The sequence below is a fragment of the Fringilla coelebs genome (genome assembly GCF_963513975.1).
Source record: "Fringilla coelebs genome assembly, contig: SCAFFOLD_32, whole genome shotgun sequence".
Taxonomy (NCBI): domain Eukaryota; kingdom Metazoa; phylum Chordata; class Aves; order Passeriformes; family Fringillidae; genus Fringilla; species Fringilla coelebs.
In genome coordinates this window covers 1,280,841-1,422,110 of record NW_028167319.1, presented here as the reverse complement: position 1 = coordinate 1,422,110, position 141,270 = coordinate 1,280,841, and the positions used below count along the sequence as shown (strand labels likewise).

Genomic DNA, 141,270 nt, shown 5'->3' with positions numbered 1-141,270 from the left:
TTGATCTTAATTTTTCTATTGAATTGTAATTCTGGATAAGACTCTCCCCCAGATTTCCTTCAAGCAAGTGCAAAAATCAATGTGCACATCCCTAGTTTTCCTCCCAAAGGATATTTTGGGATATCCCATTCCCAAAACTTGGCTGGATGGAGGGAGAGACTGTGAGGAATAGGAAGTTCTCCCAGGACACCCAGGCAGGTGAGGAGGAAGTCAGTGCCCCTTTCCCCCTCCCTCCTGCTCCATCTCCCAGCCCAGCATGGCCCCCGGCAGCAGGACAACCCTGCTGCCAACACCGTCCTGCCAGGAATGCACTGGGGGGATCTCTTTCCCTTTCCCCTCTGGCACGGAGGCAAATCCCATCCTCTTTTTCCTTCCTCCCCCAGACAAGGAGAAGCTGAGGATAGAGACCAGAGAGGAAAAATCCCCAAGGCAGAACCTCGTTGAAGAGCACGTTTTGAGCAGCTCCATGGTGCAGGAATCCAACATGGAGGAAATGCTACAGAGATCCCCCATGAGGAGGGGCTGCAAACCCAGCCCAGGGTGTTCTGAGGAGGAAAGACCCACCCTGTGCCAGGAAGGTGGACAGAGCTTCAGCCGGAGCTCAGAACTGATGGTCCATGAGCAGCTTCATGATGGGGAGAAGCCCTACAAGTGCTTGGAATGTGGGAAGAGCTTCAGGCAGAGCTCCGACCTGATCCAGGACCAGATGATCCACACTGGGGAATGGCCCTATGAGTGTGGGGAGTGTGGGAAGGGCTTCATCTACAGATCCACCCTTGTGACCCACTCACGCATCCACACTGGGGAGAGGCCCTATGAGTGTCCTGAGTGTCAGAAGAGGTTTAAGACCAGCTCCACTCTCGCCAAGCACCAGTGCATTCATACAGAGGAGAGGCCCTTCTGCTGCTCCAACTGTGGGAAGGGCTTCAAGCGCAACTCCAACCTCATCATCCACCAGCGCATCCACACTGGAGAGCAACCCTACGAGTGACCCACATGTGGGAAGAGGTTTCAGACCAGCTCAAATCTCCGTCTGCATGAGCGGATTCACACTGAGGAGAGGCCCTTCTGCTGCCCTGAGTGTGGGAAGGGATTCAAGCACAACTTCACCCTCATCAGGCACCGGCACATCCACACTGGGGAGAGGCCATACGAGTTCCCCACATGTGGGAAGAGCTTCACCCAGAGCTCTGACTTGACCAAACACCAACGGAGGCACCAGTAAGGGAAGCCCTGCCAATTCCCCAACTGCAGGAGAGCTTCATGCCCAGCTCCAGCTTCATCCCCTATTGGAGGACCCATATTGGGAAGAGCCCTGGTGATCCATTTTCCCCGTGATCTGTGCTGGGAAGACACCTGTCTGTTTTCTTGCTCCTGCCAATGACATGATATGGGTTTGAAGAACATGAAGGTCTACCCTGGCCATGTCATTACATTCACTCCCACCTCAGAATATTGCCAGGGACAGGAAAGGGACTCTCTCTCCCCGAGGGGAAGGGTGTCCTTTCCAGGGGGAAATACATTGCTGGGAAGAGCCAGGGAGTTGTGTTGTAGTTTTGCCTGTAAATAGTTTTTCTTATCCTTTCTGTTATCAATATTGTTTCTGTTCCGGTTTGTTGCTTTTTTCATTGCTGTTCGCGGTAAATTGTTCTTATCCCAGCCCAGGATCTTTGCCTTTTTTGCTTTACATGGGAGGCGGGAGGGCAGCGAGGGCATTGCGGTTTTAGCGGGAACAGGAAATTGGGGAATCCCATTCCTGAACCCCGGCCCGTGGAAACCGAGCATCCCAGCTGGTCCCAGCCCTGGTGGCCATGGCAACAGCCTTGGGAGCGGGTCCCTGGCTGGGGCTGTGGGAACCTCTTCCCTCTGGTGCCCAGGGACAGGACTGGAGGGAACGGCTGCAGCTGAGTCGGGGCAGGCTGAGGTTGGATCTCAGGAAAAGGTTTTTCCCCAGAGGCTGCTGGGGCCCTGCCCAGGCTCCCCAGGGAAGGGTCCGAGCTCCAGGGCTCTCTGAGCTCCAGCAGCGTTTGGACAGTGCTGCCAGGCCCAGGCTGGCATTGTTGGGGTGTCCTGTTGTTCTCGTTCAGGGCAAATTTGGGAGAGAACCCCCAAAGCAGCTCCTCTAGGAAAGCAGATTCAACTGACCCCTTCCCCCAGCTGGTTAGGGAGAAAATACCTCCTTGGAGAAAATTGGAAAGAACCTATTTATTAAACAATAAAACCTAAACAATATTAAACAATAAAACCTCTTGCTGCTCCAAAAGAGATTACAAACTCAGAAAGTCCCCTCCCCAAGTTGCAGCTTGGCTCATTCTCTTATCAATCCCTCCGGCGCTGGAAATGCCATGGCCCGGCCCAGTGGGCCACTGGTGCAAGCTGCCACTTCTCTTCTGGGTGTTCAGTCCAGAGCAGGTCTAAACAGGTCCAAAGAAAAGGGAAAAATATCCACAGTCCAGGCAACTTCTTGGCCTCAGTGAGCTAGAACTAAAACAAAGGAGAGCTCTGTCCCACTGTCCATCCATCCGCAGACAACACAGTCCTGGAGCAGGAATGTGGAGGAGGGAGTGCAGTGTCTGAAAAGAAACTTTGCGCTTCTTCTCTCCCCACTTCACTTTCTGGAATAAGTCTTAAAGGTGAAAAACTTATTATTTAGCATAAACAGAACAGACGATTGGGGATAAAAGCATCATGCAGTCAACCCAGGACATTCCACCCCTTATCCCCATATTATCAGCTTACTACTAAAATGAATATATATTCTAACTCTACATACACATACATTACACATCTAATATAAAGCTATACACAGACAATGGTAGTAACATTCAGCAAACAGTGATATTTACACATAGTTCTCACCCAACAATCAGATCTCCCTGAGGTACACATTGTGTTCTTCCATCTCTTTGCATTATCCACCATGTGCAACCTGGTCCTGAGATAAAACAACCCCACGAATGGGTATGTCTGTACTTGAGGCAGAATTGATCCACATAGTCTTCCCTAACAAACCTCTGACATGTACCACTGGGACTTTATCTCCATCTGTTATATTCAGGGACTCAGACTGGGCAGGACATGCTCAGGTGGTGGAACCTCGGGTGTTAACTAACCAGGTGGCCTTTGCTAAATGCTGCTCCCAATTTTTGAAGATCCCCCACCAAAGGCTTTCAACTGGGTTTTTAGTAGTCCATTGTACCTCTCTAGTTTTCCTGCAGCTGGTGCATGGTAGGGGATGCCATGTTCCCTAGCCCAGGTGGTGATAAGGCTGTTCCTGAAATGAGTCCCATTGACGCACTCAATCCTCTCAGGGGTACCATGCTTCCAAAGGACCTGCTTTTCAAGACCCAGGATGGTGTTATGGGCAGTAGCATGAGACACAGAGTAGGTTTCCAACCATCCCATGGTGGCTTCTACCATTGTGAGCACATGGTGCTTCCCTTGGCATGTCTGGGGCAGTGGGATGGAGTCAATCTGCCAGGCCTCCCCATACTTGTACTTGGATCACCTCCCACCATACCACAGGGGCTTCACTCACTTGGCCTGCTTGATGGTAGCACACGTCTCACAGTCATGGATAACCTGAGAAATACTGTCCATGGTTAGATCCACCCCTTGGTCTTGTGCCCACTTGTAGGTGGCATCCCTACCCTGATGGCCTGAACCTCCATGGGCCCATCAAGCTAGGAATAACTCTCCCTTAAGTTCCCAATCTAGATCTATCCTGGACACCCTTATCTCTGCAGCCTGGTCTACCTGCTCATTGTTTTGGTGCTCCTCATTAGCACTACTCTTGGGGACATGGCATCTACATGGCAGACTTTCACTGGTAGCCTCCCTACCCTGGTAGAACTTTTCAGCAGCCCAAATTGGTTTTCCCCTACACTGCCAGTTAGCCTCTTTCCACCTCCCTAGCCAACCCCACAGAGTGCTGGCTACCATCCATGAATCAGTGTAGAGGTAGAGCTTTGGCCACTTCTCCCTTTCTGCAATGTCCAGGGCCAGTTGAACAGCTTTGAGCTCTGCAATTTGGCTTGATCCACCTTCTCCTTCAGTGGCCTCTGCGACCTGTCGTGTGGGGCTCCATACGGCTGCTTTCCACTTCTGGTTCATCCCTACGATGCAACAGGAATCATCAGTGAAAAGAACGTAGGGTGTTTTCTCTGGGGGCACTTGGTTATATAGAGGAGCTTCTTCAGCTTGTGTCACTGGTTCTTGTTCTTCATCTGTGACACCAAAATGTTCATCTTTGGGCCAATTTGAATTTACCTCCAAAATCCCAGGGCAATTCAGTTTACCTATACGGGTGTGCTGTGTGATAAGAGCAATCCACTTGCTCCATATAGCACTGGTGGCATGGTGGGTGGAGGGAACCTTTCCTTTGAACATCCACCCCATCACCGGTACTCAGGGTGCCAGGAGGAGTTGTGCTTCTGTACCAATCATTTCTGAGGTGGCCTGGAGTCCTTCATAGGTGGCCAAGATTTCTTTCTCTGTTGGGGTGTAGTTGGCTTCAGAGCCTCTGTAGCTTTGACTCCAAAATCCTAGTGGTCAACCCAAAGTCTCCCCAGATACCTTCTGCCAAAGGCTCCAGGACAAACCATGGTTCCTGGCTGCAGAGTAGAGCATGTTCTTCCCTTTTGGTCCTGTCCTGACTGGGCTAAGGACTACTGCATGAGCAATCTCCTGCTTGATCTGGGCAAAGGCTTGCTGCTTCTCAGGGTCCCAGTGGAACTCACTCTTCTCGTGGGTGACCAGGTAAAGAGGGCTCATGATCTGACAGTACTCAGGAAGGTGCGTTCTCCAAAAACCTATGGCACCTAGGAAAGCTGGTGGTTTTCTTCTTGCTGGTTGGTGCAGACATCGCGGTGATCTTGTTGATGACCTCAGTGGGAATCTGATGCTGGCTGTTTTGCTACTTGACTCTCAGGAGCTGGATCTCTCGGGCAGGTCACTTGACTTCGTTCTTCTTGATGGCACAACCGGCTTCTAGCAGAATCTGGATGATCTCCTTTCTTTTTTCAAATACTTCTATTGCTGTGTTCTTTTACGCAATGATGTCATCAATGTACTGCAGGTGTTCTGGGGCCTCACCCTTTTTCACTGCAGTCTGGATCAGTTCATGGCAGATGGTGGGGCTGTGCTTCCACCCCTGGGGCAGTCGGTTATACGTGTATTGCACACCGCTCTAGGTGAAAGCAAACTGAGGCCTGCATTCTGCTGCCAGAGGAATGGAGAAAAACTCGTTAGCGATGTCAACAGTGCTGTACCACTTTGCTGCCTTGGACTCCCCCTTGTACTGGAGTTCCAGCATGTCCAGCACAGCAGCGCTCAGCGGTGGAGTCACTTCATTGAAGCCAAAACAGTCCACAGTCAATCTCCATTCTCTGTCAGACTTGCACACAGGCCAGATGGGACTGTTGAAGGGTGAGTGGGTTTTGCTGACCACCCCTTGGCTCTCCAGTTCATGGATCATTTTGTGGATAGGGATCACGGCATCTCGATTCCTCCAATACTGCCAGTCGTGCACCATCGAGGTGGCAATTGGCACTCATTGCTCTTCCACCTTCAGGAGTTCTACTGCAGATGGGTTTTTGGATAGTTCAGGCAAAGTGTTCATCTGCTTAATGTTTTCTGCCTCCACAGCAGCTATGCCAAAAGCCCTTCTGAGTTCCTTTTGGGTCTTTGTAATAGCTTTTCTGGAGGAAGTCTATGCCCAGAACACACAGGGCCTCTGGACCAGTAACAGTAGGATGTTTCTTCCACTCTTTCCCAGTCAGGCTCATCTCCACTTCCAACAGGGTCAATTGTTGTGATCCCCCTGTAACCCTGGCAATGGAAACAGGTTCTGCCCCTACATGTCCTGATGATATCAGGGTACACTGTGCACCAGTATAAACTAAGGCATGGTATTTTTTTGGTTCTGATGTTCCAGGCCATCAGATCCACACCATGCAGAAGATCCAGTTTTCCTGTGCCTCTCCCTGGCTAAAGGCAGAGCCCCTCTCTCCATAATTATTATTTCTTTCCAGGGCATACATGGTAAAGGTACTTTTGAGGGGATGTGACAGATCATACTCAGCAGCTCAGTCATGGGAGGTTGAGGCTACCTTCACTTTACTGGAGTTCCCTTGATTAGTGTTCCCCTCCTTGAGTTGACCCACCCGTGCTGCCAGGACAGAAGTGGGTTTACCATCCCACCTTCCCATGTCTTCCTCATGGTCATGCAGAAGGAACCATAGGTCAGCCCGTGGGGTGCACCCTCTCTCTCTAGCTGGGGAACATTGGGCTCTGACTTTGGGGCCTGTGACTCGCACTGGTGCAATGTGGGAACTGTTCCTCCTCACCTCCTCCCTCATCTCCGCTCTGAGTTCTTGGACCATGGCAGAGACATTAGCCTGCATTGGGCCATTGATCATACTTTCATAATTTCTAAACTTGTTTGCGACAGAACCCACTGTCTCTCAGTTGGTATTGGCATTAATCGTTGCAATGAAGCTGGTGTATTGAGATGGCCCTAGATTTGCCAGACTCCACAACATTTGTCCTGGGCACCTGACCTCCAATACTGCCACCTCTCTCGGCTGTTGGATCCCTTCTTCCCCGCTCAGAGGGTCTTCCAGCACATTCTATGATGCTGCTCCTGCATTCTCTCCCTGTGGACAAACCTCTCTCTGGCACTCATTAAAAGCCATTCCCAGAGGGAAAGGGACCCTGGCTCCCTTACAAAAATCTGATTCATACCTGAGTCCTGGGTGAAAGGTCCAAGATTCCTTGCTTCACCGCCATCCAGTTGCACACCTGTACCCATAAGGTCCCAGACCCGAAACAGCCAGGTTGTGTAAGCCTCACATCCCCATTGTACAATGACTTTGTGCAGATTACGGAGACTTTTGTACATCAGGGACTCAGTGATGATCTCAACTGTTGTCTCTCCTGCGGGTTGTGAGGGCCCTCCTTTCTTATCCTCATCTGGGTGCTCTGGCTTCATCTTAGATCTCCTTGTTTCCACCAGGGCAACTGCTGCTGGCTGTGATTGCCTTTGCAATCTGGAACCTGGACGGTTGTAACATCTGTGGCTTCCACTGCGGCACCATCAGACTCTCCCTCTTTGAGGCAGGGGGAGGGTTTTTCACCAGCTCTGGAAATGTACTCCTTCAGCATCTGGCCCATCTCTTTCACTAGAACCACCACCCAACCTGGGTTGTTCATTTCTGAGATGGGCTGTGGGGCAGGGTCAGGCTCTGGGGCAGCAGCATCCCTTGTCTCTGGGGTAGGTGTCAGCGTGGTTATCCAGGTTAATCTTCCCTCATCTCTGAAGGCTAAATGTAACAGGCCTATACGAAACCCCAACCACTGTATGATATCATTAGCATTTAGAGTGGATCTGAACCCTTTGGAAACGGTGGGGCAGACCCAAAGAGCTGGGTGAAGGGCTGGGAGAAAATTTCCCCCAGTGTCATTTCCTCACAGTAAGTACCATTATTAAAGTAACCCCAAAAACATACACTCAGTGATAGTTCTGAATCCATGTGCCTGCCTTCCAGAGGAAGTTAAAAATCCATTAATTCCTCACCTTATTAAGCATTAAAGCAAACTGGATAATAGCCACAGCAGCCTTAGTTATGGTTAGCCTGTGTTCCCAGGGATGGCCAGGCTGCTCCTGATGGGGCAGAAGGAAGAGCTCCAGGCCCTCTGTGAGGGTGAGTGAGGGCAGCGAGCTGTCAGCAGGTGCTGGCCAAGTGAGCTGCAATGCCTGGGCAGGGAGCTGCAATCCCTGCCCTGGCTGCAGTGGGCTTTGCTCCTTGTGTGTACGAGGGGTGGCGTGGGCAGAGCACACAGAGATTTCAGGGATGTGGGCAGGGGGATTCATGGCCAGCACTTTGCAGCTGATCCACTTGGCCCCTTCTCTCTCATGGCCATGGCAAGAGCTTGGTGGGATGGCTCTGGCAGAAAGGTCTCCTTGGATTCCTGAACATCCAGGTTCTGACTGTGGCTCTATTCCCCTCTCTTTCAGCCTTTCAAGGCCTGAGTGAAGACAACAGCTCCTCCTGCATAAGCATATTTGTTCAGGTGATTTTCAAGGGAAGAGCTGCAGAAGTACTTTCATCTGCTGGCTCAGAAGAAGCAGTGTCTCTTTAAGACCTCCAGATCCCTTGCAAGGTGAGACCACCTGGAGACCAGAGGAGACCAGCTGGAGCTCCAGGCACAGCTGATGATTGGCACAGCTGAGCCTGTGGGAAGCTCCCATAGCTCCCGCCTTCTCCCTTCCTGTTGATAGCTCCCTCCCTCCAGCCCTCAGAACCTGCCCATCCCCTTTCTTCCCTCCCAGCTCATCCCTTTGCTTTGCCTTCCATTAATAAACAGTTTGGCTTCTTTGCTTTACCTGCATCTCTGTGGAGCTGGAGCGATGCAAATCTGGAGCCCTGGGACACACAGGCCCCTCCTGCCATTCTCTTCCACACTGTGTTTTGTGCACAGAGGAACGAGGGCAGATCAGGCTGCAAAGGTCCCTGTGCTGAAGGTCCAGTTCCACAACACTGTGGAGTTACAGATCTTGCTGAGCACCCTGGAGCCCCTGCAGTTCGGAAGAGCAAACTTGAGGATGCTCTGAACCCAGCTGGAAGGGATTCCATGGCAAGCATCCACAGAGGGCAAAGGAGCTTGGAATGCTGGAAGGTTTCAAGAACAGCTTCCTGAAAGCACAGCAGTGCTCCATCCCTGCGCAGCATCTGGAAGAGGGCAGAACCAGAGACCAACTGGGCTTAACAGAGAGCTCTGGGTGTGCCTAAGAGCAAATGAAGAAGCAGCACGGTGCTGGAGACTCGGAGGCGCGACTGTGCCAGTGCCCTGAGCGCTGTCAGGCAGTGCTGGGATCCTGGGTTTGGTTCTGGTCCCCGACAGCCAAGGAATGGCAGCCCCAGGCTCAGACCCAGTCAGAAAGCCAACCAAGTGAGACCAGAGGAAGGGCACCCTTCCAGTTTCTCTTGGGCATGGCTGCAAAACAGCCCCTGCTGCTTCCTCCTCTGCCTGTGTTTGGGTGTGCTGGTGGCAGAGCCAGCCAGGTTGTGCTCTGTGTTCCAAAGCCTGTTAGGAGTGGGCAGGAAAAGCGCTGTGTGCACAGCTGAGTCCTGGAAGGTGCTGGCAAGAGCATCCTGCAGGTACAGGGCTCTGGGCTCTGCCTGGGAACAGCCTGGTTTTGCTGCTGTGACCGCAGGCAGGAGTTGAGGCAGGTGAAGAGGCAGCGAGCAGCTTGTGTTTGTAGAGGGCCTGGGGCTGCACCTCTGAACCTCCACCTGGGAACACACTTGGGGGAATACGAGCTAGAGCTGGAGTGCCTGTCCTGAAAGGACCTGAAGTCATTCAGCCTTGCCAGCTTTTCTTAAGAGTGTATTGGTGTTCCCAGGGAAGCTACACATTTGGGGAAAGGCCTTTGGAGGAAAGGGGCTTGCTTCTCAAGGAAAGTGCTTCCCAGGGAGCTCCCAGTGAGGTGGGAAGGGGGATCCAGGAGCCATAGGCCTGGCAGCCTGAGCTTGCCACCTGGGAAGGCCTTGGAGCAGATCCTACTGAGTGCCATCCCATAGCATGTGCAGGGAACTAGGGGGTGTGCTGGAGGGTGGGAAAGCTCTGCGGATGGACAGGGAGAGCTTGTGGTCCTGGTGGGGTGTTGAGGGCTTCTTTGGGGCTGTTTGAGGAGGCTGGTGTTGGTGGGGTGTCAGGGAAAGAGTTGTCTGCAAGGTGAGAGGTCTAGGCTGGAATTTGAGTCAGTTTGAAGGCAGCATCTATGGTTTGACACAGCTTTGGTTACAGAGTGCAGAAAAAATATCTGTGATTTTTCCTGGTTATTCTCCTGCAGGGAACAAGAGGGGAGAGCTGTACTTTACTGGCCATTTAGATATCTGTACCAGGGGAAGGATTAGCCCTTTTGCCATCTACTCATTTGTTTGGGCTACTTTTGTAACAGTGAGCGGACTTGAATTTCTTGAGAGCTTTTATTCTTTAAGAGAATTAGGATAATATCATCCCTTCATGGAAAACCATTTGTAAACCAAAGAATGGCCCTTTTTTTACCTCTGTGCAGTGTTATGTTAAGTTACTCTCAGTAGATGCTGTTAAGGCAAATGTGTTGCTGCTTTGGGACAGGAAGCAAAATTCCAACTCTTCACCTTCTCAGGCCATCCCAATGAAGTTGGGAAGTTTGCAACTTTTTGGAACTACTTGAGTTGAGCAATGGGAAGTAAAGCTTTCCTGAAGTGAGGATTCTTAAATGCCAGATTCTTCTGTGCCTTTGCCACTAAGGTGTTTTTGTGCTGAATGAAATGAAAACAATGAGGAAAGAATTTCGGCATGGAGTGAGAGCTTCTGACAGATACCAAGTGTTGCCAGTAGTTGCTCCCGGTGCTCCTGCCATCAGTCCCTGCAGGAAGGAGCAGAGCCCCCAATGCATGTGGGCTTTGGCTCCCTCTGGCACAGAAGCCACCCAGGGACACAGGTCTCTGAGGCAGGAGATGGGCACCAGCGCTGCCTGGGCTGGGGGGTGGCAGGTCTGCTTGGGTGGGGACTCTGCCACTGCTGCTGATGTCAATGCTCCCTGGGCGCCAGGGGTCAGAGCAGAATTCGTGCCCAGTCCCACATGTTCCCTGTCCATGTCACACCTGTGGGTTTAGGATGGCCACCAGCCAGGATGTTTCCCAAGGAGGCTGAGCCAGCCCCATGCCCTTCCCAGTGGAGCCCTGGGGGCTCTTTCTGCTGCCCTGAGCCCACAGAGCAGGGCAGTGTTTGCTGATGGTTTGAGCCCTTCCTAAAGAATCTGTCGGGGTGTCTTGGACACTTGGGGTGAGAGATCCCTTCCACCCTGGGCAACACTGGGTGGGCTGAGGGTGGCCCCAGGACAGGTGGCAGTGTGTGCAGGGGGCCTTTGTGACAAGGTGCAGCACGGTCACTGTGGCATAGAACGGGTGTCCAAGGGCCCTTTGTGACACGTGGTGACATAGGAGCTGGCAGGGACAAGTGCATGCCACAGTGCTTGGAGCACGCGACGGGACAAGACAGGACAGAGTGGTGCTGTGAGGAGCCCCCGCACAGCGCGCTCGTTCGTGTCCCACCCGGAGCTTTTCCGAAGCGTTGTTCCTGCAGCTGAGCTCAAGGCCAGACCACAGGACTTGCTGACCTGTGGCCTTCCTGAGGCTTCGTTTCTGCAGGGACCTTTGAGGCCAGACCCAATCCTTGACAGGATTGTCCTGTCACATCTGTCCTTGTGGCAGGAGCCATTGAGACCGATTGCAGGACTTGGTGACTTGGAGCTTTTCCAAGGCATCTCTCCTGCAAATATCAACAAATCCAGTCAGAGACATGGAGCAGAGACCCCCGAGAGTGCCCAAGCTGGCTTGGGTGGAGGAGGAGGAGGAAGAAGGCCCTGGAGCTGCCCCAGCACATGAGACTGAAGAGGTGGTGCCGTTCCAGCCACCGCAGGAGGGTGAGTGGCAGAGCTGACCCGAAGGACTGGTGCCTGCAGCTGGCTTGACCCCATGCCATGCCATGCCATGCCATGCCATGCCATGCCATGCCATGCCATGCCATGCCATGCCATGCCATGCCATGCCATGCCATGCCATGCCATGCCATGCCATGCCATGCCATGCTATCCCCTGGGGACATGCCCATGGACAGGACAGAAGAGGGGCCGGGTAGACACCCCGCAGTGGCCGTGCTCCATCCCCCTGGGGCATCCTGGGGCTCCTCCTGCCTGGGGAGCGAAGGGCTGGGCTCTGTTCTCCGGCCTCTCCCGCAGCCCCTCAGCTCTAGCTGCGCTCTTTCTTTGCCAGATGCAGCTGTGGAGCGCACGCCAGAGCAGGAATCCAGCCGTGGCCGCTTCCACAGCACAGCGCAGGTACCTGCAGGTACCCCCAGCTGAGCTGGGCCTGCTGGCCCTGCTCAGCTGAGCACCGTGCGTGCAGCAGTCCATGCAACATCCCTGGCTTCTTGCCCCTCTCCTACAGTTCATCTGCAAATTCATGAAGAAAATTCAGGAGGAAGTGACCATCACCATGGGCACTGGGCGCAGAACATACTCGCCCATCTTCCAAACCCAGACCAGTGCTGCCCTCCTGTGTATGCTTGTAGAGGAAGATTTTTACTATCCAGACCAAGTAAGCAGCCTGTGGCCCGGGTTTGATTCTCCCAGGAATTGCTTGACCTCTCAAGCCACGCATGCTGGTTGCTGTGAGCCTTTGAGGCCACATGGCAGTGCGGTGGGAAGGGAAGCACTTCTCTGGGGAAGCTGGGAACATTGCTCCCTCTGGCAGCTTTCCAAGTCTCCCTGTGCTTTCTCCAGGTGCCTGCCATGGTGAGGTACATCCACCAGTGGCTCATGGCAAACGAGGATGACGAGCACAGGCTGGATGAGCCCCTCCTGGACCTCACGGAAGCACAGCCAGAGGACGTAGTTGTGACGCTCCTGCGTGTGGCCCCGTCCTGTGACAGGTATGGGGCCCACCTGCCCAGAGGGCTCAGGGCTCCCCAGCCCATCACCCTGTACAACCTGTCCCAGCTGTCCGACCAACAGAGAGTTCCAGCCCTGGCATGTCAGCTCCTGAGCCAGCTGCCATGCTCCCTCCCTGCCCCTCAGGGGTTTGTCCCGACTGGGCTGGGCTGCCTGGGTGCTGCTGGCGAGTGGCAGTGGGCAGAGGCAGAACTGGCAGCCAGCTCAGCTCCCCCTGGTGCTGTGTCTGAGACCCCCTGAGACAGAGCTCTAACCCCGCAGAGCTGCCATGGCCATGTGGAAGACCATCATGGGCTCAGCCAGGACTGTGGAGCTGGCACAGCAGATACTCCTGGATGTGCTGGGGAGCTGGCCAGAGCACAGCACATGCACCTCCGATGGGGATAACACAGATGTCTCTGCCCTGGCTGTGAGTTTCTTCAACTGGCCTTTGCTGGCCCCAAAGACACCTCTCCAGCACCTGTCCATCCTCCTTCCCCCACTGCATCTCCTTGCCTCAGGCGCTGGCCTGAAACCTGACCCAGGGGCAGCTTTAGCCCCACCAGGCCCCGTGCTCCCACTGCACAGTCTCTCCTTGCCTCTCCCTGCCACACTCGGGCCCTGCCACACGGACACCTCGGCACTGAGCGCTGTCTCAGGGGGGCTTTGTCCTTTGCAGGCAACCGTGGTGATGTGGAAGATCCTCCAGGTGCCCTGTTTGCCACGTGTATTGAAGATGTATTTCCCCCGCCTATTTGTGCATCTGCTATTCCAAGTGTTCTGCAGCACTCTGGATATGCCAGAGGAGGTTGATACCTTCTGGAAAGAATGCCAGGAAGAGCACGGCCTTGCCACCAGCCCCAACAGGTGCTCCATCCCAGTCCTCCTGTCCCTGCCACGTGGCCTGGGAAGGAGCCAGTGCTGCCAGTGTGACCTGGGCTTTTCTCTGCACACAGGTTTGCAGTGCAGACCCTGAAGTCCCTGCTCTGCCTTCTCCGCTGTGAGCATGTGGTGGTGGCAATGGAACAAAGGCGTGGCTGGGACACGCTGCTCTCTGTTGACACCCACCACTTTGCCGTGGCTCTGCTGGCAAGGTGAGACCCCCTTCTCCCCACTGCCTCAGACATTTGTGCTCTGTGCCCAGGTGGCCCACACAGTCCCTGTGGTCATGGGCCAGAGGGTCTTGTCACTTATGGATGCCAAGCACACTGGAAAAGGCTGGGAGAGGAGGGTGCTCATGAGCAACCAACTCCCACTTGGCCCATGTCCCCTTGCTGGAAGACTGGTGGGGAAAGATGAGAACTGTGTGAATCACTCCTGGGAGAGGTTTGCCCACTGGCTCAGGGTCTTGTTTCCTTTTTCCTCTTGTCAGAGAAATTTGCCATTCAGCCGACCACTTTTGTTCTGGGGTCGCATTCTATCTGCTCAGCCTGCTCAGCGATGATGTGCCATACTGGGATTTCTGTGCCCTGGCATTCCTTGTGGAGGTGAGCCTGAAGGCCAGCGCTGCCTCGCTGTGCTGCCTCCCAGCTCTCTGCCCTCTCGTAGCCACAGCTGCCAGGACGGTGCCCGCACCCTGTGCCGCTGCCTGGGCCCAGCCCTGTGTGGTTCCAGGCTCCTGCCAGCCGGGTCCCCTGTTACTGCCCTGTGTCTTTCAGGTGCTCGAGTGCCTGGACTTGGGGGAATGCAGTGACAGTGTTCTAGCGATCCTGTCACAGAACCTGCAGAGCGAGCACAGGGCAAGGCGTTACTTGGCACTCAGAGGCCTCGTAGTACTCAGCAAGAATCTCTTCATGGTGAGAAAGGGGCAGTGGCTGAAGCCGTGCAGGCAGCGTGGGGCTGGGCAACAAAGTCACTTGGCCATGCCTGGGCTTCGAGCACTGGGGCAGCTGCTCCCAGCTCTCCTGCCTCCCACTTCAGCTTCCCAAGTGGTTCGGGACAGGCCTTTGGCCTCTGGGCCCTGCGGCAGCAGGGCTGTGTTTCACAAACTTGTGTTCCACACAGGCTGAAAAAATGTGGAGCCTGACTGAAAGTCTTGTGGAGCTCCTGGAGGAAAATGATAGCGATATGGTCAGGATGACCATTCTTCTACTGAGATATTTGGTCCTGGATAATGGTGCCCCAATACCCACCCCCATCGCCCTGCAGCTGGCTGAGGCGCTCCTGCCACTCTTTGACTGCGTAAGACTCTGTGCCCACACCCACGGCCACTGGGTGCTGCCGGGACCCTCGGTGCCCTGTGGAGATGCCAGCCTGTGCCCTGGGGGGCCTGAAGCAGCTGATGCTGAGGGTTTTGCCCTTCCTTTCATTCAGGATGATAGCCAGGTGCAGCTGAGCTCCATGTGTGTCTATCAAGAGATGCTGGACTTATTAACGCAAGAGGGAAGAAAGGCCCTGAAGTCCCACGTGCGCCAGAGCCTGCTCCCGCTCTACTTCCACTGCTATGATGAGAATCAGATTGTTGCTGAGGTGAGGACTTGTGGCCGGCTGCTGTTCCCTGGAAGGGGGTTGGGCTGTGTCCTGCCCTAGCACCTTGTGGGCTGCAGCCTCCTCCAGGCTGCGGCACTGGGATGCTCCTGTGCCCTGGCCTGTGGGGCCATCTGTGTGTCTCTGCTGCTCTCCAGGCTTCTTGGAAATTGCTGCTTGGTGCAGTCAAGTTCATAAAGAGAAAGGATCTCAAGAAGCTGGTGAAGGAGGAGAAACTGTGGGAGTTCAGCAAGTGCCTGGTAAGGAGTGACAAGAATCCCCAGCCTCAGCCTGCAGAAGGCCCCTGAGGGCGGTGCTCAGTGTGTGGCGCTGGCAGCTGTGACCCTGCCCGCTGCTGCTGCACGCAGAGGCTGCGCGGGCTTTTCTCCCGGCTCCCGTGGGCCTGAGCCGGGTGCCCGTGGAGCCCGGACTCGGCGGGGCTGCCCGGTGGGCCGGCACCGCGGCTCCCCGGGCAGCAGCCGGCCCTCTGCCCCCTCCCCTCGGGAGCCCGGCGCCAGCGGCTGCCGGCCGCGCCTCAGGGCTGTGCGGGCAGGGGAGGCCGGGGTTGGGCGCCGGCAGCGCCCAGCTGAGGGGCCGAGCCTGCACCGACCCTTCCCTCCCGCCGCTCTCTCCAGCTGGCAGAGGACAGGAGCAGAGCGGCCGAGCACCTGCGCCGGGCCCTGCGCTACCTGCAGAGCCCACAGGAGCCCCTGCGAGAGGCGGCCGTCAGGTTCATGGGTGAGCCACGAGCCCCGCGCTCCCTCCCCGGCCCGCCACAGCTCGGCCCCAGCCCCGCCTGCTGCCCCGGCAGCGCCACCCGGGCCGGGCCCGGCGCCGTCGAGCCCCGCCCGGCCTCGACTCCGCTGCCGCCCTCTGGCAGCCGTGCCCTGGGCCGGCAGCGTGCGGCAAGGGCCGGGCTGAGCCCTGCCGGGCCAGCAGGGCCTGTGGCTACAGCGCCGGCAGTGCCGCTGGTAGGGAGCTGTGCCGCTGGGGCCGTGACAGGCTCTGTGTTCACAGGGATCGCCGGGCAGAGCTTGAGGGGGCAGCAGCAAGAGCTCCTGATGATCTGCAGTGGTGAGTGAGGGCCGCGGGCTGACAGTGGGGGCTGGCAGGGGGAGAGCTGCGAGCCCTGCCCCGGCTGCGGAGGGCTCTGCTCCCGTGGGCAGAACGCACTGAGTTTTCAGGGCCACGTGTGCCATTCGTGGCCAGGAGCTTCGGGCTGATCCCCTGGGTCCCTGCTCTCTCCTGGCCATGGCAAGAGCCAGCTGGGATGGCCTTGGCTGGAGGCTCTCCTGGAAGATCTGGGATCTGACCGTTGCTCTCTCTTGTAGCCCTCGAAGAAAAAACGAATGACGTCAGCCTTGCCGTTGGAAGCCTCGCAATTCAAACACTGTGCGTCCTCAAGTCAGGAGAGCCAGCTCCGATCTCCGTGTTCCAGTGGCTCCGAAACCACCTGCGCAGGGCGTGGAAGACACGGCCTCGGCTTTCACGGCTCAGCTGCCTGCCCTGCCAGAGCTCTGTGCAGAGCTGATCCCAGAGGCTCTTTTTTCTGGGGCCTCCTGAGTCAGGAGGCATTTTCTTTTTCTTCAAGAATGTTCTTTTCTTTTTTTTTTTCCCTTTACAATGTAAATATAGACTGTGTTATAATACACAGACTCCCAGGATCTTTCTTTTGCTTCCCAGGATCTGCAGGGCATAGGGGAGGAGGGGGAAAAGGTGCTTGTGCTCAGCCAGCTGCCCAGGCGTGCAGTTCCGCAAGAAAACGGCCAGAAGCCGTTTGGCCTTTGGTGGTTCTGCTGAAGCCTTTGTGCTGCCCACAGAGTGGCTTGCCAGGGGCCACAGCTGCGGGGATCCCTGCCAGAGCGGTGCCTGAAGATGGCCACAAGCCCTGTGCCAGGCAGGAAGCGCCATCCGTGTCCTCCTGCCCTTGTGCTGCTGCCTGCCTTGCTGAGGGCTCTGAGGTGCCTCTGGCTGGGGCTGTTCCAGAGCTGCTGTGGGGCTGCGGCGCTGCTGCCGGGTAGCTTGACCGGGCTGGGGGAGACCCTGAGGGGCTGGGGCACTGGGAAGCCCTGAGCAATTGGGTGTCAGAGGCCATAAGCAGCCCCCTGGCACCTGCCTTGATCCTGACAGCCAGCTGCTCTTGCACTTCCTCAGGGGGTGGTTGGATGGACCCCTGGAATCAGGTGAGGAACCCTGGTCCCAGCCTTTCAGGGCTGTGAGGCCAGGATTTGTGGGGCTGGGCGTGTGCCCTCCCTGTGCTCAAGACTGGAGCCCCCGGCCCCTCAGCCTTAGGCATGGAGCTCCACTGCCTGCTTGCAGAGTCTTGTTCCTGTTGCCATGGTGGAGGCTGAGCTCTGTGGCTTTAGGCAGGATTGAGCCAGAAGAGCAGCAGCTTTGAGCCCAGGGAGGCCACAGAAAGGCCCTCTGGACAAAGGGCATTCCTGGCACTCCCAGGGCAGGGACACATGAGAGTGTGGCGGGCACCTTCAGGGTGCCATGCTGTCTTTGCACTGGGCCACCTCCCTGTGTGTGCAGGGCTGGCTCTTTGCTTTGCTGTCCTTTGCCTTTTGCCACCATGCTCCTTTGGCTGCCTGCAGAGAGGGGCAGCCCTACAAGGAGGGTGAAAGGCCCTGTCTCAAACATCTCAAGGAGGAAATGGAGCTCTCCCTGCCCTCAGCCCACGCTGTAAGCAGAGCAGAGCCTTTTCCCCAGCCCTCATGGCTTTCTGCCTGCTGCTGGCCCCTGGCCACCATGACCCACTGCACTCGCTCTGAGTCACCTACAGGATGGCTGGTGCCTCTTGATTTGCTGACAGGACGTGAGGGTCACTGAGGGAAAGGTGGGGGTCCCAATGCTGAGGGCACACAGGCGTCACTGAGCAGACTTGAGGCTTCCCCAGCAGGTTGCAGGTGCCTTATGTGTCACTGAACGGAAAGCAGATGTCCCGTGTGTGGCTGAAGTGTCATGATGGTCTCTGAATGGCACGCAGATGCCCTGCATGCCACTGAGGGCACGTGAGAGTCCCTGAGGGGAGGCGGGTGTCTGTCCTTCCCTCAGGGTCCTGTGGTGTCACTGAGGGAAGGTGAGCGTCACTTGAGGGGGACACGGGCACGCCGCGTGTCGCTGGGCGCACATGCCGCTGGCTGAAGGGACGCCAGGGCCGCTGAGGGCCCGTGGGCTCGCCCTGAGGGACACGGCAGGGCCGGGCCGGGCCCGCTGCGCCGCCGCTGACCGCTCCCCGCCGCAGGGAGCGTTTCCCGCCCAGCGCGGGCGGCCCCGCCCCGCCGGTCCCCTCAGCCGCGGGCGGGAACTCCGACCCGCTGTGGCCGCCCCTCGGGGCCGGGCGCCGGGCGGCCTCCAGAAGCCGTGGGGGAGCTGCCCTGGGGCTGCCCTGCGCTCATACACACCCAGGAGGATGGGGCAGGGTCGGCTCAGGAGCAGGGAGTGTTTCACTTTGCGAGGGGTAAAGCTGCAGTAGCTTAGAGCGAGAGAACTTCATAGCACAGGAATGCTGGAATTCCCTGGTGTCACCTGTAGGGCACAGAATGGACATTTGGGCTTTAAAGTGCAGGTAATCACTGGACTGTGAGAATAATGAAATCAGAGGTGATCTGTCGAGTACATGTAGTGGATATTTGCGCAGGAAGATTTGAGGTTTTTTCTAGAGAACAAAATTACTTCTGAGGGAAAGTCTCTGCAATTTCTAGAGGGCACATAGAGATAATTTTGTGACAAAACCTGAGGTAAATGTCAGGGCAAAGAAAGAACATTTGGAGGGTAAAATCTCAGGTTCTCTGCCTTCCCACTACCTCATCCCATGCCCCAGCAGGGGAGCTTTGCCCTCCCTGTCCCCAGCCAGCCCAGCCTGGGCACCTCAGGGCTGCCCCCACCCTCCTGCTGAGGCCCGGCCTCGAGGGCTTCTGCCGCAGGCCTGGGAGATGCTCTGGAGAAGCGCCCGAGCAGCCGGGTGCCAGGGACAAGGCGGCTGCCCGGGGGCTGCTTGTGGCCTCTGACACCCAATTGCTCAGGGCTTCCCAGTGCCACGGCTCCTCAGGGGCCTCCTAATGATCTGCCAATTGACAGAGGCAATTTAAAGGACACACCACTGGAAATAATGTTCCTATTTCACTATGAATATTAAGGAACCACAGTATACAATGATACATTCAATAAAAATGTGCGTGTGCTTTTAGTGAGAAGCAAAACCAAACAAGGCAGTGCATCTAAATCAGTACTGTAAGAGAGAAAGGAGAGCGATTTAGAGAGATGCATCATCAATTGCCTAAACTGCTTCTCATCTTGCAGATCCACACTTGCTGGGGAGCCCCATTTTACACCAAGGACCTGGAAAACCATTCCCAACAATTGGGAAAATCCTAGATGGTCCATCCACCCATAGGTGAGGTCTCCAAATTTGCCCTGAAAGTGGGTCCAGCTTTTATAGGCCAAAAAGAGCAAGTCGAAGTGACTTGATGATATTTTTATCCCAGAAACCCCTGAAGCTGGTGGCACACTTCACACTCAGCAGGGACACAGCCAGGCTAAAGCCCAGACCTCTGCTGGGAGGCTTTGTCCTCAAATACTCTTCAAACAAACCTCTCTTCAAGTCACTTGGGAAAGTTTCTTAAAATGATACATTACTGGTACATAACTGTGTACCGCCACTGGGCCTCTTCTAGCCGGATAGTGAGATGGGTCCAGGGTTCCTTCAGGCGAGCAGTCTTGGGCCGGGCAGCTCAGCCTTCAGCAGGCCGAGTGTCCAAACCCAAAATGCCCTATAGCCTGACACCTTAGTGAGCTCAGTGATTATCAGCTCTTAGTGATTTTCAGCTCTTTTATCATTTCAGCTCTCACTCACTCAGATGCTGGCCTCAGTGGCTTCCACAAAGCAGACGGAGAGAGAGGAGAAGGCAGCCTCGGAGATTCCATGAGGGTTTATTTGCAGGGATTCGTGAAAGGTTCCGATGGGCAGCTCTTCTGCCAGGAATATGCCAGGATGGCTACTTATATAGGGTTAGGGGGAATTGAAAACTGACCAATTGTAAGGGTTAGGGAAAACTAGCCTATAGGGTCACGGAGAGATAAGCTAGGCCGGAGGACCTAAGTGAGGACTCCAGGCTTAGCTATTCTGACTCAGCATTTCCTTATCTCTAGGCTTACATCCTCCACGGGGCCCTAGGCATCTCAGTGTCCGCTACACATAACTACACAGGGCTATGTGAAAGATTGTAAAGCAGCTGCTTTGGAGTCAAAGAGCCAGCATTAAGAGTCCTTGTCATCTGTTTGTAGCTAAATCACACTTCAGGGGATTTGAAGGAGTTTGGAACGAGCTCGAGAGCGGACCTCTGAGTTTTTTAGATGATGCCATTTCTTTTCCTTATCTTCTGCATAGACAGGAAGGGTGATTTTGGCTCACATCTCCACTGCATGGCTCACAAGGCCGACAAGACTTCTATTGGCCAATAAGACACTGCCAAGAGGGATATCTGTGTTTTGGACCCAATCCTTCAATATTTCGTATTATGGACTCATGCTACAGTGTAAGCTTCCTTAGCCAATCATGTTATTCCACACAAACCTACAGCACTGCATCCTAAACTTCTTGTTTACCATTGTAACTACTTTTATTTTTTCTAGATCTTGAACTCAACAACTCAAAACTTTCCTCCACTTCGACTTTCCTCCACGTGTCTCTGCTATAAACTGCAAATCCACATTCTCGCTTCTAGCACCTACATTTGGAAGCCCTTTCCAAAGTCACAGATCAAATCCTGTGTTTAATTCTAAGCTTTGCTGGCAAGACCAAAGGTCTGAGAATTCCCTGCATTTCAGTTTCCAACAACACTGATGCTGTTACTTCCAGAGTGCCCAGGATCTGCCTTGCAAGTCAACTCTGGCAGGAACAAGGCAGCTGCCCGGGGGTTGCTTATGGCCTCTGACCTCCGATTGCTCACGGCTTCCCAGTGCCCCAGCCCCTCAGGGTCTCCCCCAGCCCAGCCAAGCTGCCCGGCAGCAGCACTGCAGCCCCACAGCAGCTCCGGAGCAGCCCCATCCAGAGGCACCTCAGAGCCCTCAGCAAGGCAGCCAGGAGCACACGGGCAGGAGGACACGGATGGCGCTTCCTGCCTGGCTCAGGGCTTGTGGCCATCTCCAGGCACCGCTCTGGCAGGGATCCCCGCAGCTCTGGCCCCTGCCCAGCCGCTCTGTCGGCAGCAAAAAGGCTTCAGCAGAGCCACCAAAGGCCAAGGGGCTTCTGGCCCTTTTCCCTGCGGCACTGCACACCTGGGCAGCTGGCTGAGCACAAGCACCCTTTTCCCCCTCCTCCCCTATGCCCTGCAGACCCTGGGCAGCAAAAGAAAGATCCTGGGAGCTTGTGTATTTTAACAGTCTATATTTACATCGTAAAGGAAAAAAAACTAGAAAAGAGCATTCTTAAAGAAAAAGAAAATGCCTCCTGACTCAGGAGGCCCCAGGAAAAAGAGCCTCTGGGATCAGCTCTGCATAGAGCTCTGACAGGGCAGGCAGCTGAGCTGTGACAGCCGAGGCCGTGTCTTCCACGCCCTGCGCAGGTGGTTTCGGAGCCGCTGGAACACGGAGATCGGAGCTGGCTCTCCTGACTTGAGGATGCACAGTGTTTGAATTGCCAGGCTTCCGACAGCAAGGCTGACGTCATTCGTTTTTTCTTCGAGGGCTGCAAGAGAGAGCCACGGTCAGATTTCAGATCTTCCAGGAGAGCCCCCAGCCAAGGCCATCCCAGCCGGCTCTTGCCATGGCCAGGAGGGATCAGGGACCCAGGGGATCAGCCTGAATCTGCTGGCCACGAATGGCACACGTGGCCCTGAAAACTCAGTGTGCTCTGCCCACAGGAGTACAGGCCTCCGCAGCCGGGGCAGGGCTCGCAGCTCCCCCTGCCAGCCGCTACTGTCAGCCCGCTGCCCTCACTCACCACTGCAGATCATCAGGAGCTCTTGCTGCTGCCCCCTCAAGCTCTGCCCGGCGATCCCTGTGAACACAGAGCCTGTCACGGCCCCAGCGGCACAGCTCCCTGCCAGCGGCGCTGCCGGCGCTGTAGCCACAGGCCCTGCTGGCCCGGCAGGGCTCAGCCCGGCCCTTGCCGCACGCTGCCGCCCAAGGGCACGGCTGCCAGAGGGCGGCAGCGGAGCCGAGGCCGGGCGGGGCTCCACGGCGCCGGGCCCAGGCCCGGCGGCGCTGCAGGGCTGGGGCCGAGCTGTGGCGGGCCGGGGAGGGAGCGCGGGGCTCGTGGCTCACCCATGAACCTGACGGGCGCCTCTCGCAGGGGCTCCTGTGGGCTCTGCAGGTAGCGCAGGGCCTGGCGCAGGCGCTCGGCCGCTCTGCTCCTGTCCTCTGCCAGCTGGAGAGAGCGGCAGGAGGGAAGGGTCGGTGCAGGCTCGGCCCCTCAGCTTGGCGCTGCCTGCGCCCAGCCCCGGCCTCCACTGCCCGCAGAGCCCTGAGGCGCGGCCGGCAGCCGCTGGCGCCGGGCTCCTGAGGGGAGGGGGCAGAGGGCCGGCTGCTGCCCGGGGAGCCGCGGTGCCAGCCCGCAGCCCCGCCGGGCCGGGGTTCCATGGGCACCCGGCTCAGGCCCACGGGAGCCGGGAGAACAGCCCGCGCAGCCTCTGGGTGCAGCAGCGGGCAGGGTCACAGCTGCCAGCGCCACACACTGAGCACCGCCCTCAGGGGCCTTCTCCAGGCTCAGGCTGGGGATTCTTGTCACTCCTTACCAGGCACTTGCTGAACTTCCACAGTTTCTCCTCCTTCACAAGCTTCTTGAGATCCTTTCTCTTTATGAACTTGACTGCACCAAGCAGCAATTTCCAAGAAGCCTGGAGAGCAGCAGAGACGCACAGATGGCCCCACACGCCAGGGCACAGGAGCATCCCAGTGCCGCAGCCTGGAGGAGGCTGCAGCCGGCAAGGTGCCAGGGCAGGACGCAGCCCAGGCCCCTTCCAGGGAACAGCAGCCGGCCACAAGTCCTCACCTCAGCAACAATCTGATTCTCATCATAGCAGTGGAAGTAGAGTGGGAGCAGGCTCTGGCGCACGTGGGACTTCAGGGCCTTTCTTCCCTCTTCTGTTAATAAGTCCAGCATCTCTTGAAAGACACACATGGAGCTCAGCTGCACCTGGCTATCATCCTGAATGAAAGGAAGGGCAAAAAACCTCAGCATCAGCTGCTTCAGGCCCCCCAGGGCACAGGCTGGCATCTCCACAGGGCACCGAGGGTCCCGGCAGCACCCAGTGGCCGTGGCTGTGGGCACAGAGTCTTACGCAGTCAAAGAGTGGCAGGAGCGCCTCAGCCAGCTGCAGGGCGATGGGGGTGGGTATTGGGGCACCATTATCCAGGACCAAATATCTCAGTAGAAGAATGGTCATCCTGACCATATCGCTATCATTTTCCTCCAGGAGCTCCACAAGACTTTCAGTCAGGCTCCACATTTTTTCAGCCTGTGTGGAACACAAGTTTGTGAAACACCGCCCTGCTGCCGCAGGGCCCAGAGGCCAAAGGCCTGTCCCGAACCACACGGGCAGCTGAAGTGGGAGGCAGGAGAGCTGGGAGCAGCTGCCCCAGTACCCGAAGCCCAGGCATGGCCAAGTGACTTCGTTGCCCAGCCCCACGCTGCCTGCACGGCTTCAGCCACTGCCCCTTTCTCACCATGAAGAGATTCTTGCTGAGTACTACGAGGCCTCTGAGTGCCAAGTAACGCCTCGCCCTGTGCTCGCTTTGCAGGTTCTGTGACAGGATCGCTAGAACACTGTCACTGCATTCCCCCTAGTCCAGGCACTCGAGCACCTGAAAGGCACAGGGCAGTGACAGGGGACCCGGCCGGCAGGAGCCTGGAACCTCACAGGGCTGGGCCCAGGCAGCGGCACAGGGCGCGGGCACCGTCCTGGCAGCTGTGGCTACGAGAGGGCAGAGAGCTGGGAGGCAGCTGAGTGAGGCAGCACTGGCATTCAGGCTCACCTCTACAAGGAATGCCAGGGCAGGGAAATCCCAGTAGGGCACCTCTTCGCTGAGCAGGCTGAGCAGATAGAATGCGACCCCAGAACAAAAGTGGTCGGCTGAATGGCAAATTTCTCTGACAAGAGGAAAAAGGAAACAAGACCCTGAGCCAGTGGGCAAACCTCTCCCAGGAGTGACTCACACAGTTCTCATCTTTCCCCACCAGTCTTCCAGCAAGGGGACATGGGCCATGTGGGAGTTGGTTGCTCATGAGCACCCTCCTCTCCCAGCCTTTTGCAGTGTGCTTGGCCGTCCCTCAGTGACAAGGCCCTCTGGCCCATGACCACAGGGACTGTGTGGGCCACCTGGGCACAGAGCACAAATGTCTGAGGCAGCGGGGAGAAGGGGGTCTCACCTTGCCAGCAGAGCCACGGCAAAGTGGTGGGTGTCAACAGAGAGCAGCGTGTCCCAGCCACGCCTGCGTTCCATTGCCACCACCACATGCTCACAGCGGAGAAGGCAGAGCAGGGACTTCAGGGTGCGCACTGCAAACCTGTGTGCAGAGCAAAGCCCAGGTCACTCTGGCAGCACTGGCTCCTTGCCAGGCCACGTGGCAGGGACAGGAGGACTGGGATGGAGCACCTGTTGGGGCTGGTGGCAAGGCCGTGCTCTTCCTGGCATTCTTTCCAGAAGGTATCAACCTCCTCTGGCATATCCAGAGTGCTGTAGAACACTTGGAATAGCAGATGCACAAATAGGCGGGGGAAATACATCTTCAATACACGTGGCAAACAGGGCACCTGGAGGATCTTCCACATCACCACGGTTGCCTGCAAAGGACAAAGCCCCCCTGAGACAGCGCTCAGTGCCGAGGTGTCCGTGTGGCAGGGCCCGAGTGTGGCAGGGAGAGGCAAGGAGAGACTGTGCAGTGGGAGCACGGGGCCTGGTGGGGCTAAAGCTGCCCCTGGGTCAGGTTTCAGGCCAGCGCCTGAGGCAAGGAGATGCAGTGGGGGAAGGAGGATGGACAGGTGCTGGAGAGGTGTCTTTGGGGCCAGCAAAGGCCAGTTGAAGAAACTCACAGCCAGGGCAAACACATCTGTGTTGTCCCCATCGGAGGTACATGTGCTGTGCTCTGGCCAGCTCCCCAGCACATCCAGGAGTATCTGCTGTGCCAGCTCCACAGTCCTGGCTGAGCCCATGATGGTCTTCCACATGGCCATGGCAGCTCTGCGGGGTTAGAGCTCTGTCTCAGGGGGTCTCAGACACAGCACCAGGGGGAGCTGAGCTGGCTGCCAGTTCTGCCTCTGCCCACTGCCACTCGCCAGCAGCACCCAGGCAGCCCAGCCCAGTCGGGACAAACCCCTGAGGGGCAGGGAGGGAGCATGGCAGCTGGCTCAGGGGCTGACATGCCAGGGCTGGAACTCTCTGTTGGTCAGACACTTGGGACAGGTTGTACAGGGTGATGGGCTGGAGAGCCCTGAGCCCTCTGGGCAGGTGAGCCCCATACCTGTCACAGGACGGGGCCACACGCAGGAGCGTCACAACTACGTCCTCTGGCTGTGCTTCTGTGAGGTCCAGGAGGGGCTCATCCAGCCTGTGCTCGTCATCCTCGTTTGCCATGAGCCACTGGTGGATGTACCTCACCATGGCAGGCACCTGGAGAAAGCACAGGGAGACTTGGAAAGCTGCCAGAGGGAGCAATGTTCCCAGCTTCCCCAGAGAAGTGCTTCCCTTCCCACTGCACTGCCATGTGGCCTCAAAGGCTCACAGCAACCAGCATGCGTGGCTTGAGAGGCAAGCAATTCCTGGGAGAATCAAACCCGGGCCACAGGCTGCTTACTTGTTCTGGATAATAAAAATCTTCCTCTACAAGCATACACAGGAGGGCAGCACTGGTCTGGGTTTGGAAGATGGGCGAGTATGGTCTGCGCCCAGTGCTCATGGTGATGGTCACTTCCTCCTGAATTTTCTTCATGAATTTGCAGATGAACTGTAGGAGAGGGGCAAGAAGCCAGGGATGTTGCATGGACTGCTGCACGCACGCTGCTCAGCTGAGCAGGGCCAGCAGGCCCAGCTCAGCTGGGGGTACCTGCAGGTACCTGCACTGTCCTGCGGAAGCGGCCATGGCTCGATTCCTGCTCTGGTGTGCGCTCCACAGCTGCATCTGGAAAAGAAGGAGTGCAGCCAGAGCTGAGGGGCTGCAGGAGAGGCCGGAGAACAGAGCCCAGCCCTTCGCTCCCCAGGCAGGAGGAGCCCCAGGATGCCCCAGGGGGATGGAGCACGGCCACTGCGGGGTGTCTGCCTGGCCCCTCTTCTGTCCTGTCCATGGGCATGTCCCCAGGGGATAGCATGGCATGGCATGGCATGGCATGGCATGGCATGGCATTGGGTCAAGCCAGCTGCAGGCACCAGTCCTTCGGGTCAGCTCTGCCACTCACCCTCCTGCGGTGGCTGGAACGGCACCACCTCTTCAGTCTCCTGTGCTGGGGCAGCTCCAGGGCCTTCTTCCTCCTCCTCCTCCACCCAAGCCAGCTTGGGCACTCTCGGGGGTCTCTGCTCCATATCTCTGACTGGATTTGTTGATATTTGCAGGAGAGATGCCTTGGAAAAGCTCCAAGTCACCAAGTCCTGCAATCAGTCTCAATGGCTCCTGCCACAAGGACAGATGTGACAGGACAATCCTGTCAAGGATTGGGTCTGGCCTCAAGGGTCCCTGCAGAAGCGAAGCCTCAGGAAGGCCACAGGTCAGCAAGTCCTGTGGTCTGGCCTTGAGCTCAGCTGCAGGAACAATGCTTCAGAAAAGCTCCGGGTGGGAGACGAACGAGCACGCTGTGCGGGGGCTCCTCACAGCACTGCTCTGTCCCGTCTTGTCCTGTCGCGTGCTCCGAGCACTGTGGCGTGCACTTGTCCCTGCCAGCTCCCATGTCACCACGTGTCACAAAGGGCCCTTGGACACCCCTTCTATGCCACAGTGACCGTGCTGCACCATGTCACAAAGGCCCCCTGCACACACTGCCACCTGTCCTGGGGCCACCCTCAGCCCACCCAGTGTTGCCCAGGGTGGAAGGGATCTCTCACCCCAAGTGTCCAAGACACCCCGACAGATTCTTTAGGAAGGGCTCAAACCATCAGCAAACACTGGCCTGCTCTGTGGGCTCAGGGCAGCAGAAAGAGCCCCCAGGGCTCCACTGGGAAGGGCATGGGGCTTTCCACAGGAGCTGGCTCAGCCTCCTTGGGACACATCCTGGCTGGTTGCCATCCTAAACCCACAGGTGTGACATGGACAGGGAACATGTGGGACTGGGCACGAATTCTGCTCTGACCCCTGGCGCCCAGGGAGCACTGACATCAGCAGCAGTGGCAGAGTCCCCACCCAAGCAGATCTGCCACCCCCCAGCCCAGGCAGCGCTGGTGCCCATCTCCTGCCTCAGAGACCTGTGGCCCCGGGGGGCTTCTGTGCCAGAGGGAGCCAAAGCCCACGGGCATTGGGGGCTCTGCTCCTTCCTGCAGGGGCTGTTGGCAGGAGCACCGGGAGCAACTGCTGGCAACACTTGGTACCTGTCAGAAGCTCTCACTCCATGCCAAAATTATTTTCTCATTGAATTCATTTCCTTCAGCACAAAAACACCTTAGTGGCAAAGGCACAGAAAAATCTGGCATTTAGGAATCCTTACTTCAGGAAAGCTTTACTTCGCATTGCTCAACTCAAGTAGTTCCAAAAAGTTGCAAACTTCCCAACTTCATTGGGATGGCCTGAGAAGGTGAAGAGTTGGAATTTTGCTTCCTGTCTCAAAGCAGCAATTCATTTGCTTTAAAATCATCCACTGAGAGTCACTTAACATAACACTGCACAGAGATAAAAAAGGGCCATTCTTTGGTTTGCAAATGGTTTTCTATGAAGGGATGATAGTATCCTAATTTTCTTAAAGAATAAAAGCTCTCAAGAAATTCAAGTCCACTCAGTGTTACAAAAGTAGCCCAAACAAATGAGGAGATGGCAAAAGGGCTAATCCTTCCCCTGGCACAGATATCTAAATGGCCAGTAAAGTACAGCTCTCCCCTCTTGTTCCCTGCAGGAGAATCAGGACCATAACCAGGAAAAATCACAGATACTCTTACTGCCCTTCCTAACCAAAGCTGTGCCAAACCACAGATGTTGCCTTCAAACTGACTCAAATTCCAGCCTAGACCTCTCACCTTGCAGACAATTCCTTCCCCCACACCCCACAACACCAACCTCCCCAAACAGCCCCAAAGAAGCCCTCAACACCCCACCAGGACAACCAGCTCTCCCTGTCCCTCCGCAGAGCTTTCCCACTCTCCAGCAGACCCCCTGGTTCTCTGCACATGCCATGGGATGGCACTCAGGAGGATCTGCTCCAAGGCCTTCCTCGGTGGCAAGCTCAGGCTGCCAAACCTATGGTTCCTGGATCACCCTTCCCACCTCACTAGGAGCTCCCTGGGAAGCACTTTCCTTGAGAAGCAAGCCCCTTTCCTCCAAAGGCATTTCCCCAAATGTGTAGCTTTCCTGGGGAACACCAATACACTCTTAAGAAAAGCTGGCAAGGCTGAATGACTTCAGGTCCTTTCAGGACAGGCACTGCAGCTCTAGCTCGTATTCCCCCAAGTGTGTTTCCAGGTGGAGGTTCAGAGGTGCAGTCCCAGGCCCTCTACAAACACAAGCTGCTCGCTGCCTCTTCACCTGCCTCAACTCCTGCCTGTGGTCACAGCAGCAAAACCAGGCTGTTCCCAGCCAGAGCCCAGAGCCCTGTTCCTGCAGGATGCTCTTGCCAGCACCTTCCAGGACTCTCAGCTGTGCACACAGTGCTTTCCATACCCGCTCCCAACAGACTTTGGAACGCAGAGCACAACCTGGCTGGCTCTGCCACCAGCACACCCCAAACACAGGCAGAGGAGGAAGCAGCAGGGGCTGTTTTGCGGTCATGCCCAAGAGAAACTGGAAGGGTGCCCTCCCTCTGGTCTCACTTGGTTGGCTTTCTGACTGGGTCTGAGCCTGGAGCTGCCATTCCTTGGTTGTGGGGACCAGAACCACACCCGGGATCCCAGCACTGCCTGACAGCGCTCCGGGCATTGGCACGGTCACGCCTCCGAGTCTCCAGCACCGTGCTGCTTCTTCATTTGCCCTTAGGCACACCCAGAGCTCTCTGTTAAGCCCAGATGGTCTCTGGTTCTGCCCTCTTCCAGATGCTGCGCAGGGATGGAGCACTGCTGTGCTTTCAGGAAGCTGTTCTTGAAACCTTCCAGCATTCCAAGCTCCTTTGCCCTCTGTGGATGCTTGCCATGGAATCCCTTCCAGCTGGGTTCAGAGCATCCTCAAGTTTGCTCTTCCGAACTGCAGGGGCTCCAGGGTGCTCAGCAAGATCTGTAACTCCACAGTGTTGTGGAACTGGACCTTCAGCACAGGGACCTTTCCAGCCTTATCTGCCCTTGTTCCTCTGTGCCTGTGCACAGAACACGGTGTGGAAGAGAATGGCAGGAGGGGCCTGTGCGTCCCAGGGCTCCAGATTTGCATCGCTCCAGCTCCACAGAGATGCAGGTAAAGCAAAGAAGCCAAACTGTTTATTAATGGAAGGCAAAGCAAAGGGATGAGCTGGGAGGGAAGAAAGGGGATGGGCAGGTTCTGAGGGCTGGAGGGAGGGAGCTATCAACAGGGAGGGAGAAGGCGGGAGCTATGGGAGGTTCCCACAGGCTCAGCTGTGCCAATCATCAGCTGTGCCTGGAGCTCCAGCTGGTCTCCTCTGGTCTCCAGGTGGTCTCACCTTGCAAGGGATCAGGAGGTCTTAAAGAGACACTGCTTCTCCTGAGCCAGCAGATGAAAGTACTTCTGCAGCTCTTCCCTCGAATATCACCTGAACAAATATGCTTATGCAGGAGGGGCTGTTGTCTTCACTCAGGCCTTGAAGGGCTGAAAGAGAGGGGAATAGAGCCACAGTCAGAACCTGGATGTTCAGGAATCCAAGGAGACCTTTCTGCCAGAGCCATCCCACCCAGCTCTTGCCATGGCCATGAGAGAGAAGGGGCCAAGGGGATCAGCTGCAAAGTGCTGGCCATGAATCCCCCTGCCCACATCCCTGAAATCTCTTGTGTGCTCTGCCCACGCCACCCCTCGTACACACAAGGAGCAAAGCCCACTGCAGCCAGGGCAGGGATTGCAGCTCCCTGCCCAGGCATTGCAGCTCACTTGGCCAGCACCCGCTGACAGCCCGCTGCCCTCACTCACCCTCACAGAGGGCCTGGAGCTCTTCCTTCTGCCCCATCAGGAGCAGCCTGGCCATCCCTGGGAACACAGACTAACCATAACTAAGGCTGCTGTGGCTATTATCCAGTTTGCTTTATGGCTTAATAAGGTGAGGAATTAATGGATTTTTAACTTCCTCTGGAAGACAGGCACATGGATTCAGAGCTATCAGACACTAAGTGTATGTTTTTGGGGTTACTTTAATAATGGTACTTACTGTGAGGAAATGACACTGGGGGAAATTTTCTCCCAGCCCTTCACACAGCTCTTCTGGTCTGCCCCACCAGTTTCCAAAGGGTTCAGATCCACTCTAAATGCTAATGATACCATACAGTGGTTGGGGTTTCTGACAGGCCTGTTACATTTAGCATTCAGAGATGAGGGAAGATTAACCTGAATAACCATGCTGACACCTACCCCAGAGACAAGGGATGCTGCTGCCCCAGAGCCTGACCCTGCCCCACAGCCCATCTCAGAAATGAACCACACAGGTTGGGTGGGGGTTCTAGTGAAAGAGATGGGCCAGATGCTGAAGGAGTACATTTCCAGAGCTGGTGAAAAACCCTCCCCCTGCCTCAAAGAGGGAGAGTTTGATGGTGCCACAGTGGAAGCCACAGATGTTACAACCGTCCAGGTTCCAGCTGAACCACAAAGGCAATCACAGCCAGCAGCAGTTGCCCCGCTGGAAACAAGGAGATCTAAGATGCAGCCAGAGCACCCAGATGAGGATAAGAAAGGAAGGCCCTCACAACCCACAGGAGAGACAACAGCTGAGATCATCACTGAGTCCTTGATGTACCGAAGTCTCTGTAATCTGCACAAAGTCATTGTACGATGGGGACGTGAGGCTTATACACCCTGGCTACTTTGGGTCTGGGATCTTATGGGTACAGGTGTGCAGCTGGATGGTGGTGAGGCAAGGAATTTGGGACCTTTGACCCAGGACTCAGGTATGAATCAGATTTTTGTAAGAGAGCCAGGGTCCCTTTCCGTCTGGGAGTGGCTTTTAATTAGTGCCAGAGAGAGGTTTGTCCACAGGGAGAGAATGCAGGAGCATAGAATGTGCTGGAAGATCCTCTGAGGGGGGAGGAAGGGATCCAACAGCCGAGAGAGGTGGCAGTATTGGAAGTCAGGTGCATAGGGCAAATGTTGTGGAGTCTGGCACATCTAGGGCCATCTCAATACACCAGCTTCATTGCAACAATTCATGCCAATACCAACCAAGAGACAGTGGGTTCTGTCGTGAACAAGCTTAGAAATTATGAGAGTATGATCAATGGCTCCATGCAGGCTCATGTCTCTGCCCTGGTCCAAGAACTCAGAGCAGAGATGAGGGAGGGGGTGAGGAGGAACAGTTCCCACATTGCACCAGTGTGAGTCACAGGCCTCAAAGTCAGAGCCCAACGTTCCCCAGCTAGAGAGAGAGGGCACACCCCACGGGCTGACCTATGGTTCCTTCTGCATGACCATGGGGCAGACATGGGAAGGTGGGATGGGAAACCCACTTGTGTCCTGGCAGCACGGGTGGGTCAACTCAAGGAGGGAAACACTAATCAAGGGAACTCTAGTAAAGTGAAGGTAGCCTCAACCTCCCATGACTGAGCTGCTGAGTATGATCTGTCACATCCCCTCAAAAGTACCTTTACCATGTATGCCCAGGAAAGAAATAATAACCAGGGTTAGTGGGGCCCTGCCTCTTGCCAGGGAGAGGCACGGGAAAACTGTATCTTCTGGCCGATGTGGATCCGATGGCCTGGAACATCAGAACCAAAACAATACAATGCCTTTGTTGATACTGGTGCACAGTGTACCCTGATACCATTGGGACATGTGGGGTGGAACCTGTTTCCATTGCCAGGGTTACAGGGCGATCACAGCAACTGACTCTGTTGGAAGCCGAGTTGAGCCTGACTGGGAAAGAATGGAAGAAACATCGTATTGTGAGTGGCCCAGAGGCCCTGTGTCTGGGCATAGACTTCCTCTGGAAAAGCTAATAGAAAGACCCAAAGGGACTCAGATGGGCTTTTGGCATAGCTGCGGTAAAGGCAGAAAACATTAAGCAGTTGAACACTTTGCCTGGACTGTCAGAAAACACATCTGCAGTAGAACTCCTGAAGGTGGAAGAGCAACGGGTGCCAATTGCCACCTCGACGGTGCACTGCCAGCAGTATCGGACGAATTGAGATGGTGTGATCCCCATCCACAAAATGATCCATGAAATGGAGAGCCAAGGGGTGTCAGCAAAACCCACTCACCCTTCAACAGTCCCATCTGGCCTGTGCGCCAGTCTGACAAAGAATGGAGATTGACTGTGGAATATCCTGGCTTGAATGAAGTGACTCCACCGCTGAGCGCTGCTGTGCTGGACATGCTGGAACTCCAGTATGAGCTGGAGTCCAAGGCAGCAAAGTGGTACACCACTGTTGACATTGCTAACACGTTTTTCTCCATTCCTCTGGAAGCAGAGTGCAGGCCTCAGTTTGCTTTCACCTGGAGGCGCAGGTAATACACGTATAACCGACTGCCCCTAGGGTAGAAGCTCAGCCCCACCATCTTCCATGAACTGATCCAGACTGCCCTGGATAGGGTGAGGCTCCAGAACACCTGCAGTACATCGATGACATCATTGTGTGAGGGAACATGGGAATGGAAGTATTTGAGAAAGGAAAGAGGATCATCCAGATTCTGCTAGAAGCCGGTTGCACCATCAAGAAGAACAAAGGTAAGGGACCTGCCCCAGAGATCCAGTTCCTGGTGCTGGGGCAGCCCAAATCCAGTGATTTGCTGGCACAGAAAGCCAAAATTTGGAAATTTCCAGGTTCTGGCTCCAGCACCATCCAGATCTGGAGTTCGCTGGGACCGCCAGTGCCCAGATTTGGAAATTTCCCAGTGCCTCCACAGCCCAGGTCTAGCAATTTGGTTTTAGGCTAGCTTAGGCAGAGAAGTTCTTTGGACTGTGACTTTGCTTTTTCTTGGAACTGTTTAAACCTGATCTGCACTGAAAACCTAGAAAAACATCGGTCACACACCCCACCGAGGTCTGGGACGCTGCATTCCAGTGACAGAGGGACTTACAAGAGACCAAGTGAGCCAACTACAACCGACAAAAAGGACTTTCTGAATTTGCCATCTCTTCCGCACTGTGAGAGGTTGTATTTAATATTATTCATTTTTTATGCTTGTGAATACTTTACTTGTCAAATAAACTGCTTTTTCCCTTTTCTCCAGGGAAGACTTTTTCTGAACTAGTAGGGGGAGGGGCCGCATGAACTTGCTTTCTAGACTGACCCCTTTTGGAAGTTTCCTCCCTAAATTTGCCCTAAAGCAGCACAAACAGTCACAATGAAAACTTCACCAGAGTCAAAACTCCCCAGCCAGCCAGGAAAAGAAAGGACATGTAAAGTTCTCCAAACATTTGTCCCGCTTTCCTGCAAAAGTCCTGCTGCACACACAGTGCAGTGTGGAAAGCCAAGAGAAGCTGCAGCTGGTGGCAAATCTTGTGACAGAAGCTCGACCTTGTCTTCCAGGAGAGGTTCTTGAGAAGAGCAGAGAGGAGAAGATTCCTGAAAAACTGAAACAGCTTTCCAGAAGTGAAATGAAAACAAAATAAAGAATCCAAGATGTTTTCCTCTATTTATTTATATGCGTCCCTTTTCCATGTTGCACTACTTTTCCATCCCATTTACTCCAGATGCACATTACCTCTAAGATCAGTGACTTAGTGAGTTTTAGACACTCTAAAATACCATGAGCCACACACCCTTTTTCTTCCCCTGTTTTTACTGGAAAGCAACACCGGAGATGTAAGTGCAGTGCTGGGGTCAAGTAGGAATCTTTACACCAAGGGAAGGTGCCCCGACAGTGTTCGACCCTCACTCAGCAAGGACAATGCACAGCAGCAAGCGAGGCGATTGCTCTGCCAGCGTGCAGGAGTCAGGGCTCTGCATCTGGGCTCAACGCTGCAAAGTTCCCTTGTTTGGACAGACTCAGGGGCTGTCCCCGGGGCGCGCGGGGCTCGGCCGTGGGGCTCGTGGGGCGAGCGGGGAACGGACACGGGGACGAACGGCCCCGGTGCTTCAGTTGCAGCAGCGGCAGCGGCGGCGGCAGCAGCAGCAGCGGCGGCGGCGGCAGCACCGGCGGCAGCACCGGCGGCAGCGGCAGCAGAAAGCGATTATCTTTCTCTTCCTTCTCTTTCTTTCTCTTTCTCTTTCTCTTTCCCTTTCTGTTTCTCTCCCTTTCCCACTGTCAGGCGCCCTTCCCTCGGGCTCCGTTCCCCGGCCTCCCTCTTCTCCCCCAGCCTTCCTCTCCCTGTGCTGGGCCGGGCCATGCCCCCGGCCCGCCCCCGGCCCCGGGCGGGGCTGCGCCGTGCCCGGCCCCGGGCGTCCCGCCGCGGTCTCGCCTCCGCCCGGCTCTGGCCGTGCTGGCGCTGGCGCTGCTGGGCGGGCATCCGTGCCTGGGGCTGGGACGGCATCGTCGCCCTTTGGCTTCGCTTGGCCCGAGCCCGGACCGGGACCCGACCCCGGCCCGGGCCCCAACCCCGGCCCCGGCCCCGGCCCGGGCCCCGACCCCGACCCGGGCCCCAACCCCGGCCCCGGCCCCGACGCCGACCCGGGCCCCAACCCCGGCCCCGAACCCGAACCCGAACCCGGCCCCGGCTCGTCCCGGGGCCCACCGAGGACCCACGCGGCGCGGCCGCTCCCGTCGCCTCCCCTGCGGCTTTCCCGGCCCGAGCTCCGCCGCTTGGCAGCGCGGCCGCCGGGCCCGAGCCTCCCGTGCCGCGTTCCACAGAGCGAACGCCTGGGCATGGCCGGCCCGGGGCGGGTGAGGGGCGCTCGGGGGCCGTTGCTGGCCCCGGGCCGAGCGCTGACAGCCGCGTCCCGCCCGCAGGGAAGGCGCAGGAGGCCCTGCAGGAGCGGTACCGGCTGGGTTCGCTGCTGGGGCGCGGCGGCTTCGGCAGCGTCTTTGCGGCCACGCGGCTCTCGGACGGCGCCAAGGTGAATGGTGGGGCCGGTGGCGGGCGGAGGAGGAGGAGGAGGAGAAGGAGGAGGAGGAGGTGGTGGAGGGCTGATGGCGAGCTCATCCCGCTGCTCCCCTTGGCTTGCAGGTGGCCATCAAAAGGGTGCCACGGAACCGCGTCCGGCACTGGGGCGAGCTGGTGAGTGAGCGGAGCCAGCGGACGAAGCCGGGGCTGCCGGGCAGGGATGAGCCGAGGCCCGGCAGGGTGGAAGCCGCCAGGACGGCTGGAGGGGGAGCGGGCGTGGGGCCAGCGCAGGGCACAGAGCATCCCGGGCTGGGTGAGGGCTTCCCCAGGCCTGGCACGGCATCGGCCCCCCCTGATGGCATCGTGCTCCTCCCGCAGCCCAACGGCACCAGCGCACCGCTGGAGGTGGTGCTGCTGGACAAGGTGTCCACTGGCTTCCCTGGTGTGGTGCAGCTGCTGGAGTGGCTGGAGCTCCCCAGCTATATCGTGATGGTGCTGGAGCGGCCAGAGCGGTGTCAGGACCTGTGGCGTTTCATTCGGGCACGGGGGTTCCTGCCCGAGGAGAAGGCGCGGGAGCTGTTCCGCCAGGTGCTGGAGGCTGTGCGGCACTGCACCAGCTGCGGGGTCCTGCACCGGGACATCAAACCAGGGAACATCCTGGTTGACCTGGCAACCGGGCAGGCCAAGCTGATCGACTTTGGCTGTGGCACCTACCTGCAGGACACAGTCTACACTCACTTTGCAGGTGAGCCTCCACAGGGGTGTGCTCCCTGTGCTGGCATCTCATGGCCCAACATCTCCCAGCCCATGCTGGCTGTGGCAGCGGGGATTCTCCTTTTTACTGCCAGTCAGGGGCCAGAGTCTTCAGCTGAGTTGCTTTAGAGCGGGGCTGGGTGGGGAGCCATCTTCCAGCCCTGCTGGCAGCCTTTGCCAGCCACTCTGCCCAGGACTGGGGCTGGGCTGGGGCAGCCAGCCTGACAAAAAACCCCGTGGGTGGGGGTAGCAGAGAGGGGGGCCGGAACCTGTGCCCCAGCCAGTTTAGCGTGCAGGCGAGAGGAAGGGCTTGGACTGTTCCACTCACCCTGTTTGCCTTGGCTTCATAATATTTTTGGGGCAATGCAGGCAGGGAGGATAAGGGCATGTTTTTTCCCCAGCACAGAGTGGGTTTTTCCTTTGCATTTCATGGTCAGGCCTAGCCAGGGCTGCCCTCAGTGGCTTCTTTTCCAACCCCAAGTTTGTGCACAAGTCCCAGGTGCTGGCGAGAGGGCAGTGGTCACCCCATGTGCCACTGAGGCAGCCCCCACACGCCCAGGGATGCTGGGGCCAGGCTGTGGGAGCAGCAGCATCCCCCTGCTGAACTCCATCTGTATTCCATAGGAACACCATCATACAGCCCCCCAGAATGGAACAACTTTGGCTGGTACCACGGTGAGCCAGCAACGGTCTGGTCCCTGGGCATCCTGCTGCACCAGATGGTCTGCGGGGAGCACCCTTTCAGGAGGGGCTGGAACATCTGCTGGGGCCAGCTCTCACTGCCACAGAGGCTCTCTCAAGGTGGATCCTATTCTCTGGGCACGGGGGGAATACCAGTGCTGGGAGCCAGCAGTGGGCTCGTGAGCATCCCGCTCTGGCAGCTGCTGAGGAGGTGGCACATGTCCTGCTCTCCTCCAAACCAGGGAATTGATGGGAAAGTTCAGGCCGAGCTCTGAACGCATCCAGAATGGCCTGGGCATGGGAATAGTGGGGCAAAGCAGACAGGACCCTTCTCTAGCTGAAGGGCAGTTTCTGCTTTCTCTCCGCAGAGTGCAAAGATCTGATCAGGTGGTGTTTATCCGTGCACTTCTTGGACAGACCCACATTAGAAGACCTTTTCTGTGATCCTTGGGTGCAGGATATTCCTCTGCCATAGCAGAAGGGAGAGAGCCCCAGGCACACTTTGATCCATGGCCCTGGTAAGTTCCAGCTCCACACATGCCTGGGCAATCAGAAGCAAAGGAACCCAGACCTTTTTGTCCTGCCTGTGTCACTGCCCCGGGCTCACGGGATGGGAACACGCAGCCCTTGTGCTGGAGCTGAGCTGCTCTGCCCAGCACTGTTGGCCGCCATCCAAGCTGGTTTTGTTTGTCCTGGTTCCCTGACAGCTGGGGCCCTGGGCAGAGCCCTGAGAACCTGGTCTTACCAGGCTCTCGGGAGATCGGCTAGGGTGGGTAGAAAACAGGAGTTGGCTCCTGGCCCTGCCAACAGCCCCCAGCACCCACCGTGGCCTGGGCTGGGGCTGGGGCAGCCAGCCCGACACAAAGAAAGGTGGGAGCAGAGGTGGGACTCCAGAAGCTGTGCACAGCTGCTTTGCTTTGCAGGCAAGGAAGGGCTTGAGCTGCTCCACTGCCCTTGTTTGCTTTGGGATCACCGTGATTTTGGGGGACAGAGATGGGGGCAAGAAAGAAAGTGTGGGCTTCCCTCCCCCATGGCTGGGTTTTTCCCCAGCATGTCGGGGTTGGCCCTTCCTCAAGGCCCTGAAAGAGATAAGAGTTTTTACCTTGTTTCTTGTTTACCCTTTTTGTCTCTAATATCTTTTCAATAATGTGTTGTTTGTTTTTCCAGAGGAAGCATTCTAGGTGGTCCAGCATGGATGGGGAAGTGCTTGGGAGCAGCTGTGGCGTGGATGGGCCGTGCCCTTGGAGAAGGCTGAGGCCATGGTTTGGGAGCAGCTTTTCTTCCAGCCGTGGATGGCATGAGGTGGGTCCCTGTGTGCTTGGCAGGGTGGGATCAGAGCTTTTGGGAGATGGCAGCGAGCACAGGAGCATCCCGCTCTGGGCAGCTGCTGAGGGCTGGATGTGCCGTGGCTGGCTGCAGGCTGGGCACATGTCCTGCCCTCCTGCTCTGCTGCCAAAGGCAGCAGGGATGGGCAGCTCTGGGCACAGCTCTGGGCACAGCCAGCATGGCCTGGGCACCGCAGGCCTTGGCACAAGGGGACAGGAGGCCTCAGCTGACGGGCAGTTTCTGCTTTCTCTCCTTGCAGCCGGGCTCTGCGCGTGCTGAGGCTGCTCTGGGCTCTGCCAGGGCTCTGCTGGGCTCAGCCCTGGGCCCAGCTGGGCTGGCTCTGCCCTCACATTGCTCTGATAGTTTTGCATCAGACGAGCCCCTTCCGAGCACAGCGCCTGAGATTCTGCTTTGGCAGGTGAGTGAGACTCTGCTGCAGGCCCAGAGATTGCAGCTGGGGACACACATCCAATTGGCAAGGACCCAGACTCTCAATAGCCACAGCTGAATGCCTGGATCTGCACAGGGTGTTTTGTGTGTCCCATTCTTCCTTCTTTATTGGCTGGAATTGTGCAGTTGCACTTTCTTCCTCCTCCAGAAGTGCCACGAGTGGGCCAAAGCTGGCGAATGGGCCGTGTTCCTGAGGCAGTGCAGGCTGGAGCTGATGGATGGAGAATTGCCCTTCTGCACTTCCCAACCAGAGCAAAAAGCTGTAAGTGGGACTTGTTGTCTTTAAGAAATCCCTGACAGTTTGAAAGGGAATGTGCAGCTCATTACCAGGCTGAGAAGGAAGGGCATCTTCTCATGGATTTGGGGCTTGACAGAGTTTCCATTCCCAGTCCTGCTTGGAGCTGGAAGGGCACAAAGCAATTTCCTCTTGCTTTGACCACAATTTCAAATGCCAGTGTTGGAAATAAAGGCCAAAACCTTTTAAAAGGCTGCTGAGATCAATGAGATGGATCCATACCACCAGCACATTTACAATGTAAATAACTGAGTTCTCTTTCTAAAAAGATCATTTACATCTTAATGCAAAGCTACAGAAGTTTTTTCACTAATGCTTGGGTTTTCTTTTTTATCTTTCCCATGTTATATAGTTTTCTTCCTTTTCCCTTTTTTTCATTTAGATAGAAAACATGTTCTACAAGAGGAATGTCCTTTGCTCCTGGTTCCCGTGTGGAGCAGCTCCCTTCCTGCTGGCTGAGCTGCTCAGGCAGAGCCCGGCAGCTCCTGGCCCTGCAGGGCTGAGGCTTTTCCCCGTTGCTGGGCACAGACTGATGGAGCAGCACTGCTGAACACGGGCACACCCAGAGGGACCAGCAGCAGCTGCCTTTGGCCACCTGAGGCTCCAAGGCCCAAACTCTGAGCAGACAGGGCTGGAAGAGACTGGCAGGCTCCCTGTTGGCTGTGCTGCCCCACTTGTGCCCAGCCCAGCTTTGCTTGGGGCAGAGGGAGAACAAGGGGCAGCTCCCTGCCAGCCCCAGCCCAGGGACCCCTCCAGCCCCAGGGCTTGGGGCACTGTCAGCACCTGCTGCTCCTGCCAGGGCTTCTGCTGGCCCTGACAGCAACACCCAAAGTGGGGCTGATCCCGAGGGAGCAGCAGCAGGGCCTGGATCTGATCCCTGACTCTGTGCCAGGGCTGCACAAATGACCCCACAGCAGCAGCAGCAGATGGAGCTGACTTTGAGCACAGCCCCTGCCCCTCTTCCCTGCCGTGTGCAGCAGTGTCACAGCAGCCTGAGGCACCTGGGAGCCCCCAGTGCCAGCAGGGACTTGAGATGGCAGCCCTGGGCTCCTGGAGGTTGTGCAGGGAACAGAGCTGGGGACTCCCTGTGCATGTGGAGCTTCCAGATGGAAAAGGCTGCTGTGCCCAGGCAGCTCCAAGGGCACAGAAAGGAGGTTCTGGACCACTGGATCTGTGCCAGTCCCACAGTCCTGGGAAGCAGGCAGCGAGCCCTGGGGGAACAGAGGGCACAGCAAGAGGGACAGAAGCAGGCAAGGTCAGAGCCTGGAGAGAGCCAGGCCCAGGAGCAGGAACAGCTGCTCCATTGCACTCTTGGAGAAAGCTCTTGGCTGGTTCAAAGCGCTGAAAGGCGTGAGGGGCAGAGAGGAGGCCACAGCAAACAATGCTCCTGTTTGCACAGCCTCCCCTCTCCGTGTCCCAGCAGGAATTGGATGGACTGTATTGGTCTCTGCGAGTCGTCTCGTTCAGCATGAGCAGCTCAGCACCAGGAGCTGAAGGAGATGAAGGAGCTGAGCCACAGGAGCTGGGCAAGAGGGAACTTTGTGAGCAAAGTCATGCTGCTAAAACAGACCCAGCTGAATGGAGTGGATATAATCATGGAATCACAGAATCCTTTCAGTTGGAAAAGACCTCTGAGCTCCCCCAGTGCAGCCGGTCAGCCAGCAGTGCCAAGGCCAGCACTAAACCACGTCCCTGAAGTGCCAAGGCCTGGACAAGAGCCCTGACTGAGGCCTGGACAGCAGCCCTGAGCCAAAGGTGCCTCTGGATGAACCTTCCAGCCAAAGGTTATCTTTGTATCTGCTCCCTAATGGAATGTGCATGGTCATTAGCACTGTGATAGATGTAGGCACTCATTAGTGAAACCTGTGTTGACCTTTGTGTATTTAGAAGGCAGACAAGGCCATGAAATCTGACATCTGGCCTTGTTTGGGGCTGAAGGATCAAAGTCAGCTGCCTTGGTTCCTCCTTGAGCCCTGTCCAGGCTTTGGGAGGGAGCCAAGAGGAGGATGAACCCAGATGTTCCCGCACTGGAAGTGCTGTCAGTTTGTTCATTCAGCCCTGTCAGAGCTGGGCCCTCTCCCAGCGGGGTTGGAGCCTCACCTGTGGCTGGAGGCACCTGCAGGAATTCCCAGTGCCCAGGAGTGGCTCTGCAGCCCTGGGCTGTGACAGCTTCCCCCAGCTGCTGGGTGGATCTGGGGGATGGGAAAGGCTGAGGGTAAATGCTGCTGGATCTTTGTGAATCCCTGCAGGCAATATTTGGTGGGGATGGTTGGGTGCATTGCTGAGCTGCTCCTTTTGTGATTCTTTGCTGCTCTGAGCTGCAGTAAATGACACTGATTCCTTCAGGTGGAGTCTGTGTCTTTGGTGCTGACCCTGCCCACTGGTAAAACAAAACTGGCACAGTCTGGCCAGATGACAACCAAATGTCACTTGTTCAGTGTAAATGTGAGGAATCAGTCCCATCAGGAATTCTCAGATGGGAAGCCCTTCCCTGGAGTTCCCTGGCTCTGGAGTGGGCTGAGGTCAGATTACCGTGCGAGCAGAGGCAGTCACTTAAAAGAAGCTGGATGTCTTCAAATACATCCAAAAAGTGCATATGGAAAAGGAAAAGAACTTGTGGGTTTGGGCAGACAAAGATGAATTTGTTTAGAGTACATTGGAAACAGAAACTTGAGAAGGAACAATTATTGTTGGAATGCTCCCACATGGAGAAACAGAAGGAGGTTTTAATATTGAGCACAGATGCATTTGTTCAAGTGAAATATTAATATAATATGTAACTATAAACATGCTTATAGTCTAATGAGACCTTAATATATATTTTTATATGTATTTATAAATATTTATTTTTTTTTTCTATATATATGTCTATATCTATCTATAGATTTCTAAAGCAATATGTATGTATAAAATAATAATAATGTGAAATCATGCTGACAATACTAATTTGGTAGCTTTGGCTGCTCAGGGATGTAACACTACATACCCTACAGAACAGGATTGGCCAGGACCCTAATGTCAGTTGTCAACTTTGGGAGATTGTATACACCAAATAAAGAAGGAAGGGATGAAATTGGCTATTTTTACAGGGTTTGCTGATGCTGTGATGCAGAGTGCTTTGTCTGTTCCTGTGAAAAATACAGTGATGAAGCCTGCAGGGTTTTTCATGTAGCAGACTATCCACAAGCTGCAGGATTGGCTGAACAGGTGAAGGGGTTGTTAAAAGGGCAGTTGAAAGAATGAGGAGATGGGAACCTGTGCCCATGGAGAACCCATCTCCCAGATGTGCTCCATGCCCTTAACAATGGCCCACTGGGGAAATGGAAACCCCCTGGCTGTGCACGGCTGCACCCAATTTGCAAATCCAGCCATGGGCAGTGAGACTTGGACTGCCTGGGAAATTGTTGTGGCTGTGATGGCCCCTGGCAGGGCCAGCCCAGAGGCTGCAGGGCTGGGCCTTCATGCATTGGAATGAATTAGGATAAATTAAAAGCAAATGAGAGCTGTCAATACTGAAACAGGAATTCAGATTGCTCCAGGACACTTTGCTTTGGTAACTGCTCACTTGGAGCTTGGCCTTGCAAAGTGTTCATGTCATGGCAGGAGGAATTGATGCAGAATATCAAGGAGAAATTACAGTAATTCTGTTAAACAATAGCAAACAAGATTGGATTATTCAACCCCATGACAGGGTAGCACAATTATTGATACTGCAATTTTAAGAACCATTGTGAAAAAGGAGCTCCACCTCCAATCACCACCATTTGTGGAGATAAAGGGTTTGGATCCAGCAGTCCTAATAATGGAGCCAGAGTGTGGGTCTGGAGGCCAAAAGGCCCTCCCGAGGCAGCTGAAGGAGCAGCTCCTAGGAAAGACAACTCTGAGTCCTGAAACCTGGGCAGAAACAATGGGAATGTGTCCCTGCAGCCAAGTGTTCTGTGTGAGAACAAGTAGATATGACAGGATATTGTTTTACACATCCTGACAGACCAAATCTCCCTGTTTGCCCCAAGGGCCCCTTAGGAAAATGCTCTGATCCACAGGGCTCCATGTGAAGGCTGCTGTGACCCTGAGGGACTTGCACAGGAATTCCATCCAGGAGCCTGGGTGCCCCTCAGGGACTGGGACCCGGCCCCCTTCCAGCCAGAGGGAAAAGGGCCCCCCAAGCCTTGTTAGGCACAGACAACATGGTAAAGCTGAACAGCAAATGGTCTGGGGGCATTATTCTGGAATTAAAGAGGCACCAGCTCCATGGACAACAGAATTATTGTTCCTAACTCGAATGAGATTGAGAAAAAAGAATGAAGAACAGTGTCACTAACGTGCTGCTGATGTCTGTAAGTTGTACCTTGATGGTCAGCCAGAATCTTTGTCTGCCACAAACACCTCTAGTGTTTGACCAAACTGGAATGATTAGTTATGAAAATTTAAAGATCAGGGTAGCCAAAGTACTGCATGTCAGCAATTGCTGGGTGTGTTCTCAGCTGAAGTTGGGAGGAATGGGGTTCCCTTGGAGGGCCGACCCTGTGGGGTGGCCAGAACTCTGTCCATAGGCTCTGACTCGTCACTGTCAGTGAGGGGACAGTTAAAGAAAACACAGGAATACAGTGATCAGTGTGACAGGATTCCCTAAGATTTCCCTTCAGGAGAAACCAAACCCTGTTCTAGTTCTAGAGGCCACAGTGTGAGAGGATTTCTGTGCTTTACCATCACTGCCAGTGTCAGTAGAACTTGGGGTGCTGGAGCTGGTCGGTGTCAGTGTCACACCACTCTTGGCTGCAGGGCCACCATTTCAGGTCCTTCAGCCACAACCACAAGGAAGAGTTGGGGCCCAGAGAACATTTTTCCCCCCAAGGAGTGCCTTGGCTTTCAGAAAGCAAAAGATTCTGGTTCCTCCTGTGCCCCATGTGTGCTGCCCCGTCCTGTGGAGTTTCCATAAATCAGCTGAATGGATTATTAGCAGAAGCAGCAAATGATGCTGTTAAAATGTGCAATAGCACATCCTGTGAGCTCCAACAAACACAAATGGGGACTCCACAGAACCGCACGGCCTTGGATTATCTGCTTGCTGGCCAAGGAGGAGCCTGGGCTGCCATGGGACAGGAATGTTGCACTGCTCTCAGGGATGGGCTGGAAGGCCAACAGTCAGGAATGACCTTGACACAAAGAGCAGCAGAAGAGTGGCAGAAAGAAGAAAATTCTTCTTGGTGGGATTGGCTTCATGGCTGCCAAATTGGAGGCTGCTGTGAAATGCATTTGTGGCAGTGCCTGTCATCATTGCAGCATGTGCACTTGGTGTGCACTCTGACATTCCATGTTAGAGCTGTAGTGACACTTTGTGCTGGGAAGTGGAGTATTGAGACTTGTCTTAAAAAAGACAGTCTCAAGAAAAGAGAGGCATTTGATAAACAGCAGAGAATAACAGCAACTACTTAGGCATGTTTTAAAAGGAAGTTGAATAGCTCAGAGTAATGAAATTAAACAGCACTTAATTGAAGCAGAAGAGGAGATGCCTTTATGCCTAAACTGTAAATCTTAACTGTGTTATTGAAAGAATTGTTATGAAGGTTGTAGTTCATTGTAAGTCTGAGGACTGATCAAAGTACCAAGGCCTGAACAGGCCCTGAGGCAAAGTTCACCTCTAGATGAACCTTTCAACCGAATGTTATATTTGTATCCACTCATTAAGGAAGCATTATTAACAACATGATCAGTGTATGTGTTCCCTGAGAAAACATGGATTTATCTTTCTGTATTTAGAAACCAGACCAGGCCCCATCTGGCCTTGTTTGGGGCTGAAGGATCAAAGTCACCTCCCTTGGTTCCTCCTTGAGCCCTGGCCAGGCTTTGGGAGAAAGCAACGAGGAGAATGAAACCAGATGTTCCCACAGTAGCAGTGATGTCAGCTTGTTTGTTTAGCAGTGTAAAAGCTGTGTCCTCTCGCAGTGGGCTTGGAGCCTCCTTGCCTGCAAAGGTGGAGGCACCTGCAGCAATTCCCAGTGTCTGGAGTGGCTCTGCAGTCCTTGGCTTCCCCAGCTGATGTGTGGATCTGGCTGATGGTAAAGTCTGAGGGGAACTGCTGATGGATCTTTCTTTAATCACTGCAGACAATCTTTAGTAGTAATGACTGGATGGATTGCTGAGCTTCTTTTGTAATTCTTTGCTAACCATGATGTGCATTGCTGAGCTTATTCTTCTGTAATTCTTTGCAGCTGTGCAATGATATAAATGACACAATTCCTTAAGTTGGTGTCTGTGTCTTTGGTAGTGACTCTGCCCACTGGTGAAACAGGGCTCCCTCTTGCCCAAGTGTAACCTGGCAAGGCAAAACCCCTCCCTCCAAAATTCCCCCTTCCCCCTTGTTCCCCCCCTTCATACACTGAGCATGATGTCCTATGGTCTGGGGTATCCCCGGGCTCACCTGGGGTCACCTGTCCTGGCTGTGTCCCCTGCCAAGCTGCCCCGCAGCCCCAGCCCCTCCCCAGCGTGGCTGGACGAGGGGCAGGACAGGCCTTGGCTCTGCTGCAGCTCAGCAAGAACAAAACCATCTCTGCGTGCTCAGCCCTGTGCTCAGCACCGGCCCAGCAGTGTCTCAGTGCCAGTGTCTGTGCCCTCAGTGCCTGCCAGGGGTTTCCATGGCAACTGCCAGCACAGGTGACCCAGGTGTCACCCCCAGTGCCGGTTGCCATGGAAACAGTGCCCAGCACTGCCCCTTTCTGTCTGGCTGACCTGGCCTTTGGCCCTGGCAGTGGCGTTGGCTGCTGGTTCCTGGTGCCTGCCCGGCCAGCGCAGCACAGGGCAGGTGGCCATGGCACGAGCCCCCAGCAAGGGATCCCCTCTGGCTCTGGGCACTGACACCAGCCCTGAGCAAGGGGCCCAGGGCAGGTTTCCATGGCCACCAACCACCACAGCGGGTCCGGGCATTGGTTGCCATGGCACCAAACCAAGGAACGGGTCCCCGTGGCCGTTGCCATGGCACCTGGTGGCACCAAGGAGTGTCACTGCAATTGTCCCTGGAACAGCCCTGGCACCGCTTTGTCCTGAGGGTTGCCATGGCAGCCCAGGGCAGCAACAGCTCTGCAGCTCTCTGGCTGCAGAAATGGCTCCTTGGGCTGGTTTCCAAGGAAACCTGAACTGATGGGGGTTGCCATGGCACCCAAACCCAGCAGTGGGGTCAGTGCAGGGTCCATGGCAACAGTCCCTTGCAATGGCCCACTGGAGGTTGGGATGATGATCCACCCTCACAGCTGGCCCAGGGCAGGTCTGGAGTGCTCTTGGTGGCACCTTGGGCTTGGCACACACTTGAGGAGGATGTCTGTTTGCAATGGGGAAACTCAGGAGTTTTAGATGGCTTCAAAAATAAAAGAAGGAAAATTCCTCTTTGGCTGTGTACAGCCAGTTCTCCAAGCCAAGCAGGTCCCAGGTGAGTGAGGAGAGACACGATGGGCTTGGGGAATGTGGAGCAAGGTTGTCCACACTGGCTCAGACCTCAAGGCACAGCTACTCTGAGCAGGCCAGACCTCCTTAGGAAAGTCCCTGCATCAATATCAGTCACTGAATGCTGCAATCACCTCTGGTGTAATAAGAGCAGCAATAAAAGACACCCTTTAAAATAAGAATCCATATTTTCTAGAAGCTCTTTGAACTCTTTCTCCTTTACTGTCAAAGGAAACCCTCCTAATGAACTGCACTAGAGCAGAGGGAAATCAAGGCAGAGCCATGGTTTTTCAGGACTTGCTTGATCCTAATGAGCCTCACTGTGCATTTGGAGCTGAGCCCTGGAACGTCAGGGCCTGGGAGGAGATTGCACAAACCTTTCCAAGAGTCAGAGTCAGAGGAAACAACCAAAGCGTCTCAAGGCATTCATGGGTCCCACTGAGGTCCCTCTCCAACACAGGCTCCTCATGGACTCCTTGGAGGAGAGAATTGGTGGCCAGGATGGCACAAAAACCTCTCAGACACTCAGTGTGGAAAGGAAAATCCTTAAAGTATCCTAAACACCTTGAGTGTCTCAAAGCATTAATGAGCCTCAGGTGGGACTTGGGCTCATTTGGTCCCTCAGGAGCTGGGCTGGGGGCTCCAGAGGTGGCTGTGGAGCATTGCCTGTGCTGTGCCAGGGACTGGCAGACACTGCTGGACTGGGATAGAGGCTCTGGGGGGATTGGGGTTACAGGGCAGGGCAGGGCTGGACCTGCCCCTTCCTCCCCCCGCCTCCCAAAATGTTTCTAGCTAAGTCTTCTCCAGTCTCTCACAGTAAGGCAGTGTTGGAGGTGAAATCCCAATTCTGGCCATGGGCATCTGGAGGAGAAGGACAGTTCTTTTCCATAGGAAGGAAAGCACAGACCCCAATGTTTGGAAGGCAGGTGAGTGTCTCACTAGTCCAAATGCCAGCCAGACTTGTCAGCAAAGGAAGATTTGGGAGCAGCCTTTGGATTTAGGAAATTTCGGAGTTGAACCGAGTTTTGGCCATGGGCACCTGGAGAAGCAGGACAGTTCTTTCCCATAGGAAGGAGAGCATGGAGCCTTCCCCAGGGTTTTGGGGACACATGAGAGGTGACCCTCATGAAACCCCTGCCAGCCAGACTTGTCCTGGCAATATTCCTATGGTAACAATCCCTGGATATAAGGAAATTTGGAGGTGAAATCGCAATTCTGGCCATGGGTGCCTGGAGCAGTAGGACAGTTCTTTTCCATTGGGAATGAAAGCACAGAGCCCCAGTGTTCCAGCAGCAGATGTGAAGTGACCCTCAACATGCCAAGGTCAGCTGGACCAGTCAGGCAGTCCATGGGAGGCCAAACCAGCCAGACCTGTTCTGTGTTCCCTTGGTTTCATGGGGCTCCAGAGTGTCACAGTAGTGCCTTGGATCCATGGGGCCCTGCAGTGTCATAATGCTGACTTGATTCCATGGGTTCCAGCAGTGTCACAATGGCCCCCTGATTACAAGAAGACCTGAAGTATCACACTGGCCCATAGGTCTGATGAGGTCCCACAATGTCACAGTGCTCCCCAGGTGTCATAAGGCCCCTCAGTGTCACAGTGGTCCGAAGGATTCCATGAGGCCTTGCAGTGTCACAATGGTCTCCGTGGTTCCCCAGGCCCCACAATGTCACGTGACTCCTCTGTTCCATGAGGTCTGCAATGTCACAATGGACCATTGGACCCTGGGGGTTTGCTGTGTCACAATGGTCTCCTTTGGTTGCCTGGTGTCACAATGGACCATTGATGACATGAGGCCCTGCAGTGTCACCCTGGACCTTTGGTTCCATGCAGCCCTGCAGTGTCACAAAGGCCTCTTGGTTCTTTGGGCACCCCCAGGGTCACAATGGTCTCACTGGTTCCATGAGGCCTCACAGTGTCACAATGCTTTGCTAATTCCATGGGGCCTCATAGTGTTACAATGGTCTCCATGATTCCATGAGTCTGCACAATGTCACAATGGTCTCTGTGATTCCATGGTGCCCCTCAGGGTCACAATGGCCCCTTAGTTCCATGAGGCCCTGCGGTGTCACAATGGACCCTTGGTTTGATGGAGCCTCTCAGTGTCGCAGTGATCCCTACATTCCATGGAGCCACACAGTGTCACAAGGGTCCCTTGGTCTCACAAGGCCCCACAGTGTCACAAGGATCCCTTGGTTCCATGGCCCTGTGCTGCTGCATTCCCCCCTCCCCTTCTCAGGCCGCCCTGCCAGCTGAGAAATGCTCCTTGGGCCTCGGCCTTGGCCAACAGCCCCTGGGCTCAGCTCCTCTGCAGCTCATCACAAACACTCTCTGCTCCAGGCACTGCTGCTGCCCAAACAGCTCCTGGCTCTTTTAGGAGCAGCCCTGGGAACTGTTTCTGTTCCCTCAGTGGCACAACATCCCTGTTCTCACACTGCCAAAGAAAGCTGCTGATGCCAAGTTTGGCCAGGATGAGCCATTGCTGGGACTGAAGCCCCTCTCGTGGGGCCCTGCAAACAGCGCTCCAAAAGGAGCCCTTGGAGCTCTCCTGGGCCAGCGACTCCCTCTGAGTGGGGCCTCTCCCAGCCGGGAACTCTCCCGTTTGCTGCACTCGGGGATCCCAAACAACGACAGAGCCTGGGCTGATCCCCCCACTCCTCCAGGCTCAACCCTTCACCTGCTGGGGAGATGCCAAAGCATCAGCAGTGAGCATTCCCTGCCCTCAGAGGAATTTCTCACAGGTGCCTTGCACTGACTCTTTGTGTCTGTGTGCACACAGGAGTGCCTGTGCTGGGGAAATGTGGCAGAAATGCTGCTCTCTGAGGGGTTTGAGTGCCTTGGATAGCTGAGTTAGTCAGGTGTGTAGGTAAGGCTAAATCACAAGGTCTAAATGAAGTCAAATTCTGCTAAGAGCTGTTTTAAATTCTAAGTTGTTACCTTTAATATAAGTTATAATCTAAGTTAAATACTGTTAAGTGTTATTCCTCTGTTAAATTGCAAAGGCATGGGTTATAAGTTAGGTTAAATGCTGTTATGCTCTGCTGTTTTGTTAATTGTGAAGTTGAAGGTATTAGTTAAGGTAAATATATAATTTAAGTCCTATTTAGTTTGAACTCCGCTAAGCTTTTAGGCCATATTCCTTTTATCCTTGCTCTCACTGTCCTTCTGTCACACACACACACAGGGACAGTTCTCAGTTCATTTCTGGTTTGATTGCCTGGATTTTGTTTGATTTTGTTGGTGCTTTGTTTCCCTGGTGTGCCTGAAGTGTCCAGTCAGGAGCAGAGTGACTCTTGCCAAGGAACTTTGTGCTGCTGTCCCTTAATATTAAATCTGTTTTTTGCTGATCCCTTGCCAGGGATTTTTTCAGCGCTCTCAAGCCCTCGTTCGTAACAGGGTGAAGGAGCCCTGGCCCCGGCTCTGGCCCCGGGGGACACAGGGACGCTGCCGGGGGGTCCCTGTCCCCCTGTCCCACCCCCAGGGCCCCGTCCCCATGTCAGGCTCTGGGGTCGATCTCATGGAACATCCTCTGGGGGAGGCTGCGGTGCCGGGGGCAGGGGGACCCAGGGGGGACAGGGGACCCCGCTGTGCATGAGCAGGGTTGGACTGCTCTGGGGGCAACTGTGAGGGGGGACAGGGCAGAGTGACCTCCCCAGTGACCTCACACAGCCCCTGGGATGTCACACAGCCACTGTGATGTCACACTGACCCTGTGATGTCACACTACCCCAATGATGTCAAACAGCCATCTCTGTGACCTCACACAGCCTCCTGTGATATCACATTGCCCCTGTGATGTCACAGAGCCTCATGTGATGTCACAGCCCACTGTGAGACCTCACACAGCACCCTTGTGATGTCACAGAGCCAAGTCTGGGATTTCACTCTGGAATGTCAGTCATGCAGCTGCAATGTGATGTCACAGAAGACTCTGTGATTTCACAAAGTCACCATGTGATATCATGTTCTGCTCTGTGATGTCACAGCCACTCTGATGTTACACAGCACCCACTGATGTCACAACCCACCCTCTAATTTCACGGGGCCACCCTCTATGGTGGCAGGACCTGCTCTCTGGCCTCACACCCCCCTCAGTGATGTCAGAGACAGCTGTGTGATGTCACAACCCCCTCTGTTATGTCACAAAAACCCTCTCTGTGATGTCATACTGCCACTCCTTTATATCACAGCACATAGTTTGACCTAACGGCCTGTTCTGTGATGTCACAGAATCTCCTTTGTGATGCAGCAGCTGCTCAGTGTCCTCACACAACAAACTCTGTGAAGTCATAACCAAACCAGTGACCTCACACAGCCCACTCTGGGCTGTCACACAGCCCCTTGCTGACATCACAGCTGCTCTGTGCCTCCATGACACAGCCACACAGGTGCTGCTGTGACACAGCCCCCTCTGGGACATCCCACAGCCCCTGCCAGTGCTGAGCCCCTGTGAGCTCTGTCTGTGCCCTGCTGGTGTCCCAGAGGTGCCCTGGCAGTGCCCCAGCCCTGCTGGGCTGTGCACAGGAGCTGCTCCTGGCCAGAGCTGTCTCTCTGCAGCGCTGCCCTTGCCAGGAGCTGCCTCTGGGCCAGGAGCCCAGCCCAGCTCAGCAGCACAGACACAGCACCAGGACTTTAATCACCCTCGGGGGCTTTGGTGCTCTTTGCATCAGACTCAGTCCTTCAAAGCGTGCTCAAAGCACCTGGACAAGGCGGACAGTTCTTTCCTACAGGAAGGAAACCACAGAACCCCAGGGTTTAAAGGCAGATGAGAGGCAGTCACCAGAGGCCAAGGCAAGCCAGACCTGTCTGTCCTTGCAGCTTTTGGCTGAAAGCAACCTTTAGATATATGGGGCATTTTGGGGTGGAATTCCATTTCAGCCATGGGTTCCCGGACTGGAATGACAGTTCTCCATAGGAAGAAAAGGGCAGAGCCCCAGTGTTTCAAAGGCTGATTAGAGGCAGCCCCAAGGAGGTGAAAGCCAGCCAGACCTGTTGTCATGGAAGAATCCTTGGATAGACAGAACTTGGGAGGCCAAACCCCACTTTTGTCTCTGGGCATCTGGACAGGAAGGACAGTTCTTTTCCATAGAAAGGAAAGTGCAGAACCCCAGTGTTTCAAAGGCAGATGAGAGCTGGCCCTGAGGAAGCCAAGGGAACCTGGACAATCCTGGCAGCTTTTGTCTGGGAGGTATCCTTGGATATAAGGAATTTTGAATGCTGATTCTCAATTTTGGCCATGGATGCCTGGACTTGAAACATGATTTTTTTTCCATGGGAAGAAAAGCACAGCCCACACTGTTTTGAGGGCAGATGAGAGGTGGCCTGTCGCTGTAGGACACGAAAGAACGCACACACGCACCGTTCTCCAGGTGAGAAGGAAAAGAGGGCGTTTATTCTCTGACTCCATAATTTATAGTTTTACAAAGGTAACAGTGGATTGGAGGATGACAGTGCCACCTCTCCACAGACACTGGCTTAACCAACAGTCCGTCAACAGTGTCCGTTTTTCACAAGAATGTAAATTATGAGTTGTTTACAGGAAAGTGTGTGGGAAAGTTCTTTACAAGAATGTCAATATCAGAAGGCTTTTCTAGAAATCTCAAAAACCCAGGGTGACATCTCACCCTTTTTTGTTTAAAAGAAAAAAAGAAAAGAAAAATGAACAATGCTCAGTGTTCGCTTGCGGAGGAATCATCGGAGTGACCGCTCTCATCATCTGCATCAGAGTCATCACTCAATGATTCACCCGCTTGCTGCCTTTCAGGTTGGTCACGGTTTCCATCTTGTTCATTGGCTGGATTCTGTCTCTGCGGTCGTAGGTCAGGGCGAACACATTTTGAAGGTACCCAGCGTACCCCAGTATCTGTGGATACACAAGCATACCCGCGCCCCGAAGCGATCAGGTCATAGGGACCTTCCCACTGTTTGGTGACTAAATTCCGCACCCGAACCTTCGCCCGAGGCTGATGTGCCTCGTCCGCAGCCTGCAACGAGAGATGGTGATTCAAAATGACAGGATTATTTGAGTTCTGCGGCACTGTGAGATGATTGATTGTGCACAAAGCTTTTGCCAACCGACTGTGCGGGGTTTCACCCTGCATTCCCCGTTTTTGTTTTTGTAGAACCTGCTTCAGAGTACCATGAGCGCGTTCTACAATAGCTTGACCAGTTGGAGAATGTGGGATACCAAACCTATGCGAGACCCCCCACAACTGCAGGAACTGCCGCACCTTTTGTGATGCATAAGCAGGACCATTGTCGGTTTTCACAGCAGAAGGTATGCCCAGAACAGCAAAGGCCTGCCTCCAGTGGGCAAGGACATCACGGGCCTTCTCCCCAGTGTGAGCTGAAGCCCACATCGCAGAGGAGAACGTGTCCACCGTGACATGCACATACTTGAGCCGGCCAAACTCGGCAATCTGGGTGACATCAGTCTGCCACAGCTCCAAGGCCCTAAGGCCTCTGGGGTTTACCCCTGCTGGCAAAGGCGGAGCAAGTGCATGGCAGTCATCACATGACTCAACAATGTCACGAGCCTCCGTCGGCGTCAGGTGAAACTGCTTCTGCAGAGTGTGTGCGTTTTGGTGGAAAAACCCATGCGATGCCTTGGCCTGCGCGAGTGTGTCAGGCTGAGGCGCTACCCACGCCGGGTTAGCCAACTTGTCAGCCCTCGCGTTACCTTCCACTATAAAGCCTGGCAAATTGGTGTGACTCCTCACATGCAGAACATAGAATGGATGAACCCGAGCCTGAATGGCACACCACAGGGTCTTCAGTAAATGAAACAAGGCAGGATTACTGACCTCCTTCAAAACCGAATGACCCAGCCGTTGTGCAATATCTGCCACATAGGCGGAATCCGTGACCAAGTTGAAAGGTTCCTGGGAAAATTTCTCAAATGCCATGACAGCAGCCCTCAGTTCAACCAATTGGGCTGACCCTTCCTCATGGCCTACCAACACCTGCCACTCAGATCCGTCCCTCCAGGTAACGATGGCCTTTCCTGTCCTTCCTGAACCGTCAGTGAAGACGGTGGGTCCTTGCACGGGGTCCTGGCTATGTTTAGGCCGCAAAGAGATCTGTGTGCATTTTGCCATATGCAGTAGCCTATGGCTGGGCAGATGATAAGAAATCTGCCCTGAAAAATTTTCCAGAGCACTCTGCAGGGACACACTGTTTGCAAAGCTCCAGTCAAAATCCTCCCGTGACACCGGGAGTATGATCTTTGCAGGATCCGCACCCATCAATTGCAAACACCGTTGCCGGCATTTGAGTATCAAATGAGCAATCAGCTCAAACAATGCAGTTGCCGTCTTCCGCGGCTGATGGGGCAGGAAAACCCATTCCAGAACGTGCAAGGGATCAGACCATTCGTCACTCCATTGGCCAATAATGTCTGTGGGGTACGAATCTGGAGTGGTGACAAACACAGTGATATCAACGGAGGGATCAATGCGATAGACCTGGCAAGCCGAAACAGCCTGCTGAACCACCTCCAACGCCTTATGCGCCTCAGGGGTCAATGTGCGAGGTGACTTTAGATCAGAGTCTCCCTTCAACAAATCGTACAGAGGAGACAGCTGTGCATCGGTCAGTCCCAAGTACGGACGCAACCAAGTGATGACGCCTACTAGTTTCTGAGCATCATTCAGCGTCTTCACGGAATGCACAAATTGTACCTCCTGGTGACAGATCGTTCGTTCCAGAATCTTGACCCCCAAGTACTTCCAAGGTGGTTGTTGTTGAACCTTCTCTGGAGCTACCTGCAGTCCATGAGCATGCAAGGCATCGAGCAGCCGAGGCTGAATCCTCAGCAGCTCACCCTGGGTGGACGCGGCCACCAAAATGTCGTCCATATAATGATACAGACGTGCATCAGGGAACTGCTTGCGAACTCCAGACAAGGCACGAGCCACATACCACTGGCATATGGCCGGGGAATTGCGCATGCCCTGAGGCAATGTCGTCCATTGATATCTCTGTGCGGGCTCAGCCTCATTAATTGCTGGCACCGAAAAAGCAAATTTCGGCCTGTCATTAGGATGCAAAGGAATTGAAAAGAAACAGTCCTTTAGGTCGACAATAAGGACCGGCCAGTCTGCGGGAAGCATGGTAGGTGACGGCATGCCTGTTTGCAACGTCCCCATGCTTTCCATCACGGCATTGACCTTTCGGAGATCTTGTAACAACCTCCATTTACCAGATTTCTTTTTTATACAAAAGACAGGAGTGTTCCAGGGACTGGTAGAAGGCTCCAGATGACCCTGGTCCAACTGCTCCTGCACCAGATTCCGAAGGGCGTCCAGTTTATCTCGAGGAAGGGGCCACTGCTTTTCCCAAATAGGTTTGTCCACCAGCCACCGTATAGGAGGCGTGGGACACCCTGCGCCCTTCACCGCAGTGGCCCCCATCAAAAATCCGTCCCGATGCGCACCCCCCAGACAGACAGAACATCCCTCCCCCAAAGGTTGGCAGGAGTAGAAGTAACATGAGGCCTAACCCAGGCCGTCTGTCCCTCCGGGTTCACGACAAGTACCGGCCGCTGGCTCACATAACATTGCGCCATCCCTCCCAGGCCCGCGACAGATGTCCCCACCGGGTCCAAAGGCCACTCCGGGGGCCATGCAGCAAGGGAGAGAACCGTGACATCAGCACCGCTGTCAAGAAGCCCGCGGAGGTGGATTTCCGACGGCGTTGCGCCAGGAACAGACAGGGTACACAGCATCTCAGGACGGTCCTTGGTCAGAACAGCAGTCCAGTGAACTTGAGGCGGCCCAGTGGATCCAAAGACACCAGCTCCACGTGACTGGTCAGCCGTCCTGCGAACAGAGGACTTAAAAGGTACAAGTTGAGCAATCCGTGTCCCCTTCGGGATCGTGACGGGGGGGTGGGTGTGGAAACCATGGCACAAATCTGCCCTGTAAAATCCGCATCAATGAGCCCCAGGTGAACAATGATGCCCTGAAGGGTGGCACTAGACCTCCCCATAAGGAGAGCACTCATGCCCCCACCCAAAGGACCAAAGGCATCCAGGGGAACCTTGTGTATCTCAGAAGACTCTAAGACAACTGTTGCTGCGGTGCAGACATCCACGCCTGCGGATCCGCGGGTGCTGGCTGCAAGCCGGCAAAGGAGACCTCCATCGGCTCGAGGGTCTGGGGAGGAACTTGTGTCTGAGCGCGCCCCCCCTTCTGCGCGCTGTGCTGGGGGTTTAACGAGCCCGGTAAAGCCTGGCCATTAACATGAACCGTCGCCTTACACACGTTGGACATGTGATTCGGCCTACCACACCGACCGCACAAGAACATGGGGAATTTGGCCTTCTGCGCTTTCTTCCCCTTCTTCTTCCCAGCCTGCGCAGTCCCCTGCTGTGGCTGCCTGCCTTGTGGCGATGCCCAAACCGGCTGCGCAGCAGCAGCCACGGCAGCCAGCTTCCGACTCGGAGGAACGACTCTAGCACAGGCCTCCGCCATCTCCCAAACGGTAGGATCACCAGGCATGGCTGCTATGACCTTCTTACAAGCCTCATTGCAATTGTACCTTACAAGGTTTGCAATCGTAGCAGTCCTTACCACAGGATCAGGCAACTGCCTCTCTATGGATGCAGTCAGCCTTGCCGCAAACGTCATGAAAGGCTCATCGTCCCCCTGGACAATGGTCGAAAACGGCTGCCTTGGAGCCGCCATTTCCATAGTTTGAACAATTGCCGCCATGCCCAGCGTGCGGCACTGATCCAGCACAAGGGGATCGTATCCAACTTGCCCTTGAACATTGTCATACCGTCCTGTTCCCATCAGCATGTCAGCTTCAACTCTGTGCCTGGGGTCCTGTGGGCTCAGCGTTGCGTTCTGTGCCACTGCTTGAGCTGCCAACCGGCCCCACTTGGTCTCGAAAACACCAAACTGCACAGGGTCAAAGAGAGAATGTGCCACACAACGAAGATCATGAGGTGTCAACACATCTGAAACAATCCTGCGAAGAGTCTGCATAACTTCTGCAGATCCCAAGCCATGCTTAGCAACTGCCTCCCGGAGCTCCTTCTCCAGCTTATATGAAATGGGCTCATAGGTGTTCTGAGCAACACCCCTGAGCACAGGGAAAACCTGGGGAGCCCCTGGCAAAGCCATTGCACCTGTTGTGTCCCGGTCAGGGACAAGAGAGGACGAGCGGCCGAAAGCCAAGTCAACGTCTCTCATCCCCGCGCCCCCTGCAGCACCGGCAGAGCCAAAAGGGTCCACTGGGTGACCCTGCCAATGCCGTGCAGAGGCAGGTTCGGTCATCTCATCGGCTTTTGTTTTTGTATCACGCCAAAAACGCTCGGGGTGCCTTGGACGAACTGTCACCTGACAGTCAGGAAGGGTCCAAAGGTTCGACGAGGAAACACCCCGGCTCCTGGCCCCCACCGGTCTCCCACCAGCCGTGTCAGCAGTTGCACCAAAGGTAAACACCCCAGCGCCCTGCTGTGCCGCAGCCCCACTAGGAGTCGCTGCGCTGCACACGGGGGCCGGCACAGCCCTCACCCCTGTCTCTGACCAGGATGCACCCCGCACGGGGCCCCCCTCCCCTGGCACGGGAGGGGGGCAGGGCGCCGAGAATGATGCAACCTGTGAGACATTTCCCTCGGGGGGTGGCACAAGGGAACCAGGCAGGCCGCCTATGAGCGTCCATTTCGGCCCACCGGAGTCCACAGTGGGTAATGCCCCCACCGTGCGGAGTGGGACGGGCCGCCCGCTCCCCGGAGCGGGGCCGGGCACAGCCCCGATCGGCGTCCCGCCCCCTGCTGGGAGAGGGGCGGGCCGCCCGCCCACCGGGGCCGAGCCGGGCGGAGCGCCGACTGACACTCCGCCCCCCGCCGGGAGAGGGGGAGCCTGCCCGCCCACCGGGGCCGAGCCGGGCGGAGCGCCGACCGACACCCCGCCCCCGGCCGGGAGGGAGGGGAACAGCCCGCCCACCGGGGCCGGGCCGGGCGAGGCGCCTTCCGGCACTCCGCCCCCATCCATCTCCACCGACTGCGCATGCCCAGCCGGCTCAGAGACGGGGGGAACCTCCCCCTGCTCCGAAGGGTCCGATCCGGGGGCGGGAGAGCCCGTCCCCATCACACTCGGGGAAAACCTCACAGAGACACCGCAGTTAGGGCATAGAACCGTCACTGTTCCCGATCCAGGCGGGGGTGAGTCTTGGCTCTCGAGAGCCGGGAAGGCATAGAGAGAGGGCGTCCCGCCCCCCTCCCCGCCGCCCGCGCAGGGCGGGGTGGGGCGAGGACAGACCGCCAACTCCCCAGAAGCCCCCAAACCCGAGACCAGCTGGCCAGGAGCCCAGTCCACCCCGGGGGGGCAACCACCACCCCCGAGGACACCGTCCCGCGGCAGGGAGGGGGGGGGGGCCACCTCAGGCAAAAACTCAAACTCCTCGTCGTCCACGTCTGAGACAGAGGGGGACCCCTGCAGTCTACAAGGACTACAAGAACCAGAACCGAGCCAAACAGTTTGGCATATTTTCCACTGTATTAAAAGCGGCACCACATCGGTGGTACAATCATTGAGTAGGGCCTCCATAAGGCGATCCCCCAGGAAAGACCACTCCTGCCTGGAAAACGCCTTCGTAGGGACCGAAAAAAAACCTTGTTCCCGGGCCCATAAAAACAACCTCACAAGACTATCCCAGGAAACAGAAATCTGTTTCCATTCCAGGAGAGACTTCCATAGGTCTAAAACGAGGAAGTCTTCCTCAGAAGGCACAGAGGTCGCCATCACCCCAAAAAACAGTAAGCTAACACCGAAAGGGAAGACACAACCTCACCACAGTATCTTATCCCAGCCCGGGCTGCAGTACACTCGGCGGTCACCAGATGTCGCTGTAGGACACGAAAGAACGCACACACGCACCGTTCTCCAGGTGAGAAGGAAAAGAGGGCGTTTATTCTCTGACTCCATAATTTATAGTTTTACAAAGGTAACAGTGGATTGGAGGATGACAGTGCCACCTCTCCACAGACACTGGCTTAACCAACAGTCCGTCAACAGTGTCCGTTTTTCACAAGAATGTAAATTATGAGTTGTTTACAGGAAAGTGTGTGGGAAAGTTCTTTACAAGAATGTCAATATCAGAAGGCTTTTCTAGAAATCTCAAAAACCCAGGGTGACAGTGGCCCCCAAGAGGCCAAGGCCAGCCAGAGCTGTCTGTCCTTGCAGGTTTCATATGGGAATTATCCTTGGATATCATCATATTTGGAGGAGGAATCCCAATTTCTGCCATGAACCCCTGGAGGAGGAGGACAGTTCTTTCCCACAGGAAGGAAAGCACAGAACTCCAGGGTTTCAGGGGGTGATGAGAAGTGACCCTCAACATGCCAAGATCAGCTGGACCAGTCAGGCAGCCCTCAGGAGGCCCAGCCAGCCAGACTTGTTCCATGTTCTTGGATCCTTGGGGCCCTGCAGCATCACAATTGCCCCTTGGTTTATGAGGCCCTGTAGGATCACAACAGATTTTTGTTTCCATGAGGCCCAGTGACATAACAATGGTCTCCTTGGCTCCATAGTGGCACAATGGCCCCTTGCTTCCATGAGACCTTGCAGTATCAAAACGGTTTCTTGTTTCCATGGGACTGCACAATGCCACAATGGCCCATTGGTTCCATGAGGTAAGAGTTTCAAAATAGCTCCTTGGTTCGATTGGGTTCCCCAGGATCATAAGGGTCCCTTGGTTCCGCCAGGCCTGGATGTTTTACACTAGTCCCTTGCTTCCATGAGACCTCTCAGTGTCTGTTCCAGATTGCAAGGCAAGATGTATTCTATTGCCATCTGTATGGCAGTTGTCTGGTGTCAAGTGGGCAATGCTCCTTATCTCTCTTCCTGAGTGATCATAATCAAGGTCCCTCAGCAGGGAACATCTGCTGATAAGAGGTTACTGAATGTCACCACATGACTGATAAGAACTATACCATCCCATTGTGAGATGCTCCGCCCAGAGGGAGGAGCCAAGCAGTGCCATGTAGATATAACCTGGAAGATTCTGACACGCCAGCCAGTGCTTTCTCCACTGGACTCCCCAGAGGAACAGCAGCTGCTTCTACTTCCACGGATCTGCGGAGGAAGAATACACCCCTTTCCTACAGGACTCCCTGCTCCAACAGAACTACACCTGACACTCCAGGAGGACTGCAGCCCCTTTTCCAACTGGACTGCTACCAACACCCTGACGAACAGGGTATCAGGTTGAGTTCTGATTCTGACAGTGTTGTTCTAGTGTATTGCATTGTTTTATTTTATCCTTTTATTTTTTTTCCTCCCCGATTAAAGAACTGTTTTTTCCTGCTCCCATATTTTTTGCCTGAGAGCCCCTTAATTTAAAATTCATAGCAATTTGGAGGGGTGGGCAGGGTTTGCATTCTCCATTTCAGGGGAGGCTCTTGTCTCCTTTAGCAGGCACCTGTCTTTCCAAACCAACACAAGCCCCTGCAGGCCAGGGCAGAGAATGAGGGGAAAGGGACCCCGGGAGCCCAAACAGCCCCGGCATCATGAAATGGGGAGAGCAAAGAGGGGGGAGCTTTTGGGATTCCTGGGACTGCCAGCAGCCTGGAGAGCACAGGCACTGAGGAGAAGAGGGATCCCCAATCCAAGGGTGACCCCCAGCAGCTGGGACAGGGGGGAACCCCCCAAACAACAGAGGGGAGGGACCAGGGATGGGGAACTCCTGGGAGTCTTTTTCAGGGCAGAATCTTGGTGTTTGGGAGGTTTTTCCGGAGCCCAGATGGCCGCTGACTTGTAGAGATGGAGTCGGGCAGAGAGACCTTCAAAGTCAACGTGCTCATCCCTTGTTTTCTCCAAACCAGGTTTTCCCATTCCACACCCCTGGGAGGCTGTGAGGAAGATGCCCCGGGAGACTGAGACAGGTGAGGAGGAAGTCAGTGCCCTGTTCCCCCCTGTGCTGCTCCATCTCCCAGCCCAGCACAGCCCCCAGCTGCAGGACAGCCCTGGGGGGATCTCCTTCCCCTTCCCTGTGGCACGGAGGCAAATCCCATCCTGTCCTTGTCCTTCCTCCCCCAGAGCAGGAGCTGAGCATGGAGAGCAGGGAGGACAAATCCCCGTGGCAGAACCTGGTGGAAGAGGCTGTTTTGAGTGGCTCCACAGCGCAGGAACCCAACAAGGAGGAAAAGCCCCGGAGATCCCACACGAGGAGGGGCTGCAAACGCAGATCACGGGGATCTGAGGGGGAAAGACCCAGCCTGGGCAGGAAAGGCGGCCGGAGATCGAGCCAGAGCTCGGAGCTGGTGCTCCATGTGCAACTCCGTGATGGGGAGAAGCCCCACACGTGTGTGGAGTGTGGGAAGAGCTTCAGGTGGAGCTCCCAGCTGATCGTGCACCAGAGGACCCACACTGGGGAACGGCCCTACGAGTGTGATCAGTGCAGGAAGAGGTTTCAGAGAAGCTCCTGTCTCCTGCGGCACCAGCGCACGCACACAGAGGAGAGGCCCTTCCGCTGCTCCGACTGCGGGCAGGGCTTCAGGCAGAACTCCTGTCTTGTCATGCACCGGCGCATCCACACTGGGGAGAGGCCCCACGAGTGTGGGGAGTGTGGGAAGAGCTTCAGCCACAGCTCCGCCCTGATCAGGCACCAAAGGACCCACACTGGGGAACGGCCCTATGAGTGTGGGGAGTGTGGGAAGAGCTTCAGCCAGAGCTCCACCCTGATCAAGCACCAAAGGACCCACACTGGGGAACGCCCCTATGAGTGTGGGGAGTGTGGGAAGAGCTTCAGGCAGCATTCCAACCTGGCCCAGCACCGAAAGATCCACACTGGGGAGAGGCCCTACGAGTGTGATAAATGCAGGAAGAGGTTTAAGACCAGCTCAGATCTCCTCAGGCACTATCAGAGTCACACAGAGGAGAGGCCCTTCCACTGCCCCGACTGCGGGAAGGGATTCAAGGACAACTCCACCCTCATCACCCACCAGCGCATCCACACTGGGGAGAGGCCCTATGAGTGTGACGAGTGTGGGAAGAGCTTCTCCTGCAGCTCTACCTTGACCCGACACCAACGGAGGCACCAGTGAGGGAAGCCCTGCGAGTGCCCCGAGTGTGGGAAGAGCTTCGTGCGCTGGCCCAGCTCCATCCCCCACTGGAGGAGCCACGTTGGCCACAGCCCTGGTGCCCCACATTCCCTGTGATCCATGTTGGGAACACACCTGGCTGCTTCTCCTTTTGGTTTGGCCTTTATTTTTTTGTGCCTCATCTTCATCCCTTAAAAACTGCCAAAACAGGGTTAAATGAAGGAATTTGATCCAAAATGTCTAACGTCCCACCATTTCACAGGTGTTTGAGGGGGAATTTAGGATATGGAGACACATTCTGTGTGAAGTGCCCCTGTTGCTGAGAGGCAGGAATTTGATCTCACCATTCTTGCGTTGCTAAGAACTCTTCCCCTCTCCCACACCCGAACTCCACCCCTGGGATACCCTATAAAAACACCATGGCCCTGCCTTTGCCCTGTCTTTCAGGGGTCAGAAATGGATTCTGGAGCTTTCTGACACCAAGCACCATCTCGTTTGTCCCTGGTGCTGGCAGCTGCCACCTCCCTGGACACCATGAACTCAGCTGCAGCAATTCTGGAGTATATGTGGGTTCTGGGAGGATTTTGGGCCATCCACTCAGCTCTTTGCACTCCGAAAGCCAAGAGGGATGGATCTGTCACCTCAAAACCACTCAAATCCCACTGTAAACAACTGAATTTTAGCCCATCAAGGTGCCATAGCAGCTCAAATTGCTTGTTCCCTCCACAAAAATACTCAATCCCAGGCCAAACTCACTCCATTCCACAGCTGCCAGGGTGAGAAGGGGTTGAGAGGGGACTGGGAGAAGTGGGATCCCAGTTTGGAGCGGTGGGATGGGGATTGTGTGGGGCTGGCTGGGTGGGATGTGTTTGATAGCACATAAAATTTTCAGAGTTACTGATTTCTATCCTGTTCATTTTCAGTCAGTTCTGTTTGCAGAGTGCTGCCTTCTCATCTGAATGAATTCCTTAAAAATCCCATTTTTTGAATAATCTAACCCAAACAATCCGAAAACCAATATCCAAATAAGACCACTCACCCACAGTTAAATTAAAATAATTTTAATATTTTTAGAGTACTTCAGGATGTTATTAAAGTTTAATTGTTTGGATAAAATGAGAAATTATAGTGGTGTTTGGTTTTGTGTTTAGTATATCCCCCTCCTCCCTGCTCTCCCGCCCCTTTCCCATCGTTCCCCCAGTCCCCAACCCCCTCCCCTGTGCTTGGTTTCAGGGGTTCCCGGCCCCTCCTGCTCCCTTTGGGGGTCCCAACCCCCCTTTGGTTCAATTTGGGGCCCCCGCCCCCCTTCTCACCGCGCCCCCCGCTCCCTCCGCGGCCGGGGGGGCTCCCAGCACCCCCAGTGCCACCAGTACGGCCCCAGCTGCCCCCGCACGCCCCATCCCGAGGGTCACCTCCCCCCTCCCCAAATTCTGCTCCTGCACACTGATGAGTCATCAGCGACAAACGCTCTGATTGGCCAGGATCTGTTTTGGGGTGGGAACGGGAGGATCTGGGTACCCCCAGGAGCCCCTCGGGTTTGGGGCTCTCGATCCCCCCTCGGCCCTCGGGGTGGCCCCGGGGCCACCCCAACACCCCCAAAATGGGGAGGGTCCCCAGGGCCCTTTGGAACCCCCAGGACTGGGCGGGATGTGGCAGGAGCCGCCCCAAAAAGGGATTGAAGGGTCTGGGCCAGGAATGGGGGAGGCTCTGGGGATGGCTCCGGTCCGGACTGGGGCGGGCTGGGATTGAGGGAGGGTCCAATCAGCGGCTGGGGATGGGCTGGGACTGGGGAGGGGTCCGGGATTGTGGGGAGGGGTCTGGGATTGTAGGGATGGGTCCATTGCGGGACTGGGGCGGGGTCTCTCCCTGTGATTGGGTCCGGGACTGCATCAGGGTCTCTCCTCGATCCCATTCCCGATCCCGTTCCCAATCCTGATCCCGTTCCTATTCCTGTTTCCAATCCCAATCCCACCGCTGTTTCCAGGCAATGGCTCCGATCCCAAGCCTGACCCCAAATCCTGGGGTCAAACACCCCAAATCCTGGGGTTTGAAACATTTGGGGTGTCCAACATCCTCAATTCCTAAAGTCTGGGGCCAAACACCCCCAAATCCCAAAGCCTGAGGTGTCAAACACCCCCAGACCCCAAACTTTGGGGTTCAAACCCCCAATCCTCAGCTCCTGGGGTTTGAAATGTCTGGGTTGCTCAACCCTCCTCATCCCCAAAGTTTGTGGTCAAACCCCCACATCCCCAAACTTTGGGGTCAAAGCCCCCCCGATCCCAAACTCTGAGATGCCAAATCCCCCTGATCCTCCAACTTTTGGGTTAAACCCCCACAAATCTTGGGGTCAATCCCCCCAAATCCCAAACTTTGGGGTCAAAACCCCCTGACTTCAGATCCTGGGGTTTGAAACATCTGGGGTCTCCAGCTGATCCTAAAGTCTGGGGGTCAAAAACCCCCGAACCCCGAGGGGTGAAACCCCCCAAACCCCAAATCTTAGGGTCAAACCCCACCAGTCCCCAAAGTTTGGGATCGAGACACCCCCAATCCCCCACCACCCCCAAACCCACTCCAGGCCTGGGGGGCACAGTGGGGTTTGTTTGGGGTTATTTGGGGTTTATTTGAGGCAGCTTCAGGTGCAAGGTATGCAGAGAGACCCTGGGTACAATGCTGAGGGAAAAAAGGGGGATTGGTGTGGGAATTGGGGGATTCAGGATGGGGAAAGTTCGATTTTTTGGGATTTTGGGGTATTTCGGGCCCTTTTTGGTGGGGTTTGGGGGTGTTTTGGTGGGGTTTGGGGTGTTCTGGGTCCCTGTTTGGCAAAGGAGATCTTCCTGGCCCTGCTCTGGGTGATCCTGGAGCCCTGCAGGGCCTCGCGGGCGGCGCCCGCCTGCACCTCGGTGTCCAACCGCACCCAGGCGATGTCGCGGCGCCCGGCACCAGGGCAGCTCCTGGAACTCCGGGAACCTGGGATGGGAACAGGGCCAGGAGAGCCCCAGACACCCGGGAACGATCCCCAAACACCCAGGAACATTCCCTAGACACCTGGGAATGTTCCCCCAACACCTGGGAATTTTCTCCAGACACCTGGGAATGCTCCCCAGACACCTGGGAATGTTCTCCAGAAAACCCAGGAAGGTTCCCCAGGAACTAGGGAATGTTCCCCAGACACCTGGCAATGTTCCCCCCAAATGAAGAAATGTTCTCAAAAAAAAATCCAGAAATGTTCTCAAAAAGAAATCCTGAAACATTCCACAAAAATATTTAGAAATGTTCCCCAAAGAAATCGAGAAATGTTTCTCTGAAAAGTCGTGGGACGTTCCCAAAAAAATGATGAACTTTCCCCAGAAAATCCAGAAATATTCCTCCTCAAAAATTCCAAAACAAACCCGGTTCCCCATCCAGAAACATTCCCAAAAAGTACAGAAACATTCCCAAAAATCCAGAAAATCCCTCCCACCACTTCAAAAATCCAGAAACATTACTCCAAAAATTCTGAAATTCCCCCTCAAAAAAATCCAGAAGTCTCCACCCCAATTCAGAAATTCCCCTCTAGAAAATCCTGAAATTCATCCTCCAAAAAAATCTAGAAATTTCCCGCCAAAAATCCAGAAATTCCCCCTAAAACCCTGGAAATTCACCCTCAACAATCCAGACATTCCCCCCAAAATCCCATACCTTCCCCAAACAATCCAGCCCTAGGGCCCCCTCACCCCTCTCACCCCCTAAGCCCCACAATCCCCCAATGCCCAAAGGCCGCCCGGAATCCCCGGAATCCCCGGGATGCTAGGATTGCCCAGATCTCCCTGGGGGCAGAGCATGGAGAGCATCAGCTCCTGGGGCTCCTCAGGAGCTGGGGCAGGAACAGGATGTGCTTCGGGGCTGTGCCCACAGCTGGGCAAACGGGAGAAAAACCCCAGCATCAGCAACAGATCTGCCCCAAATCTGCCCAAAGCAGGCCCCAAATCTGCCCAAAGTCACTCTGGATACACACCAAACCATCTGCCCAAAATCCCACCAAAATCCTCCATGCTGTGACCCAGTGCTGCCTCATCATTTTTAAGGATTTCTCACAGTTCCAAGAAATGATATCTCAGCTCTGGGGGAAGCCTCCTCTAACCTGATGGTGTTGTGCCATCTCCTCAAGGAATCAGCTGCAGTCCCAATTATTATTACAGAACCACTCCAACAGTTTGCTGGGTTTAAAGCATCTCTGTGCTGAGGGAATTTTGGAGGAGACAGCTCTTGGATGGTTCATTAGTCTGTCACCCCCAGACCTTCACTCCTAAGTGCCATTCTCAAGAGCCTTGTTTTAAATTACGTTTAGGGAATTCTCTCCCACTTAGAGCCTGGGTGGTGGCCAGGCCTCAGCTCTGCCTGGACGGGAATTTGCCAACAGACCCAGATATTTTCTGCACCAAAACTAGATTTTGATTGCTTTGACTTGGCAATCTGACCCTCTAGACATGACAGTTGGACTGTTTTTAAAGGGAGCTTGGGAATTATTATCTGGAAATAATTATCCAAGTCCCCCCTGAATGGAGGTTTGTCAGCTGTGTGCAGACTCTGGGATTATGGCACATTATTTCAGAGATTGCTATTTACCTAATTCCACCTTTGTTGTTAGTTTTGTCTGCTATTTGAAATATTCCTGATTGTTGTATCCAAATTAATCCTAATTGCTGTAAGGTTCTGGTCCACTGCATGTATTATTTTACTATGATGTTGCTTCATACTCATAACAAAAGCCATGCATCTCATTCTTAAAAAATAAAAAAGAGGAGGAATGAATGCCTTAAGAACGTTCAAATAATGCAAAATGTACCTGAGAAATTTGGATGACTAACCATTCTGAATGATGCAATATTTACATGAGAAATTTGGAAAAAAGATCATCACCTCTAAATCCCAACTGAGTGTAGCACAGTGAAGCCCAATTGATTCTTTACCTTCAGGAGAAGATGTGCCTGTGTTTTATCATCAGCAGCTCAAAGCAGTCACCTGTTCATTCCATCAGACACTGATCAGCTCTGAAAAAAATGAGGCCCAGTGGAAAGAGAAATCACCTCATCACCTTGCAGCCTCTGTGGCCAGAGCAGGAGCAGGAGGAGGACTGCCAAGACATGGCTGTGTCTGGAAACTGACAGAGGCCATTTGCCAACAAAAGCCTCAGGGCATCCTCATGGTACAGTGCTCCTACTGCCCTTCCTCAGTTATTCCCTGTTCCAGCTCCCAGGAGGGCATTCAGGGATGGCAAAGATCAACATTTCCAGCTAATGGGCTTTCTCACACTTCTCAACTAATTGGAAACAATGGTCATTTCTTTCCATTTCCCCAAGAGACACTGGATATTATTCCTTTGTTTTCTCATGCTGCAAAACCCTGCGTCAATGACTTGATGGAATTTCGTAAGTTTTGTTGATTGTAATTGACCTTTTATCTATCTTATCCCATATCTAATAGATAACCAGTGAGAACCTTGATGAGATAATACCCTCACAAGAGTGAGCAGTTTCAACATCAGAACATAGGAGCCTTTTTTAAATTAACAAAAAGGGGGAGATGCCATAGACAGGTAGAACAATGATAAAAGAAAGGCCTTATGAAATCAGGCCTTGATCTGCTCTATTAATAGCTGGCCTGTCATCTCTTCTGAGAGCAGCTGAGCAGTTACAAGTTCCCGTGTGAAGCTGTTTTGAGAGTGAGACTTTGTGAACAATCTGTTCTGAGGGTGAGAAACAAATGCACCTGCAACAACAAGGGATTTGTCCCATGAGAATCAGTGAAGAGAACAGGTAAACAATACAACAGAGAGATTTGATGCACAACTAAAATCTATTTCATTAACCAATAAAAGAGTAAGTGCTAAAAAATTTCTTAACTAACTAAAGTTGCACATGAGGTCTATCAAACTGACTAAAATGAGCTGTGTGAATAAAAAATTAAGAATTCTTCTCCATCCCAGGTCTTCTCCAGGTGGGTCTTCTGGGATTTCAGTTTCCCCCCTTCTTTTGGGCTTTTGCTTCCCCCTTCTTTGGGGTTTTGGGTTCCTTCTTTTCTGGTGCTTTTGTTTCTTTCTTCGCTGTGGCTTTCTTTTCCTTCCCTGGGATTTTGGTTTCCTTCCTCTCTGATGCTTTGGTGTCATTCTTCTCTGGGGCCTTGGTGTTCTTCTTCTCTGTGGCTTTCTTTTCCTTCATCTCAGGAGATCTGGTTTCCTTTTTTGGGATTTTTGTTTCGCTCTTCTCTGGTGCTTTGCATTTCCCCTTCTCTGGTTTTGAAAGTTTCTTCCCCACAGAGACTCCCTTCTTTTCCTTCTTCCACCTATCTTCCTCCTTTCGCCTCTCTTCCTCCTCGGAGGTTTTTCCCTCCTCCTGAATCTTTTGAGCTGGCTGCTTCAGCTCCCTTCTGCAGACAAAATAGAAAACATGGCTGAGAGTCCCCACCAGAAACTTGGGCTCACCAGTCCTGGCTGGCCCTGCACTTCATCCCTTTACCCTGAGGCCATTTCTGTGAATTCTCCTCAGCCCACAGAGGTTGGGAACATCCCAAGTGAGGGCATTGCTGGAAGGGGACCTCCAGGACCAGCCAAACCTGAGCTTTGCCATCATAAGCTCTTGGCTGTGCAAGCTCCCTCTCAAGGCACAGCCAGAGCCCTCCAGCCCAGTGCCAAAGGCTGATCCACCAGCTCTCTGTGCTGATGCTGAAAACACCCTTTGTCTCTTGGCTTCCCAGGTGAGAGCAGAGCACACATTGCCAACATCTGCTCATCTCTCCTACAATTCTTACGCAGCTCATTCAGCCCCCTTCTCCCTGGGCATGGCTGAAGCATGATTTTAAAGAGTTAAGATTTCAGCTGAGGGTTAGAAGCAATTCACATGGATCAGGATGTAAGGTAGATAGGCAGACCATAGGTTATTGATTATGAGATGCTGAAGCTGGAGCTGATTGTTCTATTGTTTACCACGAGGAGCTTCTTTCTAGAAGGAAGTGGAGGAAGTGAACTGGTATAAGAACAAATTTAAACCAGGAGAACAATGGTTAGCACCTGGGCTTGATGTCAATCAGTCACTAAGCAGGGGACCTTGGATCCTGCCAGAGGGTGACAGAGACCTGATGAAGACATTCCTGACTTCATCCCTTAAGACCACGGACCCAATTCGAGACCACTGACCCAATTCAAGGGAAGAATTGCACAGGTGTGAAGGACCAATGACCTCATGTGAATACAGAGTAGGGATGGGAGGTGCTGGGGCTGTGCAGATGTATTGTATGTAAGATCTTGGGAAATAAAGAGAGGGCAAAGAACCTTGGGCAGAGCGGTCACGCCTGTTAGGGACGGCTCTGGTGCCGCCTGCCAGCGTTAATAAACACACCACTGTCTAACTTTAATTAGTTAGAGAGTCTCTGCCCGTCATCTTCGGGTTTAATGACTCCTAGCCTGCTCCTTAATGAGAACAATCCTGTCAGTCAGAAAGCAAAGGCTGCAGGAACTCCTCTCCTGCCAGACAGGCTCTTGGCAGCCAGATTTCCTGCTGGAGCCCAGCTGGGACCAAGCAAACCAGGGCTGGCTGCCATGGAAACCATTTGACGCAGCCTCGTCCCTCTCCTCCCTGTGAAACCAACTCCAGCCTGGCCAGGACAAGTCCTGATGCACAGGCTTGCTTTAAGCAGCCTCCCCTCCCAGCTCCACACTTTGCCTGTGTGTCCTGAGCTGGGCTGCCCTGCTGGAGCTGAGCTTCTCCTGGGCTTGCCTACTGCTGCAGCTGAAGGGGAGCCCAAAGGACATGAGCTTTTCTGGGTGCTGTCCCACCACAAGGAGAACCCTGGCAGATCAGCACTGCAAGGACTTCACCTGGGGCAGGAGCAGGACCCAAAGCAAGGTTTGGTCTGTGCCCCACGCCTGCCCACACCACAATCCCACTGCTTTGGTGAAGAAGGGAGATGATGAAGAAGATGCCACTCAACACCATGGACTTCAAGACACCTTTAGAGGCAGTGCCAAGGCCAGTCCAGAGCCCAGCTCCCTGCAGGCAGCAGCTAAGCCAGGAGGGCTCAGCACTCCAATAGAGAAGAAGATGTTCTGTCTCAACAGAAGAAGGTCCTTCCTCTCTTGGGAGCCAGGGAGCTCAGAGTGGCCATCCCTGGGCTGCTTCTGGCCTTTGCTATGCAGCACCTCTGAGCTCAGAGTTCTTGGAGCAGAGAAGCCCTGCAGGGACAATAACCCCTGGCAGAGCAGTAACCCATGGAAGGCTCACTCACCTTTCTCTGAGAGGGGCCTGAGAGCCACAGTTGATCTCCCGGGGGCTCAGGGAGGAGCTGACACGTGGGGCCTCCATGCTCACCAGCACCTCGGAGGTGGGGCCTCCCTCCACGTGGCACAGCTCCCTGACATTGGAGGTTCTGCTGAGGTGGCCAGAGAAGGTGGATGAGATCTGCTGGCTCTGTCCTGGCTGCAGCACACCTGACAGTGGCAGGATACTGAAAGCCTGGATGGAAGACAGGAGAGATTGAGGTGTTGAGCATGGAAATGGATGCAGAAGAGCATCTTGGAGCAAAGTGCAGCTGTACCTGGAGGGGCCTATTCCCCAAACACTGCCAGAATCACCCTCACCTCATCCTGCATCCATGCCACTGACCAGTGCAGGGACCATGGCCAAAATCTTCTCCCGTACCCATGGGTCAAAGCATTAATTAATACATTACATGAAAGGGAACTGGGATGTCTCCTGGCAGCAGACATTCTCTCTGATGCACAACTTGCCTTTAACAAGTTTAAAAACTTCCTGCTTTTAGAGAAGGAGGAGACTCAGAGTGAGAGCTCTTGGAGCTGAGGGAGGGACTCCAGCCCAGCTCATCTGACTCCTGAGGCTCTTCCCTTAAGACTCTGATTTAAATGCTGCTTTCTCAATTTGCTACAGCAAAAGCTCCTGCAAAAATTTCCTGTGGACCACCTGAGGAGTTCCAGGGGAAGCAGTGCCCTCCACAGGGGCTGCACAGCGTCCTTGGGCAGCCCCACAATGTGTCCTGCACGGCCTCTCCAACAAGCAGCTGCTTCAGCAGCACTTTGGGATGGCCTGGAGGGATGGGAGGCCCCTCTGGGGCCAATGCTGAGGGCCCCCAGTGGCACTGGGAGCTCCAGCCCTGCTGGCCACACTGACAATGGGCAAGTGAGACAGATTCCCTCTTGCCTTCTCCGCTTCCAGGGGAGTGTGCCCTACATCCAGGGAGCACCTGAACCCCTCCAAGCCTCATGGGAAGTGAGGGTTTTCAGCAGTTTGTGCTGGCACCTGAAAAACAAGCCATTTTCTGTGCTGGCAGGAAGAGACAGCCACTTTGCAAAGTCTCTGTCTGTAAGAGAGCTTCAGGGCCAGCAGTGCAATGGCAGCTCTGGGCTGAAAGCAGAGCCCTGCACACAGGGAGTCTGGCTGGCTTGGCAAGAGGCTCCATGGAGATCAGGACTCATCCCAGCTTGCTCTGGGAAGGAAGCTGCAGGTCTGACCATGATGATGCATATAAAAGCCTCATCTTACATTGGGAAGGAAACAAGGGCAAAAAATCCCACACTCAGCACAGGCCTGTAGGATCTGAGTCAGCTTCTCCAAGGAAAACTCTCCTATTTCTCCCTCCCACTCACCCCATGTCCAGCCACTGGCTCTGCTGCCCAGCCCACTGCCCGGGCACAGGACAGCAGGGCAGCAAAAAGGGAGGTCAGCACGAGCATGACTTGGTGCTGGCAGGCTGGGGAGGCAACACAAGCACTGGATGTACAACAAAATCTACCTCTGCTCCTGAAGAGTGGCTAAAATGCTGCACTTCCTTCAGGGCTGTGACTGGCTCCTCCTCCTTTCTAATCGTGAAGTGCCTCCATTGAGTTCCTGAGGAGGAAACACTGCTCCTTTTTTCTTTTGGTGGTTGAGGTTTGAATTTAGGTGGGTAAAGCTCATCTCTGGAAAATAAGATAACTATGAACAGGGACCTGCAGTGGGAGGGAGTGACACCTGCACCAGCAGCGCCTGGCCAGGATGCAGCCCATGAGTGGGTGCTGGGCACGTTGAACTGAGAAATGGATTGATCCAGCCCTTCCCAATCCAGGCTGGAGCAGCTCTGTTCTAAAGGCAGCCCGGGGATGGCACTGAGCTGCTGCAGCAGCTGCAACTGCTTGCACTGAGCAACTACAGAGGACAGGCATGAACACCTTGTGGGGATGCCAAAAGCACAGTGGGAGAGGAAAAGACAGAGAAGGCAGCAGAAAGGTGAGATCTGAGGCACCCAGGGGCAGACCCAGCCAGTGCCCAGCCAGCACAGCCCCCCCAGGGCCCAAGGCCAGAAACTCTGCAGCTCCAGCAGGGATTTCTCAGCAATGTTCCCCTGACACTGCTGGGGGGTTGGGTGACATTTTCCAACACTCCCAGGTGACTCAGCTCACATTCCCCACCCATCCATCCATCCATACTCAGGCTGTGGTGCTGGGATCCTGCCAAGCTCTGTCACCCGTGGCCTTGGGGAGGTTTCTGCCGGCCGTCCTGAGCTTCGTAATTGTGCTCTCTGTGCCAGGAAGTAGCAAGAAAGATTTTTAAAAACCCAAAACAAACCACAACAGGGAAACCAAAAATACCTTCAACAACTCAACCCTGCTCAAGTCATTTCTTTAGGGACACCTACCACTCTCCAGCTGGAATGCTGGTCTTTTGGGGAAAAAGAAAATTACATGTTCCCCTCCAAACTGAAAAGGATTAAGGTAAGAGAACTTTTCAATCTAAAAATTACCGGCCCAAAGGTAAAAGTTTTGCAAGAAATCTTTAGTTAACCAGGCTGACAGTTAAATTATTTGTCCTTCTGGTGGGGAGAAACCCTCCTCTTTAAGGGAAGCAGCCTCAGAGTTAAAAGCAAGTTTTGTCAGACTTCAGGCTCCCTGGCAGAGCCTGCACTGCCTGTCCTTCCTGTTCACTGATTTACAACAGTGCCACAATGGCCCAGGTTCACATGTTTGGTGCCATCCAGGGAATTTGGCCTCGTCATTTCCATGTGTCTTAATATAAGTTTCAATCCTTGCAACCACTCTTCAAATGCCAGCCTTCCTTTCTTTTACAGAAAGCTCAAGGTTCCCAGAAGTCTTCTGACATCCTCTTTTGTGCTCAGAGAGATGACATCTTAAACTAGATGTTTCCAAAGTTAACAGCATTTTAAAGAATAATGAACTAAAATGACCCTGGATTCCAGCTGTGCCCAACTCCATTCTGTGTCAGACACTGAGATTCCCACCTTGAAGGCACGAGCTGTTTGTGCCACCCATCCCTCCTGTCCTTCCCACAGCAGCCTGTGCCTGTTTTCCCCGGCAGAATCCCTGTGCCCTGTGCCCCCTGCCAGGAGCAGTTGCACACAGGCACACAGCTCCCCGTGCCCTCACCCGTGGGTTTCTCTCATCCCCGAACACGCCGATGAGAACATTGGTGCGATGCTCGCCCGGCGCCTGCACTTGCACCACAACGGGGATCTCTGCTGTGCTCTGGGGCTGGACAATGCCACAGGGCTTGGGGCTGGAGTAGAACACAGCAGAGTCCTCCTTGCGTTTCTGGAAGGGACAGAATGAAATGCAGCTTCAGAGGGACCTCTGAAGAAACTTTAGACTCCTTAACATCCACCCCAACAGCAACTTACACACACGTTTAAAACTCCCCTGGACAAAGGTAAAAGGCACAAACAAGATGCAAGAATTGGAGGCTCAGCACTCCCAGGGGATCCTGCAAGGAGGCTGCCAGCACAGGCATTGCTGTCTGTGGCTTTTGACAACCCTCTAAGATCTCCCACAGGAAAACACCCTGAAGGCTAGAACATCAACTGTTTCCTCAGGAGCTTCAACTGCCTCCTCAGGTTTACATTTGGGTAGGATCCTTTTCTCAGCAGATCTTTAAGACTGAATAGAAATTTACAAGGTCTTATCCAAAGCCTTTTTTCCTCGTACAATCTCCTCAATAGTATTTGACAGGAGGAGGTGGATGTGATGCCAAACCTGGGGAATAAGCCCGTAGCAGCCTGGAAGGTGGCTGGGATTCCTAATGAGGATCTTCCTCTCATACGGCACCTTCAGCTGGCACTCATCGTACTGGAGAACATGGGTGGACACTTGGAGCTCAGGAACAAGACATCTGGGCAAAGAGATGACCCCAGGGGAATCAGAGGTACTGAGAGAATAGAGAACATTTACCCCCAAAGATTGGGAAATGGAGCAGAACACATTGGTCACTGTCAAATGGACATTTAACAGCCCTACAGGGATAAATTGCCTTCTACCTCTTCCCACTCCAACGGGTCTTGTCAAGGAGGGCCAAACCCTGAGAGGCAGCACCCAGAGGCTGCCAAGTGCCCCAGGAAGAGCACTTGGTGCCACAGCTGCCCCAGCCCCTCCTTCACCCAAGGAGGCTGGCAAGGACTCCTGTCACAGTCCCAGTGATCCACGAGCTCTGGGGGAGCCTTCCCAACAAGGATCAGGGCTCACTAAGGCTCAAGGAACACACAGCTCCAGTGTCTCAGTAAAAATGACTCCCTTCTCTCCCATAGTGCTGCTGCCCTGCCTGAGAACTCAGCTCTTTGCCCCAGCCCTGCAGGGCACAGACACCAGCTGCCCTCCAGAGTGGCTGATCACCCCCTCCCAGGCCCTGCAGCTCCCTCGCTCCTTCACTCCACAGCTCCAGGCACTGACTGGCCCCAGCTCCACCTGCTGTACACAATGGCAGCCCAGGCACTGACTGCATGGCTCTGCCTGGGACAGGGAACAGCACCAAGAAGCTGCATCCCTCTGGGCATTCAGCTGGCACCCACAGCAGCACAGCAGGATGCAATTCTGCTGCAGCAACAACCACTTTTGGTCTCAACTCTGAGAACATTCAAGCTCCAAATGGCAAGCAGAGGGAAGCAGAAAAACTGCAGCTGACCTGCCACATCCAGGGCTGCTTTCCCCTCCTAAGACCTTGCCCTCAGCACTTGCTGGGAGCCACTTGCCCCCTGCCATGTGCCCTCATGAAGAGAAGCAGACCCTGACTCTCAGCAGGCTGCTTGCTGTGGCCCAAGCCAATGCACACTGCTCACAACCAGCACAACTCCACCTCTTGCAGCAAGAAGGAGAGGAGGCCCTCGGGAAATTTGTCCCACCTCAAGCACCAGAACCCAGGCCCATAAATGATATCATCCCTGCTCCCTTTAGATGATGGCCCAGGGCCGTGCTGGGCTGTGAGCAGGGCTGCTTTTCACCACAGGCTGCTGTCCAAGCCCTGCTGTTCTCATGTCCAGCTGGCACAACATGAGGCCATTGAGCAGCACTTCTCCTGGGCAGCTGCAGCCAGCAAAGCCTGTGCAAGGCAGTGCCTGGGGAGGCCAGCAAGGGCTGGTACCTGGCTGTGATGATCAGTGTTGCCACTCCCTTGCCAATACCCTCCAGATCCACCAGCATCCTCCTGTAGAACTCCATCACCGTGTTGGAACACAGGGTCACCTGGTGCAAGAGAAGAACAGGAAATTCTTCCTTACAAAAGCTCATTACCCATGTGTGATATCCTCAAGTTCTTGAGGGAGGATTTGGCCATAATTCTTCTGCTGCTCCATGTGTAGAGCACAGTCTCAGAGGAAGAAAAGCCTTCTGCCAATACCAGACTTGTTAAACACATCTTGCTATCAGGGCTGAGGTAAGCCACGATAAAACATCAGACTAAAGCTCTCTGCACCACTGCATTCCAATTAAGGGGCCAATTTTTCATCTGACCATAATGACATCCATGCAGAGGAAATCTGACTTGAACACAATGATTCCAGCTTCACAGCAAGAAGATGAGGGCAAACGGTGGCCCAGCAGGTGCTGGGCACTACATGGCTGCAGAGTATTTTGTCCCCCCTGGAGATTCCTGCAGTGAACACAAATCATTCTGCTCCCCAGGAGGGGGGAAATGAGACCAAGAAGGAAAGATGACTGCTTTATACAATGACATCTCTCCAACAGCCACCTTCTGCCCTCATCCTTGCTCTGCCCACTTGCAATCAAATCAATTGCCCTCAAAAACACAAGAATGGCTTCAGGCCTTGACCATAAGTTATGTGATCTCAGCAGATGATTTTGGAAACCAAACAGTGCTCCTGGAGGAACATCCCGAGCAAGGCAGCTAGCAGAGGCCTCCCAGCAGTGCAGATCTCTCACTCCCAGCATGCTCAAAGCTGGCACCAGAGCTGAAGCCCTCCCACACTCCAGTGCAGCTTCAGCCCTGCTGCTGCAGCGTCTGTGGCTGCACTCTTGCCGTACCTCGATGTCCTGGTGTCCCTGGGGGAGGATGGTCCCTTGGCTGGGATTGATGCTGAACTCCCTGGGCTCCACATAGAAATGGATTCCCTTCCTCCAGGCTGGGTCGCTGTCCCTGCGGATCTGATCCACGCTGTCCACAGCCGGCTGCGTGCCATCGTCCGACATGCGGAGCTGGAACCTCAGGGGCACCGGGGAGCTGTTGGTGAGGCGACAGCGCTGGGTGTAGGGAAAGCCTGGCAAAGGACACAAATATCCAGGCAGGCACCCACTATGGCATGATCCTGGGGTGAATATCCTGCCAGGATGAAAGTGGGATTGGAGTTCAGCTCTTTATTATCAGAGCTACAGCTCACTGAGAAGCTGCGTGAGGAATTAATTGGCACTTAGTTCCCTCTGACACAGATTCCAGACTGCAGCCCTGAAAATGCCCACTCCTAGCCCTGCTCAACACTGCAAGCTTCTCTCTTTGGCATGGGGAGGAGCTCCCTCACCTGCCCCAAACCAGCACCACTTATTTCTCAGTGATGAGTGTGCACCCAGACCCAGCAGTTACTCTCAGAATTCAAGCTGGAAAATTCCCTGGGAGGCCTGCCAACACTCCCACTGTTTTCAGAGATATATAAACAGTGAGTTGTCATTGAGAAGAAGCTACAGCAAAAGAAAGTGAGGATGGAATCAGGAACTAGAATGTGAGGCAAAGCACCCTAAAGCAGCTTCTCTCTGCAGGATCCTTAAGGCATCTCTTGGTTTGGGCCAAACAGACTGAGCACATGACAGCTCAGAGCCCACTCAGCTGGGGGCACACCCGAGCCTTGCTTTGAGATTAGCAATGAGGAACCAGGTTCCACCTCACCCAACAAACGGGGACATCACACCCATGCTGCTCACTGGGATTGCTGTCTGCAAGGATTGACCCCACTTTAGCTCTGGATTTGCTTTCCATCCTGCAAAGCCAGAGATACAGCCACTGATCGTGGGCATGTCCTGCAGAGCCCGCAGAGCAGCCACAACCTGCTCTGCAGTGCACATCTGGCTGGGCTGGCCAGCTCTGTGGGGAGGAGACTTCTCCCCAGGCCTGCTCACCAAGACTCACTGGAACACACATGGGCAGAAAAAACAACTGCAGCTGCAGCCCAGAGCTGCTCTGTGCCCATCCAAGTGACCACTGCCAGCTCCAGCACTGACTCCAGCAGGGAGGCAAGAGAGGCACAAAAAGGACAAACCCAGATGGCAAAACCTCAAATGAGACTGAGCTCAGCACACAACAGCCAACACATACAAAGAAGCAAAGATACAACAGCTGCCTTCAGCTGGAGAGACCTTAGGAATGAAATCAGATTCAGCAGGATCAATCTCCTGGTTCAGAACCACATTTCCATCTTTTACCTTTCTCGTTTCATTTCCTCAAAAGGCAACTTGACAAGTGCCCCCGTGCTGATGCAGGCTGGGGAAGAAGTAGCTCAGCAAAAACAATGAGTTCCCTTCAAAAGCTCATGAACTGCTTTGTTCTTGGTTTCGGCTTGGCAATGAATGTTATTCCTTTTCCCATAGTTTTGCCTGGCAGCTCTGTCATTTCAAAGGTATAAGAATTTGGAGGGAGGGGCTCATCTTTCCATTGCAGGAAGATTCCCACCTTCCTTGGCACACATCTGTCTTTTAAACAGCACAGAGACACCAGAAAATACTGACTTTCTATTCCTTGCTTCTATTGCATCTCACAAGAGCAAAATGCCACCTGAGGCAGCAGCAGCAGCCCTGCAGTTCACAGCCTGGAGAGGCTGCTGGGGCAGACCAGGAGTCAGGGATGCTTTTCTGTTGGAAGGCACAGATCCCTGACGCTGTGTCCCAGCCCAGGGAACACTCACCAAAGGAGATGTCCCCGAAGTCGAGCTCAGGGAGGTCAAAGTGCAAAGTCGGAGCAATGACGCTTCCTCTGGAGGGCGAGGACAGAGGAGGAAATGGCTCAGTTAAAGGAATTGCAAAGGCCTGGCTGTCGTGGCTCGGGGGCACAAAACCTGGGCTCAGGGCACCCTGGGTTTCCAACCAACACAGCACCATGTGCTCAGCACAGGGCCCTGTGCACAGGAGGCAGCTAAAGCCAAGGGGCCAGCAGCCAACAGCCACGGATGGGCTTTGGGCACAGGGCAGGCAGGAGAAGGCCCCTCAACACACACCCAAACATGGCTCTGTGCCTCACTTTCCCCATCTGCAATGGGAGGGACATAAAGGTGTCCCCAGAAATTTCTATAAGCAGCCCTTCCAGCCACAGGTTCCCTGCTTTGCCTATTCTTAGCTGGAACCGCTGTTCCCATGGAGGAACTTTTTCAGGAGAGTTTGACCCAGACAATCATTTTAGACAGAGTTCTGAGACATGAATCCAGGGCATTCCCAAACATCCTCTGGAAAGAGTAGCAACAGTTCTAGCCAGGGGACAGATGAATCCTAGAGGAAAGGACCAGCTTGTCAGCAGTGCACCAGCTGGCACAGCCAAGAGCAACAGCTTCAACAACCAAACCAGGGTGTCCTGAATCCAGCACAGCACCTCAGCTCTCCTTCAACTCAGCAGACAGACTCCAAAAGTCACCAACATTCACTGAAATCAGCACTTGAAGCTGCACAACACTCACCAGTTGATTTCATGCTTGATGCCAATCAATGCCCACTCTGCCTTTTGGTTCCAAATCAAGGAGCAGTGACCTGGGCCTTCTGTTGTGTTCACAGGACTGCCCCTGGCTCTGCTCTGCACATCTCAACATGAGACACCTGCCCTTGCCCAAGGAGAAAGCTGCTTATGCAGAAACACCCCATGGCCACTTTGGGGCAGGGACAGAGGAGAATCAATGATTTGATGGTTAAAGGTTCCCTCTTGATTTCCAAAATACAAAAGCAGCACTTTTCCTCCAAAAAACAAAGCCAGCATCATTGTTTCTCCACTGTGGGCACACCTACTCAGCACTTTTCTCTTGCTAAGTAATATTTTCCTTGTTCTTTTTTATCCAACTCCCTTATCTCATTGGTATAATCCAGTGCAGATTGCTTTCATTTCTTTACTGCCTTGAGCCAGTGCCTGCCCACAGCAGCAGCCCAGCTCCAAAGCTGCAGAGCAGCCAGCATCAGCTCTCCTGCTCCCACTACATTATCCTAGCAGCACATGGCTCAGGCTGGCAGGGACAAGGCCTCACGCTGCTGTGCTCCTGAGCACTGAGCTCTGCCTCCCCTGGGATCAGCCCTTCTCCCTTTGGCTGCGCCAGGATTATCTCTTGCCATGGCACCAGCCCACGCGAGGATGCCCAAGTCCTTGGGACACTTCCTGCTGCACACTTCCCTGACTCCCACATCAGCCCTTTCCTGCCTGTGCCAAGGAGGCACCAGAGCACTCTGTGCACAGCAGCTGGGAGCACAGCTTGTCCCCCACAGCAGGGCTGGCAGAGGTGAGCTGAGCCTGCTGCTGCCCATCTGCCATGGATTGTTAACACAAGTTTTTACAAACACTGCTGCTGCTGCTGCACAATCACCCAGGCTGGCCCATCTCCAGAGCCCTGGTGGCCTTGCTGGCAGCTCAGGTGGGACATCCCAGAGCAGCTGCTGCCCAAAGCTGATCCATCCCACTGCCTGCCATGGCCCAAGGCACAGGGAGATCCCTGCAGGGAGGAGTCATTCCAGCTCCCAGCTACCACCCAGGGCAGGAGCCATCCTCACACTAAAGCAATGCCAGCATCACAGCAGAGATTCAGACCCCAGGAAACACCTTTTTTCTCTGCTCCAGCCCAACATGAGGTAGGTGGGGCATGTCCCAGAGACAGCCTCAGATGTGCCCACTCAGCTCCCAGGGTCCTTACTTGATGGTCAGGATGGCAGGCGTAGGAGATCCAGCCACTCGGAACTGGAACTCTTCCTCAAAGCTCCCCAACACGGTGGCACTGAAGGAGATCTGCACACTCTGGCTCCCACCTGCTGCAATGATGCCCTCCAAGGGTGCAAACTTGAAGCAGGAGCCCATGCTGGTGGCTGAAGGGATACAGCTGAAGGGAGCAACCAGAGCTCCTTGGTTCATCAGTTTCACCTGCAGCAGCAAGAAAGCCAAGTGGAAATATATATGGAACCTTCCCTTCTTGGGAGTTATTGTCTCATGATGCCATGAACACCCAGAAAAGGCAGAAGATGCTTTGAGCTGCTGAGTGGCAGAAGGCAAAAGATACAACAGGACAAGTTCTGCCTTTGGGTTTTCATGCAGAGCAGAGAGAACTCCACAGAACTGCAGTCACCCTGGGCTGAGCCCATGCACACAGAGCAGTGCACCTCTGCTCAGCATCACCAAGCTCACTGAGAGCTGGCCCTGAGAGCAACGTGGGCTGATTGCAGCTGCCTAGTCAATCACCCCAGAGCTGCTGCTGCCCCACTTAGCACAGCTCCAACAGCACCATCTGCTCATTCACCTTTTCCCATACCATCAAAACAATACACTGGGAATGAGGCATCAGCACCAAAATGTATAGACAGCACCATCTTTTGGTAAGAAAACTCAGGGTGTCTTTCTCTTCCCCAGCCAAGCTTTTGAAAGTGTCTGCCATGATGCAGGGCCTCATTTTCTACCTCTTCACTTGCTCTCTCATGATGTTTTTGTAAACTTGACACTATTGTGGGGGAGGCAAATAGGTAGGAAAATCCTTTGCTTTATTCCCAGGAACACTTTTCTCTTTCTAGAGCCAGAGATGCACCAAGGCTGAAGTGTGATGAGGGGCTGGTCAGCAAGGGAGAGAATCCCAAGGCTTTCCTGTCACTTGCAGCAATAAGCAGGAGACACTTGGCTGGAGGCTGTTTGCAGTGGGCTGAAGCTCAAAAGCAGCCAGTTTGTTGCAGCTGCTTCTGCAGAGCCCAGCCCAAAGGTGCCTTGTGTCTGGCACTGCCACAAAAGCCTCTGAACATGCAGCTTTTGGAGCCAGTGCTGGTTTCATGTGCCAAGGGGTTGTTGTGCAGAGAGCCTCCCAGCTGAGCCCTAAGGAAGGCTGCCCAAAAGCAGGGACTGGGGCTTCAGGAACAACAGACACACCTTTCTGACCCCCCAGATTTCAGCAGGACATCAAATATTCACTGCTCACAACTGCCCAGGCTGGCAGCAATTCCACAGCCCTACCAGGCTTCCTGATGCCTCAGGAGCCATCAGGATCCCTCCCAAGCCCTGCTGCTCACCTCACAGACATGGGGGGTGTTGACAAAAATGTTCCCAAGGTCCAGAGTCTGAGAGCTGAGTTCAACCAAGGATCCTTGGCCTTCCCCTCTGAGCTGCAGGGGCAGCCTGCTCTCACGGCCTGGGGAGAGATGTCCATTGCAGTACAATCATTCCCTCTCTTACACTGGATTTTCCAGGCTGCCTCAGTGCTAGTCCCTGACTCTGAGCTGGATGCAAGCAGCTCCTGATGCGGCAGGAGAACATATGGACCCTTCTCTTCCCTCAGGAGATATCCCTTGGGGCTGACTTCTAATTTCTAACCCATTCCTCGGGCTCACTGGGAGGTGATCCAGCTTCTCATCTTAAAAACCTAGCTGGAGCATTGCAAATCAAATTAAAAAGGGACAAAGGAAAGATTAGTAAGTACAGAGCAGCTTCTATATGAAGACTGAATAGGATTCCTCAGTCTAGAAATGAAATTGGAGAGGTTTGCAATAGCATGAATGGCCTGGGAACAGGGGACAGGGAAAAATTTGTTTGGATTTGTCACAAAAAAGGAACTTGAGGGTCTGAAAATGTTGTTAGGCAGAAACTATATCTCTGTGTAAGGGCCACATAGAAAAAGGCTCTGTGGCAAGCCAGTGGAGAAGCAGCAGGTGGGACAGAGGTGGGCAAGAAATCCATTGCATTGGAGAGAGGCTGATGGAGACCTCCCCTACAGCACTGCCCAGGAATCAAAGAAAACGTCAGCCAGGCACAGCCACATGGTAGTGGAGAATCAGGGATCCTCCTTCCTCCCCTCAGCAACTCCCAGCAAAACAGGAGTCCAAACTCTTTGCCTGTGAGAGGGGATCCACTTTCTCAAGGCCCTAAACACCAAGGAGTTCTCAGTTTGCTTTGGGGTAGAGCTGAGCAGGGAGGTACCTCTGGAGGGAATGCAGGGCATGGGACAGCAGGGAGCCATGGTGCAGAACTGTCCTGTGCCCCTGCAGGGCCCAGCACTCACCTGTGCTGCAGCACACTGCCAGGGAGCCGCAGGGGTCACCGCTGGCCCGCGGGTGACATCCCACTGTCCCCTGCACGGTGTCACCAGTGCCCAGAGCTCCTGTGGTCGGCACCACGGAGAAAGGACTGCAACACAGACAGAGGGAGCAGGGCTGGGGGGACACCTGGCCAGGAGATTCCTTCTGCACTGCAGCTCTCTGCAGCTGCCTTGGGCAGGCAGGGAGCAAACCAAGCACAGGTGGCAGAAGACAGCCAGGACAGACAGCATCAGAAACAGCCACACAGCCACTGCTGAGGAGATCCAGCCCTCACCAGATCCTCTGGGGAAAATGACCTCAGCTACCCCATACTCTGCATCCAGCTCTCTGCCATGAGCCTCAAGGGTCCCACTGCCAGCAATCCCATCACAGAATGCTTTGTGAAGAGCACAGAGAGGGTTCAGAGCTATCTGCATGCACAAACTGACACTGACAGCCTCAGGAATTTCTCTTTTCCTGCTGCCTATAAACCTCATCTCAGGAGATGCAAATGTTATGGCACTCCCTGTCCTGGGAGGTTACAGCCTAGCAATCAGACAGGGAGAAGGAACTTTTCCCTGAAGACCAAGGAATAGTTACTGTTGAATTTGCAGTGTGGTTCTTCGGTTTCTTTTCCCTTGAAAACATCCTGATTTAGCCTAAAAAGGATACAATTTTTCAGCATTTCAATGAAAGCTCCTCTAAGAAAAGGAGCAGTCAAAGCTCTGAGAGAGTGCAAATGCAGATTAGAGCAATACAGTGACATGGAAACAAGACCCAAAAGGAGGATGCCATTTACAGTCAGAAGGGTCCAATCCCAGCTCAATGAAGTACCATGAGCAGGAGCACATCAAGGAAGCACAACGGGAGGTTTCTGTGTATTTACCAGCAATGCAGTCTGGGACTTGGGGTGGTCATCCAGGCTGGTAACTGTTTGCTTGGCCCAGCAGAGAAACTCTGGGCAATGTCTTGGAAATAATGATGCAGATGTGTTGGTGCACTTTGGATTTACCAGGAGCAATCAGGATTGGTCACCAGGGCAAGAGCTCTTGCCTGACAAACACCAGACTGTGCTTTGATGCTCAGGGACAGCTCAGGGGAAATGTGCTTCTGCCCAGCAGCTGCTGGGCTTTGTGCTCTTCTACAGCCCCACTGAAGAAACAAAAGTTCCTGGCCTTGGTGCTTTGCTGCTGCTCAATCTGTCACTTCAAAATGTCTTCTGGGGACTTTGCTGATGAATGCATCACACACAAAAACAAAGAGAACTTCTGGCAAGCTGAGCTTTGCTCATGTCAGCAGTGACAGCTGATGAACTTGCTTCAGGTTCTGCTCATGAAGGACCTCTTGCTGCAGTGATGGGCTGAGCTGTTCCCATTCCCACTGGGGAGAACATCACTGCTGGCTGATGGAGAAACCTTGGGCCAGCAATGTTGATGTGCTGGGTGTGAGACTTTGGAGGGAGGGCAGGAAAGACAAGGCCCCAGCAGCCCCAGAGCCAGATCAGTGCACGGGCTCCTGCCTCTGCCCCGGGGCTGATGCCAGCACTGCTGCAGCTCTGCTGGGGCTCGGGGGGAGCAGAGCCTGCTGGGGGCAAGGCACAGCATCCTTTTCTTAGTCTTGTGCCAGAAATTTCATCAGAACAGAGAAGCTGCCAGTTAGGGGAAACCCTGGCCAGGCTTCAGCACTACCTTCCATTCCATTCCCTTCCCACTTCTGTCCCATGTTCCATGCTCCTGCGCTCAGATGGAAGGACGGGAATAACATTCCTGGGGGTGACTTCAGGGCTTGCCTGAGAAAGAAGGTGTCTTCTTCTTTTCAAATTAGCAGGAGAAGAGGATGCAGCCAAGTTCAGGACTCGGTTGTCAGGACTGAAAAACTGACTGCAAATCAGCCCCTGCATCTCCTCCATCCTTGGGCTGTCCCCACCAGACTCCTCTGTTCCTGCTCAAGCAGTCATCTCTCACACACACCTGGCTCCCCAAGACCCAAGGACACAAGCTCTACAGCTACACTTAGCTCCTCTGAATTTCAGCCAACAGCACTAAGCTGTTCCCTCAGCCCAGAGATAGAAGAGCTGGCAAGGAGACATCCCTGACACTGTAATAACCAAATGAAAACCACTGCCAAGAGATGGGGCTGGAAAGCTCATTTTTGGCCCTTTCTCTGTTAATTGGCAGCTGCTCCTTAAGACACTTCTCACACTGTTACATCCATCCTCTCAATGAATCACTACTTCACCTGACAGGCAGAAAAGAGAAGGCATGGAGGGGCTTTTCATAGGTTGTTTTCTTCTGCTTTTTAAATAGGTCTGTTGATCTGTTTGTTTCATTGTATGGCATCTAAATACAGGTCCAGATCTCCCAATGGCACCTTGAAATCCCCAGACACTGCTCTTGCTTTGAGCAGTGTGTTTGCTCAGATGATTTCCAGAGCTCCCCTCCAGGACCACTGCAAAGCCACGTGCCTCTGGCCTCCCAGAGAATGGCTCTATTTGACTGACAGTGCTGAGGAAGCTTTTCAGAAGCTGCTTGTGCTCAGGAGAGTGCAAGCCAGCTCCCAACATGTTCCAGCAGCCTCCAGGTAATATGGGACAGAGAAAGTTCAAAGGCCACTGAAAGCAAGAGCAGATGCCATCCATTCTGCTCCCTTCCAGCCAGGCTGCAGGCCAGCAGCTGCTGTGCTCTGGTTCCTTTTGCTGCTCTTTCCCAACTCTGCTCTCATCCCCCAAAGGTGTTTTGCACAAGGACAGATGAGCTGCCTCACCTCTGGCTGCTCAGCTGGTACCGAGCTGCCCGGGTACCCACACTGGGCACCAGCAGAGCCTGCTGGGTGCTGCACTGGGCTGCACCCTTGGAGATGTCCAGATGGGCAGGGGAGTCCAGGACAGCTCGGGCACCAATGGCCCGAACTGGCACAACTATCCTTTCCCTGGTAGTCATGCAGATGAGCTCGTGGCAATAATCCTGCAGGAAAAGAAACTGGCTCAGCACAGGGCATTTAGTGTCATCCCCATGGCAGAAGAAAAACCATTTCTATAACCCTCCAAGGGCATCCATTTACCTATTGCACCCTAAAATGAACACTAAGTTCTACTAATATGTCACATTTTAAAGGCACCCATGCACTTTGCAAAACCTATCTCAGTGGCGTTCAGCTCTTGTGTCATTTGGGTCATACCCATCCCCTAGGCCACCATAATTTTCATTTTAAATTTTAATGATGTTAAAGAATTCCTAAGTCCCTTCTAAAGGAGCATGGAGCTAGGGAACACAAGACATTCCTCTTTAGGTTTCTATAGACACACTGTCTGAGAACAGGACAAACTGTTCAACTGACTCTAAGCAGCAAAAGAAGATGAGAAAACAGCTGCACCCAAAGAGATCCTGCACCTCTGGCCTGGTTTAGAAACATCAGTTTGCTCAGAAATCCCCTCAAACTTTGCCTCTCCAACCAAGTCAGGAGAAGAACAGTGCCAAGAGGCAGCAGGATGCTGTTGGAAAGCTCCTCTCTTTGTTTCCCTGCAAGGCTTCCTCCCTTCCATGCCATGTCCTAAACCCTTGCATATGAAAACGCCTCCAGATCAGAACATTAACCCTCCAGATCCCAGCACTGAGATCAGACTTGCCAGGGCCTCAGCACTGCTCTTCAAACCTGCACACAAAAGCACCTTTGGCACGGGATGGGTGCCAGCTGACAGAGCAAGCACAGTGCCAGGCATGAAGACACAGCCCCAGCAGTGTCACTGCCACGGGCTCTGGGCTCACAGCTTTGCCTGCAGCTTCTACCTGCCCTGCACCAGCTCCTTCAGGCAGCTGTCCCAGTCCCCTGCAGCTCAGCAACCTCCTGCTGACCAAGGGCACCCAGAGCCCAGTGTGCCTGTGCCAGGCCGGCCTCACGGGCACAACACATCCTCTGCCCTGGCCCTGCAGCTGCACCATGCTCACTTGTGCTCTGGGACAGCACAGCTGCAAGGCTGGAGAGCAGAGGGGCTGAAAAAGCACCGTCTTTGCTCCAGCCCAGGGGCAGGCAGGGAAGCTGCTGCCACTCAGGGAGGAGGAAAGCTCTCTGACCTCTTTGTTCCTCTGGTGTTTTCCATCATAATGAAACCCCTTCCACTGGACCTAGAGATGGCCCAACATCTATCAACAGCCCTCTGTCATTTCCATCCTCTTCCCTGTGCATCTTCCCTTGGCAATGCTCAGGGATGGGCAGGGAGGGGAAGCAGAGCCTTTCAGGCCTGGCTGCAGTGCCTGCCAGCCCCTGCCAAGGTGTGACTGCCTGCAGGCTGCCTGCCCACGGCCTGCAGCCAAGCTCACAGCATGCAATGGGCTGGAGCCAGAGTGCAGGGAAAACAATGGCTGTGCAGATCACTCTGTGCTTTGGCTCCTCCAGTCTCACCTTGTTTTCGGCGGGGCTGAAGCGGATGCGCACAGGGGCAGAGGCGCCTGCTGGCACCACATGGTACACATCCCTGGGGCATGCCAGCTGGAAATAAGGGCAGCTCTCCATGCACACCTTCACCAGACGAGGAATCTGCAGCAAAGACACCAAATGATCATTCTGACACTTGTGCAAACAGCACCAGAGGAGACCTGTCCCTGCCCTGCTCACATCCCTCCTTGGCCCCTTCTCCAAAGCACTTTCAGCTGGGCAGGCACAGCCACATCATTCACAAGGCTGAACTGGAATCCCTTCTGTCTGCCTCCAGCATTTTGGCCAGCAACACTGGGGCAGTGCCTGCTGGCAAGGAAGGGCCAAGCAGGTCAGCACCAGCACGATGGAGACAGAGCACCTGAACCAAGTCATCTGCATATTCAACAAGGCCAAAAAACCTGCTGGCTTCTGCCTGCACACAGCCATGCAGTTGTCATGTTCCAGAGGGGGAAAGTGCTACCTGAAAGCAAACCAGCACATTATCCTGGGGGAAGGAAGAAATTCCCTTCTAGCAGATCAGGTTTGGGCAGGGACCTTGTGGGGATAGAGTCAGGCAAGCAGAGCAGCAAGAGAGGAGAACAAAACCTGTGGCCTTACTGGGAATAAAACCAAACCGGAAAAGCAAAAGAAGGAAGGAACACAGCAAGACAATCCCTAAAACAAGGAGAGGGGAAAGAGAATTTCAATGGGCAGTAAAGCAGCAAGGAAGATTCATAAAACCATGAGAGCAATCAGCTTGCCAAAAGTGACAGAAACACAGACAGGCTGTGCCTATTGACTGTGGGCTTCAAATGCACTTTCTGCCTGGAGAAACATGACCAGCACTGACTGACAGTGTGCTTCCAGGATGAAAAGCCAGTCTTGGCTCTCCAGGCCTTCTTGCTGCCTGTGCAGGCAAGCTGGGCTGCTGGGCATTCCTGCCTGCAGCCAGCAGGCCAGGTTCTGTCCTCTGCCATTCACAGACACAGCAAATGCGCATTTTCTAGCACACTGACAGCATCAACCCCTCAGCACCAAAATCCTCTCCAAAAGTCTAAACCAGATGGTTTGAACTCCCTCCTGTCTCCTCCCACCAGCCCACTCTTGGCACAAGCCTCACTTGAGAAAATGTTTCCCTGACTCAAATTCAAATGGTCTCAAGTTTTCCTCTTTACATTGGAACACAACTGCTGACATTTTTCAACTTTTTCCCCTTTCAGCTCCCTTGGGAAACAGCAAAACAATCCCAATTTCTTCAAGTGAAGGTTGGAACCTCCAGGAGTACATGGCTTTGGATGTGCTGTGGTTCTCCAAAGGGAAAGCAGAGCACCGTGTTGCTTTTGGAAAAGCTGAGCAGAGCTGGATGAAGCTGAGCAGGAGCCTGAAGTGGCACCTAAAGGCCTCTCACTGCTTCTGCTCCCTCAGGCTGATTGCAGGGCTCTTTCAGAACACAGCTGCTGCACTGCCAGTGCCATTCATGAGAAGTGATTCCAGCATAAAGTGGAAAGGACTCAGCCCCTGAGATTTGACTGTGAGCTGCACAAAGGGAGCCAAACTGGCTGAGAGAGGCAGAGATTCCTACCAGGAGCCAAGATTAACCAAGGAGACACAGGCTGTGCAATAAACTCAAGGCAAAGCATGAGAGCAGGTAAGAACTGTACAGCCCTCAGCATTCCTATCAGTCCTGAGCTTTTAAGAGGGGGAAACTCCTTTGGGATAGACACCATCAATGCATGGCCAAAATCAGGGGACAATTCCCAGCACAGGAAGATTCCCAGCATCTTGCAGAACAAGGTGCTGAGACATTTTCTTCTGCATGTGCTGCAGCAGATAACTTGCTTTGCTGTACACTGGGGGAATGACAGCACTCTCCTCTTCCAGCACAGTGTTAAAGCCCTGGCTGCCAGCACTTACCCTGCCCTTATTAATGAGACACAGCACCATTTCAGAGACCTCCCGAGCAACGAAGTTCTGAAATACCAGCTCTGGTGGGGAAACCCCAAACCAGCTCTGTTTCGGGGCAGCTGATGGCAGCTGGAGAGGAAAGAGAGAGCAGGGAGAGCTTCAGCTGCTGGGAAGAAGGTTCATGCAGGAGAATCTTCCACTGATCCCCAGGGAAGTACAGACTCTGGGGGAGCACATCTGCCCAGCCCACACTGGGCAAACAGTGGCTCACCCACCTCTGCTCTGAGCTGATCCACAGCTGCTGGGCCACACAGAGCAGCCTCAAGCCAAGCTGCTCTTTTGGCATGTATTTCTCCAGCTTGCTTTCTCCACAATGCCAGGCAGCACTTCCCTTAAGCACAGCCTGGTGCTCAGGTCACAGAGCTCTGGGGCACTGACTGAGCACTCATGGAGTAAGTAAAACCCATGGATTTACAGGAGACTCCATGGGAAACAATTTTGGGATGTCCTTTACTCTGAGACAGGGAAACCCAGGCCCACACAACTGCAAATATCTTTTTTGCTCTAGAAATTACACATCAGTAAGAAGAGCACAGGCGCAAAGGAGGTGGGAGAGATGAGCTGATATTTAGCTGAAGCCAAAAGGTTATGAAGCAAAAGAATGGAATTTGTTGGTTCTATGTGTTGTTTGTGGTTTGGATTTGTTCAGGTTGGTTTGTTGAGTGTTGCAGTGACAGGGACAGGGTTGAAGACCTGACCAAAAGGAAGGGGACAAGAGGGGAGGGGACAGAAAATTTGGTGGTCAGTAGAGAATGGAAGCTCCTGAGTACCCATCAATGGGAAAGGGGACAGGGACTGCCCCAGCCGGGTATAAAGGGCACAGAAAGATTGCCATTTTCTCAGAGGGTGTGTGTGTGCTTGGCTCTGGGGGAGGGAGACACGCCCGGCTCAGCTGAATCCTTACTAATACACAGTTTTCTTTTGCTTGGATGATTTTGTCCCCTTTCATTCTACTTAAAAGTTAGTGTGTTTAAAACAGAGGGAAAGGCAAAAATAAAAAGACAAATGAGGTGAAAATCAAAAGACAAGTGAGGTGAATGCTGAATGAGGATAAGGTTCAGTTATTTTTTCAGCAACTTGGGTAAAAGTAGAGTTGGTATCTCCTTTTTCCATGAGCTTTAAATGGCTGCTTTCTTGTCATTATTGCTATCTTATTTAATGCCATTCTAGAGGCACGTCTGGAATGTCACAACAACAGCAAAGGCTACTGGAACAGAGACATTGCTTTGAGAAAACTCTCCCCTGCTGTGTCTGCCTTCTCCAGCCACACTGCTGTCACTGCAGAGACACAAGCAGGTCTCCTGTGGGACTTCACAGCAGACACATTCTGCTGAAGGCAGCGGCTGCAGTACACTGTCCCTTAGTTGTGCCCTTCCCTGAGGGGTTCCCAACGCCCCTCTCCAGGGCAATCCTCAACCAGTTTGTTCCATGTCTCTTGCTGCCAATTTCCTGCTCAACAGCCCACCTTGGTCACCTACCCCTTTGGACTGTGCTTTCTACTGAGCCAGTCCTGCCAGAAAAGCAGCTTTAAACACACCTCTCAGTAGGCACTGATCCAGATAAAGCACATCCATTCCCCTCTGCCCAGGGACAGTCCCCTGGACATCTGGCAGCCTGCAAAATCCAACAGCCCGTCAGGGTCCAACACATCATTCCAGCCCAAAGCAGAAATGCAATTTGTTTTGTTAAATCTGAAGTAATTCCTGCAGATCCTTGGCCTTCAAAGGCCAACGCTGCCACTCTGGAGGGAATCCTGTGACCCCAAGCATTTGATGGTGACCACACCAAAGCAAGAGGTGGCTATTTCAGCAGGAGAATGGCAAATGGCAAATGGCAATGTTGTGCCTTTGTGTCCCCAGCCTTCCCCCTGTCAGCAATGGCAGCTACACTCCAGCACAGCCCAGCTCCTTCAGCAGAGGTCATTTGTGTTGCTTAGTGCACATCAGGACTCCCAGTCCACCACTCCCAGCAGTTTGCAATGACAACAGCACCTGCACACTGAGGTGTTTTGCTGGAGGCAAGCCTGTCACAAGCACACACCCTCTTCAAACTCCATGATAAATAGCAAGGAAAAGAGCAGGAAAAGGCTACCTTGGGACGAGTCTCACTCTTGTCTAGAAATGGGCCAGTTCTGGGCAGAATACTCCCCCCAGTGCTGGCCTCCTTCTTCCTGCTGGGAAACTTCTCCTTCTGGAACTTAGAGGGAAGCAGCTGAAAGGCAAAAATCACATGCTAGAGCCTCAGAGATGGGCCTGTTCAGAAAGGCTTTCTTTGAACAAGTAGCACAGGTGAATAACTTGTGATCACAGCCACTAGGACAGTCCTGGGAGCCCTGGAAGTTTCCTGCTGAAATCCTTAGCATCCTTAGTAAATTAATAATACAGAGTGCAATACACATACTCCAGCCACATGGCTCTGTCCCATTTGCTCCTCCCTGACTGGATGGGACATGGTTGGGGATTTCTGCTCTTTGGGCATTTGTTTCCTCTTATGTTCCCTTGGATTGAGGCAGTGACCTTTCCAGAGAATAGGGAGGAGCTCTCAGAAGTGCCTGAACTCCATCCCTGCACAACACTCAGAACTCACAGCAAGGAGATATCGCTGCTGGCTGAGTCCAAGAGATGCAAGAAAAGAAAGTTGTACCAAGAGAGAGGTGCACAGGAATGTGTCCAGGTTTTGGTGCTCCCTATTAATTGTTTTCTATGTCTGGGCTGACAGAGCCCTCCTCAGAAGAAAACAGAGGGATCTCCTTGACAGAGCCTCAGCACTGGGGCACCTTCAGCCTAAGGAGCTCCAGACAGCAAGGGACCTTTGTGGCCCTGGCTCCAGTGCTGCCTGCAGGGCTGGCTCTGTGCCCACACAGGAGCTGGGAGAGAACAGCTGCTCTGGAAGCTCTTCCAGCTGGGACACCCCGTGGCTCTCAAGACTTTGGGAAGAGTTTGAGCTTTCCCCCCCCACATTCCCGGGTGCCCAAGGGCAGGATGGTCAGAGCAGCACAGGTGAGTGCCCAGCCTGACAGAAGGAATTCCTGGGGCAAAGGGAAAGGGACAGAACACATGCTCAGGCCTTCAGCTGTACATTGGTTTCACTTGGCTCTGCTGGCACAGCCAGGCAAGGCACAACTGAAGCATCCCACAGTGTTCCCTACTGCATCAGGACAGCCCCCACCAACAGGAGCACGGCACAAAGGGCTGGGCAGCTTCACAGCGCTGCTGGACAGCAGGGCCAGGGAGAGCAGGGACACCAGGGCACTTGCCAGCCTTAGCACAGCCCCAGGGGCTACTCACAGTATTTGGCTTCAGCCTTTCCCTCAGCAAAAGACGAGGTGTTGGTGTCTTCTTCTGGAATCCAGACGCCATTTCCAAGGGATGATGTCACAAATGGGCGACAATTCCTCAACACAACTGGAAGGAGCAACAATGGAACTCTGAAAATCCACAACCCAATTCATGGCACATTCAAGGCATACAGTGGGGCTAAAAAATTTGATATGATTTGAAAGTAGCTAAGTGCTTGTTTGGCATAAGTAGCTGGTATTGTTAGGCCTCTAGTTGGACTTGATTTGAACTATATGGCTGCCTTGTGCAATTCAAAGATGGATCGTACTGAAACCTGGAGCTCAAAAGCTGAACAATAATAAGAGTTGGAACAGACAAAGCTGTAGCTTCAATATTACTTCAATATAGCTGGAGTGGGCCTCCTCTTCTTTAGGCTAAACCACCCTTGCCCTCTCAGCTGCTCCTCACAGGACCTGGGAGAGACTGGAATGTTATGGCTAATGGCTGAAATCTTGTTATGAAGGAACTTTTGCCCATTCTGACAAAACTGAATAAAGAAGCTGCACTGCTGCACCACTGAAGCCCAGCCCTCCCTGAAAATGCCTCCTGACTGGAACTTGGGACTGGGAGTTAAGCCACTTAAAGGAACTTGAGACAAGATCAAGGTGACACCATTGTCCTTTTAGCTCAGGTCTGGGGAGAAGTGAACAAGGCTCATTGAGAAAAATGTATCCACAACAAAGCCAAACCCAGCAGCTCTACTGAAAATCAGCTCTGCCTGACTTCAGGCTGGGCAAGGCATAGCCACAGACTCGTCTGCTGAGGCCAGGTTTGCACACAAACCTCCCATCAACAGACGGGGGAGGAGGAAATTTTGGGGGTTTGGTGCAACCTCTGGTAAGGGGCAGTGGACACCCATCCTCCCTCAGACAAATGGGCTCAGCTCTAAAACCCCCCAGCCCCAGAAGGCCACAGCCAGGGCACATTCCCATGAGGGCCAGCTGAGGGGGGGTCATAACCCATCCAAGACCTCCAAAGTGCCCCCACACTCATTCCTGAGGCCTTGCACCAGACAACTGCATGGCATGCAAAGGAACACAACAGACCTGAAAATCCACAACCCAATTCATGGCAGGCTCAAAAGGATATACTGGTGATAAAGATTTTATATTATTTGAAAGTAGCAAGAGACAGAGTCCAACTTGCCCCACCCCAAGGAGGTGCCTGTACATGCAACTGAACTGCTGCATGAGGAGAGTGGCATGATCACATCCTCTCTTTCCCTTTGGAATTCCCTTTCAGAGCACAGATGTGACAAAACCAAAAAGTACAACTGGAGCCCATCTTTACCTTCAAACGAAATTCAGGACTCCTCGCTGGCAGAGACCAATGCCCTGCGAGTTCAGGGCTGGCTGGCAGAGACAATCTCTGTGCACAAGTCACCTGGCGAATCCCTGGGTGCGGCCGTGGCAGAGCCCAGGCTGCCAACACCCAGCCCAGAGCGCTCTGCGCCAACTGAGGCGGCGGCGCCGTCACAGCCGCTGTGGCCGCGCTCGCGGTTCCCCGGCAACCGCGGCACCCGATTGTCGGCGCCGGGCCGGGCCGGGGACGCCGGGCGGGCCTCGGTCCCCGCTCCTTCCAGCCCTGCTGCCCCCTCGGGCCCCGGGCGCAGGGCGAGGAATCCGCTCCGGGGCCCGCACCGTGACGGGCACAGCGGCAGCGCTCGATATCGCCGGGGCTCGGCCCCAGCCCCGGGCTGCTCCTGCACAAGGAAGGCGGCGCCGGGGGAACCCAGGCTCGGACACTTTGTGTTCAGCGCACAGAACAAGTGGGAATCAGCCACTGCAGGCAGGAACAGGCACCTTCTCCTTCTTCCTAGGGACACACAAGGAGCAGAAGGCATTTCCTGCTCGAATGGTTTATCACCTCATCAGCAGCCAGGAATTAGGGCTCCAGAAGACTGACATGATCACATCCTGGATTTCTCTTTGGCATTCTCTTTCAGAACACAGATGTGCTAAAAGAAAAAGAAAACAACAACAATATTGATCAACCTCTATCTTCAAATGAAATGCAAGACTGATTTTCAGTTGTATTCCTAGCATTGTAATAAAAACACACTCTAGAATCAGAATTGTTGCAATTTCCTGTTGGCAATAAACTTGAGATTTTAATATTCTTGCAGTAAACTCGAGATTTTAATACTTTTTCTGAGTTGATCTGGAATATATGGGTTTATATATTCTAAAGAACTTAAGGCTTCTTAATTACTGCATACAGCTCCATGCTGCTGAGCAATAGCACAGATTGATTGTGTCTTCAGCAGAACTGGTTTGTCTTAGTGGAAAGACTTAGAAATTAAAAACTTTTCTAATTAACCAGAATTAAGAAAGTACTTTTGAAAAGGAGGGAAAAAAAGACCAACCCCATTAGTTTATCATGTTTCTAAGTCTACTACTCTGTGCAGCCTAAGGAAGCTGTCATGGAATAAGGGAAGAGAGATCTCACAGCCATGTTATCCATAAGTGTGTGGAAAACCTGCACACAGAGTGCCTGCATGAACGCTTTACAGACTTGGTGACAGAAGAGCAACACAGGATTGAACTAAGACAGACAAACATCCAATTCAAGTCAAATGACAAGTTATTTTCTTGTCAGATGGGGCCACAGATTGTACGCTGCTCACCATCCTGGGGGTTCGGGATGTCCTGCAGCATGGCTGAGCCATGAGACTTGTGGAGTAGAATTATGAAGAGGTGAAGCACAAACATTTCTTATGCACCTTTATTGCATTACCAACTCCCTTTAAATCTCTGAAGTAGTCATTAGTGTCAAGAGCATATCCAACCACAAATTTATCTGGAATTTCAAAGCCTTTATCTGTAAAAAAATAGAGTTCTTTTTATACTTCAGTGGTGTAAGTAGCTCTGAAATGCACAGTTGGTTTTCAACACATACTTGAGCTAAGATAAATAGGCATCATCTCTTTCAGGGTGCTTTCTTAAGAATCTGAGCTGTAAATTGATGACAGTGGTTACAATCTAAACCATTCCCATAAGTCAGTAATATAATTAAGGTGCTAAGAGAATGATTTTTATGACAAAAATATTTGTTTCTAACCTAGTTATGAGTTAGTCCTCAGAGAAGAAGCAAGAAGTGAGATTTTACTTGAGTGAAAGTAGATGAACTGTGATTCAGTAGGACTTTTCAGTTTGGCAACAAGGCAAGTTTAATAATGTGGAGTCAAAACAAATGCCCTCCTGGGTCCAAGCAAAGCAAACACAGTTAAGGTTTGATCTGTTTCTGCTATCTAAAGAGTTGAATTTGTATATCAAATAGCTAAACCTGCACTCAGGCCAACCAGGGGAAAGAAAACAAGGTGGTCATGAAGTCTCAGGATAGCCTAGCTGGTCACTGGCTTTTTGTGTAGCTTCTCCTCATTGGTCTCAGCCTTCATGAAACTTATGTGCCAGCTGTCAGATTTGCTGCTTGAAGTGAAATTGCAGGACTGTTTTGGAAAGGACAGAAAAAAAATGCCAGAAAAAGATGATACTTACAGTCTGCTCTGTTTCCTGGACTCTGATGTGTCCTTGTAACGAGCAGGCTGTAAGGCAGAGCAGAGAAGGTTGGTTTTTAAAATGCCTTGCCCTAAGCTCTAGACTTCCATACTGCCACGCCTTCCCATAAAAGTGTGGGAAGGGAAGGGAAGGGAAGGGGAGGGGAGGGGAGGGGAGGGGAAGGGAAGGGAAGGGAAGGGAAGGGAAGGGAAGGGAAGGGAAGGGAAGGGAAGGGAAGGGAAGGGAAGGGAAGGGAAGGGAAGGGAAGGGAAGGGAAGGGAAGGGAAGGGAAGGGAAGGGAAGGGAAGGGAAGGGAAGGGAAGGGAAGGGAAGGGAAGGGAAGGGAAGGGAAGGGAAGGGAAGGGAAGGGAAGGGAAGGGAAGGGAAGGGAAGGGAAGGGAAGGGAAGGGAAGGGAAGGGAAGGGAAGGGAAGGGAAGGGAAGGGAAGGGAAGGGAAGGGAAGGGAAGGGAAGGGAAGGGAAGGGAAGGGAAGGGAAGGGAAGGGAAGGGAAGGGAAGGGAAGGGAAGGGAAACAGCAAATTGCAGCAAATTAGGCAAGAAGAACACACTAAAACCCTCAGTTAAAGGAATTTGCACTGATTTTCAAAGGAGACTGTTGCCTGAGCTACTGACTTGACTTTAGTGGTTTCTGAAGAGTCTTTCTGTAAGTATTTATGAAAGCTTAAAAGATGGTGGTAAAGGCACCTATGTCAGGTCTATCCATTGCTCTCTGTATAGCACCAGTATTCTAGAGCCACACTGAACGAGTCAGTTTAGTATGGTTCATTTCTGGGCACTCTGGGATCAAATGGGGAATAGGATCTTTGGCAGCAGTCATCACTGATCACTCCAAGTTTCCACTAAGCTGGGTGGGAATTATTCACTGTTTCAAAGCCCAGCAATTTAAATCAGTGTTAAGTGGCTGGAAGTATGCAGTATCAAAATCTTAATAAAGAGGGATTTTCTGGAAAATACACAAGAACACTTGCTTCCCTTTAAAAGCTGAAGATGCTAATTCATACCTTCCCATTTAGTGCAGACAGTTCCTCTCCAAAAAAAAAAAATTTTTTTTTTTTTTGCAGGAGTATCATTCTAGAAGGAGAAAAGAGAGATGGAAGTCATATAAAGCATGCCTCAAAGGGTTATCCTGTATTTATTTGAAAGGTGTGCTGCTCTTGCTTTTTGCAAGAGGAGGGAGTTGGAGCTCTGCCCTGGCTTTGGCATGTTGAGTGTTCTGCTGGATGTTTATTCCAGTGAATGTATAATATCCATCCTTTGGGGTAGATCAGTAAATCAGCTCCTACAGCTGTACAACCCTGAGCATTTCATGCATCCAAATATTAAAATTACAGGTTTGAATGTCCAGCAATTAAAAATTTATTCAACTTCTTTTTCTAGCTCATAGAAAATCTGGGTTTACAACAAACTAGAATACTTCCTACAATACAGATGCCTCCATTCTCTGCACACCTGTAACTCTGGCTGATCTACAATACTGATAAAAATTGCAGGTTGTAGTTTCACACAAATTCAACGTTTTTTCCTGGGTTTTCTGCTCACACTGAACTTATCTTAAGGATTTACTTTTGCTTTCTCCGTAAGCTCTGGAAAGATGTGATTAGTTTTATCTTATTTTGGTAAGTAGGCCAACCTCATCGTGCTGTTTTTCAGTTGAGTTTATTCTGTGTAAAATTACTTTTGCTTTCTTCTAGTAGTCTTGCAGACATCTTTTTCTGACTTGCACATCCAATTCTTCTGCATTGTTCACATTTAATGAGTTATCATATCATTTCAGAGACAACTATTCAGCTTTATAAAATATAAAAGAACATTAATATTTAAAACTTTATCAAGTAAACACAACATTTAAAATGTATTTATTATAATATAGTATTCTGAGGACAGCCCCAATAATTTAATACAAAACAAAAATTTTTATAAAACTTAGAATTATATATAAATGTAAACACACTTCAAATATAAGCTGCAGTTACAAGAGGTGAACTTGCAATTCTAGTTCCTATAAACTGCTTTCACAATGATGCTGGGAAAAGAAAAAGAAAAGCTTTCTCACTGAATTAACTCTGGGCTCTTCACCAGTACCAGTCTCTGCTTTTTTAAAAAAACAACTCCATATTAATGGACACTACAAATCTCCACACCTCCTCAGTCTTACACAAACATCTCAGTTGTGCCTGCAGCACAGAAATGGAGGTACACGTTTGTTTTTTCCTAATTAGCAACTGCAGTGACAGCAGGAGAGCTTTACATCCCACAGGATGATCTGACCAGAACTCAGATTGCTGTAAGAAAACTGAAGGATTGAGACCACTTATTCGATGGAGTTCCAAGCTCATTTAATTCTGGCCTGAAACATTTGAATAATGACTCCTGTATTTCTTCTCTTCCATCACCTGCTCTTGGAGTAAATATGAACATTTCTGTGAGGCCTGGGATGCAGAAATATCAAAATCTCAAGGCTTATAATTAGCAAAATAAAATTAGTAGCTTAAGCCTGGTCTAGCCAATCTGTTCCTCCTCATTCCTTATGTCATTAGCTGAATTTTTACTGTGCTCTCATTCACATATGGAATCACATAACTGGTAACTTGCTAAACATAGTTCTTTCTTCTTTAAACTTAATTAAAAAAAGGAAATAAAAAATTTTAACATTTTTATTTTGACAGTGTTGACATTTTAAGAGAAACTTTTTTCTTTTGAAATAAGTTTTCAATAATTTTAAAATGTTTTTTCTTTTCAAAAGACATTTTCCATTAAGTCTTGTTTCACTAATTCTTCATGGAAAAATGTCTGTTAAAATAAATTTATGACCTATTGAGCTAATTATTGAACATGGTTTTGGCACTCAGAGGATGAAAATCAACCAGGATTTTGGAACATAAGGCCTTTTTCTTGTTTCTCTAAACATACATGAGAAAAAACAGAAGTACAAATAAATTTCCCTTTCTCTTTGCTTGTGCTACCACAAAATACCAACTGAAGTGCTGTATTTGTACCAGACATGCTTGGGCAAGCCCTGAGGAACATGACAAAAACATTTCAGGGCTACCAACTGCTTCTGTGTCTTGGAAGCAATGCTCTTACATGGCTTTTACAAATATTCCTGGCCTTGTAAGCAGTGGATAGAAGCTGTGCCCAGGACCATGAAAAGGGTGCTCAAGGCAACCCATCTGCTAGGTCTGGATTGTAGTAGCTTTTAGGTCTGGATTAATTATTCCCTGGGACACCTAAGCCCAGCTCAGAATTCTTGCATATTTAGTCTAGGTTTCAAAGCTCCTAAAGACACTTCCTGCTAACAAGCTTAAAGATGGAACATTCTAGAAAACTTTTTGTCCAAATACTGACATTGTATTATTTAATAGAACTCTCTCTCATGTTCCAGTCTTGATGAAGTGACACCACGGGAGGAGTCAGTGGATGAGAATTTAGGAGAAGCTGACAGACAGGAAAGAGCAAAAGCAAATCTTACCACAAACTTCAGTACAGTGTCCAATTGTTAGAATAATACTGATTTTTTTTCTCCTGTGCTCAGTGTCTCATTGGACAGCAGTTTCAGCAGCTCTGACACAGGGGGATACTCTGCCAAGACAACACTCATGGCAGCTGTTTGTTAAAATAATTGGAAGGAAAAGAAAGTCAATCATGAGTGTACAGGAATTATCCAAGGATCAAATGCTGGGTTTGGAGGGAACTGTACAGAGCCCTCAAAGCCTTGGGCCTGCTCAGCTCTGCCCTGCTCCACCTTGAACAGCTCAGATTACCCCACCCCTCCTGTGCTGCTCCCAAATCCAGCCCTGCCCATCCTCCCAGCCTGTGCTCCACGGAGAGGAGGCAGAAGATCTGATGAATGAAGAGGGCCTTGCACTGTGCAGCTTCTGGAGATCCCTGCTGAGTTTCTCCATGTCCTTGATCAGCTCCAGCAAGGAGCCAGAAAGAGCTGAATAAGCTCTGACACGCAGAGTATCTGCCATAAAAAGAGCAGGGGGCAAGCCCTTCCTGGCACTGGCAACACCACTGCTGGACCATCCACGCTGAGGCCCAGTCCTGTCACACCCAGCTGATCTGAAACTACCCTCACAACTAGTGCAGTTTGATGCTTTTCAACCTTTGGGAACTTCCATTTGAAGCTCTTACGGCAGAAGTGTGAGATACAGCAACCATGGCCACAGCACAGGCTCGTCAGGATCACAGGCTTCTGCAAACCTCCTGTGCAAAACACAAAACCTCACCAGGAGAGCAGTGCCCAGCCAGCAAACCACAGCAGAGTGTGCTGTGCAGAAACAACACATTTGTTCAGCTCCACCTCTAAATGCCTAAAGCTTCCTAAAGCTACACAATTTATTATTCAGCCACAGGCCTAACTCCAGGATCCAAATTGACTGGTCAAATCCAGGCCCTGAGCTCAGCTTTACTTACCCAGCATGGTCTGGAGCATCTCACTTCTAATGTTCAGTGGGGTTTAAATTTCACTGCATTTATTTGAGCAACAATGGGACAGTGATCCACCTCAGATGAACTGAATCACTCCCCACTTACACCTCTGAGTTTCAAAAAGCACTGCTACATCCACTGGGATGTGTAGAACTTGACTGCCTTGAAGCATTCATTTCTGCAACTTTTCCACCAGCACAAGACTTTAAAAATTACATTTTAAAATTACCACAGATCAAAAATGTCTTTTCACTCACAATTAGTAGCAATACAGGCATCCAGAGTCTTTGTTACTACCACTGCAAGTTTCATGCTGGAGTGACACAAACAGGAATCATGCATAAACTCAAGGAGAACTTTGGCTAATGTATCTAATCCTCCAATAGAAACAAGATATTCCTGCACATCTGCTTAGTGGAAAAAAAAAGAAAAAATGTTATTTAAGAGACAGAGTTTGCAAATTATTTTAGCATTTCACTAAGTAAGTCCATCAGAGTTTTTCTGTGCATGTGTTAGTCATTACATTTCTTATACAACACAAGCTGGATATACATTGATTTCAAGAAATGCAGTAACTGCATATAAAATAGTTACAGGAAAACATGACCCTGATATGTGCACAAAAGGGCAAACATCATGCCTGAGTTCTACCTAAGTCATTGTTTTCAGTCACGTCATAAGGACTTTAACTTAGACACACTTTGAATCAGAACAGCTCTGAACAGTTTTACTGACCCTATGAAATGTAAGCAGACTGTGGCTATTTGTGGACTTGAGCACAGCATAGTGTAAGTAAAGATGGTGGAATACAGTGGTCAGAGTAAAAGTGGGAAGAACAGCAAATGACTTTGTAGGGATTGACAAGAAAGAAAAACCCATTGAGCTCTTGGATTAAGCTTCCTTTTATCAAATGCAAAGCTGTGGAAAGCTTGAGCTGTTGTTTGCAACTGTGAGACCAAGAAATGAACAGATGGGATGAACTATCTCAGGCTCTGAGCAACTCTCCAGCCACTCTTTGGCACAGGGAAAAACCCAACAGGAAATGTTTGTATTCTCTTCTGGAAAAGGAAAAACAAATTACCCCAAATCAAAACGCAATGAAATCAACTTCAGCTGAACGGTAAAAATGAAACCAAAGTGTTACCGATTTGGAGAACATCTTTGAACTTCTTCCACAATTTTCAGAGCAACACATCCTGTTCTGGGGGTTGTTGACACAGGCACAGAGAGTGCTGCACACTGAGGACCAGAGCTGATAGCAGGGATCAGTGTTTTCAACTGACAGATTCTTCTCAGACCTGGAGAGAATTGTTCTCTTAGGGAAAATGCAAACAAGTCCCAAATAGTCAAGGAAACATAGCTGCTAACCAGCCTACTATTTGTCTGTTTGAATTGCAACCCTGTTCACCTGAACAACTGCAGCAGCAGGCTGATGCAGCCTGTGTCTCTGACATAGCTTTGCCCAGTTTCTAAAAGAGAACACACACAAGACTCCAGAGACAAATGCAACTGCAGACAAAATCTTAACAGCAAGCTGAATTTACATACATACATTCCCTTTTCTGAGCACATATCCTCCCCAGAAGGAAATACAAAATCAGATCAGCATGTTGGTAAATAACCTTTCTATGTCTCTCTCTTTCTAGACACTCTCAGAAACGATGGGTTTGCATTTGCAAACAATCTTTTTAGAACTAAACCACGTTCTGCTGTTTAAGGAAATCCCAGTGAGCAATGACCTACTTTGACAATTCAGGTTCAGTTCCATGCAAACATTCATCTTTATAAATTCACTTCACCAAAACATTGCTTAGTGAATGTTCCAAATTTTGGACTGCAAATTGGCAAATAGAAAAGGAGTGTTGTTGTAACACGGAAAAAAACCCAACTTACCATTATTTAACACCAGTACTAAGATAACAGAAGTCATTCTTTTCAAGTTCACACCAGAATTCTTTATAATTAAAAATCAAATGAGGTCTTCAAACAATGCAGAAGTACACAAAGTCTGTTGACAAGACACTGAAAACAAAAAGTGACAACCATTAAGTCCTAAAGTAAGCTACTCATCATCCTAAATTATTAATTCTCAGTTGTGGCCAGTATGTGGGGAGCAGAGACAGGGCAGGACTATGAAGTGCCTGAGGGCTTCCCCCTGCAGTGAGTTCTACACCAAGCAGGACCCTGGCAAGCTTTGGAACAACCCAGGAGTCATTGAACACTTGCTGCTGAGGGAGAGGGGGAGTGCAGGTGTCTGGTAACTTAAAGACACCCTGTGTGCACAAGTCAGCAAGGCACTGATCAAATCTGGGCATGGACAGGGCAACTGGGGCACCCTCACTGCCCTTGCTCCAACTGACAATCTTGTCATCTCATTTGGTGAGACCAAAAGCAAATGGAGACAAAGCAGGAGCACAAGCAATGACGGGGGGCCATAGCGCACTTAGAAATACAAACAATGTTATTTTTATTACCATTACTCTCTAGAATAATCCCCAGTGTAAATAAAGCTGCTTCCTTTACCATGCAATGAGCACTCAACTTGGCAAGGTCATTTATAAACATCCAACCACTAATTTCTCCAAAGTATTTGCTCGCTTCACCTACAAGAAGAAAAAAGAACAGAAACTTTTGCTTCTGTTTCTCTGCAAAATGAAAGGCTTCTAAGATTTTCCAACATCTCAAGCCTTATGTCCTTTAGACATTTTTACAGTGCCCACCAGTTTCTTGGCATATATGGTGAACAGAAATGACTGCATTGTTTCTAAGGAAAAGCCTTTCTTACTGTTTTGTTGGCAAATGGAATGGATAGTGACCAAAGCCTCCTGCTCAGACCGAGCGCAGTCCATCTGAGATTTAAGGCAATCAAGCAGTAAGTTCTGATCTCTTTTCATATCTAGGAGCAAACACAAAAAACTTCATTAAAATTCTTATCTTTTCAATCTATTCATCTGGTCAGTAGTAGAATAAACCTGTCAAAATGTTTTATGTATGTGTATTTTTAAAAAGGAGGGGAAGCGAGCCAAAATGGAGCGACATCACTTCTATTCAGCCACAAACAACAAACCTAGAAATATTTCTGTCCAGAGTTTGTTCTTTGAGCATGATTTCATCTGCAGACTAACAGCCTCCTTTTAATATTTCTGGCCTTTAAATACTAGTAATTCTTAGGAAGTCTGATGTAAACTACTACATATTAAATTCACAATTGCAAGGTGAATTAAGTGGAAATAATAGACAGCCACTAAAGTATTCAGAGTGCAAATAAAATTTGGAGTGCAGCTGAAAATCTGTGGAGTAGTAAGGAAAGAGTCCAAGAGCACAAGGCTGCTCCGTGGTACTGAGGTACAGGGGACATAAACCATGCAGCACAGCAGCAGAGCCCTCAGTCAAGTGGTTGGAGATGTAACACAAAATATTCTCTGGGCACCTACATAAAACCCTAGGTGGGTAAACAGACTTGGAAAATCTGTTTCTTAGTCTTTGGGCTATCATTAAAAGACTTAGTTGATAATTATTTCTAACAGTGACAGAAGGTATTGTTTACTGCAAACCCTTACAAGGTTTGAGGGTTCTTAAAGAAGTTAAAATACAATAAAAATATGGATAAATATAAGCAAATTTAAAAAAAAAAAGTGACTTTGTGGTTGTGTTTTTTACTATGTGTGTAGGTTTGGCATTGGATTTACCCTTTGCATATCCAATACAGTATCCAAAATTTGGCAACTAGGAAAAAGCATGTTTTCCCAACTGCTCACCACCCCACAACAGCCTATCAAAGTGGTCTACTAAAACTTTGTAAAATTGATGCAGATTATAATGACAAATTATATTAGATATCTTACCACACTGATTTATCTGCACCTTTTGAGTCTTCATTTTTGGTTTATCTCTGTTCTTGTTCTACAATAGCAAGGAAAAAGTTCTTTCAGATTAGTGGTGTTTATAATACATGCAGTATAAATGACATCATTTTTCTAAAATGCACTTTTCCCAGTTTTCTGCTTTTACTTTGTCACCTCACACACACAGTTGAATGTATTCTTGTATGGCAAAGTTTTCCTTTGGAAATACAGCATTTTATAATAGCCCTGCATTTGTAACTACCAGGTGATCATCTTTTGAGAGTGGACATTCTGCAGAAATCAGGTTGTTCCATGTTACCCCTGAGGGGCACTGTCAGTAAAGAATATCCCCTGCTCCGTGTCACTGATCACAACAAAGCTGATCCAACTCTCCTTACAAGAGTGGCCAACTTTGCCATCAGCCAACAACTGGCACTAAGACCAAGTCATGTTACTTAGGTGGTGAACACTCTAAAACACTCGGCCTCCTGATGCTCAAGGAGCCACTAAAGCATCAGCATTGTTCTGGCAGCACTGATCAAACCCAGGGCAGTGAGCACAGAGACATGTTCCTTACAGTGAGAACTCACTGAAATTCACCAAAGACATTGCCACATTCCATGGACCACGTAACCCACAAAACCCCACAGCATTGCTTCTTCACAAACCCCACGGGGCAGCCTCTGAGAGCAGAGCAGCAGAGTGACATTCAGCTTTGGAGGCAGAAAGATGCTCCCTCAAACATGCCCCAAGTCCCAAACAGAGAAGGTTGATGCAAGCATCACAGCAACCTCTTACAATTTCTCCAAAAATTACTTTGCTCCAGGTAGAAACTTTAAATCAGTGGCAAATGCAGCTAAAGAATGGATTCCTGTTCCTTCTTCAAGTGGAGCAAAGCTCAAAGCAGAATCACTGTCATCTTAATGAAGACAGCCAGCCCTGCTTTCTCTTGGGAGTTACTGATTGCTCCCATTCCTTTGCTGCTTCTCTTAGAGAGCGAGAATTGAGAGTTCATCTCCCTGCAGCCTTTCAGAAGTGATAACAGACATGCATTTCATTTTCCTGCAAATCCAACTCTGCCACAACAAGGAAAAGCTTGCCAGACTTCCTCACCTCTTTTTGTCCTACTGCCACCACCCGCCAGCCTATGAAAAAACACAACTCATCCAAACAAAAGGAAGGCTGTAAAAATGAGTTCACTCTGGAGCTAATTGCTTTTCAGAAGAGTTTCATTCCATACATGTTTATACAATTATGCAATATAGGAAGCACAAGGGGTTTAAAACTGTATGTATACAAGGACACATCTTGACCTTTACCGGCATCTTTTTGACTTTTACAACCTACAGGAATTACACAAAATAGTATTTATAAGCCAGCCTACATTAATTAGATGCAAATAGCTCACCTCGGTTGTTGCATCACAGAGCAAGGTGGAAAGGCAAACAACTAGATTTGCTTCAACAAACAGCTGGCAAATGTTGCATATCAAACTCTTCTCCATCAGTTATGGAAAATAACCCAATAACATCGCTTCAAACCACTCCTGGAGAAGTGCAGATCTGCCAACGTGTGTGCTGAGCAGCACTAGAGCACGTGGCTGGCACGGTCAGTAGACCAGCCAGCCTGGGCAGGATTTACCCTTCGAAACCCAGGGAACAAAGCCCAGAGGGGAGAAGTGCGGGTTGTTGGCGTCCTGTGCAAACCAAACCCCACAGCAGCAGCTGAGGCCGTGAGGACGCTGAGCTGTGGAACAGGACTCGGGGCTGTCCTGGCCGATTCCAGCTGCCTCGCACACTCCTCCCTCAGATGGGCCGTGTGTGATTTACAGCTCATTATCAGAGCTCACTCTGAAACCTTAGCAAGCACCCCAGATCAGTCCAAATAGAAAAGGGAAAGAACATATCAAAATTTAAAACAAAGTGGGGGGAGGGGGGGCTTGGAAGGCAACAGTCTAAAGATGAAACAGCAGCTGCATTCTTCTGTGGGAAGGCTGGGGAGTCCCGAGGGGGAAATGGGGCACGGCTCGGGTACCTGTGATCCAGCGGCGCGGGTGGCTCCGGGCAGACCCCGAGGCGAGGCGGGTGCCCGCTGCCGAGCGCTGTCAGCTGAGAGACGGGATCTGCGGGCTGAGGGGTGGGAACTGCGGGCTGAGGGGTGGGAACTGCGGGATGAGGGGTGGGATCTGCGGGCTGAGGGGTGGGAACTGCGGGCTGAGGGGTGAGATCTGCGGGATGAGGGGTGGGATCTGCGGGCTGAAGGACAGAGGAGGCCCCGCCGGACTGAGGGCCGGGATCTCCCGGAGCTGAGGGCAGAGCCCGGCCCGGCCCCTCAGGAGACGCCGCAGCCGCAGCGCCGCCCGAGCGCCTCAGGGCGCGGCCGCCCTCGGAGTGGGGACAGCCCTGAGCCTTCCCCTCGGCCAGGCAGGAAGCACTTGGAATTGTAGAACCGTCAGGGGTGAAAGAGATCTTGAAAACCATCAGTTCAACATCAGCCCAGCACTGACACTGCAAACCCTAAACCACTAAACAATTTGCCAGTGTTAGATCCAGAGGCCTCTTTAACACCTCCAGGGATGGCAACTGCACCACCTCTCTGGCCAACCGATTCCCAGGCCTGAACACCTGAACAGTGAAATTTTTTTTCTGAAGTCTAACCTGAATTTCCTCTCAAGGTGAGGCCACTTCCTCTGGCTCTCAGTGCAGGCCCAGCAAAGAGAGCAGCCCCCCCTCAGTGCTCGCTCCTGTCAGGGAGCTGGAGAGAGCGGTGAGGTCCCTCCGGAGCCTCTTCTTCAGACTGAACAAACCCAGCTCCCCCAGCTACTCCTCATGGGGCATGTTTTCTAGAGCCTTCGTGAGCCTTGCTGCCCTTCTCTGGACACACTCAGCCCTCAATGTCCTTTTTCTGAGGGGCCCAGAGCTGACACAGCGCTTGAGCTGTGGCCTCAGCAGTGCCCAGCGCAGAGGGGCAGGCGCTGCCCTGGTCCCGCTGCCCACACTGCTGCTGATCCAGGCCAGGTGCCATTGGCCTCTTGCCCCCTTGGGCACACCTGGGCTCACACTGGGGCGGCTGGTGACCTGCAGCATGTGGCACTTGGCCTTGTGGAGCCTCACGCCCTTGTCCTTGGCCCATTGATTGAGTCTGTCCAAGTCTCACTGCAGAACCTTCCCATCCTCCAGCAGATCCATGCTCCCACCCAACTGGGCATCTGCAAATTTACTGAGGGTGCTCTGAATCCCCACCTCCAGATCATCAATAAAGACGTTAACCAGGACCAGCCCCAAAACTGAGCCCTGGAGAACACATTTCAGTGCAGCTCAGTTTGCATATTCTGCAGCTGGAGGCTGTACTGTCCCCAGAACAAAAAGAGCTGCCATCCCTTGGCACTGGCGACACACACAGGTGCAGGAAAAAAAACCTTTTACTCGGTGAATCTGGCTGACAGAACTGAGCTTTCAGGCACACACTCCCTTTCCCTAATGACCCTGAACTCAAGAAAAGGTATTTCACCTTCCAGCTCTTTGCACCATTGGATCCTCAGACCACCAGAGCTCCACCAGCCTCTCTCATCCCTTTGCGCCTTCTCCCCACTCAAGCTGAGGAGCAGCTTTGATAAGAAAAACTGCAGATCTGCTGCCAACGAGGTGAGCCAATTTGCAAATGCAACTTACCCTGCCAAAAACAGCTACTGCCTTTTTCTTTCAGAGGTGAGTCATCAGAAGTAATGAAAATGTGTTGCATTTTAAACCAAAGAGGAAAAGAAACGAAAGCACTCAGAGAGGATTTGGCAAAGCCAAGAGATGCCAATGTGGCTTATCCTGTTGGCTGCTCAGTTATTGCAGCCCTTTGCTACTTTACCATTTGTCTTGTTTGGAGATTGTGCTCAGATAATTCAGTGATAGGTACAAGAGAAATTTTAAAAATCATAGTTGATCGCAAAATAATACAGCTTAGGAAAATTTAAATAGATCGGGAAGTATTTACATCAGGATGATGGCAGTTACCACATAGAGACCCAAACAAGCCCTTTTAACCAAACTTCATTGATATCCTTGTTCCTCAAGCCCTACTATCCATTTGTTTGGCTGATGTAGTATAATGTAAAAATACTGTTCAATAGCTTGTATTGTTATACTTTCCAACACTTCTGTTGTGTTTTAAAAAAGATCTGAGTATTTTTTAGTTTGAAAAAAATATTCTATTATTTTGGCAGTAACATTGCAGTTCTGTGTTTCCTTTTGGTACTCAGCTGAAGAAATAAAGGGAAAAAAAGAGCAGAAAAAATTGCAGTGGATAGTAGATCACAAGGAGCAAAGTTACAGGAGATGAGTACATTACTACTGCCACTGCTTAAGAGCATCTCTCACAAAAAGCAGACTGGCTACACTGTCCCAACTCCATCATTTCAACTCTCCATGACTTGTTTCTTGCTTTGCAAAGCTGACCTGAGCCATTTTTACCTAACGTGAATAACAACTAGTAATACACACTTACAGTTCTCTTGTATCACTGCAACAGCACGAGGTACACTTAGAATTTTTTAGGGCAATTGCAATGCCGTCCCTGAATTTAAATAGGTTCAAGATATTATTTGTAGTTTATTCTTGAAGGTAATTTGTAGCAAAAATCAAAAAATTATTGCAGATGGTCAGTAACTGGACTGTTATGTGTATGGGATGCACGGTGTGATTTAAGTACTGCTCCATTCTGTGTGACTCCAGGCTTTGAGAAAGAGTAATCCCACTTGGCATTTGGACTCCATTTGGTCTCAGTAATTATGTATGCAGAGTAACTTGTTAGAAGCTTGTGAAAAAATGACTCTGAAGTTTACAGCAGAGCTGAAGTGTACAGAAGGATGAGAATTCAATGAATAATTCAATGAATTACCAAGCTGTTTTGCCTTTTTGAGGCTCTTGGTTTTTTTTGTGTTAAGTATTTACATGTATAATACAGGTGGCTCCTGTGTCTTGGTTTGGAAAGACGGGTGTTTGCTAAGGAAGGCAGGAGCCTTTCTTGAAATGGAAAAATGTAAACCCCTTCCTTCTGAATTGTTAAAAATTTGAAATTAAAGGGGGGTCTCAGTAAAAATTTGGGAGCAGGAATAACGGTTCTTTATTAGGGAAGTGTCAGCGATGGAGAGAGATGGGGAGACTGACTCAGTGACCAGAATCTGATTTTATTGTGGGATACAAGCACTTATGTACTATTTTATGGAGACTGGTAATGTGTACTACAATGATTAGGTTAAAATCACATACACAAACATGCATATAACAACATCCCTTGCTTGCAGAGTTTAACGGGATTTTCTTTTTCCAGTAAACCTCTCTGATTTAATATTCGTGCAATCTAGGTCTACTTCTCAAAGTTCCGTTTGTTTTTGCCAAAGCATCCTGTTATCAAATACCTTATGTTAACAAGGTCTAAAGTCCATCATCTGTCTTCTGTCCTCCAACATTCCAACATCCTAACACCTGAATTATATAACTGATGGATGGGAATGGTTTAGATTGTAACCTCTGTCATCAATGTACAGCTCAGATTCTTAAGAAAGCACCCTGAAGGAGGTGATGCCTATTTATCTTAGCTCAAGTATGTGTTGAAAACCAACTGTGCATTTCAGAGCTACTTAAACCACTCAAGTATAAAAAGAACTGTATTTTTTTACATATACAGGCTTTGAAATTCCAGATAAATTTGTGGTTGGAAATGCTCTTGAAACTAACGCCCACTTCAGAGATTTAAACTTAGTTGGTAACGTAATATAGGTGCATAAGAAATGTTTGTGCTTCAACTTTTCATAATTCTACTCCACAAGTCTCATGGCTCAGCCATGCTGCAAGACATCCTGAACCCCCAGGATGGTGAGCAGCGTACAATCTGCGGCCCCATCTGACAAGAAGATAACTTGTCATTTGACTTGAATTGGATATTTGTCTGCCTTAGTTCAATCCTGTGTTGCTCTACTGTCACCAAGTCTGTAAAGCGGCCGTGCAGGCACTCTGTGTGAAGGTTTTGCACACACTTATGGATAACACGGCTGTGAGATCTCTCTTCCCTTATTCCATGACAGCTTCCTTAGGCTGCACAGAGCAGTAGACTTAGAAACATGATAAACTAATGGGGTTGGTCTTTTTTTCCCTTCTTTTCAAAAGTACTTTCTTAATTCTGGTTAATTCGAAAAGTTTTTCATTTCTAAGTCTTTCCACTAAGACAAACCAGTTCTGCTGATGACACACTCAATCTGTGCTATTGCTCAGCAGCATGAAGCTGTATGCAGTAATTTAAAAAACTTAATTTCTTTAGAATGTATAAACCTATATATTCCAGATCAACTCAGAAAAAGTATTGAAATCTCGAGTTTACTGCAAGAATATTAAAATCTGGAGTTTACTGCAAGCAGGAAACTTGCAACAATTCTGATTCTAGTGTATGTTTTTATTACAATGCTGGGAATACAACTGAAAATCAGTCATGCATTTAATTTGAAGATAGAGGTTGATCAATATTGTTGTTTTTTTCCTTTTAGCACATCTGTGTCCTGAAGGAGAATGCCAAAGAGAAATCCAGGATGTGATCATGTCAAACTTCTGGAGCACTAATTCCTCGCTGCTGATGAGGTGATAAACCATTCCAGCAGGAAATGCCTTCTGCTCCTTGTGTGTCCCTAGGAAGAAGGAGAAGGTGCCTGTTCCTGCCTGCAGTGGCTGATTCCCACTTGTTCTGTGCGCTGAACACAAAGTGTCCGAGCCTGGGTTCCCCCGGCGCCGCCTTCCTTGTGCAGGAGCAGCCCGGGGCTGGGGCCGAGCCCCGGCGATATCGTGCGCTGCCGCTGTGGCCGTCACGGTGCGGGCCCCGGAGCGGATTCCTCGCCCTGCGCCCGGGGCCCGAGGGGGCAGCAGGGCTGGAAGGAGCGGGGACCGAGGCCCGCCCGGCGTGCCCGGCCCGGCCCGGCCCCGACAATCGGGTGCCGCGGTTGCCGGGGAACCGCGAGCGCGGCCACAGCGGCTGTGACGGCGCCGCCGCCTCAGTTGGCGCAGAGCGCTCCGGGCTGGGTGTTGGCAGCCTGGGCTCTGCCACGGCCGCAGCCAGCGATTCCCCAGGTGACTTGTGCACAGAGATTGTCTCTGCCAGCCAGCCCTGAACTCGCAGGGCATTGATCTCTGCCAGCGAGGAGTCCTGAATTTCGTTTGAAGGTAAAGATGGGCTCCAGTTGTACTTTTTGGTTTTGTCACATCTGTGCTCTGAAAGGGAATTCCAAAGGGAAAGAGAGGATGTGATCATGCCACTCTCCTCATGCAGCAGTTAAGTTGTATGTACAGGCAATTCCTTGGGGTGGGGCAAGTTGGACTCTGTCTCTTGCTACTTTCAAATAATATGAAATCTTTAGCCGCAGTATATCCTTTTGAGCCTGCCATGAATTGGGTTGTGGATTTTCAGCTCTGTTGTGTTCCTTTGCATGCCATGCAGTTGTCTGGTGCAAGGCCTCAGGAATGGGTCTGGGGGCACTTTGGAGGTCTTGGATGGGTTATGACACCCCCTCAGCTGGCCCTCATGGGAATGTGCCCTGGCTGTGGCTTTCTGGGGCTGGGGGGTTTTAGAGCTGAGCCCGTTTGTCTGAGGGAGGATGGGTGTCCACTGCCCCTAACCAGAGGTTGTGCCACATCCCCAAAATTCCCTCCTCCCCACTCTTTTGATGGGAGGTTTGTGTGCAAACCTGGCCTTAGCAGATGAGTCTGTGGCTATGCCTTGCCCAGCCTGAAGGCAGACAGAGCTGATTTTCAGGAGAGCTGCTGGGTTTGGCTTTGTGTGGATACGTTTTTTCAAATAGCCTTGTTCACTTCTCCCCAGACCTGAGCTAAAAGGACAATGGTGTCACCTTGATCTTGTCTCAAGTTCCCTTAGGTGGCTTAACTCCCAGTCCCAGGTTCCAGTCAGGAGGCATTTTCAGAGAGGGCTGGACTTCAGTGGTCGCAGCTTCTTTATTCAGTTTTGTCAGAATGGGCAAAAATTCCTTCATACCAAGATTTAAGCCATTAGGCATAACATCCCAGTCTCTCCCAAGTCCTGTGAGGAGCAGCTGAGAGAGCAAGGGTGGTTTAGCCTAAAGAAGAGGAGGCTCACTCCAGCTATTTTTAATTAATATTTAAGCTACAGCTTTGTCTGTTCCAACTCTTATAAATGTTCAGCTTTTGAAATTCCGGTTTCAGTACAATCCATCTTTGAATTGCACAAGGAAGCCATAGAGTTCAAATAAAGTCCAACTAGAGGCCTAACAATACCAGCTACTTATGCCAAACAAGCACTTAGCTACTTTCAAATCATATCAAATTTTTTAGCCCCAGTGTATGCCTTGAATCGGCCATGAGTTGGGTTGTGGATTTTCAGAGTTCCATTGTTGCTCCTTCCAGTTGTGTTGAGGAATTGTCGCCCATCTGTGACATCATCCCCTGGAAATGGCATCTGGATTCCAGAAGACACCAACACCTCGTCTTTTGCAGAGGGAAAGGCTGAAGCCAAATACTGTGAGTAGCCCCTGGGGCTGTGCAGAGGCTGGCAAGTGCCCTGGTGTCCCTGCTCTCCCTGGCCCTGCTGTCCAGCAGCGCTGTGAAGCTGCAGAGCCCCTCCTCAGCCCTTTGTGCCGTGCTCCTGTTGCTGGGGGCTGTCCTGGTGCAGTAGGGAACACTGTGGGATGCTTCAGTTGTGCCTTGCCTGGCTGTGCCAGCAGAGCCAAGTGAAACCAATGTACAGCTGAAGGCCTGAGCATGTGTTCTGTCCCTTTGCCTTTGCCCCAGGAATTCCTTCTGTCAGGCTGGGCACTCACCTGTGCTGCTCTGACCATCCTGCCCTTGGGCACCCGGGCATGTGCGAGGGGAAAGCTCAAACTCTGCCCAAAGCCTTGAGAGCCACGGGGTGTCCCAGCTGGAAGAGCTTCCAGAGCAGCTGTTCTCTCCCAGCTCCTGTGTGGGCACAGAACTAGCCCTGCAGGCAGCACTGGAGCCAGGGCCACAAAGGTCCCTTGCTGTCTGGAGCTCCCTTGGCCGAAGGTGCCCCAGTGCTGAGGCTCTGTCAAGGAGATCCCTCTGTTTTCTTCTGAGGAGGGCTCTGTCAGCCCAGACAGAAAAAACTATTAATAGGGAGCACCAAAACCTGGAAACATTCCTGTGCACCTCCCTCTTGGTACAACTTCGTTTTCTTTCATCTCTTAGACTCAGCCAGCAGCGATATCTCCTTGCTGAGAGTTCTGAGTGTTGTGCAGGGATGGAGTTCAGGCAGTTCTGAGAGCTCCTCCCCATTCTCCGGAAAGGTCACTGGCTCAATCCAAGGGAACATAAGAGGAAACAAATGACCAAGGAGCAGAAATCCCCAACCATGTCCTGTCCAGTCAGGGAGAAGCCAATGGGACAGAGCCATGTGGCTGGAGTATGTGTATTACACTCTGTATTATTAATTTACTGATGCTAAGGATTTCAGCAGGAAACTTCCAGGGCTCCCAGAACTGTCCTAGTGGCTGTGATCACAAGTTCTTCACCAGTGCCACTTGTTCAAGAGAAGCCTTTCTGAACAAGCCCATCTCTGAGGCTCTAGCTGGTGTATTTTTGCCTTTCAGCTGCTTCCCTCTAAGTTCCGGAGGGAGAAGTTTCCCAGCAGGAAGAAGGAGGCCAGCACTGGGGGGAGTATTCTGCCCAGAACTGGGCCATATCTAGACAAGAGTGAGACTCGTCCCAAGGTAGCCTTTTCCTGCTCTTTTCCTTTCTATTTATCATGAAGTTTGAAGAGGGTGTGTGCTTGTGACAGGCTTTCCTCCAGCAAAACACCTCAGTGTGCAGGCGCTGTTGTCATTGCAAACTGCTGGGAGTGGTGGACTGGGAGTCCTGATCTGCACTGAGCAACACAAATGACCTCTGCTGGAGGTGCTGGGCTGTGCTGGAGTGTAGCTGCCATTGCTGACAGGGGGAAGGCTGGGGACACAAAGGCACAACATTGCCATTTGCCATTCTCCTGCTGAAATAGCCACCTCTTGCTTTGGTGTGCTCACCATCAAATGCTTGGGGTCACAGGATTCCCTCCAGAGAGGCAGCGTTGGCCTTTGAAGGCCAAGGATCTGCAGGAATTACTTCAGATTTAACAAAACAAATTGCATTCCTGCTTTGGTCTGGAATGATGTGTTGGACCCTGACGGGCTGTTGGATTTTGCAGGCTGCCAGATGTCCAGGGGACTGTCCCTGGGCAGAGGGGAATGGATGTGCTTTATCTGGATCAGTGCCTACTGAGAGGTGTGTTTAAAGCTGCTTTTCTGGCAGGACTGGCTCAGTAGAAAGCACAGTCCAAAGGGGTAGGTGACCGAGGTGGGCTGTTGAGCAGGAAATTGGCAGCAAGAGACATGGAACAAACTGCTTGAGGATTGCCCTGGAGAGGGGCATTGGGAACACCTCCGGGAAGGCACAACTAAAGGACAGTGTACTGCAGCCACTGCCTTCAGCAGAATGTGTCTGCTGTGAAGTCCCACAGGAGACCTGCTTGTGCCCCTGCAGTGACAGCAGTGTGGCTGGAGAAGGCAGACACAGCAGGGGAGAGTTTTCTCAAAGCAATGTCTCTGTTCCAGTTGCCTTTGCTGTTGTTGTGACATTCCAGACGTGCCTCTAGAATGGCATTAAATAAGATAGCAAAAATGACAAGAAAGCAGCCATTCAAAGCTGATGGAAAAAGGAGATACCAACTCTACTTTTACCCAAGTTGCTGAAAAAATAACTGAATGTTTATCCTCATTCAGCATTCACCTCACTTGTCTTTTGATTTTCACCTCATTTGTCTTGTTATTTTTGCCTTTCCCTCTGTTTGAAACACACTAACTTTTAAGTAGAATGAAAGGGGACAAAATCATCCAAGCAAAAGAAAACTGTTTATTAGCAAGGATTCAGCAGAGCCAGACGTGTCTCCCTCCCCGAGAGCCAGCACACACACACCCTCCGAGAAAATGGCAATCTTTCTGTGCCCTTTATACCCGTCTGGGGCAGTCCCTGTCCCCTTCCCCATTGATGGGTACTCAGGAGCTTCCATTCTCTACTGACCACCGACTTTTCTGTCCCCTCCCCTCTTGTCCTTTTCCTTTTGGTCAGATCTTCAACCCTGTCCCTGTCACTGCAACACTCAACAAACCAACCTGAACAAATCCAAACCACAAACAACACATAGAACCAAGAAATTCCATTCTTCTGCTTCATAACCTTTCGGCTTCAGTGAAATATCACCTCATCTCTCCCACCTCCTCTGGTCCTGTGCTCTTCTTACTGATGTGTAATTTTTAGAGCAAAAAAGAGATTTGCAGTTGTGTGGGCCTTGGTTTCCCTGTCTCAGAGTAAAGGACATCCCAAAATTGTTTCCCATGGAGTCTCCTGTAAATCCATGAGTTTTACTTACTCCATGAGTGCTCAGTCAGTGCCCCAGAGCTCTGTGACCACCTGGGCACAGGGCTGTGCTTAAGGGAAGTGCTGCCTGGCATTGTGGAGAAAGAAAGCTGGAGAAATACATGCCAAAAGAGCAGCTTGGCTTGAGGCTGCTCTGTGTGGCCCAGCAGCTGTGGATCAGCTCATAGCAGAGGTGGGTGAGCCACTGTTTTCCCAGTGTGGGCTGGGCAGACGTGCTCCCCCAGAGTCTGTACTTCCCTGGGGATCAGTGGAAGATTCTCCTGCATGAACCTTCCTCCCAGCAGCTGAAGCTCTCCCTGCTCTCTTTTCCCTCTCCAGCTGCCGTCAGCTGCCCCGAAACAGAGCTGGTTTGGGGTTTCCCCACCAGAGCTGGTCTTTCAGAACTTCGTTGCTCGGGAGGTCTCTGAAATGGTGCTGTGTCTCATTAATAAGGGCAAGGTAAGTGCTGGCACCCGGGGCTTTAACACTGTGCTGGAAGAGGAGAGTGCTGTCATTCCCCCAGTGTACAGCAAAGCAAGTTATCTGCTGCAGCACATGCAGAAGAAAATGTCTCAGCACCTTGTTCTGCAAGATGCTGGGAATCTTCCTGTGCTGGGAATTGTCCCCTGATTTTGGCCATGCCTTGATGGTGTTTATCCCAAAGGAGTTTCCCTCTCTTGCAAGCCCTTGACTGATAGGAATGCTGAGGGCTGTACAGTTCTTACCTGCTCTCAAGCTTTGCCTTGAGTCTATTGCACAGCCGGTGTCTCCTTGGTTAATCTTGGCTCCTGGTAGGAATCTCTGCCTCTCTCAGCCAGTTTGGCTCCCTTTGTGCAGCTCACAGTCAAAGCTCAGGGGCTGAGTCCTTTCCACTTGATGCTGGAATCACATCTCATGAATGGCATTGGCAGTGCAGGAGCTGTGTTCTGAAAGAGCCCTGCAATCAGCCTGAGGGAGCAGAAGCAGTGAGAGGCCTTTAGGTGCCACTTCAGACTCCTGCTCAGCTTCATCCAGCTCTGCTCAGCTTTTCCAAAAGCAACAGGGTGCTCTGCTTTCCCTTTGGAGAACCACAGCACATCCAAAGCCATGTGCTCCTGGAGGTTCCCACCTTCACTTGAAGAAATTTGGATTGTTTTGCAGTTTCCCAAGAGAGCTGAGAGGGGAAAAAGTTGAAAAATGTCAGCAGTTGTGTTCCAGTGTAAAGAGGAAAACTTGAGACCATTTGAATTTCAGTCAGGGAAACATTTTCTCAAGTGAGGCTTGTGCCAAGAGTGGGCTGGTGGGAGGAGACAGGAGGGAGTCCAAACCATCTGGTTTAGACTTTTGGAGAGCATTTTGGTGCTCAGGGGTGGATGCTGTCAGTGTGCTAGAAAATGCATGTTTGCTGTGTCTGTGAATGGCCGAGGGCAGAACCTGGCCTGCTGGCTGCAGGCAGGAATGCCCATCCGCCCAGCTTCCCTGCACAGGCAGCAAGAAGGCCTGGAGAGCCAAGACTGGCTTTTGATCCTGGAAGCACACTGTCAGTCAGTACTGGTCATGTTTCTCCAGGCAGAAAATGCCTTTGAAGCCCACAGTCAATAGGCACAGCCTGTCTGTGTTTCTGTCACTTTTGGCAAGCTGATTGCTTTCATGGTTTTATGATTCTTCTTTGCTGCTTTACTGCCCATTGAAATTCTCTTTGCCCTCTCCTAGTTTTGGGGATTGTCTTGCTGTGTTCCTTCCTTCTTTTGCTTTTCCGGTTTGCTTTTATTCCCAGTAAGGCCACAGGTTTTGTTCTCCTCTCTTGCTGCTCTGCTTGCCTGACTCTTATCCCCACAAGGTCCCTGCCCAAACCTGATCTGCTAGAAGGGAATTTCTTTCTTCCCCCAGGATAATGTGCTGGTTTGCTTTCAGGTAGCCCTTTCCCCCTCTGGAACATGACAACTGCATGGCTGTGTGCAGGGAGTAGCCAGAAGGTTTTTTGGCTTGTTGAATATGCAGATGACTTGGTTCAGGTGCTCTGTCTCCATCCTGCTGGTGCTGACCTGCTGGGCCCTTCCTTGCCAGCAGGCACTGCCCTACTGTCCCTGGCCAAAATGCTGGAGGCAGCCAGAAGGGATTCCAGTTCAGCCTTGTGAATGATGTGGCTGTGCCTGCAGAGCTGAAAGTGCTTTGGAGAATGGGCCAAGGAGGGATGTCAGCACGTCAGGGACAGGTCTCCTCTGGTGCTGTTTGCACAAGTGTCAGAATGATCATTTGGTGTGTTTGCTGCAGATTCCTCGTCTGGTGCAGGTGTGCATGGAGAGCTGCCCTTATTTCCAGCTGGCATGCCCCAGGGATGTGTACCATGTGGTGCCAGCAGGCGCCTCTGCCCCTGTGCGCATCCGCTTCAGTCCCGCCGAGAACAAGGTGAGACTGGAGGAGCCAAAGCACAGAGTGATCTGCACAGCCATTGTTTTCCCTGCACTCTGGCTCCAGCCCATTGCATGCTGTGAGCTTGGCTCCAGGCCGTGGGCAGGCAGCCTGCAGGCAGTCCCACCTTGGCACAGGCTGGCAGGCACTGCAGCCAGGCCTGCCAGGCTCTGCTTCCCCTCCCTGCCCATCCCTGAGCATTGCCAAGGGAAGATGCACAGGGAAGAGGATGGAAATGACAGAGGGCTGTTGATAGATGTTGGGCCATCTCTAGCAGTGGAAGGGGTTTCATTAGGATGGAAAACACCAGAGGAAGAAAGAGGTCAGAGAGCTTTCCTCCTCCCTGACTGGCAACAGCTTCCCTGCCTGCCCCTGGGCTGGAGCAAAGACGGTGCTTTTTCAGCCCCTCTGCTCTCCAGCCTTGCAGCTGTGCTGTCCCAGAGCAGAAGTGAGCATGGTGCAGCTGCAGGGCCAGGGCAGAGGATGTGCTGTGCCCGTGAGGCCGGCCTGGCACAGGCACGCTGGGCTCTGGGTGCCCTTGGTCAGCAGGAGGTTGCTGAGCTGCAGGGGACTGGGACAGCTGCCTGAAGGAGCTGGTGCAGGGCAGGTACAAGCTGCAGGCAGAGCTGTGAGCCCAGAGCCCGTGGCAGTGACACTGCTGGGGCTGTGTCTTCATGCCTGTCACTGTGCTTGCTCTGTCAGCTGGCACCCATCCCGTGCCAAAGGTGCTTTTGTGTGCAGGTTTGAAGAGCAGTGCTGAGGCCCTGGCAAGTCTGATCTCAGTGCTGGGATCTGGAGGGTTCATGTTCTGATCTGGAGGCCTGTTCATACGCAAGGGTTTAGGACATGGCATGGAAGGGAGGAAGCCTTGCAGGGAAACAAAGAGAGGCCCTTTCCAAAGCATCCTGCTGCCTCTTGGCATTGTTCTTCTCCTGACTTGGTTGGAGAGGCAAAGTTTGAGGGGAATTCTGAGCCAGCTGATTTTACTGGACCAGGCCCGAAGTGCAGGATCTTTTTGGGTGCAGCTGTTTTCTCATCTTCTTATGCTGCTTAGAGTCAGTTGAACACTTTGTCCTGTTCTCAGACAGTGAGAATATAGAAACCTAAAGAGGAATGTCCTGTGTTCCCTAGCTCCATGCTCCTTTAGAAGGGACTTAAGAATTCTATAACATCATTAAAATTTAGAGTCAATATTATGGTGGCCTAGGGTATGGGTATGACCCAAGTGACACAAGAGCTGAATTCCACAGAGATAGGTTTTGCAAAGTGCATGGTTGCCTTTAAAATGTGACATATTAGTAGAACTGAGTGTTCATTTTAGGGTGCAATAGGTAAATTGATGCCCTTGGAGGGTTATAGAAATGGTTTTTCTTCTGCCATGGGGATGGCACTAAATGCCTTGTGCTGAGCCAGTTTCTTTTCCTGCAGGATTATTGCCACGAGCTTGTCTGCATGACTACCAGGGAAAGGATAGTTGTGCCAATTCGGGCCATTGGTGCCCGAGGTGTCCTGGACTTCCCTTCCCAGCTGGACATCTCCAAGGGTGCAGCCCAGTGCAGCAGCCAGCAGGCTCTGCTGGTGCCCAGTGTGGGTACCCGGGCAGCTCGGTACCAGCTGAGCAGCCAGAGGTGAGGCAGCTCATCTGTCCTTGTGCAAAACACCTTTGGGGGATGAGAGCAGAGTTGGGAAAGAGCAGCAAAAGGAACCAGAGCACAACAGCTGCTGCCCTGAAACCTGGCTGTAAGGGAGCAGAATGGATGGCATCTGCTCTTGCTTTCAGTGGCCTTTGAGCTTTCTCTGTCCCAGATTTCCAGGAGGCTGCTGGAACATGTTGGGAGCTGGCTTGCACCCTCCTGAGCACAAGCAGCTTCTGAGAAGCTTCCTCAGCACTGTCAGCCAAATAGAGCCATTCTCTGGGAGAAATTCCTGAAGGCTGTCCGTGACAGGTTGTGCATGCAGATAGCTCTGAAACCCTCTCTGTGCTCTCACAAAGCATTCTGTGATGGGATTGCTGGCAGTGGGACCCTTGAGGCTCATGGCAGAGAGCTGGATGCAGAGTATGGGGGAACTGATGTCATTTTCCCCAGAGGATCTGGTGAGGGCTGGATCTCCTCAGCAGTGGCTGCATGGCTGTTTCTGATGCTGTCTGTCCTGGCTGTCTTCTGCTGCCTGTGCTTGGTTTGCTCCCTGCTTGCCCAAGGCGGCTGCAGAGAGCTGCAGTGCAGAAGGAATCTCCTGGCCAGGTGTCCCCCCAGCCCTGCTTCCTCTGTCTGTGTTGCAGTCCTTTCTGCGTGGTGCCGGCCACAGGAGCTCTGGGCGCTGGTGACACCGTGCAGGGAACAGTGGGATGTCACCCGCGGGCCAGCGGTGACCCCTGCGGCTCCCTGGCAGTGTGCTGCAGCACAGGTGAGTGCTGGGCCCTGCAGGGCACAGGACAGTTCTGCATCATGGCTCCCTACTGTCCCATGCCCTGCATTCCCTCCAGAGGTACCTCCCTGCTCAGCTCTAGCCCAAAGCAAACTGAGAACTTCTTGGTGTTTAGGGCCTTGAGAAAGTGGATCCCCTCTCACAGGCAAAGAGTTTGGACTCCTGTTTTGCTGGGAGTTGGTGAGGGGAGGAAGGAGGATCCCTGATTCTCCACTACCATGTGGCTGTGCCTGGCTGAAGTTTTTTTTTGATTCCTGGGCAGTGCTGTAGGGGAGGTCTCCATCAGCCCATCTCCAATGCAATGGATTTCTTGTACACCTCTGTCCCATCTGCTGCTTCTCCACTGGCTTGCCACAGAGGCTTTTTCTATGTGGCCCTTACACAGAGATGTAGTTTCTGCCTAACAACATTATCAGACCCTCAAGTTCCTTTTTTGTGACAAATCCAAACAAAATTTTCCCTGTCCCCAGTTCCCAGGCCGTTCATGCTGTTTCAAACCTCTCACATCTATCTCCAATTTAATTTCTAGACTGAGGAATCCCATTCAGTCTTCATATGGAAGCTGTTCTGGGCTTACTAATCTTTCCTTTGTCCCTTTTTAATTTGATTTGCAATGCTCCAGCTAGGTTTTTCAGATCAGAATCTGGATCACCTCCCAGTGAGCCCGAGGAATGGGTTAGAAATTAGAAGTCAGCCCCAAGGGATATCTCTTGAGGGAAGAGAAGGGTGCATATGTTCTCCTACAACATCAGGAGCTGCTTGCATCCAGCTCAGAGTCAGGGACTAGCGCTGAGGCAGCCTGGAAAATGCAGTGTAACAGAGGGAATGATTGTACTGCAATGGACATCTCTCCCCAGGCCGTGAGAGCAGGCTGCCCCTGCAGCTCAGAGGGGAAGGCCAAGGACCCGTGGTTGAACTCAGCTCTCAGACTCTAGACCTTGGGGACATTTTTGTCAACACCCCCCATGTCTATGAGGTGAGCAGCAGGGCTTGGGATGGATCCTGATGGCTCCTGAGGCAGCAGCAAGCCTGGTGGGGCTGTGGAATTGCTGCCAGCCTGGGCAGTTGTGAGCAGGGAATATTGGATGTCCTGATCAAATCTGGGGGGTCAGAAAGGTGTGTCTGTTGTTCCTGAAGCCCCAGTCCCTGCTTTTTGGGCACAACAGCCCCTTGGCACATGAAACCAGCACTGGCTCCAAAAGCTGCATGTTCAGAGGCTTTTGTGGCAGTGCCAGACACAAGGCACCTTTGGGCTGGGCTCTGCAGAAGCAGCTGCAACAAACTGGCTGCCTTTGAGCATCAGCCCACTGCAAACAGCCTCCAGCCAAGTGTCTCCTGCTTATTGCTGCAAGTGACAGGAAAGCCTTGGGATTCTCTCCCTTGCTGACCAGTCCCTCACCACACTTCAGCCTTGGTGCATCTCTGGCTCTAGAAAGAGAAAAATGTTCCTGGGAATAAAGCAAAGGATTTTCCTACCTATTTGCCTCCCCCACAATAGTGTCAAGTTTACAAAAACATCATGAGAGAGCAAGTGAAGAGGTAGAAAATGAGGCCCTGCATCATGGCAGACAATTTCAACAGCTTGGCTGGGGAAGAGAAAGACTCCCTGAGTTTTCTTACCAAAATATGGTGCTGTCTATACATTTTGATGCTGATGCCTCATTCCCAGTCTATTATTGTCATGGTATGGGAAAAGGTGAATGAGCAGATGGTGCTGTTGGAGCTGTGCTAAGTGGGGCAGCAGCAGCTCTGGGGTGATTGACCAAGCAGCTGCAACCAACCCACGTTGCTCTCAGGGCCAGGTCTCAGTGAGCTTGGTGATGCTGAGCAGAGGTGCACTGCTCTGTGTGCATGGGCTCACTGCAGTTCTGTGGAGTTCTCTCTGCTCTGCATGAAAACCTAAAGGCAGAACTTGTCCTGTTGTATCTTTTGCCTTCTGCCATTCAGAAGCACAAAGCATCTTCTGCCTTTTCTGGGTGTTCATGGCATCATGAGACAATTACTCACAAGAAGGGAAGGTTCCACATGTATTTCCACTTGTCTTTCTTGCTGCTGCAGGTGAAAGTGATGAACCAAGGAGCTCTGGCTGCTCCCTTCAGCTGTATCCCTTCAGTCACCAGCATGGGCTCCTGCTTCAAGTTTGCACCCTTGGAGGGCATCATTGCAGCAGGTGGGAGCCAGAGTGTGCAGATCTCCTTCAGTGCCACCGTGTTGGGGAGCTTTGAGGAAGAGTTCCAGTTCCAAGTGGGTGGATCTCCTACGCCTGCCATCCTGACCATCAAGTAAGGACCCTGGGAGCTGGGTGGGCACATCTGTAGCTGTGTCTGGGACATCCCCCACCTACCTCATGTTGGGCTGGAGCAGAGAAAAAAGGTGTTTCCTGGGGTCTGAATCTCTGCTGTGATGCAGGCATTGCTTTAGTGTGAGGATGGCTCCTGCCCTGGGTGGTAGCTGGGAGCTGGAATGACTCCTCCCTGCAGGGATCTCCCTGTGCCTTGGGCCATGGCAGGCAGTGGGATGGATCAGCTTTGGGCAGCAGCTGCTCTGGGATGTCCCACCTGAGCAGCCAGCAAGGCCCCAGGGCTCTGGAGATGGTCCAGCCTGGGTGATTGTGCAGCAGCAGCAGTGTTTGTAAAAACTTGTGTTAACAATCCATGGCAGATGGGCAGCAGCAGGCTCAGCTCACCTCTGCCAGCCCTGCTGTGGGGGACAAGCTGTGCTCCCAGCTGCTGTGCACAGAGTGCTCTGGTGCCTCCTTGGCACAGGCAGGAAAGGGCTGATGTGGGAGTCAGGGAAGTGTGCAGCAGGAAGTGTCCCAAGGACTTGGGCATCCTCGCGTGGGCTGGTGCCATAGCAAGGGATAATCCTGGCGCAGCCAAAGGGAGAAGGGCTGATCCCAGGGGAGGCAGAGCTCAGTGCTCAGGAGCAGAGCAGCGTGAGGCCTTGTCCCTGCCAGCCTGAGCCATGTGCTGCTAGGATAATGTAGTGGGAGCAAGAGAGCTGATGCTGGCTGCTCTGCAGCTTTGGAGCTGGGCTGCTGCTGTGGGCAGGGGCTGGCTGAAGGCAGTAAAGAAATGAAAGCAATCTGCACTGGATTATACCAATGAGATAAGGGAGTTGGATAAAAAAGAACAAGGAAGTTATTACTTAGCAAGAGAAAAGTGGTGAGTAGGTGTGCCCATAGTGGAGAAACAATGATGCTGGCTTTGTTTTTGGAGGAAAAGTGCTGCTTTTGTATTTTGGAAATCAAGAGGGAACCTTTCACCATCAAATCATTGGTTCTCCTCTGTCCCTGCCCCAAAGTGGCCATGGGGTGTTTCTGCATAAGCAGCTTTCTCCTTGGGCAAGGGCAGGTGTCTCTTGTTGAGATGTGCAGAGCAGAGCCAGGGGCAGTGCTGTGAACACAAGAGAAGGCCCAGGTCACTGCTCCTTGGTTTGGAACCAAAAGGCAGAGTGGGCGTTGATTGGCATCCAGCATGAAATCAACTTGTGAGTGTTGTGCAGCTTCAAGTGCTGATTTCAGTGGATGTTGGTGACTTCTGGAGTCTGTCTGCTGAGTTCAAGGAGAGCTGAGGTGCTGTGCTGGATTCAGGACAGCCTGGTTTGGTTGTTGAAGCTGTTGCTCTTGGCTGTGCCAGCTGGTGCACTGCTGACAAGGTGGTCCTTTCCTCTGGGATTCATCCATCCCCTGGCTAGAACTGTTGCTGCTCTTTGCAGAGGATGTTTGGGAATGCCCTGGATTCCTGTCTCAGAACTCTATTTGTAATGATTGTGTGGGTCAAACTCTCCTGAGAAAGCTCCTCCATGGGAACAGTGGTTCCAGCTAAGAAGGAGCAAAGCAGGGAGCCTGTGGCTGCAAGGGCTGCTTACAGAAATTTGTGGGGACACCTTTATGTCCATCCCATTGCAGATGGGGAAAGTGAGGCACAGAACCATGTCTGGGTGTGTGTTGAGGGTCCTTCATGGGAGCACCAGCAACCTGGGGCCTTCTCCTGCCTGCCCTGTGCCCAAAGCCCATCCGTGGCTGTTGGCTGCTGGCCACTTGGCTTTAGCTGCCTCCTGTGCACAGGGCCCTGTGCTGAGCACATGGTGCTGTGTTGGTTGGAAACCCAGGGTGCCCTGAGCCCAGGGTTTGTGCCCCCAAGGCACGACAGCCAGACCTTTGCAATTCCTTTAACCGAGCCATTTCCTCCTCTGTCCTCGCCCTGCAGAGGCAGCGTCATTGCTCCGAGTTTGCACTTCGACCTCCCTGAGCTTGACTTCGGGGACATCTCCTTTGGTGAGTGTTCCCTGGGCTGGGACACAGCGTCAGGGATCTGTGCCTTCCCACAGAAAAGCATCCCTCACTCCTGGTCTGCCCCAGCAGCCTCTCCAGGCTGTGAACTGCAGGGCTGCTGCTGCTGCCTCGGGTGGCATTTTGCCCTTGTGAGATGCAATAGAAGCAAGGAACAGAAAGTCAGTATTTTCTGGTGTGTCTGTGCTGCTTTAAAAGACAGATGTCTGCCAAGGAAGGTGGGAATCTTCCTGCAAAGGAAAGATGAGCCCCTCCCTCTAAATTATTAAACCCTGGAAATGACAGGGCTGCCAGGCAAAACGATGGGAAAAGGAATAACATTCACTGCCAAGCCCAAACCCAGAACAATGAAGTTGATGAGCTTTTGAAGGAAACTCATTGCCTTTGCTGAGCTGCTTCTTCCCCAGCCTGCATCAGCATGGGGGCACTTGTCAAGTTGCCTTTTGAGGAAATGAAACAAGAAAGGCAACAGATGGAAATATGGTTCTGTACCAGGAGATTGATCCTGCTGAATCTGATTTCATTCCTAAGGTCTCTTCAGCTGAAGGCAGCTGTTTTATCTTTGCTTCTTTGTAACTTTTGCCTGTTGTGTGCATGTGCTGAGCTCAGTCTCATTTGAGGTTTTGACATCTGGGTTTGTCCTTTTGTGCCTCTCTTGCCTCCCTGCTGGAGTCACTGCTGGAGCTGGCAGTGGTCACTTGGATGGGCACAGAGCAGCTCTGGGCTGCAGCTGCAGTTGTTTTTTCTGCCCATGTGTGTTCCAGTGAGTCTTGGTGAGCAGGCCTGGGGAGAAGTCTCCTGCCCACAGAGCTGGCCAGCCCAGCCAGATGTGCACTGCAGAGCAGGTTGTGGCTGCTCTGCGGGCTCTGCAGGACATGCCCACCATCAGTGGCTGTATCTGTGGCTTTGCAGGATGGAAAGCAAATCCCAGAGCTAAAGTGGGCTCAACCCTTGAGGGCAGCAATCCCAGTGAGCAGCATGGGTGTGATGTCCCCGTTTGTTGGGTGAGGTGGGACCTGGTTCCTCATTGCTAATCTCAAAGCAAGGCTCGGGTGTGCCCCCAGTTGAGTGGGCTCTGAGCTGTCACGTGCTCAGTCTGTTTGGCCCAAACCAAAAGATGCCTTAAGGATCCTGCAGAGAGAAGCTGCTTTAGGGTGCTTTGCCTCACGTTCTAGTTCCTGATTCCATCCTCACTTTCTTTTGCTGTAGCTTCTTCTCAATGACGACTCACTGTTTATATATCTCTGAAAACAGTGGGAATGTTGGCAGGCTTCCCAGGGAATTTTTCAGCTTGAATTCTCAGAGTAAATGCTGGGTCTGGGTGCACAGTCATCACTGAGAGATAAGTGGTGCTGGTTTGGGGCAGGTGGGGGAGCTCCTCCCCATGCCAAAGAGAGAAGCTCTCAGTGTTGAGCTGGGCTAGGAGTGGGCTTTTTCAGGGCTGCAGTCTGGAATCTGTGTCAGAGGGAACTAAGTGACAATTAATTCCTTATGCAGCTTCTCGGGGAGCTGTAGTTCAGATAATAAAGAGCTGAACTCCAATCCCACTTTCATCCTGGCAGGATATTCACCCCAGGATCATGCCATACCGGGTGCCTGACTGGATATTTGTGTCCTTTGCCAGGCTTTCCCTACACCCAGCGCTGTCGCCTGACCAACAGCTCCCCGGTGCCCCTGACGTTCCAGCTCCGCATGTCGGACGATGGCACGCAGCCGGCTGTGGACAGCGTGGATCAGATCCGCAGGGACAGCGACCCAGCCTGGAGGAAGGGAATCCATTTCTATGTGGAGCCCAGGGAGTTCACCATCAATCCCAGCCAAGGGACCATCCTTCCCCAGGGACACCAGGACATCGAGGTACGGCAAGAGTCCAGCCACAGACGCTGTAGCAGCAGGGCTGAAGCTGCACTGGAGTGTGGGAGGGCTTCAGCTCTGGTGCCAGCTTTGAGCATGCTGGGAGTGAGAGATCTGCACTGCTGGGAGGCCTCTGCTAGCTGCCTTACTCGGGATGTTCCTCCAGGAGCACTGTTTGGTTTCCAACATCATCTGCAGAGGTCACATTCCTTATGGTCAAGGCCTGAAGCCATTCTTGTGTTTTTGAGAGCAATTGATTTGATTGCAAGTGGGCAGAGCAAGGATGAGGGCAGAAGGTGGCTGTTAGAGAGATGTCATTGTATAAAGCAGTTAGCTTTTCTTCTTCGTGTCATTTCCCTTCTCCTGGGGAGCAGAATGATTTGTGTTCACTGCAGGAATCTCCAGTGGAGACAAAATACTCTGCAGCCATGAAGTGCCCAGCACCTCCTGGGCCACCCTTTGCCCTCAGATTCCTACTGTGAAGCTAGAATCATTGTGTTCAAGTCAGATTTCCTCTGCATGAATATCATTGTAGTCAGATGAGAAATTGGCCCCTTAATTTGAATGCAGTGGTGCAGAGACCTTTATTCTGATATTTTAATGTAGCTGAGCTGTGTCCTGATAGCAAGGTGTGTTTAACAAGTCTGGTATTGCCAGAAGGCTTTTGTTTCTCTGAGACTGTGCTCTACACATGGAGCAGCAGAAGAATTGTGGCCAAATCCTCCCTCAAGAACTGGAGGATATCACACATGGGTAATGAGCTTTTGTAAGGAATAATTTCCTGTTCTTCTCTTGCACCAGTTGACCCTGTGTTCCAACACGGTGATGGAGTTCTACCGGAGGATGCTGGTGGATCTGGAGGGTATTGGCAAGGGAGTGGCAACACTGATCATCACAGCCAGGTACCAGCCCTTGCTGGCCTCCCCAGGCACTGCCTTGCACAGGCTTTGCTGGCTGCAGCTGCCCAGGAAAAGTGCTGCTCAGTGGCCTCATGTTGTGCCAGCTGGACATGAGAACAGCAGGGCTTGGGCAGCAGCCTGTGGTGAAAAGCAGCCCTGCTCACAGCCCAGCACAGCCCTCATCTAAAGGGAGCAGGAATTATATCATTATGGGCTTGGGTTTTGGTGCTTGAGGTGGGACAAATTTCCCGAGGGCTTCCTCTCCTTCTTGCTGCAAGAGGTGGAGTTGTGCTGGTTGTGACCAGCGTGCATTGGTTTGGGCCACAGCAAGCAGCATGCTGAGAGTCAGGGTCTGCTTCTGTTCATGAGGGCACATGGCGGGGGGCAAGTGGCTCCCAGCAAGTGCTGAGGGCAAGGTCTTAGGAGGGGAAAGCAGCCCTGGATGTGGCAGGTCAGCTGCAGTTTTTCTCCTTCCCTCTGCTTGCCATTTGGAGCTTTAATGTTCTCAGAGTTGAGACCAAAAGGGGTTGTTGCTGCAGCAGAATTGCATCCTGCTGTGCTGCTGTGGGTGCCAGCTGAATGGCCAGAGGGCTGCAGCTCCCTGGTGCTGTTCCCTGTGCCAGGCAGAGCCATGCAGTCAGTGCCTGGGCTGCCATTGTGTACAGCAGGTGGATCTGGGGCCAGTCAGTGCCTGGAGCTGTGGAGTGAAGGAGCGAGGGAGCTGCAGGGCCTGGGAGGGGGTGATCAGCCACTCTGGAGGGCAGCTGGTGTCTGTGCCCTCCAGGGCTGGGGCAAAGAGCTGAGTTCTCAGGCAGGGCAGCAGCACTATGGGAGAGAAGGGAGTCATTTTTACTGAGCCACTGGAGCTGTGTGTTCCTTGAGCCTTAGTGAGCCCTGATCCTTGTTGGGAAGACTCCCCCAGAGCTCATGGATCACTGGGACTGTGACAGGAGTCCTTGCAAGCCTCCTTGGGTGAAGGAGGGACTGGGGCAGCTGTGGCACCAAGTGCTCTGCCTGGAGCCTCTGGGTGCTGCCTCTCAGGGTTTGGCCCTCCTTGACATGTTGGAGTGGGAAGAGGTAGAAGGCAATTTATCCCAGTAGGGCTGTTAAATGTCCATTTGACAGTGACCAATGTGTTCTGCTCCATTTCCCAATCTTTGGGGGTAAATGTTCTCTATTCTCTCAGTATCTCTGATTCCCCTGGGGTCATCTCTTTGCCCAGATGTCTCGTTCCTGAGCTCCAAGTGACCACCCATGTGCTCCAGTACGATGAGTGCCAGCTGAAGGTGCCCTATGAGAGGAAGATCCTGATTAGGAATCCCAGCCACCTTCCTGGCTGCTACGGGCTTATTCCCCAGGTTTGGCATCACATCCACCTCCTCCTGTCAAATACTATTGAGGAGATTTTACGGGGAAAAAAGGCTTTGGATAAGACCTTGTAAATTTCTATTCAGTCTTAAAGATCTGCTGAGAACAGGATCCTACCAGAATGTAAACCTGAGGAGGCAGTTGAAGCTCCTGAGGAAACAGTTGATGTTCTAGTCTTCAGGGTGTTTTCTTGTGGGAGATCTTAGAGGGTTGCCAAAAGCTGCTGCATCCACAGACAGCAATGCCTGTGCTGGCAGCCTCCTTGCAGGATCCCCTGGGAGTGCTAAGCCTCCAATTCTTGCATCTTGTTTGTGCCTTTTACCTTTTTCCTGGGGAGTTTTAAACGTGTGTGTAAGTTGCTGTTGCGGTGGATGTTAAGGAGTCTAAAGTTTCTTCAGAGGTGCCTCTGAAGCTGCATTTCATTCTGTCCCTTCCAGAAACGCAAGGAGGACTCTGCTGTGTTGTACTCCAGCCCCAAGCCCTGTGGCATTGTCCAGCCCCAGAGCACAGCAGAGATCCCCGTTGTGGTGCAAGTGCAGGCGCCGGGCGAGCATCGCACCAACGTTCTCATCGGCGTGTTCGGGGATGAGAGAAACCCACGGGTGAGGGCACGGGGAGCTGTGTGCCTGTGTGCAACTGCTCCTGGCAGGGGGCACCAGGCACAGGGATTCTGCCGGCTAAAACAGGCACAGGCTGCTGTGGGAAGGACAGGAGGGATGGGTGGCACAAACAGCTCGTGCCTTCGAGGTGGGAATCTCAGTGTCTGACACAGAATGGAGTTGGGCACAGCTGGAATCCAGGGTCATTTTAATTCATTATTCTTTAAAATGCTGTTAACTTTGGAGACATCTGGTTTAAAATGTCATTTCTCTGAGCACAAAAGAGGATGTCAGAAGACTTCGGGGAATCTTGAGCTTTCTTTAAAAGAAAGGAAAGCTGGCATTTGAAGAGTGGTTGCAAGGATTAAAACTTATATTAAGACATATGAAAATGATGATGCCAAATTCCCTGGATGGCACCAAACATCTGAACCAGGGCCATTGTGGCACTGCCTGTAAATCAGTGAACAGGAAGGACAGGCAGTGCAGGCTGTGCCAGGGAGCCTGAAGTGTGACAAAAGAGTTGCTTTCAAGTCTGAGGCTGCTTCCCTTGAAGAGGAGGGTTTCTCCCCACCAGCAGGACTGGTTGTTAAACTGTCAGCCTGGTCTTAAATAGAGATTTCTTGCAAAGCTTTTACCTTTGGGCCAGTAATTTGTAGTTTGAAAGGTTCTCTAACCTTAATCCTTTTCCATTTGGAGGTGAGCATGTAATTTTCTTTTTCCCCAAAAGCCCAGCATTCCAGGTGGAGAGTGGTAGGTGTCCCTAAAGAAATGACTTGAGCAGGGTTGAGCTGTTGAAGGCTTTTTAGGTTTCCCTGTTGTGGTTTGTTTTCGTTTTTTTTAAATCTTTCTTGCTTGCTTCCTGGCACAGAGAGCACAATTACGGAGCTCAGGACGGCCAGCAGAAACCTCCTCAAGCCCAAGGGTGACAGAGCTTGGCAGGATCCCAGCACCACAGCCTGAGTATGGATGGAGGGATGGATGGGGAATGTGAGCTGAGTCACCTGGGAGTGTTGGAAAATGTCAACCAACCCCCCAGCAGTGTCAGGGGAACATTGCTGATAAATCCCTGCTGGAGCTGCAGAGTTTCTGGCCTTGGGCCCTGGGGGGACTGTGCTGGCTGGGCACTGGCTGGGTCTGCCCCTGGGTGCCTCAGATGTCACCTTTTTGCTGCCTTCTCTGTCTTTTCCTCTCCCACTGTGCTTTTGGCATCCCCACAAGGTGTTCACGCCTGTCCTCTGTAGTTCCTCAGTGCAAGCAGTTGCAGCTGCTGCAGCAGCTCAGTGCCATCCCTGGGCTGCCTTTAGAACAGAGCTGCTCCAGCCTGGATTGGGAAGGGCTGGATCAAACCATTTCTCAGCTCAACCTGCCCAGCACCCACCCAGGGGCTGCATCCTGGCCAAGAGCTGCTGGTGCAGGTGTCCCTCCCTCCCACTGCAGGTCCCTGTTCACAGTTATCTTATTTTCCAGAGATGAGCTTTACCCACCAAAATTTAAACCCCATCCACCGAAAGAGAAGAGGAGCAGTTTGGATTCCCTGGCAACTCGATGGAGGCACTTCAGGGTTAGAAAGGAGGAGGAGCCAGGCAGAGCCCTGAAGGAAGTGCAGGATTTTAGCCACTCTTCAGGAGCAGAGGTAGATCTTCTTGTACATCCAGTGCTTGTGTTGCCTTCCCAGCCTGCCAGCACCAAGTCATGCTCGTGCTGACCTCCCTTTTTGCTGCCCTGCTGTCCTGTGCCCGGGCAGTGGGCTGGGCAGCAGGGCCAGTGGCTGGATATGGGGTGAGTGGGAGGGAGAAATAGGAGAGTTTTCCTTGGAGAAGCTGACTCAGATCCTACAGGCCTGTGCTGAGTGTGGGATTTTTTGCCTTCTTTCCTTCCCAATGTAAGATGAGGCTTTTATCTGCATCATCATGGTCAGACCTGCAGCTTCCTTCCCAGAGCAAGCTGGGATGAGTCCTGATCTCCATGGAGCCTCTTGCCAAGCCAGCCAGACTCCCTGTGTGCAGGGCTCTGCTTTCAGCCCAGAGCTGCCATTGCACTGCTGGCCCTGAATCTCTCTTACAGACAGAGACTTTGCAGAGTGGCTGTCTCTTCCTGCCAGCACAGAAAATGGCTTGTTTTTCAGGTGCCAGCACAAACTGCTGAAAACCCTCACCTCCCACGAGGCTTGGAGGGGTTCAGGTGCTCCCTGGACGTAGGGCACACTCCCCTGGAAGCTGAGAAGGCAAGAGGGAATCTGTCTCACTTGCCCATTGTCAGTGTGGCCAGCAGGGCTGGAGCTCCCAGTGCCACTGGGGGCCCTCAGCATTGGCCACAGAGGGGCCTCCCATCCCTCCAGGCCATCCCAAAGTGCTGCTGGAGCAGCTGCTTGTTGGAGAGGCCGTGCAGGACACGTTGTGGGGCTGCCCAAGGACGCTGTGCAGCACCTGTGGAGGGCGCTGCTCCCCCTGGAACTCCTCAGGTGGTCCACAGGAAATTTTTGCAGGAGCTTTTGCTGTAGCACCTTGAGAAAGCAGGATTTAAATCAGAGAGAGAGGGGAAGAGCCTCAGGAGTCAGATGAGCTGGGCTGGAGTCCCTCCCTCAGCTCCAAGAGCTCTCACTCTGAGTCTCCTCCTTCTCTAAAAGCAGGAAGTTTTTAAACTTTTTAAAGGCAAGTTGTGCATCAGAGAGAATGTCTACTGCCAGGAGACATCCCAGTTCACTTTCATGCAATGTACTAATTAATGCATTGACCAGTGAGTATGGGGGAAGATTTTCGCCATGGTCCCTGCACTGGTCAGTGGCACGGATGCAGGATGAGGTGAGGGTGATTCTGGCAGTGTTTGGGGAATAGGCCCCTCCAGGTACAGCTGCACTTTGCTCCAAGATGCTCTTCTGCATCCATTTCCATGCTCAACACCTCAATCTCTCCTGTCTTCCATCCAGGCTTTCAGTATCCTGCCACTCTCAGGTGTGCTGCAGCCAGGACAGAGCCAGCAGGTCTCCTCCACCTTCTCTGGCCACCTCAGCAGCCCCTCCAATGTCAGGGAGCTGTGCCACGTGGAGGGAGGCCCCAACTCCGAGGTGCTAGTGAGCAGGGAGGCCTCACGTGTCAGCTCCTCCCTGAGCCCCTGGGAGATCAACTGTGGCTCTCAGGCACCTCTCAGAGAAAGGTGAGTGAGCCTTCCATGGGTTACTGCTCTGCCAGGGGTTATTGTCCCTGCAGGGCTGCCCTGCTCCAAGGACTCTAAGCCCAGAGGTGCTGCATAGCAAAGGCCAGAAGCAGCCCAGGGATGGCCACTCTGAGCTCCCTGGCTCCCAAGAGAGGAAGGACCTTCTTCTGTTGACACAGAACATCTTCTTCTCTATTGGAGTGCTGAGCCCTCCTGGCTTAGCTGCTGCCTGCAGGGAGCTGGGCTCTGGGCTGGCCTTGGCACTGCCTCTAGAGGTGTCTTGAAGTCCATGGTGTTGAGTGGCATCTTCTTCATCATCTCCCTTCTTCACCAAAGCAGCGAGATTGTGGTATGGGCAGGCGTGGGGCACAGACCAAACCTTGCTTTGGGTCCTGCTCCTGCCCCAGATGAAGTCCTTGCAGTGCTGATCTGCCAGGGTTCTCCTTGTGGTGGGACAGCACCCAGAAAAGCTCATGTCCTTTGGGCTCCCCTTCAGCTGCAGCAGTAGGCAAGCCCAGGAGAAGCTCAGCTCCAGCAGGGCAGCCCAGCTCAGGACACACAGGCAAAGTGTGGAGCTGGGAGTGGAGGCTGCTTAAAGCAAGCCTGTGCATCAGGACTTGTCCAGGCCAGACTGGAGTTGGTTTCACAGGGAGGAGAGGGACCAGGCTGCTTCAGATGGTTTCCATGGCAGCCAGCCCTGGTTTGCTTGGTCCCAGCTGGGCTCCAGCAGGAAATCTGGCTGCCAAGAGCCTGTCTGGCAGGAGAGGAGTTCCTGCAGCCTTTGCTTTCTGACTGACAGGATTGTTCTTATTAAGGAGCAGGCTAGGAGTCGTTAAACCTGGAGATGACGGGCAGAGACTCTCTAACTAATTAAAGTTAGACAGTGGTGTGTTTATTAACACCGGCGGGCGGCACCAGAGCCGTCCCTAACAGGCGTGACCGCGCTGCCCAAGGTTCTGTGCCCTCTCTTTATTTCCCAGGATCTTGCATACAATACATCTGCACAGCCCCAGAACCTCCCATCCCTGCTCTGTATTCAAATGAGGTCATTGGTCCTTCACACCTGTGCAATTCTTCCCTTGAATTGGGTCAGTGGTCTCGAATTGGGTCCGTGGTCTTCAGGGATGAAGTCAGGAATGTCTTCATCAGGTCTCTGTGACCCTCTGGCAGGATCCAAGGTCCCCTGCTTAGTGATTGATTGACATCAAGCCCAGGTGCTAACCATTGTTCTCCTGATTTCAATTTGTTCTTATACCAGTTCACTTACTCCACTTCCTTCTAGAAAGAAGCTCCTAATGGTAAACAATAGAACAATCAGCTCCAGCTTCAGCATCTCATAATCGTTAACCTATGGTCTGCCTATCTACCTTACATCCTGATCCATGTGAATTGCTTCTAACCCTCAGCTGAAATCCTAACTCTTTAAAATCATGCTTCAGCCATGCCCAGGGAGAAGGGGGCTGAATGAGCTGAGTAAGAATTGTAGGAGAGATGAGCAGATGTTGGCAATGTGTGCTCTGCTCTCACCTGGGAAGCCAAGAGAGAAAAGGTGTTTTCAGCATCAGCACAGAGAGCTGGTGGATCAGCCTTTGGCACTGGGCTGGAGGGCTCTGGCTGTGCCTTGAGAGGGAGCTTGCACAGCCAAGAGCTTATGATGGCAAAGCTCAGGTTTGGCTGGTCCTGGAGGTCCCCTTCCAGCAATGCCCTCACTTGGGATGTTCCCAGCCTCTGTGGGCTGAGGAGAATTCACAGAAATGGCCTCAGGGTAAAGGGATGAAGTGCAGGGCCAGCCAGGACTGGTGAGCCCAAGTTTCTGGTGGGGAGACTCAGCCATGTTTTCTATTTTGTCTGCAGAATGGAGCTGAAGCAGCCAGCTCAAAAGATTCAGGAGGAGGCAAAATGGTTAGAGGAGGAAGAGAGGCGGAAGGAGGAAGAGAGGTGGAAGAAGGAAAAGAAGAGAGTCTCTGTGGGGAAGAAACCTCCAAAACCAGAGAAGGGGAAATGCAAAGCACCAGAGAAGAATGAAACCAAAATCCCAAAAAAGGAAACCAGATCTCCTGAGACGAAGGAAAAAAAAGCCTCAGAGAAGGAGAACAGCAAGGCCCCAGAGAAGAATGAGACCAAAGGAACAGAGAGGAAGGAAACCAAAATCCCAGGGAAGAAAACCAAAGCACCAGAAAACAAGGAAGCCAAAACCCTAAATAAGGGGGAAGCAAAAGTCCAAAAGAAGGGGGGGAACTGAAATCCCAGAGGACCCACCTGGGATGGAGAAGAACTCTTTTATTCTTTATCCGCACAGCTCATTTTAATCAGTTTGACAGACCTATAGTGCAACTTTAGTTAGTTAAGAAATTTCTTAGTACTTACTCTGTGATTGGTTAATAAAGTAGATTTTAGTTGTGCATCAAATTTCTGTATTGTATTGTTGACCTGTTCTCTTCACTGATTCTCATGGGATAAATCCCTTGTTGTTGCAGGTGCATTTGGTTCTCACCCTCAGAACAGATTGTTCACAAAGTCTCACTCTCAAAACAGCTTCACATGGGAACTTGTAACTGCTCAGCTGCACTCAGAGGAGATGACAGGCCAGCTATTAATAGAGCAGAGCAAGGCCTGATTTCATAAGCCCTTTCTTTTATCATTATTCTACCTGTCTATGGCATCTCCCCCTTTTTGTTCATTTAAAAAAGGCTCCTATGTTCTGATGTTGAAACTGCTCACTCTTGTGAGGGTATTATCTCATCAAGGTTCTCACTGGTTATTTATTAGATATGGGATAAGATAGATAAAAGAGCAATTACAATCAACAAAACTTAACAAATTCCATCAAGTCATTGACGCGGGGTTCTGCAGCATGAGAAAACAAAGGAATAATGTCCAATGTCTCTTGGGGAAATGGAAAGAAATGACCATTGTTTCCAATCAGTTGAGAAGTGAGAAAGTCTATTAGCTGGAAATGTTGATCTTTGCCATCCCTGAATGTCCTGCTGGGAGCTGGGACAGGGAATAACTGAGGAAGGGCAGTAGGAGCACTGTACCATGAGGATGCCCTGAGGCTTTTGTTGGCAAATGGCCTCTGTCAGTTTCCAGACACAGCCATGTCTTGGTAGTCCTCCTCCTGCTCCTGCTCTGGCCACAGAGGCTGCAAGGTGATGAGGTGATTTCTCTTCCCACTGGGCCTCATTTTTTCAGAGCTGATCAGTGTCTGATGGAATGAACAGGTGACTGCTTTGAGCTGCTGATGAGAAAACACAGGCACATCTTCTCCTGAAGGTAAAGAATCAATTTGGCTTCACTGTGGTACACTCAGTTGGGATTTAGCGGTGATGATCTTTTTTTCCAAATTTCTCATGTAAATATTGCATCATTCAGAATGATTAGTCATCCAAATTTCTCATGTACATTTTGCATTATTTGAACGTTCTTAAGGCGGTCATTCCTCTTCTTTTTTGTTTTTTAAGAATGAGATGTATGGCTTATGTTATGAATATTAAGCAACATCATAGTAAAATAATACATGCAGTGGACAAGAACCTTACAGCAATTAGGAATAATTTGGATACAACAATCAGGAATATTTCAAATAGCAGAAAAAACTAACAACATAGGTGGAATTAGGTAAATAGCAATCTCTGAAATAATGTGCCATTATCCCAGAGTCTGCACACAGCTGACAAACCTCCATTCAGGGGGGACTTGGATGATTATTTCCAGATAATAATTCCCAAGCTCCCTTTAAAAATAGTCCAATTGTCATTTCTAGAGGGTCAGATTGCCAAGTCAAAGCAACTCAAATCTAGTTTTGATGCAGAAAACATCTGGGCCTGTTGGCAAATTCCCATCCAGGCAGAGCTGAGGCCTGCCACCACCCAAGCTCTAAGTGGGAGAGAATTCCCTAAATGGAATTTAAAACAAGGCTCTTGAGAATGGCACTTAGGAGTGAAGGTCTGGGGGTGACAGACTAATGAACCACCCAACATCTGTCTCCTTCAAAATTCCCTCAGCACAGAGATGCTTTAAACCCAGCAACCTGTTGGAGTGGTTCTGTAATAATAATTGGGACTGCAGCTGATTCCTTGAGGAGATGGCACAACACCATCAGTTTAGAGGAGGCTTCCCCCAGAGCTGAGATATCATTTCTTGGAACTGTGAAAAATCCTTAGAAATGATGAGACAGCACTGGGTCACAGCATGGAGGATTTTGGTGGGATTTTGGGCAGATGGTTTGGTGTGTATCCAGAGTGACTTTGGGCAGATTTGGGGCCTGCTTGGGGCAGATTTGGGGCAGATCTGTTGCTGATGTTGGGGTTTTTCTCCCGTTTGCCCAGCTGTGGGCAAAGGCCCGAAGCACATCCTGTTCCTGCCCCAGCTCCTGAGGAACCCCAGGAGATGATGCTCTCCATGCTCTGCCCCCAGGGAGATCTGGGGCAATCCCAGCATCCCGGGGATTCTGGGGATTCTGGGCGGCCTTTGGGCATTGGGGGATTGTGGGGCTTGGGGGGTGAGAATGGTGAGGGGGGCCTGGGGCTGGATTGTTTGGGGAAAGTATCGGGATTTTGGGGGGAATGTCTTGATTTTTGAGGGTGAATTTCCAGGGTTTTGGTGGGAAATGTCTGGATTTTTGGTGGGAAATTTCTGGATTTTCTAGAGGGGAATTTCTGAATTGGGGTGGAGGGTTCTGGATTTTTTTAGGGAGGTTCTGGATTTATTTGAGGGGGAATGTCAGGATTTTTGGAGGAATGTTTCTGGATTGGGGGTGGTGGGGATTTCTGGATTTTTGGGAATGTTTCTGTACTTTTTGGGAATGTTTCTGGATGGGGAACCAGGTTTGTTTTGGAATTTTTGCGAAGGAATATTTCTGGATTTTCTGGGGAAAGTTCCTCATTTTTTGGGAATGTTCCAGGATTTTTGGCAGGAACATTTCTGGATTTCTTTGGAGAACATTTCTAAATGTTGGGGGGAATTTTTCAGGCATTCTTTTGAAAACATTTCTGGATTTTTTGGGGGAAACATTTCTTCATTTGGGGGGAACATTTCTGGATTTTTTGGGGGGAACATTCCCGGGTGTCTGTTGAACATTCCCGGGTGTCTGGGGATCGTTCCCGTGTGTCTGGAGCTCTCCTGGCCCTGTTCCCATCCCAGGTTCCCGGAGTTCCAGGAGCTGCCCTGGTGCCGGGCGCCGCAACATCGCCTGGGTGAGGTTGGACACCAAGGTGCAGGCGGGCGCCGCCCGCAAGGCCCTGCAGGGCTCCAGGATCACCCAGAGCAGCGCCAGGAAGATCTCCTTCGCCAAAAAGGGACCCACAACACCCCAAACCCCTCCAAAACACCCTCAAAACCCCTCAAAAAAATAGGGTTTGAAATACTTCAAAATCAAAAATAATTGAAATTTCCCCATCCTGAATCCCCCAATTCCCACACCAATCCCCCTTTTTTTTCCCAGCATTGTACCCAGGGTCTCTCTGCATACCTTGCACCTGAAGCTGCCTCAAATAAACCCCAAATATCCCCAAACAAACCCAACTGAGCCCCCCCAGGCATGGAGTAGGTTTGGGGGGGTGGGGGATTGGGGGGGTCTCAATCCCAAACTTTGGGGACTGGTGGGGTTTGACCCTAAGATTTGGGGTTTGGGGGGGTTTCACCCCTCGGAGTTTGGGGCTTTTTGACCCCCAGACTTTAGAATCACCGGAGCTGGAGACCCCAGATGTTTCAAACCCCAGGATTTGCAATCAGGTGCTTTTGATCCCAAAGTTTGAGATTTAGGGGGATTGATCCCAAGATTTGGGGGGGTTTATTTCAAAAGTAAGGGATCAGGGGGATTTGACACCTCAGAGTTTGGGATCAGGGGGCCTTTGACCACAAACTTTGGGGATGAGGAGGATTGGGCACCCAAGACATTTCAAGCCCCAGGAGTTGGGGATTAGGGCTTGAACCCCAAATTTTGGAGTCTGGGGGTGTTTGACACCTCAGGATTTGGGATTTGGGGGTGTTTGACCCCAGACTTCAGGAATTGGGGGTGTTGGACACCCCAAATGTTTCAAACTCCAGGGTTTGGGGTCAGGGGGATTTAACCCAAACATTTGGGAATATGGGAGTGTTTGACACCCCAGGATCTGGGATTTGGGGGGTTTGATCCTAAGATTTGGAGTTGGAGGGTTTGGGGCAGGTGGGAGGGGAGGTGGAGATCCCAGAGTTTGGGTTTGGGGGTGTTTCAACCTCCCCTCCAAACCCCCCACCAGTGTTTCAACCCCCAGGATTTGGAATTGGAGGGAGTTGACCCCAGGATTTGGGGTGTTTGACCCCAGGATTTGGGGTCAGGCTTGGGATCGGAGCCATTCCCTGGAAACAGCGGCAGGATCGGGATTGGAAACAAGAATAGGAACGGGATCGGGATTGGGAACAGGAGTGGCAATGGGATCAAGGAGAGACCCTGATGCAGTCCCAGACCCAATCGCAGGAAGAGACCCCGCCCCAGTCCCGCAATGGACCATCCCCACAGCCCCAGACCCATCCCCATAATCCTCGACCCATCCCCAATCCCGGCCACTCCCCAGCCGCTGATCGGACCCTCCCTCAATCCCAGCCCGCCCCAGTCCGGACCGGAGCCATCCCCAGAGCCTCCCCCATTCCTGGCCCGGACCCTTTAATCCCTTTTTGGGGCGGCTCCTGCCGCTTCCCGCCCATTCCTGGGGGTTCCAAAGGGCCCCGGGGACCCTCCCCATTTTGGGGGTGTTGGGGTGGCCCCAGGGCCGCCACGAGGGCTGAGGGGGGATCGAGAGCCCCAAACCCGAGGGGCTCCCGGGGGTGCCCAGATCTTCCCATTCCCACCCCAAAACAGATCCTGGGAAATCAAAGCGCGTGGCACTGATGACTCATCAGTGTGCAGGAGCAGAATTTGGGGAGGGGGGAGGTGACCCTGGGGATGGGGAGGGGCGTGTGGGGGCATCTGGGGCCGTACTGGTGGCACTGGGGGTGCTAGGAGCCCCCCCGGCCGTGGAGGGAGCGGGGGGCACGGTGAGAAGGGGGGCGGGGGCCCCAAATTCAACCAAAGGGGGGTCGGGACCCCTAAAGGGAGCAGGAGGGGCTGGGAACCCCCAAAACCAAGCACTGGGGAGGGGATTGGGGATTGGGGGAATGATGGGGAAGGGGTGGGAGAGCAGGAAGGAGGGGGATATACTAAACACAAAGCCAAACACCACTAAAATTTCTCATGCATTTTATCCAAACAATTAAACTTTAATAATATCCTTAAGTACTCTAAAAATATTAAAATTATTTTAATTTAACTGTGAGTTAGTGGTCTTATTTGGATATTGGTTTTCAGATTGTTTGGGTTAGATTATTCAAAAAATGGGATTTTTAAGGAATTCATTCAGATGAGAAGGCAGCACTCTGCAAACAGAACTGACTGAAAATGAACAGGACAGAAATCAGTAACTCTGAAAGTTTTATGTGCTATACAATACAACCCACCCAGCCAGTCCCACACAATCCCCATCCCACCGCTCCAAATTGGGATCCCACTTCTCCAAATCCCCTCCCAACCCCATCTCACCCTGGCAGCTGTGGAATGGAGTGAGTTTGGCCTGGGATTGAGAATTTTTGAGGAGGGAACAAGAAATTTGAGCTGCTATGGCACCTTGATGGGCTAAAATTCAGTTCTTTACAGTGGGATTTGAGTGGTTTTGAGGTGACACATCCATCCCTCTTGGCTTTTGGAGTGCAAAGAGATGGAGTGGACGGTCCAAAATCCTCCCAGAACCCACAAATCCTCCAGAATTGCTGCAGCTGAGTCCATGGTGTCCAGGGAGGCGGCAGCTGCCAGGGCCTGGGACAAACGAGACGGTGCTTGGTGTCAGAAAGCCCCAGAGTCCATTTCTGACTCCAGAAAGACAGGGCAAAGGCAGGGCCGTGGGGTTTTTATAGGGTATCCCAAGGGTGGAGTTGGGGTTTGGGTCAGGGGAGGAGTTCTTAGAAACACAAGAAGGGTGAGATCAAATTCCTGCCTCTTAGCAACAGGGGCACTCCACACAGAATGTGTCCCCAAATCCTAAATTCCCCTGTCAAATACCTGTGAAATGGTGGGACGTTAGACATTTTGGTTCAAATTCATTTATTTAACCCTGTTTTGGCAGATTTTAAGGGATGAAGATGAGGCACAAGAAAATTAACGCCAAACCAAAATGAGAAGCAGCCAGGTGTGCTCCCAACATGGATCACAGGGAATGTGAGGCACCAGGGCTGTGCCCAAAGTGGCTCCTCCAGTGGGGGATGGAGCTGGAGCAGCGCACGAAGCTCTTCCCGCACTCGGGGCACTCGCAGGGCTTCCCTCACCGGTGCTTCCGTTGGTGTCGGGTCAAGTTAGAGCTGCAGGAGAAGCTCTTCCCACAATGGGGACACTCGTAGGGCCTCTCCCCAGTGTGGATGCGCCGGTGGGTGACGAGGGTGGAGTTCTCCCTGAATCCCTTCCCACAGTCGGGGCATTGGAAGGGCCTCTCCTCTGTGTGAATCTGATAGTGCTTGAAGAGATCTGAGCGGGTCTTAAACCTCTTCCTGCATTTATCACACTCGTAGGGCCTCTCCCCAGTGTGGATCTTTTGGTGGCAGATCAGGTGGGAACGCTGCCTGAAGCTCTTCCCACACTCTCCACACTCGTGGGGCCGTTCCCCAGTGTGGCTCCTTTGGTGCCTGATCAGGGTGGAGCTCCGGCTGAAGCTCTTTCCACACTCCTCACACTCGTGGGGCCTCTCCCCAGTGTGGATGTGCCGGTGCCTGACAAGACTGCAGTTCCGCCTGAAGCCCTGCCCGCAGTCGGGGCAGCGGAAGGGCCTCTCCTCTGTGTGCGTGTGCTGGTGCTTCAGGAGATTTGAGCTGCTCTGAAACCTCTTCCTGCACTGATCACACTCGTAGGGCCTCTCCCCAGCGTGGGTCCTCTGGTGCACAATCAAGTGGCTGCTGCACCTGAAGCTCTTCCCACACTCCAAGCACGTGTGGGGCTTCTCCCCATCACGGAGCTGCTCATGGAGCACCAGCTCCGAGCTCTGGCTCGATCTCCGGCCACCTTCCCGGCCCAGGCTGGGTCTTTCCCCCTCAGATCCCCGTGATCTGCGTTTGCAGCCCCTCCTCGTGCGGGATCTCCGAGGCTTTTTCTCCCCATTGGGTTCCTGTGCCGTGGAGCTACTCAAAATGGCGTCTTCCACCAGGTTCTGCTGCAGGGATTTGTCCTCCCTGCTCTCCATGCTCAGCTCCTGCTCTGGAGGAGGAAGGACAAGGACAGGATGGGATTTGCCTCCGTGCCACAGGCAAGGGGAGGGAGATCCCCCAGGGCTGTCCTGCAGCCAGGGGCCGTGCTGGGCTGGGAGATGGAGCAGCACAGGGGGGAAAGGGGCACTGACTTCCTCCTCACCTGTCTCTGTCTCCCGGGGCATCTTCCTCTTCCTCAAAGCCTCCCAGGGGTGTGGAATGGGAAAACCTGGTTTGGAGAAAACAAGGGATGAGCATGCTGACTTTGAAGGTCTCTCTGCCCGACTCCATCTCTACAAGTCACCAGCCATCTGGGCTACAGAAAAACCTCCCAAACACCAAGATTCCGCCCTGAAAAAGCCTCCCAGGAGTTCCCCATCCCTGGTCCCTCCCCTCTGGTGTTTGGGGGGTTTCCCTCTGTCCCAGCTGCTTGGGGTCACCCTTGGATTAGGAGTCTCCCTTCTTTTCGGTGCCTGCGTTCTCCAGGCTGCTGGCAGTCCCAGCA

The 141,270-nt window shown here is 52.4% G+C and overlaps 1 protein-coding gene and 1 pseudogene across 2 annotated transcripts; both read right to left on the bottom strand.

The window, feature by feature from the left end:
• Positions 1-67,073: 67,073 nt before the first annotated feature.
• Positions 67,074-92,705, bottom strand: LOC311166022 (hydrocephalus-inducing protein-like). Its single transcript, XM_084227512.1, has 18 exons — positions 92,623-92,705; positions 91,282-91,398; positions 90,086-90,205; positions 87,944-88,063; positions 86,015-86,149; positions 84,380-84,579; positions 81,601-81,725; positions 80,615-80,733; positions 79,264-79,487; positions 77,290-77,357; positions 75,425-75,657; positions 74,526-74,626; positions 73,148-73,283; positions 72,545-72,709; positions 71,591-71,682; positions 70,918-71,083; positions 69,397-69,623; positions 67,074-67,542 (listed from the first exon to the last, which is right to left on the bottom strand). Exons 2-18 carry the CDS (start codon positions 91,351-91,353, stop codon positions 67,131-67,133), a joined length of 2,715 nt encoding a protein of 904 aa, XP_084083638.1. The 5' UTR covers positions 91,354-91,398; positions 92,623-92,705; the 3' UTR covers positions 67,074-67,130.
• LOC311166021 (telomere repeats-binding bouquet formation protein 1-like) lies at positions 91,390-106,150 on the bottom strand (annotated as a pseudogene). The gene is made up of 16 exons: positions 106,051-106,150; positions 105,161-105,353; positions 104,768-104,850; positions 104,240-104,271; positions 103,127-103,184; positions 102,067-102,177; positions 101,756-101,884; positions 101,175-101,303; positions 100,690-100,750; positions 100,458-100,594; positions 100,214-100,339; positions 99,539-99,688; positions 98,320-98,453; positions 94,830-94,876; positions 92,789-93,034; positions 91,390-91,398 (listed from the first exon to the last, which is right to left on the bottom strand). The product of its transcript is annotated as a telomere repeats-binding bouquet formation protein 1-like (transcript).
• Positions 106,151-141,270: the final 35,120 nt, after the last annotated feature.

Excerpts from the sequence above, each read along its gene's own strand:
- LOC311166022 (XM_084227512.1), bottom strand. The coding sequence starts at position 91,353 with ATGGCGTCTGGATTCCAGAAGAAGACACCAACACCTCGTCTTTTGCTG. Across the intron at positions 81,726-84,379 it reads TACCAGCTGAGCAGCCAGAG|TCCTTTCTCCGTGGTGCCGA; the intron begins GTGAGGCAGCTC and ends TCTGTGTTGCAG. Across the intron at positions 79,488-80,614 it reads ACACCCCCCATGTCTGTGAG|GTGAAACTGATGAACCAAGG; the intron begins GTGAGCAGCAGG and ends TTGCTGCTGCAG.